Source organism: Enoplosus armatus, chromosome 20 (assembly GCF_043641665.1).
Source record: "Enoplosus armatus isolate fEnoArm2 chromosome 20, fEnoArm2.hap1, whole genome shotgun sequence".
NCBI classification, from domain to species: Eukaryota; Metazoa; Chordata; class Actinopteri; order Centrarchiformes; family Enoplosidae; genus Enoplosus; species Enoplosus armatus.
Window position 1 is genome coordinate 16,612,431 of NC_092199.1, and position 119,036 is coordinate 16,731,466.

The following is a 119,036-nucleotide window of genomic DNA, read 5'->3' on the forward strand; positions in this document are numbered from 1 at the left end:
GATGGGCGCCGGCAGGTCTTGGCCTTGATCAAACGCTTGCGTTTCTATATTAGGCCCCCGTGATCAGAGCTGTGGCCTTGGTGAACGTCAGGAGGCGAGGTTAGCACCTGTTCCTGGCCATGGAGTTTGGTTTCAGGGGTTTCGCGGGGCAAGAGACACCCAGCACATCTGCAATTCAAGGAACAACTCAACATTTCACTTCACTGAAAGAAGAAGAAGAAGAAGAAGAAGAAAAGAAAAAGACCAGAGAGAGGGGGAAAGATAAAGCCCCGTCCAGGCCGTGTTATTCGCTGATAAACCCGTAGCTGAGACCTTAATGAATACAGGCTGTGCTGTGTTTGGCCAGGACAGAACCTCAGTCAGTGGCTGCTTTCAAGTGCTGCCAAGTCATTTTAGTGGGGATCATCCATTCGACCCTGTTCTTATTCCAAGCCAGACATCATTCAACCTAAAAGCAGCACATCTCAGCAATATGGAGTCGTAATCCATATTTCATTGTGGCTCTGTGTACGCCTGAGAGGGAAAGGAAAGAGTTGAGTGTATTGTTGCTGTGGCACTTTCTCTGTCCTTCCCCGCTCGCTGTTTGTTTTGGTTTGAAGGCGCAGTTGAAGGTTACAGTACTGAAAGGGTGTTGCACACTTCAATAGGTTTAAAAATAGACCTTGCAGGGTTTCTGCGTCACCGTAGGAGAATCCTCGCCTCTCATGCTACCCCTCCTCCCTCCTCCTCCCACCAGCCAACCATGCCTGACTTCACAGCAGGGACTACTTGTATGCTAATACGGCATGGAACAATTCTTTCCTCCCGCACCTGCATCATGACCCACACTGACGTAACGCCCGGAGAGAGGAATGAACTCCCTTTTGAGGAGCCTGGGTGGGTCCTCCTGCTCTAGAGGTATGCAGAGGACCCTGCCCTCTCAAGTCAGAGGCACGAAGACGAGCTGGAAAAGCAGGTAGGCCTGCAGGAAGAAAAGTGTGAAAAAGACAAAGGAGGGAGACACGCAGACGTTTTGCTTTTTTTTTTCCAACTACATAAACGGCAAAGCATGTATCCATGACAACACATTTCCCTCACCTTTTCATGCTGATAATGGCTCGCTGAAGCAGAAGAGAGCGCACTAGCTGTGGAATTAGGCCCTGGCAATTCACCAAAGGCAAATAAATGCACTGAAAATGTCTTGCCTTCGCAGACACAACCTTGTTTATTATGATGCCGGGAAGTTGAGGAAACACTTCAGGGTCACTCAGGTACCGGCTCCGATGCAGATAGTCATTGGGAATACGGCAGCGTCAGGAGTCTCCACAGATCTCTCTGCTGCAGCTGGATGTTTGAGCTGGGAGCTATCAGAGTTTGTTTTATCTTCGTTGTTTCTATTAATGTAAAAAAAAAAAGGAATGAAAAAAGATTTGATGTGCCTGTCAGCTAAATACCTTACATATACAAACATACAATAATCTGACATTAAATACTGATATACAAAGGTTTTTCTTTCCACACACCTACAGAAATTCAGAATTCATCCAGACAGTCTGGTGAAAAACGATATGTGTCGATATGTTGCGGGGGTGGTTCCAGTCCCACTTCGGCTCACTTTACTTTACTAGGGTTAAAGCTGTGTGTGTGTGTGTGTGTGTGTGTGTGTGTGAAAGGATGTGGCTCGTCGGGACGAACTCAAAGAGAGAGTTTTCAGCGGAAACGCTCCGATAAGCCCGCTGTACCCACAAAGTTAGCAACTAGCTGGTGAGCATAGTGGTTCGTTGAGCTGCTAAAAAGCTTCTCAGGAGTTAGTGGAGACCAAAGTGAATCACAACTCTAAATGAATACTAATGTCGCTTTTTTTTTGGTCTGCTAACACACAAACCAACTTTAATAAGGTGTCACTGTCGTGTCACGCCTTGTTCTGCCGCTCCCAAATGACCCAAATAATAATAATTCATACTCTTTTTAACTGCTGTTCTCTTGTTGCTTCATGTATCATTCAGTGTCAGGCAAAAGGATAACATGCTTCTTGCACTGTAACTAACGTCCGTAGAGGGCAGTTGCAATGGAAATAGCTGTTGATTTTCTCTGAGAAGCTAATCGGATGTTGTTGCCGAAATCTCAGAGTCATCTCGGACACTAGGACTAGATAGGTGAGAAAATATGTCATGCGTAATTTGAGTGAACCGGCCCTTTACCTAAGACATTTAAGAGACTGCTTGTACGACACTCCAGCCACAGGATGGTATTTACGCCTTTAAGTATTCACCGAGGACCTCTTGAGATGAGGTATTTGTATAATTTCAATGGCCACATCATTTTTGAGGACAACCGAGCATGGAGGAGGTGATGGAGAATATTTCTTCACCTCTGTTCCCGACTCACCCAGACCCCATCCCTCTCTCCAGAGCCTGGGAAGTTTCTCCTGTATTTGATGTACCCCGTCTGTGTAATTTAATCTCAGTGATTCCCTGCAGCTCTCTCCGACCATAAACCTCTGCTCTAATAATAGGAAGCCCAGGCACAGTCTCTCTAATCTCTGCCTCTGTGTGTGGATGTTTGTGCGTAACTGCTCTTGCCTCTGCGCCATAGAGATAAGGCTGCATTTGTTTTGGCCACTCCGAGGCCGGGCTAACTTTCACTCACATATTGCAATAGTGATACAGAATGAGGAAAGACGGAGGGGTGTGGTTGATGTAAGGAAGACCAGACCCTTAAACCATTAATGTTTAGTGCAACCTGCCGTGCAGACGTGCTATTGTGTGTCCTATCAGGGGACTGATAGGGCTCAAGCACACGGTACCAGTGTTAAGTGCAGCATTAAGACGTGAGAGAGGAATTTAGCTGATTAAACAGTTAGGACGGGGCTCTGTTGGCTCTCAAAGCTCTGTCATACGTGTCTGGAGCAGCCCCCGACTTCCCACACTCAGCTGTGGCCTATTTGGGTAAAATCAAAACACGTCTCCCAAACGTGGCTTCCTCGTGCTCTAGTTTTTGCAGTTACGCGGAGCTGGGAGAATGGAACGAGGAAAAAAAACAAACACGTAATCTAGGAGGCTGGGGCCATGTTTCATCCTTTTTTGTATCTCTGCAGATGAATAAACAGTGTTCACGGTGAGCTTCAGGACAGAATTTGATGAAAACGTAATCACATTTGGATATCGGAAGGTCTGACTCCCTGTTCTGTTTGCTGAACCCGTACCCGGCACAGAGACTGTCTGCCTGTCAAGCTTTGGATTCAACCACATGCCAAAGTGGTGTGTGTGTCTGTGTGTGTGTGTATTTGACAGCTCAAAAGTTCGGATGGTGTCTTATATATCGCCTGTCCAAAATGAAAACCACAGGAGCAAAATTGTAAGGAATGGATTAAACATTGTTTGTCTGCCATAACATGCGGCAAATGTTAGCCACATAACTACATCACTAGCGTACTAAGCATTACTTCCAAGGCCAAACAGAATATCAATATAGCTAGCCAAGATGCTACTATATCAGAGTTTAGGCTAACGTTAGCGGCATGTCCTGCTCTTTATTTGAGGAAGTTTTACACCACCAAGTCGTTATTGGAGATAGCGTTATCGTTTGCCAAATTCATCGGTTAGTTCTCATTCTCTTACATATGTGAAACGTTTGGAAATACGAACAATAAAGCAGAAGTCCAAGTTGTTTTTCTATAGCAATGTTCTGCCTCATGGCTCATTCACTGGCAGGTCCTGACTTGTTGGGACGGGTAACTTTAGCCTAAATCTTTCAGCATTATGTCATGTAAGTAGCCACCAAGTGCATATTTAAGACCCTTTCACAGGGCTCTTGTTTTAAGACAAGCCAGCAGGAAACATTTAAAAGTCAGATGGGGAGGGGGGGCAGAGTTTTCAGGCCAACTCATGGAGTTAGCTCTAATGAGCTAATTAGCTACAGCAGATAAAATCTGCTAGTGGCAGTTGTCATCTCAGACGACCAATTAGGCGGAAACAAGAGGCCAGTTTTTGTCTACGTCAGTCTGAAATGAAGGACGCATTTTATTAAGAATGATAATAACTATGATATTTCTGCCGCTGTTGTTGCACAATGCAGTACTAGAACGGAAAAGCTTTACAGGCGTAGCAACAGTAACTAAGGGGAGCAGAGATTAGTAAACAGCCCTTCACATCACTACTTGTATGTGTCGAATGAAAGGGGGGGGGGGGGGGGTGGCGGAGAAATGTCAGCATTGTGTGCTGGTTGCCATGTGTTTCTGTATGTGAAGTGTGTATGGGCGGAGAGGGAACAACCCCGGGATGACTCACCGCTGGAGAATTCCTCTCTCCGATAGGCCCGAGGCCAGATGAAGCGCGGTCAGTCGGCTGCTCCGAGGAGTATCAGGAAAACCGTCCATCACTATTTCTGTGCCTGCGCTTCTCCTGCCCCTCCTTGTGACTTTTAATGGCTGATGGAATGAGAAGTGATTAAGAGGACAGATATGCTGAGAACACACGTGAAAGCTGCCTCGACGTTTGCTCTTGGATCGGAGCGGGCGATGCTGTTTGAGCTTCGGCTGCAGAGGCATCAAATCATAAATGTAGAGGCTTTGCCAAAACGCTCTTTGTTTGTGCGCGCGTGTCCGGGCTCCGTCACCCCACTGCCATGTTTCATTTATGGCTCCCATCAAAATAGATGCGGCGCCGCTGGCCCCCCGCCTCCGTCATACTTCCCTCAGAGAAGGCAGGGGTGAGGAAGCGGCTCTACACTTTAAGTGGCCCTCTCCCACGGTTTAAATATTTCACTAGCCGAGAGAGCAAATGGCATCCTGATGCGCTACACGATATTCAGCGGAAAGGTCAAGGTGGAATGGAAAGATTCACGTGTGCCGTTTTTAGGACTCCTCGAGAGCAAGTTCTGCTGGGAAATCTGTCGGCTGGAGTAACATCAGCCTCAGATCATTGCTCTGCGGGTCGATACGGCTTTCATTCCACTACTTCAACTCCAAAGTCTTTCTGCCGTATCGATCCATCTGATGTCTTCTTAGACTTGTGGCCCCCCCGAGGATGTATGAGAGAACAAATCCTGCTATTTAGCTTTCATCTTTGTAATATGATTTTGCATATTTAACACTGTTGTCACATTCAGTACATCTTCACGTTTGCTGGCGCCCGAGCTTTGAAAGCCCCACAGAGGAGATTCAGTGCATCATACTTGAGTATCCATCTTACCTGAGAGGGATGGGAGCACACAGACGCCGAGATTCAAAGAATGCACTCTCCACCTCGCCCTTTGTCGGCCCGACAATGACGCGAGCGCCTCGGCTCTCGGCGCACTGCGTTGTGCTCCTGCATTCTTCAGATTCCTGAAAGGTGGCTGTTGGACCGACTCACATTCAAGGCCAACACTCACTGCTCCTCCCACGTGGTTCGGATTACAAACACGACGTTTGACAGGCAGGGCGACAGAAGGGCTACTGTGTAGAAATGCTCACACGAACAAGTGTGACTGTGTGCTAATTTAAAGGCTAACTCCAGTTTATTACAACTTGGATCTTCTTGGATTTTCATATTGATCGGTTAGCATTATTTGCTACTGCAAAGCACTCAACCACAGGATTTGACTGAGTGGTGGCTGTTATTGTAGGAAGCATCACGTCTTTTGGACACCGCTGCTATTCTTCTGATATGATCATCTCACAGATGTGATATTCACGTGGGTGCTCACAAATTGCCCCAGTGCTCGAGCACCCATGGGCATCGCTGCGATGAAGTCAGACGGGGCAAGACGTGGTGAGATAATCAGACAGGTTGTAAACACATGCTAGCTGTGTAGAAGGGTTATCCTTGCGACTTTATTTGGAGTTAAAAATGTCAGTAATTGGTAATAATCCCATCCGATCATCTGACCGTAGGTGTTTTCTTGCGCCAGACTTCTTTTAAGCGATGCCACCATGTTCCTGGATCTCAGCAATTACCTTGCTGGGCGCAATGTTATTCTCACCAATAGGAAGGACGGCCAAACCTACACACACAAGAACCAGAATCGTCCTTTAAGGTTTCATGATCTGGAAAACAGTCCTTCTTGTTGGTAAAGCAAAAACCCACTTCCTTTATGGAAAATGATGCCAAAGCCACAATCCCCGCGCATCTCTTACCCCTCTGTCCTGTATGTATGGATGTGCTGGGGGCCAAATTGATAAAAAAAAAAAATCTGTGATGCGCCGTAACGAGCGTGGAGTCAGTGTTTACTAGTTTACAAGCACAGCTAACACCCGTGTCAGTTGTTTACTTATGTAAAAAAGAAAAAGAAAAAAGGGGGCGCTTCTGTGCTCTGAACGGAACGTACGCATGCAATCCATCCGCAACAAGCCGGAGAGATACTTTGAAATTGCGTAACTCAACTTTCATGCGGCAGCAGAATTTCAAAATAGCTTGCATTAGACATGCAGCCGAGCTGTGAGCAGGGTAGCACTGTAAAATTCACTTTTTCAAAGCCTGCGAGTGTGTGTGTGTGTCCGCGTCTGTGTGTGTGTGTGTGTGTGTGTGTGTGCATGCATGTGTGTTAGGGCCGAACGGTTTCTCGGCATTAAGATTCTCATTACAGGATCAACTCTTTCATCCTTGGGTTCAAAGCGCCGCCCTAGCCGACGGCAGTGGGCGAGCAGATACGCACCACCATTTGATGGGGATGGGGGGGGGGGGGGGGGCGAAGGGACACAGCAGAGTGGAAGGAGAGATGAGGGCGGAGAAAGAGGGGAAACCCTGTGGAGGAAGAAGAGGGGGTCAAAGAGGAAGTTGAAAGGGGTGGGGTGGGGGGGCAGGGAACGGTGGAACATTGGGTGAGGACTAGTTTCTGGATTATGTAACCACAGTGGTAGGGATGAGCGTCTGCGTTGGTGTGTATGCTCCCTCGCATATTGTCGTCGGCCCGGCCGCTAAAGGACGGAGCCGCGCTGAGAGGCATTTGAAATACAACGCAGTGTGACTCTATTATTCAGTCGCCGGCGGAGGAGCGCTCCTGCCCGCCTTGCGCACTCACTAGAGGGCTTTTCATCAGCAACTCGCCGAAATCACGTTGCATATCAAGTGTTTTTTCATCAAATTGGTGATATTTCCTCTCCTCCTCCTCCCGTGTGCTGGCCTCTTCACAGGGCCAGAGATACCTTTTCTCTTTTTTTTAATAGCCCGCAGTTCCTGCTATAGCAAATCAATAGACTTACATTCTGCTGGCGCGGCCATCAGCAGGAAAGTGAGCAGCTCTGTGCACAGCTGCTGACATCTGTCGGACCGTGTAATGGAGTGGATGGGATTTCAGCTCTACATCAACCTGAGACATGAGAGCATGTCGAGATGAGACGTAGCCTCTGATTGGGACTCATGCTGCTGGGATGTGTGTGTGTGTACCTCCTCCTCCTCCTCCTCATTGTCCGGCTCCTTTGTGAACAGGGGATACGGAGCAGCGACGAAGGGGGGGGGTCTGTGTCAGGAGGTGTCACCTTCCATCTTTCCATATACTGACCTTCTGAGGTGACGAGCTCAGCTTGGCTTGGCCGCACATTTCTGTGTGTGTGTGTGTGTGTGTGTGTGTGTGTATTGTTCTCACTTTGTGAGCCGATGAATCATTTGCAGGGATGGCTGCTGAGATGCCTTTGAGGTACTGAGAGCAGCAAGAGAAGGTCAGTTCCCTCATGATTCTGTCAACAATAGGTTTTCAGTCAAGACCCAATCTATCTAGCTCTCAAACGCCCGTTCTTACAGAGAGGAAAAAACCAAAGGTGTGGACGTCAAAATGAAAACCTCCCTCATTTAATATTAAAAATGTGCTTCCTTAAATGGTATTGTTGGATTGCCGTAGTGTTTACTATATGCATGCTATCAGTCTCTTTGGATTTTCTGCTGAGAAATTAAACTCATCAAATTAACTCATCCGAATATCTAAAAGAGTTTTTACAGACAAGAAACACCATGTTTTTTGTTTTTTTTCTCACTTTGGACAGAGCCAGGCTAGCTTTTTCCTCCTGCCTCCAGTCAATATGCTAAACTAACCACGGCCTGACTCCGCCTCTAAGCGCACAGATACTAGACAGATATTGATCTAATCTCCCAAAACAAGCACATTTCTGAATATCATTCCTCAAAGTTTCAAACAGCAAAAATAAAAAAAAATGTTTTAATAATCTCATTGCTAATTCGCCAATTGCTAATTTAAATCTATATAGTATCTAATGACGTGATATATGCGTGTATATAGTATGTGTGTTTTTTTGCAGTTTATTCGTTTGTCTTTTGATATATATATATATAAATATAGATATATATATATACACACACACACCTACAAGTCAGTATGGTTGTATATATGCAAACAGACAGATGTCAAAGTCAAAGAAAATTCTGAATAAATGAGCGGAGAAAGAAAAAGAAGGCAGGTGCTTCCATACAGGTCACAAGAGGTCACTGAAAGGTTTTATGACTATGTGAATCAGGTGCTGCGGCTTTCACAGCTACGAGATCTCAGCCCAGATTAACACCTCTGAGAGATTTTTGGCGCCACATGTTCGACGGTGCTCTCCACCGCCATCGTCAGATCATACCTCAGAAGAATGCCGGTTATCCCTCCGGCAGAGCACAGGGGCACTTTTTTCTTTAATGTGTCAGCCACGTGCGCATTGAGGAGGTTTATACCCAGTAAAAAGACAAGTGTCTGAAACACCAAATATCACTGTTGTGTTGTATCTTCAAGTAATTAGAGTAGGAAAGAGATGACAAACCTGTACAGGGGTGTGAGCATCTTATCATTTCCTCATAGCAGGAGAGTGCCATGATTTTCACCGGTTGTGTTCTCTGTCAGGACCTGATCAACCGGCTGCGTTTCTAAACAGAAAGTGTTATTGTCTGTTTGCTCCAATTGTTCTGGGAATCACCACAGCTGCATCACCGTTTCAAAGTTCCTCCATGTTGTTAAGGTGCAGGCCTAACCGGACTGCAGGCGTGGGCTACATACTGTACGTACTTGCAAACGTGAGAATTTATAACAGCGCAGCGTGCACCATTTATGATGATTAACTATTGTATTTACTTCTCTGTGTGTGTGTTTTTTATCTGCTGGTCTCAGCAAAGTGATTGTGTTAAATATTGATGCAATGCTCTTCACGCCTTTATGGAGTGTAAAATTAACGAGCTGTCGGCTACGCGGATGAGATTAAGTGTGTGTGTGTGTGTGTGTGTGTGTGTGTGCATGATTCATCGGTGGTGGGCGTTTGGAGAGCTGCTGCTCTGCATGCTAAACTGACGCCACAGGCTGTGAGGGTCAGCACGCACTGAGCTCAGGAAAAGGACAACGCAGTTGGGAGGAGAGGCAGGATTGCTGTCCCTCCGGCTGACAATAACACTCCAAGCCATGCCCCCGCCCTCCATTTCTTCCAGAGCTTTCAGCTGCATCTGATGGCCTTCATCAGGGGTTGGAGTTTGCCCGTCCTTATGGATATATGTATATGAAACATGTCATTTTATATGTGACAGCAGTGGAATATAATATTGTCAATCGTTTATTATCTGTGTATACACCTGTTACATTTGGTTTACAGTATTGCATTTATTGAAAAATGTATTCAAATTATAATCCTTAAGATTTTCATGAAATCAAACTTATTGTTGGCAATAGCCATTCAAATGTATTTGCATTCCGTTGTTACCTCCCTATACAATAGTTTTAATTCGGTCCGCCATTCCTACACTGGACTGAAATTGCCCTGGCGAGAACAGGGGATTCGTTCATTACAGTTTGTTGTTTTATCTCACTGACATCCGCCTCACTATTACACTGGCGAGACCCGGAGTGGCTTTTATTGTGAACAGTCACAGGAAACACAGCATATTTGTCACAACCAAGACAGAAATCTTAAGGACTTTGCCTTTAATAAACGCTTAAAATGTTCTTATATCAACTACACTTATGGTGGGAATATAGTGTGTTATAAACCAGTTATTAAGTGTTGTCTTGTCTGCTGTTTATTAATGCTAAATAGGCGGAGTGCCTTTTTCCATGTATACCTTGGTCATTAGGGTTGATAAATATTTCAGGGAGAATTCCTTTTACTCAAAGCTGTCACTGTATTGAATTATTGTCTCGGGTAGTCTTTCTAAAGAGCATGTTCACTTATCAGAACGCTGCAGTGGCTGTGTAACTCTATTAGCTTCTTCCAGTAAAATAATTAAAATCACACCAATCTCTGCAAATATGTAAATTGCTACCCCTCTAATTTGGTGACTTAAAGGCAAACAGCACTGGCAAAATAATAAATAAATAAATAAAGGCTCCAGACTCTGACGCTAAAGCCGGCTGCTGCTGTTGTTTAATGCAGGAGGTATTTTTGGGGTGTGGGATGAATAAAACATCAGAGCACCTTGTTTATTTCCATCCTTCAACCGTAACTCGTTCTTTACATAATTGAATTCTAGTCCGTTCGAGGCAGTGCATCTAATTGAACCTTTACCCCGTTAGCCAGGGAATGATTTGTTTCCATGCTGACTCTAAACTCTGATCCTCGGAGGGCTGATTCTCAGCGAGGAGCGCTCCTCGCATAAAAGGTTGGGGTCAGTGTTTCAATCCCGTTTTTGGTAAGAAGGTGGACTGTTTGCATCACCTTCCCTTCTTGCTTGAGGATTTTTAGGCGCCTTCTGCTTGTGTCTGACTCTGTCTTTGTGTCTTTCAGTGTGTGAGGAGCTGCCTCCCTAGCTGGCAGCCATTCAACCTGGATGATTTACACACTAAACTGGCCCCCCTTCTCTTCTCCAGGTCAAAGTATCCCACCCCCTCTTCCTCTCCTTTTCTTTCCACACAATGTGATTTTGTTAATGTGTGATTTGTAGGCTAATCTGTCATGTTGCACATTACAGTAGAGAGTGCCCCCCCCCCCAAAACAGGCGTCGATTGTGTGAGATGCTTAGCCCATTGAGCACTGAGGTTCTTTATGCGCAGCCATGCCCTCTCCATATGGACGCCATTGTGGCTCGCAATTAATGATCACATTCAACGCCAACTTCCGCTTTCTCACACTGAACAGCAGCACATTAACATTCCACTCCAACATGTAGCCAGTGGAGCAGAGGGGTTACAGGTAGTGAGCATGGTCAGACGTAGGGAACTGAAGTAATCCTAGCTACAAGAGATGTGAACAAACCATTAAGTATTAAGGCGCAGTTATATGGCTCTCTGTTGCTGTGCTTATTCTTAGCTCCATTAACAGATGAAGTTTTATGGAGTGAGCTAACAAGGTCTGAATAGGTCCTGTAAAGCCAGTTCAGCAGCCTGACCTTAAATGGATAAAATGCCCCGTGTGAAAACACAGGATACAAGCTCTGCGTCATAATTGCCTGCAGACAAAAAGCATTTTGAGTATCAATCAATAGCCTTCTTCTTGGTATTTTAGCACAATGCCATGCTGATCATCCTTTATGCTGTACATATGGACCGTCATTTTGTCACGTTTTTAATGGTTAGTAGCAGACAAATCTCATACACAACTAGAGCAACTAGAAAAGGCACGTGTGATTGCTGCTGAAAATCTTGCAGTAAAATAGTTAAAACAGTGAAACACTTGACGTATTGTAGTTGAAGTCATATGTATGCATGTGTATGACCAGTGGAAGTTGTGGGAGTTAGAAGAGCTGAAGAAGTCTTTGTTGTTGTTGTTGACCTCAGACTTGAAAGGGTTTGAAGTTGCAAAGTGCAAGCAGTGAAAGGAGGAAGAATAGGAAAGAGAAAGAGATGACAGCAGCTGAAATGTCAGTTTGCATGTAATCACTAAAAGAAGTTGAACTGTCGTTTGAAGAGCAAGTAGTGAAAGCAGTTGAAGGGGGGAAAAGATGAAAGCAGTTGAAATGTGAAATGCTGACACATAAGCGGTAAAAGTAGCAGAATTTTCAGTGGAAGCGCTGAAGACAGTTCAAGAGATTTTATTTTGAAGTTTTGAAGTGGTTGTACTGTCAGTTGAGGAACAAAAAAGTGTTCAAGTGTGACATTAACACAGAGATGAAGTGAGAGCAGTTGCCAATGAGTGCAAGTGTAAGCACTTGAAATTTCACCTTGAACTACGGTTACAGAAGTCTATGAAAGCTATGACAAATGACAAGCTAAAACAATACGATTAAGTACAAATTGTGGTGATTAGTTTAAATTCTGAATGAAATTTCTTAGTGAAAGTATGAATTGAGAATGAAGAGGGTGAAGTGTAGGTGAAATGGTCCAAAGATATCCGAAGTTTGAACATCATTCATGAGAAAAATGCTAACGGGAATAATTCAAGGAGTATGAAAGATATCAAAAATGTGAATGAATGCACAGCCGTCCTAAGTAAGTTTGAATGGTGTGTCTATGTGAATGTATGCATACACAGTAGAGATTGGTTGTGCAGCTGACCGGGCCCCTGTCGCTCCCAATTAGCCCCACTCACTGCTCCTAATTCAATCCTTCTGCTGAGCTCAGCCGGGAGTAAACCGCTCACACACTCGGCTACTCACTGCTAACCAACTATCAGGAGGTGTGTCCAACATCTCACCGTCGCTTATTAAAGATGCTACATGTAGCCACAAGTTGATACGCCACTGTCAAAGGAAATGTGACGTCTCTCTGTAGAATTGTCATCGACAAATGTTAGCATCCGGCCGATTGTTCGTGTCATCCACAAACTTATATATCTTACACTTATATATAGGTGAGTCAGAATCATTCGGACCTTTAATTACGGCCAAATTTGAACTGATTGTTCTGTGTTTGGACTCAACATACTCCACGTTCCAGTCTCATGTAATGTACCTTATGTAATGAAGAAGACAATAAATATGTTTTGTGATTTTTTTTTGGTCATACGCCTCCCACTCATCCCTACAGTGGCTGCTGCTAGAATAAGCTCTTGCTTTGTTTGCTACACTAGAAAGTCTTCCGAACCTGTTTTGTGCCGTAAAGCAATCTAGTGATAATCCCTCAGATTTCCAGCCTATGCCAACCTTATGACACACCATATGACACATCACCTTATGACACATCAATAATTAGCTTATTTGGACAATAATTTGGCCCTTTGTACGATCAGTAATTCTAAAAATATTTTTTTTAAAAACCCACACATTTTAACATGACATAATTAAAGGATCCCCCCCCCCCACAGTGGTTCAGTTCAGTACAGACGTGCCGAGCCTCTTGTGACTGTGTCAAACTGTTTCATTTGGTAGGGTCACCCTCACATTTTCTTAGGTTTATGGTACTAAAACGGTACACCTGTTCCATTTTACACACTAGGATGCATGGTGTGTCTGTAGATTGCGTACACATGGATGTATTGTGAGCCATGGCACAGCTTTTGACACTGATTCATATGCGCCGTGAACAGTTCTGGCTGTGCCATGGTCTAGAATTTAATGTACGATAATTTGACACAATTTTAGGGTGCTTTCAAACTTCAAACGTCGGCTAAACAGCTTCTGAGGAAAGCAGAAAGTGTACTGCTGCAGGCCGAAACCCTTCCATCCCCAAAAATGCATCCATCAAAAGGCAGTGTACCTTGTCAAGCTGACAGGAAGCAAGATACTGGACCTCTCTGCTCGCTCGCTGCAGGTCACTCTAAATAAGAGCGTCAACTAAATGCACGAGCAGTGAATGAAATGGGCCGCCTGCTGGGCTCGTTGTCGGGGAGACGACCCCGCAGCGAAAAGGTCAGAGGTCCAGTACTTAGCAATAACAACCAGCGTGTCCATCTACAGTCGTGTACCCTGTAAAAGTGACCTTGAACAAAAGCACTGGCTCTCTGCTCGCGTATTGTAAGCTGCTCTCAGCAAGATTGCCAGCTTAACGCCTCAGATGTAAATATTACACAGTTCGCTTTTTTTCTTTTCTTTTTCTATACCACTCCCATGAGCTCATATTTCAATTTCTCTCCACGCTGATCCAGCCTGTGGAGGCCAGCTGCGATAAAGAATAATATAGGCCAAAAAAACAAAACAAAGTAAGTAAGTAAGCTGATCTCTTGTTTTTGGAGGAAGGAGGATGTGACGGCAGGTAGAGGTTACAGTCCCGAAGTGGGACGAATGAGAGCAGCCTCCTCGCCGGCGGGGGCGTGTGGCCCGATCATGCGTGTTTGTGCGCTCTCGTCGCTCCGTGACTTGACAGCCGGTTTCAAGTGAACGGGAGGGAAACCGGAGACGAGGAGGTCAACAGACACTGGGCTCACTGGGCTCAGGTTGATTGGGTCAGTGTTTCCACTCACACCTCACCATCCCTCGACAACAACAAAAAACCCCCATCAGAACAAAGTAATTTAGTCTGCAGCGCACTAGTAGTGCTCATAGTGCAACGATTCTTTCAGCTTACGTCTTCACTGCACATAAAATACACCTCCATGACATAATACAGACATCTCGCAGAGTGCCGTGGCAGCCTATAGGCTCCATAGAGGGTTTGTTTACCTCTTTGCGCCGTTATCCCATCATGCCCGGCTTACTGAGAGCACTCGTATAGAAACTGATACCTGCGGGGCCGCGATTATTACGAGGGATCTTTACGGGGACGCACTCACAAGGATTATGCAAATGGGCTCTCGCTCGGCAGCCGAGGACGAGGATCCAGGATCCCGGGGAGGAAGTTACTTTGGCTGGGACAAAAACGCCCAGGGCGGCAGCGGTAAACAAACTGAGACGTGACAGTTCGACACACTGAGAGACAGCCACAGGTCATATCTGTCACCACTTACTTTGCTCCGTTCTCCCTCCTTCTCTTCTCTTCTTTACTGCTTTTACTTATTCTTCCCTTTTCCCCATGCGTAGCCCCACTGTTCAGTTTGACCCCCGGGCCTTCTTTAACAGCTCAGCAGACACACTAACAACGACTTCATCTGCCTGATACCTCATGACTTTAACGCACGTCAGCAGAATTGCTTATAAAGATGATTTTGAACTAATGACAAGTTCACAAATTCACCTCTGAAAATGATGCATTAGCTCTGTAGCTCTTGCTCATGGTTAAATACAAGCTTGTAGGATCCACGGGGGACTCAAACTGAACCGTGCTTCATTGGAATGACCTGCAAAGGCATTCGAGGCGCCAAAGCAAATAAAAGAAAACAAATTATAGCACAAACGGTGTCGAAGAAATTAGGATTATCAACATCTGGAAAGAAATACATCAAATCTGATTCCCACACAATCTCTCTCTCACCCTCACCCTGGCCTTATTTTTGACCAACAAAGAAACATATTTGTTCATGCCAAGCCAATATAACATATATCAGAAATACTTTATTGATCCCGGGGGGGAAATTACACATAAAAAAAACTCCATAAATCTTGTCCGTATTTGGCTTAATGACAATGCTTTTTGGTCATGTAAGTTTTTTGCCACCACCATTAAATATGCAGTTTAAATATCCCAGCTTGTGGGGAAAAAAAATATGGAGGACAAAAACTGACTTAATCATCAATGAATAAATAGAATAAGATTAAATAAGTAAATACATAATACAATCAGAAATAAACAAATATTCAATTAAACAACTAGACAAAAGCTGAAATTAATACATATAAATAATTATATGAATAAATAAATAAATAAATATTGGTAATTCAATGTATTCCCGCATTTGTGGCACCAACCTCTTAGTAAAGCACGATTGGTCACAAGATAAATTCAGCTCCGTCACTTAGGCCTTACTTGTGCTGTATCCAGCTAAGCTGACGGCTACCAGCTATTGGCATTGGCTAGCTACAAGATGCTAACATACAGATGCAGAAATACAGAAATAAATATAAGTAGAAATGCATATATACGTATATAGATAAACAAATGTAGATTGGCGGAAATGAAGAAATAAAGACATTTATTTATTTGGAGATCAATTACCAACATGCATTTTTTTATGTGTAATCCATTTCTTTTATTATTTATGTATGTATTGATTTCAGCTGTTTATTGAATTACTAATTAACACCTATTAATACAAATTGTGTTATGATGTAAGGTCTGAAGAAAGGGAAAAAATATTTGAAGGAAAAAAAAAACATTTTTATCAAATGTTTTATTTTTCAACTATTATTATCTGTGCACATATATGAGGAAGCAAATCCCATTAAATTCTCGGTGAGATGGTTTTCGAGACGTGTGTCGTACTCAGAAACACGTGACACAAACATCTCACACTACGGGGGAATGCATGAGAGGCGTTTAAGACTCCCCTTTGCACTCAGTAATTCTTGAGCTTGAGGCCTGAGCTCACGGGCAGATTGCAACCACGAGCGTAAGCAAACATGCACATGCACATTTATGTAACCGTGTTCGGAGGTGCGTGTGCGCTCGCATCCGCAGAAACCAATTGCGTCTCATTATATCTCCGTTGTGCCCTGCAGCGGGGCGAGTGTTTAGACAGTTGTCCGGAGGAGTTGCCGTGTTTGGATTGTGAGCAAATTAGTTCGAACCCTGAGGGCTAAGTCGATGCCCGCCTCAGGGGCTCTGCATGTGTGTGTGTGTGTGTGTGTGTGTGTGTGTGTGAGAGTTTACTGGAGGTGGAGGACATCGCACATGTCCCCCATGTGCCTCTGCCAGCGTCCAAAAATAAACGGGCACTTGTGTTGGACCCCTTGCTGACGAATTCATCCGGGGGTAAAAGGTCGCCGGCGTGTCAGCGTTGTGTGCGCGTGGTGCGTTTGTCTGCTTGTGCGCCTCCTCCTCAGCCTTACATTAACTTTAACACACTCCGATACCCCTTCGCATTTCCTCTCTCGTCTTCCTCCGCTCCCTCGCGCTCTGTATTTAGCGCGGCAGCTGTTGCTCCTTTTAATTTTAGTAGGCCTGCTGGCTGCCTGATGATTAATTGGACGGCGAGGCTCAGGTTGTAAATAGATGTTCTATTCTCATGGTTGTTTTCCCCGGTTAGGAGACCACGCAGCTGATTAGAATACTCGCTGAATATGAAACACAGCAGGTGCTAGAAAGCCCAGGGTTAACACGAACAACGCACCAGCACAGTTGTCTGTGTTCCCTCTCGAGCGTGCATGTGTGTTGTCACTGACAGACTGGAAGCGTGTGACTATAAACCCACTACGATGCACATGCATGTTATTTTGACCTGTGTCATGCTGCTAGCACATGTGCAGTAACCAGAAGGCCCGAGATGCCGCTCCTGAGTCATAGTCCTAAATGTACACTTCCCAGTTTCATCATCTCGTTTCTAAAAGGGCAGGTCAACAACAACAACAACAACAACAACAACAACACAACCCGCAGCAGATGCAGTCCCAGGGTGCATGGTCCTTTAAGGTCGCTGCCCCTCCCATCCAATTCCAATTGTGAAAATGCGCATTTTAATGAAATTCACTCTTTTGTCATTTTCTCATCTAACTCTCGACAATAAAGCAAATTAGCATCAGACTGTTTCTTTAAAAGTGGCTGCGGTGTGTTGGGTTGCAGGCAAGTCCATCCAGATTTGTCCCCCCTAGCCATGCAGACAGACTTTGGTTTTAAGTGTCCAGGTCTTAGCATTAACAGCATTCAATGCTCTTATATCAAAGCACATTGGTTACTTGGCGATTATTTCGAGCTGTCATGCCTCTCCTCCTCCTCCCTGCAATCCTTGCTCTCGTAGACACAACGCGCAACAGCCCCCCCTCAGGAGGATCCCTCACACTGGAGTCCATGTGGACTCTCAGTAGAGTCTGAAGTGGGGAAGAGGGGACGCGTTCATGCATGCGTAAGAACACAGAGTTACCTGGGATTACCTCTTTCTGCACCCCGAGGTGAACTGGAGATGTGTGATTGCTCTGATGGGCCAATTAATCGCAGCGCGGGTGTGCACAGGTACACGCGTGTTGATGTGCGCGTCGATAAGTGCTGTGTGGCCGTGTGTCGATGTGAGAGGCGACGACAGGAATAGACGCCACTGTTTACTGGATGTGCTGATGAGCCTCGCCTCCTGGCGTTTATGTCTCCTGCAGCTCCTCTTGCTCCTCTGAAGCAGCTAAAAACTGCTACTGACAATGAATAGAATTATGATTGTTTCACATTTACCCCACCTTATGTTTTAAGGTACACACACACAAACACACACACACACGTCTGTCACTCAAACTGTACAAAGACATTTCTATTCCATCCCTCGGTTGTTCTCCGACTCTGCTTATCTCGACTTACAGTAGCTTTTAAAAGGCTAGCAGCACACTCACAAATGGGCACACTCTTTCCTACACACATACATTCACTTTTAGCGCTCGCCTATTAATAGATCCGGCTAGGCCCACTGCCTCTCTTAACGTCACTCCACTTGACAGTAACTCTGCGCCTTGGAAACGGCACCCATGACAGCACTAACCTATCACATGACGAAGGGGAAATAGCCAACGATCCAGCTGCCCCTATCACCTGACCCACCGGAAAAAATGATCGGGACTCACGTAGGGAAAACAGGTGGCAGGCACAGGCACAGGCGGGGGGGGGGTCATTCTACGGAGGCATTGAAGGTACAAAAAACCCCCCAAAAAAACATCAACTGTGAAGTTATACTTGACGGTGGACATTTGCTGCTGAGATTTGGTGTTTGAACTTCCTCTTCTGTTCCCTGGACACATGTTTTTTTATTTTTAGCCTGTCAAAGAGAGAGAAAAAACAGCGGTGGGTTCTATAAAAGAAGGGGGTGAGAGCATTTTTAGCAAAACCTTCAGTTTTGGGAATTGCTGAATGCTGAAGTTCCCGTAAAATCTTACATTTTGAGTGCCGGTGAATTATAAGTGTTTCATAAAACGGGAAGATCACCAGTCAGACCACAGCATAATTACTAATAATAATAGCGATGGCTCCGTCCTATTCAAGTGTCCCAGTAGGGGGACAGTATGCCGGCAGGCACAATACCAGGGCTGAGAATTCATCACCATTCATTTATTATTTAGACCGGTGCTGCTTTTCCTACTGTGACATGTCAAAATATCTTCCTGGTAACAAAGCCTATCGTCAGATCAGATCATAGCACTTACTATAAACACTAATAGTGGAAAAGCAGGAAATTCGATAAAAAAAAAGTCAAAATGTCACAAAAGCGTTTTCACGCTTGGCTGAGGTGGAAAAGTTAGTGTATCGATAAAAACAAGACGGGCAGCTGACTGGAGAATTAGCGCAACCAGCTGTTTCTGAGATGTCAATGTTGAATTTCTTTTGTGTCATTTTTCGATGCTGTCAGCAACAGGAACACAAAGGCACAAGAGGGGCCAGTTGGGGTGGATGGGTGTCTCAAACACAGGACTTTCACATGGGAGACTGGGCTTTCAATTTCCATGTGAAATCAAAAATCAACGTTGACGTTATTTTAACCAATGTACCTGCCTTACTAACGTCTAACATACGACTTTTAATCCAAACCATGATCCTTTTCCTAAACCCAGACAGTAGTTTTGCAAGCTTTATTTTGAAAATATATTTATTTTTTTATTTCCCTTTCTAGCTGAGAGTTAGAGACATGCAAATGTGTGAAAAGGTACCTAAACGCACCCGTGCTCTCGCGCTCGTATTCACCCATATACAGCACTTACACTGGCACCTACACCAAGAGAGTCCTTCTATAGGCGTGGATGGTTGTATCAGCAAATGTATGACTGTTCAGCAGTTATGCAGGGAGCTTCCTAATGCTCAAATGTCCCATAAAAACACAAATGCAGTCCCATTTTAATTAATCTTTGTTTATAAGGAAAATCCTCTAATCTCAGATGTCGACATGTTGAAATAAAAGTGAATTTCCCAGCACAGCAATTTAGCCTTCGCACCACCAAGTAGGAGAAGTAGTATAGAGGAGGAGAAAGTGGAGGACTGTCCACCTCATGCACCATGACACTATGACATCCTTCACCTCAAACGGCACATAAACGTAAGCAACATGTGTTACACAATAATATATTTATACAACGATAGTATATTGTTACACTACAATTATGCTGGGTGTTTGTGCTGTTAAATTGAGCCTATAGTAATTACCAAAGAACATATCTATCTCTTGAATTGGATCAGGCGACAAAATGCTAATCCTTTCTATCCTGGGCACCGCGGGCAGTACCTGCTCTGCTCTTTAAAGTCCTCAGCGTACGTTGGAAGAATGTTACAGAAGCCCTGACCAGGCACTTGTTCATTGCTCTTCCTTAATCTTCGGCCACGCAGCTGTTATAATGACCGTTTTTTTATTTATTTATTTATTTTTATTTATCCCCCTAAAAACACACACACGCACAAAATAAAATGCTCGAAACTATCTCTGCGGAACAGAGTGAAGAGATGCGGTGTGCTTGCCAGCCAACAAACGAATTTGAATTTGATCGCTGGCTTGCTTAGCTGGGAGACAATTAGAGCCAATCAGCTATGAACACAGCCTTCTCCATAAATCTTATTTGCGGGCCGTGCCGCGCAGAGCCCCACTGCTCATTCCAGTCTTACCTCAAACAAGACAACCCCGTCCCCGCTCCCTAAAAGTCACTGAGAGTATTGATCTTTTTGCCGTGTGATAATTAGAGCTTTCATCAACAGAGGCTGCAAAACAGAGCAGGCCCCTGTACAAGTCATTTCACCCCAAGGACGTGTGTGTGTGTGTGTGTGTGTGTGTGTTGTTTTCTCTAAGTGTGAGAGAGTGGATCTATTTGATGTCCAATGAACTGATTCGGAGCAGCGGCGCAGAAGTTATCAATAAGCAGGTCAGCGTTTGCTGGAATCGGCCTGGTGCACTGTGTCTGCTCGTCTGTCTCCAAGGTGTCCCCGATCAAAGGACCTCAGAGGCCCGCTGGTGATGTCGGGGCTTCGGTGTCTTCTCTCAGTGTAGGCCGGTGCCTGGTCTCGCGGAGCTCCATAAAAGCTGCGAGAATTGGGTTCTGGATTTGACGGGAAGCCAGGGTGGAGAAACCAAGATCGGCGCCACGCGTGGACTTTTGGAGAACCCTGCGCCTGGGTCTAACAATGCAGAACCGAGACTCTGCATCGCCTTAGAGACACTGGAGCAGAAAGAAGAACTTCTATCTTTATCAGCGTTAAGCTGCAGGAGGAAGTTATGTTAAATAGGGCCTTTCATGGCCAAATCCAACAGTAACAGAAATATTTCAGTCTGGACCAAAGTGGTGGGCTGACCGGCATCGACATCCATAGAGCCTCGCTGCTAGCACTAAATAGCAACAAAGACGTCGATGTGGGAGGAAAAACCTTGAACGAAAGGCTGTGCAGACAGACCAAATGAGAGGAGGGGGGGGACCTCTTTTGATTATTATTTTGTCTGTGGCACTGGGGGCCTTTACCTCAGCACAGGAAGGAGCTGGTTCAGGAGCAGCATTGGGATGCAGCTCCAGTCCTCCTCCACTGCTTTCTATTCTGCCTGTGTGAAGACAGGGAGAGATAGACTGTTCTCTGTATCAGCACTCCGGAGGGGGGTGGGGGGGGGGCTGCATGGCAGGCAGGCACAAGTTGACGACGGACGGAAAGCTTCTCGCCTGCATGTGTATATTGAAAGCGGCCTGATATTTCAGGGTTTACGTTCGCTCGCGCCGCGTGCTTTTAGCGAAAGTGCATGCTGGTGCAATATAGCAAAGTGACACGGGCGTCTGAGAGCCTGGAGCTGTGCAGCAGAGGGAGAGTCGAACTCCCTTATGAGAAACATATGGTTTAGTGCGCCACAGCTAACCTTGGCTAGTCAGGGGAGCTGCTTGTTTTGGGCTATCTTCTGTGTGTGTGTGTGTGTGTGTGTGTGTGTGTGTTGGGAGGAGGTACATCATCCCTCCACTTGAGCAGCAAGCTGCCCTTGGGTTACTGCAGTATTTCTCTCTCCCTCTCTGTGGCCCTTTATTACTCTCTCTCTCTCTCTCTCTCTCTCCTGATCTTCTGGGTAATTGTATCAGACATAAACATACAGACGTCCTTACAAGCATATGCATGCGCCACTGCAGTCACACACACACACACACACACACACACACACACACACACACCCCCTCTCAGGGCAGATGTGCAGGCTTGAACGACTCGTTGTTTCTGAGTTGGTTGCTAAAAAAAAAAGCATTGCATAATGAGCGTGATGTCAGCATTGTTCTTCCCACGGTAACAAGTGACGCTGACGGGCGCCAAACGGATGACGGGGAGCGGCGGGGTGATGCAGGCGAGGCAGATGTAGAGGGGGGGGGGGGGGGGGGGGGGGGCAAGACAGTGGCAAGAACATAAAGGGGAGAAAGTCAAAGAGATTTTTATGTCACAAAGAAAGCAACGCTGAAAGCAGAGCCCAGCATCCCATTCACACTGGCTGGGATGCTGAGCACTCGTATTGGACGTATACATCTTACAGCGGCGGCCAGGTTGTGAAAGCCAAACTCACTGTTAAATATTTGACCTCTCTATCTGCAGTGTCGCCACGGACCAAGCGTGAACGCAAACGCGCCGCGTGCAGTTCACTGGAAAGTGAGTATTCGGGTCCTGTACTGAAGTAAAAGTAGAAGTACCAGAAGTTCTGCGGTCAAAATGCTACTTCAGTTATTATTATTATTGATGGGTGCAGCTTTAACTGCAGTGTTTCGACTTCAGAAACCTTCAACGGGATATCCTTAAATGGCAAGAACAACGTTACAATCATTCGAAGCAGACAAAAGCGCAATGAACAGAATAATATTGTCTCTAATTAACAAATACTGACATAATGCTTTATGTAAAAACATTAAAAGCGAGTATAAAAGAAAATGTATATTGTCCGTGCCTGTAGACAGAACATATACACAGCTGGAAAATGAATCTGTCCACCTCCCACTGCTGCCACACCAGCTGTTATATATATATATATATATATATATATATATATATATATATATATACATATATAAAGCCTAATAATAACTGTACAGCCCATAGTTAACGCATGACAACATTGCTTTGTCCCATTGACAGACAGTATGAAATACAGCCAACGTTACCTTGACAGAAAAGAACAATAAACTCCGGTCTGTTGCTAACGGATCCTTTACCATTCTTCTAATGGACGTGCCTTCGGGAAGCCTGTATTCTACTATTAGTCACAATAAAGTTCCAACACGCGGGTACTCACATTTGTAGATCTTGTTCCATACGAACAAAAACTCCAGTACATTCATAAAGTAAAACAGGCCTTCACAGACAAAATGACATCGAAAAGCAGCAAAACTCAAACAGAAGGTTATTGTCTCTGAATGCTCCTTTCTTTTACGTTTGTTTCTTTTATATTCTACTTTGCTTCTTTGTTGTTGCTGCACCTGATTCTATTCTACTGGGGGGGGGGGGGGGGGGGTCCCAGCTCTGACTGGCTGATTAGAGTTGCCAATTAGACTGAAGCTCCCTTTTCCCACAGACACACACACACACACACACACACACACACACACAGACACACACACACAGCTCCTCTGTTATCCACCGAGTCATTTCAGAGAAGAGAAGAGAAACACAGATTGGTCTGATCTTTCACAAACAGCCACATGCGCTAATAGAGGCTCAGATCTATATATGAGGAAAGTTACAGTATAGAATATCAAAATGCCGCGACTCTGCACACCCACGTACAGTTAGCGCTGCCGTGTAACTTTATCTCTCTGCGTTGGCATTTTACCCGGTAAGAGCGATAAGTGGTAATGAAACTGCAAGAGCAGTAAAAAGTCACAAGGCAGCGCAGGTCACTTCTGATCCAGCAGCTGCCTCTCAGGGCTACCTGGATTTCTCGGCCAGCAGGTTCAGAGCCCAAAAACAAACTGGTAAACAGGTCTTTAAGCAAAAGAAAACATGCATGCCCACAGTGTACCCCCCCCCCCCGTAGCGAGAGAGATCAAGGGGTGGCAACACCAATGTATTTTGGTCGCATTAGAAGCGGGCGAGCGCGCTGATTTGGAGAAATAAGCATCTAATTACCGCATAGAATCGGAGGAATAATGAGCGTAAGCTATGGATCGCAGCGGGAGGGGGAAGTGGATGCCGAGGCCTCTATTGTTCCGAGCTGTGGAGAGTCTGAGTTAACCAACTAATAAAGCTGGAGAGGGTGTTTGAAATGAAACACGGGAATGTATTTTTCTCCCTCTGTGCCTCCTCCACCCTCAACTTCAGACACTCCCCCTGCCACCACCACCACCACCACCACCTTTTTTCTGTTTCGCACTGTGACAGACAGCATAAAAAAAAGTGTGATTTAGTTTGGTGTTACAAACTACAGTGCTTAAAATCCCCCTTGTGGAGCAATCAGCGTAATCCTTTTTTATTGCCTCAACTCAAGCCAGACATTAGGCCCATAGGCAGCAGGAGTCCGAACTTAAAGCGTCAACCACGGATTGTGAACCGAGGCAGCAGGGGGGAGCGCCGCTGTGCAAATAACCAGTACCTCCCCCACACACCCACCCACCCCCAAACCTGTGACGTGTGCGCATTGACGTCACACAGTTTATATGGTGTGCAGTTGTGAATGTAGTCATGTCCTGGCTGCCTCCACACACACACACACACACACACGCAAGATGTGTTCCTCCTTTACCTCCGCTCGCCTCTTTCTACTTTTTAATGTTTAGCTGAAGCCTAGAGATAAGTCCAAATATAGCAGAGGAGGGAGAGGGAGATGAGTGAGTCATCAGGATCAACCAAACGGATATGTGTGTGTGTGTGTGTGTGTGTGTGTGTGTGTGTGTGTGTGTGTGTGTGTGTGTGTGTGTGTGAGTTTCCATGTTCAGTATAAACACAGGCGACGTTTGGTGTCTGAATCAACAAACACCACTCAAATGTACACGCGCGTGATGAAATGGCAGTAAAGACCTGCATGATACTGAATGTGTCTTTTTAATGAACTATAATAATTGTCATATACGCCTTGTGACAATATATGAATTTTAGCAGAATAAGCCAGAGGTCAAAGGGTCACTTCACCCAAATTATATATATATATATATATATATATATATATTTATAAGAAAACATATTTTCTTATAGTACCAATCTATAAGTACCAATACTACAATGTAAAAATACTCCATTACCAGTAAAAGTCATCGGTCGCGTGCGCTCTTATTGCTTTGGTAGGAGTGACATTGTTTCTGAGAGGACGTTCGGCTGTTGAGTCTCTTATTTTTAAATGCTTTGAGCATCCACTCCCCTCCAGGGTGTTGGGTTGGAGGCAGATACATATGTATTTGTTTATTTGATAGGGACAGAGCATGTTAATGAACGTCAGTATAATAACACAAGATGTTAGCAAGAATGCTGATTTACACCCGCAGTCCCCAGGCAGGTAACATAGACATTACAAGTGACAGTCAAACAAATACAAATATACCATGCACGTAAGGTTCAAACAAAACCTGGTTCAAGAAAAAAAACCCAAAGCCATCTGCGGGGCCCGTAAAGGCAAGTGAGACAAATACGTTTTGTGCAATTTGGGGCGAAGCGACCCTTTAAGGACTGAGCAGACCTCGCATGAGATAGAGATCAGGAACAACATTATTCAACCTCTAAAAAATGCACACACACACAGGAACATAATGTGCCAAAAGCCTGAGTGATCATCGGCATCAGCTGTAGAGCAGCTGGAACGAACGCGTAGAGAGTCGACGGGGGCTTGTGAAGGAGAGTTTGGCCTGAGGTTAGTTTGGGAAAAGAGGCAGAAGAAGGAGAGATTCCCCCGGAGACGGGCCGCAGACCTTGAAGAGACGAGATGAGAAGCTTGAAAAGGCAGTGACTCATCTCGTCTTGTCTCCACGCCACTCTCCATCTGTATTCACGCAGAGTGGCTGTCCTGGAGGGAGTCTGTCTGCGGAGCTGCCACGACGCCCCCCCCCCCCACCCCCCCACCCCCGTGAGTTCACACAGAGGCGCTGCCGCCGAGGCTTCCCCAGTCAAGTGGACGGACGGAGGGTTCTTCTTTTTAAAAACAGACTCATTTAAGTTTCATTAGGCGGCTCATTCATTAGGGGCTGGGTGGAGGGGGGGGGGGGGGGTGCAGCTGAGGCCTATGGCTGGCGACCAAATCTGACAAATCAGTTCTTCTGCACTTCTCTTCATCTCATTAGTACCAGTGTGCACAGAGTGTTTGTTCGTGGAGTGTTCGCCTCACTCTTGCAGGACTCTGCCTCCCCGCACCCTCAACGTCCTCCAATGGGCTCCCAAGGCGGTTTGGTTATACGGTTATATCGCCGGTCATGAGGGTTGTAAATGCTTGAGGGTGTAGCTTGCGGTGTTAGATTATAGCGTGTCTATTATTTTGTCTGCCCCATTCATATCAATGAGGGTAGACAGTCTTCCCTTCGCCAACTCCTCAGGTAGTGTGGATTAGAAGGGCAGGGTTACAGGACACCCCCCCCCCCTCCCCCACAGAAACTACAGTCTGTTGCGTTGCCTTCAAGTCAGACCTTGTGATGTTTATGACCAGTTATGTGGGATTAGCTTCAGAGATACATTTTGAGTCTTCGTTGGATTTCACTCCCGATTACAGTTTACATGAGATAAACAGTCACACGTCTGTTGTGTGTGTGTGTGTGTGTGTGTGTGTGGCTTAACAGATTGTTTTCTGTGTTTAGGCCGCAGTGTCAATGTTTGTGTCAATATGTCTCAGCAATTTTGAACAAATTTGAGCGTGGGAGTGTTGGTGTGCTGGCCAGCGTGTGCTGAGTGTGTGTGCTGAGTGTGTGTGTGTGTGTGTCTGTGCTGAGTGTGTGTGTGTGTGTGTGTGTGTGTGTGTCTGTGCTGAGTGTGTGTGCGTGTATGTGTGTGTCTGTGCTGAGTGTGTGTGTGTGTGTGCGTGTGTGTGTGTGAGAGAGAGCGAGAGAGACAGAAATGGGAGAGTGGACACGATGTACCCAGGCATGGTTTTCCTGGGCAGCGTCCAACTGTAGGAGTCTGCTTGCAGCTATGTACTTTGGGGACACCTCCAATCACGTCCCCGCCTATTCTCTGTCCTCGCCCTAACCTGATACACCCCCCACCCCCACCACCCCCAACACAAACTGCCACTGATGCCCCTGCAATGCCCTTGACTTCCTCTCTTGTCCCACTATCTGCTCACTTCTAGCTCTAAACCCGACTAGTCCTTTCATGTTTTTTGTCAGCCCCTTCATGGTTTCTGTACAACCCCCCCCCCCACCCCCCATACAGGCTCCTCTCTCTCTTTCCTCGTCTCGCAGCCCTCCCTTACCTTACCTGTCAACTTGTCCTCTGGAAGCTTATTGGAGTAGAGGGTTTGGTCATGTGAGGTGAATGCTGTCTCCTGTGCCAAGCCTGCAGGCTGGCGCCAGTGGCATGAAGACAAAACAGAACCGCTAAAATACACACTGACACACACACACTCACACACTCTCTCTCTTAAGCGCCGCACCAAACACGTGCACTGAGAATTTAAAGTAGTAATCCTTGAGATCCTCTTGTTTTTATTTTGGCAACACATCCGGTGCTAAGCGGTCATTACGGTGGTGTTTTTAGGTCTGGGGCCCAGACCTTTGTTGGCCTCTGTTGATGAAGTCTCGGACTACAGTTCCTCTTCTATTCATAAAAAAAAACAAACAAAAAAAAAAAACTCCTCACACTCCTCTGTGCCAGGGTATTTTTCCCAGGAAAGGCTGTTTCCCACTGGGCATGGTGTGGCATTGTCATCCTTGTTGCCAAAACCTCCCAGAGGTCAAACGTGGTACTACAACAGAAGAATCCACTGTGGCTGCTGAGAGCACACAAAGTTCACAAATGACTGGTTTTATTAACTGTTGGATCGTGCAGGTTCAGTGATCTAAAACATACTCCGAACCTTGAAAAGCACTGCAGGGCTAAGGAAATGTGTGAACGGGCAAACATTTAGCTATACCATATCTAGTTCTAGACCTACCAAACACCGGGTGTTTGGGATTGTAGGTAAACCTAGACTGGTTCCAGACCTGTGAAACGCTGCCCACATCTCAGGTCTGTTCGGCAATTCATCTAAGTCTGGTTTCGTGCCAATTGACCAATCAGAGCTTAGTGGGCAGGACTCAGAATGGTGACATCATCTTCCTAAATAGCTAGCTAGCTACCTAGCTACATCCATGAAAAATAGCAACACAAAAATGGCGACAAGCGTGGACGAGGTTGACACAGCTGTACAACCTTGACACACCCTTAGTCCACGCGACAAACGTTAAGATAACACTTCCTAGCGGCTGCTACCACAGCTTCTGCGCCAACTGAAAATTACGTCAGTCTCTACTGATTGGTCAGGGCACAGCAAAACGAAGTACCCCCCCCCCCCTCCCGAAGATAGCATGACTCACATGAACACAATGTCAGGCTGAAACGAATGTTGTGGACCGAAATGGCAGTTTAGTCTGATTATCAGGTCAGGGTAAAACCACCAGTGCCCTTTTTGCTCCGTGCCCTGGTGGCCCAAGAGACCCTGAAAGGACCTCAGCTGCACTCTGTTGTGATCTCCCTGAACATAAACATAGCCCTGTCACTAACCAAAAGAGCCCATTCATAGTTTTTGCACTGGTCTGCTAACGTATGACTAATGAATGCAATGCCCTGGAGACCTGACATAGCATGTTATGCAGAATAGAGAAAGAGTAGAATAAGGTAACGGTGTAGAAATCCCGGCTCTCTAAACTAGCTAGCTATCCCAAAGTTTCTGCCACCTTCAAGTTGCCAGTTTCCGCCTGCGCCAGCCCGTGTTATAGTGTGCAGCTGCAGACCTCCGCATTGGCCTGATCGTCCATAGACCCGATGTGTACTTGCTCCTAGTCTTTGTGACAAACATCTCTAGTTCATCTGCTTTTTAGTGGGTGACAATTTGAAAGTCCACTATACAAAACATGTATAGCAAATATCATATATGTTCATTCAAAGTAAAAACACCGCAATGTGCTCAAATTTGTCTCTTTAAACAGCACCAAATACTCAGCGTTGTACAAAGGAATCCACAGGTATACCCAGGTATCGACCCCTGTGAGGACGCAGTATGTACGAGTCAGTGGTTGCGGACAGACAAGCGGCAAGACATCCCCCAAAGCGAGTTAACGTCATGTCAACTCAGAACTGATTCCGCAACAATGGGCCAAGAAATAAATGTCAGGCTTTTGGAACAAACAAGGCAGATTCGGGCAGATAACTCCCGAACGAGAATCAAGAAAATCAAGGTTGATCAAAGAAAGTTCTAGCATCAAGAAAGAGGGTTTGTGTTGGAGACAAGTTCAATGGTTTCGAGTTAAACTGGCAGGAGATTTGAGGCGTCAGAACAAGATGAAATGACTCGTTAAGACGGATTTTCTTTCTTTTTTTCTTTTTTTCTTTTTTTTGCAGTACAGGCTCTTCGGGATAACACTCTCCCAGATCTGGGGGAGGAGGGAGGCGGGTCCCGACGCGATAGAGAAACACTGATACAGAAAGAGAGAGGACTGGGCGGAGAGAGAGAGAGAGAGAGAGAGAGCGAGACGAACGGAGGGAGCTACGACGGGATGAGCGAGGGAAATCTGGGTTTAAGAGCTTTGCGCCGCTTTAACACGAAGCAAATTATTCAGAGCCTGCAAACAATGGAGCCAAGAGAGGAAGAGGACTCAGCTGAGATCAACACCATGTAGGAATTAATGAAGTTCCCCGCCAACACACGGCAGAGAGATTTCACCGTCTGGGGTCCGGAGACACTGTCCTAATTGTGTTTTGATAAAACAGAAATGTCTCACACTTCATTTTCCAATTATAACCGCTGCACTGATTAAGACAGGGTGAGGTTTGGTCTGTTTCGGCGGTTTGTCGTGCAATTAGCACATGCTGCGCAAAAAACCTTTGTTTGCAGAGACCATTTACATAAATCCGACTGCTGTCATTCTATTTGGATTTTGCAGCGACAACTTGCACCTGGCGAAGGTTGAACGGGCCGAAACTTCGCCAATAAATATTCCAGCAGTGAGCACGGCGGCATGCGAGAGTTTTAACGCAACTTCAACTGTGCCAAAATGTGTCGCCACCGTGAACAGTGATGAATAAAACTGAATTGAATCGAAATAAAGGTGACTATCACCAGGAATGGTGGTGAAATGGTGAAATAAGTACTCAGATCCTTTAGTAAAAGTACAAGTCGCCACAACGTGAAAATCCTCCATTACAAGTAAAAGTTCTGCATTCACCATGTTACTTAAAGCTGCACTCTTTACACACTTGCACATATATCAACAATGGATCTAATGATGTGCCCCCCAAAAAGTGAGCGAGAGGGAGCAAACCCTCATATTTACCCAGCTAGGAACAATGAATGTTTGGCAGTCCTGCTTCATAAATGACTTAAACGATGAATTTGAAGTCGGACAATTCAGAGTAAAAAAAGTACTTGTTGTTGCACTATTTCTCTTTTTTCATACTGTAAAATAAATGTGCTTGGTCGAGGTGGAGCTCATTTTAACCACCTTACATGCTGTTGTGTGGTTTCGCCCATAACAAAGGATAACATGTCATAAGCTGATCCAGCGCGTTTTAGTTAGATCACATGTTTTGTTTTGTATGCGCAGTCATGTAGCGTGTATTGCCGTGAAATAAATGTGCTGCAGTGGAGTGCAAAAATAGAATAGTTAAAAAAGGAAACATAAAAAAAAGAGCTGTATATTTCTGAAATGTAGTGGAATGCAGTAGAAATATATATAACACTGAAATTACACGAAATGACTAAAGGTACTGACAACCAATAGTTTTAGCTTCAAATGAGCCTTAATTGGGATCTGCCTGTCCCGATACGACCTTTTTTTTCTTTTACACGCAATTAGCAGCACCAGCTTACATCAGAAATGACGCCACACAGATTTTAGATCGAAGTGGATCAACTCCGCCGTGCCAAAAATAGACGTTTTTGGTCGGAGTTTGGTCACGCTCACCATCCGTACAGCTCTAATCCGGAGCTAAATCGGGCTCTGATGTTTACACTGCTGTGTGTCTGCTGGGAAGGATGACTGTGTAACATGGCTGAGTGTGTAACATCCCCGATAGATCAGGTATTGATCTCTCTCTCTCTCTCTCTCTCACACACACACACACACACACACTCACTCTGTGCCTTTCTGGTCTGCCAGCACCCTGATTAAACTTCTAAAGCACATTGCATAATACATACAACAGAAGCGGGGCAGTGGAGATTTAGAACAGCAGCCTTTCTCTCTCTCTCTGATGAAGGGATTGCATAAGGGAGGAGAGGGGATGGATTCAGGTCATGGAGGCTCCGGGAGCCAGAGTGAGTGATTAGACCAGACACACTCAGGCAACTCCAGCTCGCTCCCTGTCTGGAGAGGAGGGATGGAGGGATGCGAAAGGGGGCGGCAGACAGAGACCGGCCTTCCAGCCCGTCAACCCATTCCACTTGACTGCTGTTCTATTCCTGAGCAGCCTGTGTGCTGTGCCAAAAATAAAACACTATGAAGGAGTGGGCGAGCACTTGCATATGCAGCAACACTCCCCCGCCTCCCCTAAAAACACACATATACACACATTTAGAACAAACTCAACGATGCCTCTTATTTATTGTGTTATGTAGGCAGCCCTTCCCTGGCGTAAAGATCACACAAAGGTATATTCTTACCATCTAGCAACAATATAGCAGGCCATTAACGTCCGTATTAATATTGAAATATTTTGTAACGTTTTCAACTTCACTGATTCACCAGTGGGTCTATATGAACTTGAGAGAGATTGAGATTTTTAAAGACATGCAGGACTGGCTTTTGAGGACCATGCGTATTAAAATGATGCACGAGACATGGTTCAACCATAGTACAACATCCACTTTCTTTCCGAGACTGAGTTAAGAAGATTGATACCACTCATGTCTGTGTGTTTGTATGTCGCTGGATGTGGTTAGCCTAGCTTAGCCAAACGACATGGAAGCAGGGGGAAACAGTTATAGCCTGGCTCTGTTCAGAAATGTAAAAACAACAACAACAAAAAACACATTTTTCCATTTCTGTTTGGATACGTACGAATTAAGAAAAAACAACAAAAACCTGGAACATATTTATTAGGTGTTGGTATAACGCTGGAGTCAGGACATGTTTCGCTTAGCTAACAGCTAGCCTGGCTAACTCTAAAGCTATCTTGCTCATTTACACATGAACAGACACACTTTGTGACTTTGACGGCTTTGAAGTTACGCGTCTGAACTGTGTACTGATATTTTCATTTATGAGCTTTAGAGGTTGCTGGTCAGGCAGCGTTAAGCTAGCTGTTTTCCCCCCTGCCTCCAGTCTTTATTGGTAAGCTAGGCTAAACACACCCTGACTCCTGGCTCCCAACTTAGAACCAGTTCTTTAGAGCTTCTCAAGTGGAAATTCAGGGGGGAAACTGTGTTTTAAGGTGTTAAATGTCATATTACTAAGTTTTCCTATAAGTTTTCTTCTCTACCTTCAGCAGTTAGCTCGGAATGGGTATTTCCAGTGATAAAGCTCTAATGCACTGTACTTATATCCTTGACCACAGACATCTGTGCACACATGCCCTCTCTCTGTTTTACGTCATCTGTGTGAAACGCACTCAGAGCTCCTTTCACCCTCAGCAGTCGCGCACATGACACTCCGCTCTGATCCAAATCTTCACTGTGAGATCTTTGCCGACGTTTACTGTTCTGAGGGTTTCCGTGCCACGCACAGAGTCCCAACGTAGGATCTCGTTGTGCGTGGAGGAAAAAAAACAAAACAACTCCAATGTCACCGATGAAATATTCAGGGGCAGTCAATCCAGGACGGGAGACTGCTTCGGTAGGTGTCACTCGGTTATCTCGTCGCCACATGACGTGAAGATAAATGAACGGAGGATGCGCTTTCTCCCCTCATTTTTCCACCAGTCAGTCACTGTTTTGCTCCGAGCTGTGAAACTTGCTGAGCGTGCATTGTATGTGTATGTGTGTGTGTGTTCATTACATAAGGACGGCAGCAGTGCAATGGAAGTGACCGCTGGCTCGGTAACTGGTTTAGGTTGTAAAAAGCGTGATCTAGAAGCTGGATGGGGGACAGAAGCCTGCAGCCCGTTTGAATAGCTCCCTTTAGTGTCTTCATTACATGGTCAATTATCTGGGCCTTAGGTAACAGCCCTTTCCCACCAGAGGACAGTAAAACTCCTGCAGCACCAGAACTACTTTTCCCAAAATGTCTTCCTGCACTGCGGGTAATAAGGTTCTGACAACGGACCATTGGGCACTGGGGTTGCACGAGTCCATGAGGAAACACACGAACAGATAGGAAGAGAAGTGATGTCGCGACCACCGCCCCCCCCCCGCCCCCTCTGTCACTGTGCTTCTGTGTGGATGCAGGACACGTTGCGTGAGCTTGTGCTGCCCTCTAGTGGCGCTAACGGTTTACTGCCATCAGCCGATCACATGATCCCTGGAAGCTGAAACATATGGAGATTGAATTCATTCATTTTAATTGTTCTTTTTGCCCATTTCTTCTTATATGGGGCCACAACAGACAGGGCCATATCCTGTGACCTGTAACAATGAAGTGCAGTAAAAGAGGCTAAAAAGCTCTGAGCTGAGGGGGACTGTCAGTTTGTTATTCTCTGTAGGTTTGCTCCATTTGATCTATTGTTTACATTACTGCAGTACCACAGTGGATTTATATTCACAGTACACCCACAGTACAGCGCACAACACTACACCACACCACCTACAGCACCCAGACTTTAGCTGACTATTTCCAGCCTCCTGTCAATGAATCCATCTAGCCCGGACTGTGCTGAACACTGTAGCAGAGCAAAAACAGCTTGGCGTGGGCGGGCTTCAGTCCACCAGAGGGTGCTGTGGCTCACGCAGCCTACCGGGAACGGGGGGGGGGGGGGGGGGGGGGAGTAACACTGCTCTGAGCCAATGACATCAGGTTTGTTGGTGGCAAATGCAAGCTTTGTAATTCCATACGTGTTTAAATGGGAAAGAAGCTCGTTTTTGCACGTTTGACAACACTGCAGCCTTGATCTACTAATCAAACCTGATGCCCTGTGTTTGGTTTGTCACAACTTTCATAATGTGCTGACCCGGAATCAGTCATAAGTATGCATAAGTGACCCAACACTTTGATATTGAGACTGCCTCAGGTGGAATGTCAGTTGTGACAATGTTGACTTTATCAGAACTAAGCATATGGGCAGATTACTCAATCACACGCTGATTGTCAGAGCAGCATTCAGGGCTGAGGTGCCTCGCTCAAGGCCACCTCTGCGCACGATTCAGGTTAAGTGACAGCCTCTCTCAACCATTTTCCCATCTGAGAGCATCAGCAGAGGATGCGAACCTCCCGGGCCTCAGAGCCGCTACCACCTACCAGCTTCAAACCTTTCAGCTGCTGCTGCCCCAGGATGATATACTGCCATGGGATCCTGTTCATCTCCAGTCAATGCGTGTGAGTGGCTACTGTATCTTTTCAATAGACGTTCCAAATGATATGGCCATAACAGATGCAGGTCATGAATCAAAGGTCTTTAACCACCCGGCTAGCTGATCTGTTCAACAGGTGCTACTGTCCGATCTCCTCTGGATACACAACACGGAGGCACCGCATAGAAATACACAGCCCAGTGTAACCGGCTCCGCTGTCCCGGTCTCTGCCGTCTGCTGGGTCCTTTCTACCTGGAGCAGGTCTACATCTGAGCCTCGCATGGACCACACCGACTATTCCTGCCTTGTATGAACCGAGCTCGTGAACGCAATGACCCCATCAAATCAGCAAAGCCTGAGAGGAAGGAGAGGAGAAAAAGAAAAAAAAAAATATGTGAGCGAAAAATTCTGTACAGCATATCAAAGCGTAACTCTTTACTTGGCCCAGCTCAAATTAGAAAAGCATAAAAGGGCTTGAGAAGTAGGGATCACACATGTTTCGAATACGTTGAATTTTAATTGATAATAAATAATGCTTTTGTAGACCCCAGACTACCCATTGAAGTGGTTAAAGGTGGGGTTTTTTTAATGGACAAAAGCAGAGGAGGAGAAAAATAATTGATAGCATTTGAGGTTGTTTTGAGGGGTTTGATAGTTGAACTAGTTCCCTCTGCTGAACCGTAGGTTGCGCCTGTGAATGTTATAAAATTCACCAGTTGGATTCAATCCAGGCTACATTAGAAGGACAGCAGTGTTCGCGTATGTACCACCGATAGCTATTAAGAAGCCAAAAGTTTCTCCATAAGTGCCAGTCTGTGGTTTAAAGAGACCTTAATCCGGTGGTTCCCAACCTGGTAAAACCATAAACCACCATGGCCCTGGTTAGAGTCCAGCTAGGGACATTTGTGTTGCATCTCTCTTTCTTCCTCATTTCATTTCTATCTAATAAAGGCATAAGATGCGCCCCCCCCCCCCCCCAAAAAAAAATAATGATAATAATTTTAAAAACATGTTGCAAAGTCTGACCCCTGATCACACGTTATGGCATCTGTGTAAAAATGAGTTGTGATCATTGGATGGGGTCATTTTGAGGGATTTTTGGAGGCCTGAAGAGGTTAACCTGTGGAAACGACCGTAAGCTATGGAAGCTCATTTCTGCCAAGAAAAGAGAAAAAGAATACATGAATGGGGATGCATGATGAAATTAAAATACTCATGGTAAGTCAAATTGATGATAAATTTGATACTAAATGATGGTAGTCAGTTCAAAGTTTGACTCAATATCTCTTAATATCTATCTTAAGTATTTAGATTTTTGTCATGCATAAATCCTCATCTTTTTCTTTCCCTGGCAGAAATGAGCTTCTAAAGTATACACACACGCAAACCCAAATGCATACACGCAAGCAAGAGATGCATGCACCAGTATACTCTTTGGAATCTATAGATTTACAGACACACAAACCGAATGTGTACACACATGCATGACTCGTAAATGACCAATGTGCGTGAACCAATCCAACCCGTTGACCTCTTGATACAAGTGTTATTAGGGACCAATAAGAAGTGTGTGATTTTGAAATGAATGAGCGGCCTTCTTGCTGTGTGTTGAAAAGTGATAAAATGGCTGGTAAACAACAGAACCGTTGGTAGGTTTGTGTTGTGGATGTGAGCTTTGTTTATATTGCTTTCTGACGTGGTCCAAGGTGCTGCAGATCTAATATTGCTCTGCTCCGGAGCCTCAACAGCTGCTGAAGTGCAGGTCTGAGCTCCCTGGTGGTTTTGCCAGTAAAAGGAACACCGTACATGGGCTGATCTCCCGCCTCCCTCGCCGCTCTGGATGGGAGAAACAGAATCTCATCTGGGAAGTAGAACACCCTCGTCGAAGCCCACCAAGGCCTGTTCCTAGTAACCCAGAGATGCCTGCTGGCACGGCATGAAACACATAACTCTTGTATGGGAGTGGATCTGAGGTTTACAGCTTGGGCTCCTTACCCAATTAGACTGGATCACGGAGGCAAAGCAAAATAGGGTGAAGTTTTTACAATGCCACAGGGGTCTTTAGAATGGATGAGTTCTGTTTGGGGGGTTTGGGGGTTGGGGTGGAGGGGTGGAGGGGGGGGGGGGTTGGGGTGGAGGGGTGGAGGGGGGGGGGGGGGTTGGGGTGGGCTGGGGATATGCTATTCCCAAATCTCTTTTATCACAACCTGTCAGAATAACCACACAGGTACACGGAGCAGCTGTTCTCTGTCCTCCAACAGGTACAGACGTACTAAAACCAGGCTCAGATTTAACTGAATTTGGTCACATAAATTCCAATAAGCTTCAAAAGATAAAACCAGTCAGTCTGGTTTTATTAAATTATTATTAAACATTACATTCATTACAGACATGAACGACGGGCAATAAAAGGAGACTGAAGAAAAATCCCAAATCTTTATTTTCTTCGCACATTACACAAAATTATACAAAATGCCACTTAAACAAGACAAAAGAAAAGCTTATGTGATAATAAATAGCCAAAAACTACGAGCAGGTAGATAAAAAATAAATGATTGATTGTGAGAAAATGCGGTGGTTAATAAAATATATTACAACTCATTCATTTGGATGAACCAAATCTACCTTGTGGTGCTGCATGCGCGACACCCTGCACAGGTTTATGGATGCATTGAAGCAACATGAAGTAAAGAGTGTGTTCGGATGTCAGAAGTGCCGGGTGGAAACACGGGTCGCAAATAAAGGGATCAAAAGATTTGTGACAGTTCAATTATGTACATCGAAAATCAATCGTGTCTGTTTTGTGCTTCAATGCAAGTCTGCAACCTCCATTTCTGCGGGAGGCAAGAGAGGGCATGAGGGAGGACGGGGTCTGGGGGATTAAGGTAACAAGAGGATCATGATGGATGGCTCATGGTATTTCAATCAACACCACCAATGGCCGCACCATAACAGAAAGGCTCCGCTGCGAAAAAAAGACCACATGAGAAGACATACAAAATGCCATGTCACAGGGTTCCCCATCAGGGACTCAACCCATTAAATTTAGTAAGAATGGTCCTAAAGTTCAAAACATTACTGCAATGAATGTTCAGAATATAACAGCCTGTTGCAGTCGAGTCAGATTGTCTAACTCTAAACTTGATGTACAGATTATAACCCTATCCCTACTGAGGGCTGTTGGTGATGGCTTTGAGAATGTCGCACGTGTTCTTGGAGATGACCTCTCTCAGCTTCCGTACGCGGCGAGGGCTGGAGGCGCCCACATAGCTCTCCGGCTGGAGGACGGCCATGCCGTCGTTCGCGTTGCCCATGATGATGACCTGTCCCTCAGCGGCAGCGCCCGTGATGTTTGGGCACGGGCAGTTCCAGTCCATGTTGAGGAAGGTGACCTCAAGAGGCTCCTTGCCAAAGAAGCGTAAACCCATCTTCTCATCCTTGAGGATCTCTTCCACCGTCACCAGGGCGTGGCCCGAGTCCTTCTCCTCCGTGAGCTCCGTCATGCGACCCAGGATGACGAAGTCGCTCCGGCAGAAGCTCGTCACCATCTTGCCTCTCGGTTTGCAGGCCTTGCAGTGGTGGTTTTTCGGGTAGGGGCACATCTCCTCGCAGGCTTCTTTAGAGTCGAAGTTGTTATCGTTGCCCTCACATCCTCCATAGATGAAGGACTGACACTGTCGCAGGGCGCCGCTGTAAGCCCAGCGTGGCTCGTAGGCCTTACAGGGGCCCTGCAGGCTGGGGAGCCCGCAGGGGCCCGACAGCTCAGGACCGCAGCACTGCATACACTCCTCGTATGTCTCAAACACCTTCCTGGGCTGCTGGCTGTTGTTGTTGCTGTGGCAGTGGGTGAAGGAGAAGCAGTTGTTGGTCTTGGGCTCGTAGTACCAGCTGACTTTCTCCAGCTCACTCCCACAATCCTCTGGGTTATCGGGGGGTTTCAGACACTCTTCGGGCAGGCAGCGGGTCACGTTCTTGGGCTCGGGGGTCTTGGGTGGCTCTGTGGGCAGCACAGTGAGCGGGTGGTTGGCCTGCACCGAGCCCGATGGGTTCTGAGCCGTGCAGGTGTAGACGCCTGAATCATGCGGCTGGGCGTTGTAGATGACCAGCTGACCGATGTTGGTGACCACCATATTCCCTCGCACATGATTAGGCCCCATGACTACCCTCTCCACGCCCTCTGGCAGCTGCTTCTCCCACGTGATCTCAGGCCGGGGGCGACCCGTCACGTCACACAGGAAGCTGGCTGTGTCGCCCACATTCACAGCCTGGTGAGTGGGGCTGCCGACCACGACGGGTGGCTGAGGCTCGGTGGGAGGTGGGATGGTCGCCTGGAGAGGAGCAGTGGTAGGACGAAGAGTGGTTGCCTGGGGCAGCGAGGGGCTGGTGTTGGGCCAGGTGAGGTGGAAGCGGCAGGTGACGACAGCCAGGGTGATGCCCTTGGAGCACGCCTCTGCGTCCATGTAGCACTTGTTGTAGTAGGTCATGCCGTCGGAGGCACAGGTGAAGTGCGGCTCCCTCTCGCAGCGGTCCCGGCACTTGCACACCGGCTGGCCGTCCCAGATGTCACACTCAGACCCCTGCTGGGTGCACATAAAACTGGCGCAGGTGGCTTCCTTGGGCATCCCCATGGGGCCTTTCTTCGGATCCACGTACCGGGCCGCCACACAGCTCCGATTCCCACAAACGTTTTGGCAACACTTCTCGAAGGACTCACACTCCTGCGAGGGGAGAAGAGAGAGATTACAGATGCAGGAGGCTGCACGCATCTGGAAGGCATTTTCATACAGTCCACAATGAGAAAACAGAGTAGAGATTCGTTATAAATCTGAGAGCTGCAAGTGGGTGAAAACATAAAATATCATACGATAATACAGGAACTGCATGCAAAATAACTTCCCATTTCCCCCACTTCATTCGAAAAGGTTACTCTAATGCCGTTACCTGGTCAGATTCACACTCTCGGGTACAGGTGCTCATGGCATCCACCCACAGGTTGGGGTTCATGTCATTGGGGCAGATCCCCGCGTGCGAATAGGTGATGTGGGGCAAAACACCGACCTGGTGCTCCATCCACACTGACACACACGCCAGGAACCAGATCCACCGTGGAAACAGCATCCACCACATCTCCAGAGCGGAACACAGGAACACGTCCAGTGGTGAAGATTCTTTCTTCTTCTTCTTTTTTTTTTTTTTTTTTTTTTGTGTTTGTCCTTTTCAAAGTTGGAGATATTTCTGTGATCCAGCAGTGAGCAAACTCCACTTCTCCTGAGTGTAAAAGTGGGTGAAAAGGGACGACACGGCTCAAAGGCGTGTGTCAGCTCCGGTTCAGCTCGGGGCGACGTGTGTCGGCTGATCGATCCAGTTTGATGTCCCTCTTCCGCAGCGGCGATGCTCTATTTATACTCGCCGGTCCGCAGCCATCGCCGTCAACACGACTCGCCAAGTTACTCGCCACATGACGGCTGTGAGTTGCTCCTGAGATGCTGGAAGAAAGCGTTTCTAAAAAAAAAGAGTCAGCGGTAAGCTTTGGGCTGGGACTGGCGGGGCACCTGCCTGTTAAAAGGATTGCTGGTAACCCCGTTTAACCCTTTGCGGGCTCCGGCGGCGCACAGAGCGCGCTGTGCGTAAAGACGCACGGCGAGAGGAGACTCCAAGACACTTTGTTACTTTAATCAAATATAAATATGATTTCACACTGTACGAACTAAAACCACATGTTCTAACACAAATGTGGGAGTGTTTGGATTCAGTGCTGCACTGTATGTTTGGAAGACATCCTGACTATGACGGCACAGTCTCAATGTATTTATGACTTACCCGTTGAAATGAATAGAAACCTTTCAGTTTCATATCCATGAAAAAGAAGAACACAGATGATTTCCGTTCATTCTTTACTTCTCATAATTTGCTTTTGCCTCACACAGCATAGATTTATTTTTAACCACGTTTTGTGGAGAAATTCTATGTACATTTGATCTCTTTTATTACTCAGATTTGACACGTGTGTGTTTTACCCCACAGGACATATGTAATGAGGACGAACAGACCTCATGTCACAGGCCACTTGTGAAATTCTCCTCCACGTTATTACAGTGTTCAGTGAAACTCTTTCACCATCCGTAATGCATCTAACAAACTGAGTGGTCATACAGGAAAGGACGTGGGTGATCCTCCTGGTGTTTCTGAATTGTGCATCAGCAACACTAAATGCACAAAATACCACGTTTCATTCAGGTTTGACATGATAATATAAAGTGAAATACGTTGGTTTAAATAAATACCAAGTTTGGAGCATTACCTTCGGGTTGTTTGGTGCCCCCCCCCCCCCCCCCCCCCAAAAAAAAGGTATAAAATCAAAATTAAATCTGACTGCATGCAGCTGCTTTTTAAAAGAGCTTACATGTGTGTCTCTCCTGTCAAACATCTCACTGCAACAGACGGAATAATTGGACCATTTGGTCCTCAAACACAACGTTTCAGTAGTTTTGTTCTTTATGCTTTTGCAACTTGTCGTACTGTGTAAAAGGTTTGCATGACTGTGAATTCAAAACAACCTGACAAGAACTATGTTAAAAAAAAACAAAAATCACAATATGTGAAATACTACCACTTGGGACACCTTTTCTACATAACTGTACAATCCATAATGCGCGCACAGTAAACGTTGTATTGACCGAGAGTTTCTCCCTGTCCCACCAGCACACCTACATGTGACCAGCGATACGTGACTGCTGCTGCGCAACAATTGCCTTTCTCCCACCGACTTAAACGCAACGGTATACATGCTCCACATTCTACAAAGCGTGTCTTTGTACACAGGATTAGTTGTGTCCACCACTTTGTGTGGATTTATGGAAATTTACAGACTCACTCTCCAGATGCAAAAAAAAAAAAAAAAAAAAAAAGGTGTTGGCAAATGCAGGAAGTGGGACATTATGCTGACCAGAAGAGCTTAATTGCAGCATCATAGCAGGTTGTCGGCCAACACTCACTTTTTTCGTTTATGAGTTTGGCCCCAGACCCAGGCCTTAAAATAGCAAACACCACTCCAGCTTTGAATACAAACCCCCTTTTTCAGATCCGACTCGTAGGCCAGCAGAGGTGAAATGAGGACAACACGATTAAAAAAAAAAAACCTTTGACTTTGAAGATCAGGTGATGTGCTCCGCTGTGGGCGTGCGCGCTGGCAGAGCGCTTAATGAATGAAGGTGTTATTATCATCTGCAGCGCTCCTTCCTTTCCTGCGTAAACTACTTGGATTTGGTTTCCTCCGCGGTTCAGCTGAGGACAGGGGAGCTATTAGACCGCCTTCCAGGGCAATAACGGTGGACTCCTGCTGCGCCAAAGTGTTTGTGCGGGAGATTGTTTGCTCTTGATGCAGACGTGGTGATTTCTGTGTAAATGTGTGTGTGTGTGTGTGTGTGTGTGTGCATGACAAGCAAATAAATAAAGCCTGTTTATCTCGAGCTTGCCGAGCTTCCAGGGCTGCAGGTCTCAATCCTGTAAGAAGGATTATATCTGGCTGCCAATGACAAACAACTGCACACATTTCTGCATGTATGAATAACTTTATCAGCTTATTTTAACAGCTATTCACCGTGTGTCTGGGCCTTTCCTGTGTCTTCATGACCCGACCTCCAACCCAACTTTCCTCTAGCTCTCTCTCATCTGGCCACTTTCTGTGCAATCTGACTGCAAAAAAAAACTTCTATACAAAATTTTCATGCTAAATTTTGACGAAATAGATTAAAAGACAAAATATGGCTCGCCACTTCCCCAGGACAGGAGGAAGCCGGCTCACCTCACACGGCCCTCACACAGTCTGAACCTGTCACGTTCAAAGCGTTGACACGCGGGCGGAATTAATAAACTCCTGTCAAACCCTGTGCAGACGGATACATCTCGGGGCTACAAATACGTAGCAAATGATAGGCTTATTCTGTTCGCAGGCAGGCAAAACATCAACACACAAGGCTTTCCGTGGAACAAAAAGAAAGGAACCCTGAAAAGCACAACATCATCTGATGGCGCGCCCTCAGGCGAGAGGTTATTTGAGGATTCGAGCTTCAATAAAAGTAACAGCTACTAGAAACTTTTCCCTCACTTAGATTCCTGCGTAGTCTGGAGAATGAAAACCACGCACTTAGACAAGACGTGGGATTCGGTAAGCTGCAGGTTTCTGGTCCTTCGTGAGTCCAGTGTCAAACTACACACGCGGCTGACATTAGACTATTAAGCACCTGATAATGCGCTTACTGTACCATGTACAGTACTGTACAGTGCACACACACACATACACACACACACACCAAATATTCACAAAACACACATAACAAAACAAACAAAAAAACCCAGAAAATTTAAAATTTGGACATGCAGAAACCAAAAATACAAAATAGATGAAACTATAAATAGCATATAACATAGACGAGGGTTTATGCGTAACACTGAGGCATGACGCAAGAAAAAAACTAAAACACTAAAAATTCGGAAAAAAACCCCAAACCAGTTTGGCATTTTGGGAAACGCGCTTATTTGCTGTCTTGCCGCGAGTTAGACGAGAAGATCGATACCACTCTTGTATCTGTCCACTCAATATAAAGCTACAGCCAGCTGGCAGTTAGCTTAGCTTAGCATTGAGACTGGAAACAAAGGGGGGAAACGGCTAGCCTAGCTTCGGGAAGAATTCAAATTCAGGAAGGTCACTGCTCCCTCCAATAATTAGCCAATAATTATAAAAATGTAAGGTACTCTTGGTAGAATCACTGAGGGATTCGCCTCAGTTGAAAATGAGCTAGCATGTTTTCATATCTGCCACAAAAATATCATGTTGATACTCAAAGCACAGTTTGACATTTTGGGAAATGCGCGCGCTCACTTCCTTGTCGAGAGTCAGCTGAGAAGATTGACACCGCCCTCATGCGCGCGTGCTGAAAGTGAAGCTGCAGCCGGTTAGCTTAGCTTAACACAAAGAGTGGTAAGGAGGCGAGACAGCTGGCCCGCCTCTGCCTGAAGGTAACAAGATGGGGATTAAACAAAGGAAATATAACGGGTTAATTACAGGTGCTGGTACGTGGATTTTGCTATTGGACAGAGCCCCCCCCCCCGCCCCCCTTTCCAGTCTTTATGCTAAGCTAAGCTAAGCGGATGCTGACTTTAGCCCCACATTCAGCGTACATTGACCACTCAGCAAAAAAGCTAGTGTGTATTTCCCAAAGTGCTGAAGTATTCCTTTCACCTTTTTAGACAAGAGTGGGTGGTCCAGACACACTGAAAGAGCACTCAGAAGGCCTTCCAGGCTGGTATTCACGGACTTCACATTGGGCAACGCGCACAAAACCTGGAACAAGGGGCTTCTGGCTTTGTCGCCGCTTTGCTGGAGTTGTTTTCAGTCTTCCTCTCGCTCGTGGTTCTCGCCGGAGCCAAGCCTCCCTGCCATGTCATGTAGCTTTGCCCATAGGCAGGGACGTTACAGAGCGGGCTGGCAGCCCAGTGCTCACTCATCCCGGGCCATCGGCATCTGTCAGTTTCAGGCAGGTTGGAGAGACAAAGGGAGTGTGTGTGAGTGTGTGTGTGTGTGTGTGTGTGTGTGTGTGTGTGTGTGTGCACGGCATCAGTAATTGGAGGGGAACATTGAGAAATGCCAACCACAGCTTCCTTGTAAAACATCAGCCCACGCTGCGCGTCCCGTGCGGGGGCAAGAGACGTCTTGCTTGCGAGGGAGCTGAGGTGAACCCGTCTCATGTTCCTGCCGGATCGGACGACTTTCTCCTCTTCCCAAATCAACCCAGAGAGCGGGAAACAAGAAGTAACAAAACAACAAAACCCCCGGAACCTGGTTCATCTGTCGGTCTGGACAATATGTGCCACTCATGTCAGTCCTCATCTGGTGTTCAGACGGAGCAGTGTCATGTATGTGTGTACGTGTGTGTACGTGTGTGTACATGTGTGTGTGTGTGTGTGTGGTAACCTCCATGGATGAACACGCTGCAGTAATGTTACAGTACTTCCGCTGGTGTCTAAGACATCTGCGCAGATGTAACCGGGTGTCGGTCCAAGGGGTGAAAACCGTCAGTATCCAACTATGAGTGAGGTACACGAGGTCAGTTTAGGTGCCAGGGAGACTGAGACAAGGTTTCAGTGAAGGTCCTGGAGACAGACGTGCCTCTAGCGGATTTCCCCGATTGACTGTGAGCGCACTCTAGTGGGTGACTGGAGCAATTACATTCTCATTTCAAAATATGTCTACTCTGCTCACCAGTACTGACTGGTTCTCTTAATATTAATGCGTTGCGTCATACTAAAAGGTGATTTTAATATTTTATCGTATTTTATACTTCTACCTTAACTAATAATAACTATTAATAACTAGTCAGAACATATGAACTGTGAACAGTGAACACTATCTGCTTATGAGTCGTTTTGCTCAGAAAAGTGATATCCCAACCCTGTTTTTAATGCCACTTTTAATTTGTCATAACTCTGTGTGGCAGACTGCCGCCTTCTCTTTCGTTTCAGGCCACAGAAATCCCTTTCTAGGGTTTTTTTTTTTTTTTAACAAGTCACGTTCAAAACAAAATGGTCCCAACGAAAGAAAATGAGGCTTGCAGGACTCAATAATACATACAATGTAGAGACTGAAACACCATCAAATAAACCATTTTTTGCACGAGTACTTTTTACATTCATTTTGCTGATGATACAACTTAAGTAGGATTTTAAAGGCCGGACTTTTACTCGTAATTAAGTATTTTTATAGAGCGGTACTTTTACTTGTGTGAAGGAATACTTCTTTACTACTTCCACCACTCTTTGTTTGTGTCTAGTTTCACTCGTTAACTGCTTCAAATGCGTAACCTAACAAAAGCAGCTAATTTGGGATGTTTAAATGGTGTGACTACGGGGGCAAGCAGAGGCGGTAGCCATCTTGGAATAACGAGAGCTTTCCTGGCTCTTCTCAGGCTGCCGACAGTGCGTGAAGGCAGCGTTCAATGCCCTCATAATGACTCCTGAACTGACTTTGATGTTAACAAATCCATAACTTCTTACAAGACAGCAAACACAAACATAGTTCCCCCATTTTTTTTTTTTTTTTTTTTTTTTTTAATAAAGGCATCATCATATTTCATATTTTGGTGGTACAGAATTCAAGTCTTTATAGATTTGGTTCACAAAAGAATCACATATTTAACTGCAAAACTTCCCTAGATGAGACAGTTCTTTAAAAAGTAACTTAAATAATGATACAGTACAAAAATAAGTGGGTTTATCACAAAAGTGTATGCTTCTTTTCTTGTGAGGAGAGTACAGTGGCACAGTATTTTTCTTTGTAGGAAAAATAAAATAAAAAAGTTCCTCCTTTTTTTTTTTTTGCTTTTTTGTTGTCGTTTGTTTGTTTTGCAGCAGACAGCCGATTAGAAAACGATACATTCACTGGCTTTCTTCATCCCACTGGCAGAAGGCACTAAAGAGCAGACTTGGATCAACCAGAACACATATGGCTTGTTTTTTTTCCCCTATTTAGATGACAAAAGGGTTAGTCAGTGCCAGAAACTTAAGACAATCGCAGAGTATGTAAATGTCCTGTTTCAGACAAACACTACAACTGTTTGCAACGGCTGACTGATCCAAGTCTGCAAAGGAGTTCGGGCTTAATTCAACACCAGCGGAAAGTGGCCCTGAAAAGAAAGAAAGAAAGAAAAAAAAAAAGGTACTCTTCAGTTCCACTGCCAGGTTTGAAATTCAGAGCGAGGCCGAGCTGAGCCGAGCCTCAACCCCTGGGGTGTAACGTCGGGACGAGAGGCGCTTCTACTGCGTCAGTCCTGCATCTTTAGCCATGCCGTAGAAGATTCCTCTCTGTGACAAGAGGTTGGTGGGAGTGTCGAACTCCGCTATCTGTCCCTTGTCCAGCACCAGCACTCTGCAAGAGGAGAGAGGAGGGAGGGATTCATTCACAAAGCCTGTGCAGTTTTCAGAGCAGTGCCAAAAAACAAATAAAAAGCTAAACGCAGCTACACATGCATTTAAAGGGGGAATTCCACCTTCTTATTGCTATGCTGCATATCATTAAATCCAATTAGCATCATTGGCATGACCAGCACATTATTGCCACAGCAGGCCGTAGGAGGTTTACAAGGTATAATCACTCTGAACCTTTATTCTGAAATTGGCAGATTAAAGAAAACATGATTATACGTGTTATAAATTGACAGTATATGCAGCACAATCCTAAAAGGAAACGTAACATTGCTGCCTTCATCCATCTGTTAAAGTAATGGCTTTTTGTGTCGGTTACGTAAATATCATGATTTTATTCAGACATGACGGGACTGGAGAGAGCCACGATGGTTGCACAAGGTTTGGCACCCGCTGTGCGAGAGGGAGCGGCGTCTGGGATTTCAAGGCAGTTCACGGTGTTGACTTCACAGGAATGAATCACTTGTTTTTGTTTGTTTTTTTAAACAAAAGACTATTGTCTTTTAATGGCGATACATTTCCACATTCAACTTCTACTGCTCGAGTGCACGAACGCAGACTAACTAGACGTTTAAACTTATTTTCTCTGTGCATAAGAGATGAGAAGAAGACTCTCTCTCTGAGAGAGATATCGAATCTCCGTATATCGAATTCTGCTGCTGCTTCATGTTAAGGGTTCTCTGTGGAGTTTTTGACCACTAGTAGCGCCTTGTAGCGGATTTGCGTTAAACGTTCCTGCGAATGGTTTCACACTATTTTGCTGATCTACAGGTGGCGGTAACACGTCATGAAACGCAGCAAAACGTATATGCCAGCATACAGCTAGCGTGCTAGCTTGCTAATGCTAGTTTCCATAGATTAGGATGAGATGAAGTTTTATGGCGGATTTTCGCCTTTAAAGCAAGCACTCATGTGTATTGAACCTTGTGTAATCCAGGATTGTGTTGAGTCTGTGAGCGATGGTAAAGACGGTGCAGTCCTCAAACTGAGTCCGAATGGTGGACTGGATGAGATCATCCGTCTCCAGGTCGATGGCGGCTGTAGCTTCATCCAGGACGAGGATCCTCGTCTTCCTCAGGAGGGCTCGAGCCAAACACACCAGCTGCCTCTGGCCCACACTGCAGATTACAACAGCACACAACACATGAGCGCCACGGGGAAGCTTTAGCTCGTCTGTTTCACTGCACCTCCTCTCCTCCGGGCCCACCTGAGGTTCTCTCCTCCCTCCGAACACTCCAGCTCCAGTTTCGCCGGCTGGTTGCTAACAAACTTGTGGAGGTGAGAATGTTCCAGAGCTTTCCACACTTCCTCATCGCTGTACTTCTCGAAGGGGTCCAGGTTCATCCTCAGCGTGCCCGAGAACAGCACAGGCTCCTGTGGCAGAGAAAGTGAAAACAATATATTTTGGGGATATAAGCTGCTGATAAAAAATATTTCATTCATTTTTGATTTGCTAGCGTCTCAGGGAGGGACAACAACCACTGCCTAAATACGCAATATCAGAAATGCTGCTTTAACCCTGCCAAGAGTTATATTATGAGGGGAAAGTAATAAAAAATATTTTAGCTCCAGGTCAAAAGAAAATGTATTGGCCTTTAAAATTTGATACATTCGTACTCTCACTCGTCTTGTGAGGAATGTGTGTGCGGTGTACCTGAGGAATGATGGTGAGTTTGGACCTCAGGTCGTGCAGGCCGATCTCAGATATCTTCACCTCGTCGATGGTGATCTCTCCGCCTGCGGCTTCCAGCAATCGGAAGAGGCAGAGCGTCATGGAGGACTTGCCGGCCCCTGTACGACCCACGATGCCAATCTGCACAGAAACATACGCAGAGCTGCGATTAGTGAAGCCACCCCGTTGACCCTGCTGTTGCTCGCCCTCATCACGCCCTCTCCCACCTTCTCTCCTCCTTTGACGCTCAGTGTGAGTTTCTTTAGGACGAGGTCCAGTCCCTCTCTGTACCGGACGCTGTAGTCGTGGAACTCCACGTTCCCCTCTGTGGGCCATTCAGGCGGGGGCTTCTTGTCCTCCACCTCCCAGGGGGCCTGTGAACACAAACGCAGCACTTCTGACTAGGAAAACTTTCTGAACAACTCATTAGCTTGCTTGGCTTTCGGCAGAACTGATTTGTTTATCGCTCTAAAAACCTGGAGAGTTGGACCTCTGTCACTCAGAGCTGCCAAACATTTATTTCACCTCCGGGAGACACTGGATGCTCCAAACAAAAGGCTTTCACTAACAACTATACCAGTTATAGAAGGGGCACATACTCCGATGACTGCTGAAAAAGTACACTGTGTACAGTGCAAATGCCCCGTTTGTCTTATGCAACAGAGGGGGCCTTGTTGGCACCAGGAAATATAACATTTCTGGATCTAGTTATAGTTTATAGGTCCTGTGTTGTTTGAGAACATGACTTGGCAGCAGGACAGTTTTTTTGGAATGTGGGTAAATTCCTACTTTTTAACTGCAGCACAAAGCCAACACTACCTTACTTTAGAAGGCAAATGCAGTCACACACACACACACACACACACACACACACACACACACACACACACACACACACACACACACACACACACACCCAGTACCAGATACCTCTGTCTTGGTCTCAGAGTACTCCTTCACTCTCTCCACTGCTACTATGTTGCTCTCCAGATCTGAAGACATTCGCACCATCCAGTTCAGGGACATGGTCACCTACAAAAACAATACAGATTTCACATATTACATATTATCTAAAAATATTTCAGTGGTACTTCTGCTGTTACCTGGGGATATGTGGATTTATTTAAAAATATATCCACATATTCAGAAGAATCAGAATCAGAATCAGAAACTGTTTATTGCCAAGTAACATACATTACAAGGAATTTGCTGTGGTCTGAAGGTGCTATTGTTTTGATAACAAATAAGTAGAATATAAAAGCTAAAATAAGAATAAGAATAAAAATAAAAATAAAAAAAAATAAGATAAGATAAATAACAACAGTGCAGTGACCAGAATAAAGTAAAGTGTCCAGATAAAGTGTCCAGTAGGGGGTGGGTGCGTTAATGTAACGCAGTGGGGACAGGGGTGATGTACGTTAATATAACGTATAGCTTGTGTTTGTGTTCTGGGGGGGGGTCAGTGAGAGTTTGTCAGGTTGACTGCAGAGGGGAAGAAACTGTTTTTGTGGCGGGAGGTTTTGGTCCTGATGGACCGCAGCCTCCTGCCAGAGGGGAGGGGGTCGAACAGATGGTGTCCGGGGTGGGAGGGGTCGGCAGCGATCTTCCCTGCTCTCCTCAGGGTCCTGGAGGAGTACAGGTCCTGAAGAGATGGAAGGTTGCAGCCGATCACCCTCTCTGCAGAGCGGATGATACGCTGCAGTCTGCGTCTGTCCTTGGTGGAGGCAGCAGCGTACCAGACGGTGATGGAGGAGGTGAGGATGGACTCTATGATGGCGGTGTAGAAGTGAACCAGCATTTTTTGTGGCAGGTTAAACTTCCTCAGCTGCCTCAGGAAGTACATCCTCTGTTGGGCTTTCTTGATGACGGAGCTGATGTTCAGCTCCCACCGGAGGTCCTGGCTGATGATGGAGCCCAGGAAACGGAAGGACTCCACAGTGTCCACTGCAGAGTCACACAGGGTGATGGGGGCGGGTGGGGCTGCGCTCTTCCTGAAGTCAACAACCATCTCCACTGTCTTTGAAGCGTTAAGCTCCAGGTTGTTGCTGTTGCACCAGGTCACCAGATGGTCAATCTCCCACCTGTAGGCAGACTCATCCTCTCCAGAGATGAGTCCGATGAGGGTGGTGTCGTCCGCGAACTTCAGGAGCTTGACAGACTGGTGACTGGAGGTGCAGCTGTTGGTGTAGAGGGAGAAGAGTAGAGGAGAAAGAACGCAGCCTTGAGGGGAGCCGGTGCTGATCGTCCGCGAGTCAGAGACGTGTTTCCCCAGCTTCACGTGCTGCTTCCTGTCAGACAGGAAATCTGTGATCCACCTGCAGGTGGGGTCAGGCACGTTGAGCTGGGAGAGCTTGTCCTGAAGAAGAGCCGGGACGATCGTGTTGAAGGCAGAGCTGAAGTCCACAAACAGGATCCTGGCATAGGATCCTGCGGAGTCCAGGTGCTGGAGGATGTAGTGTAGAGCCAGGTTGACGGCGTCGTCTACAGACCTGTTGGCTCTGTAGGCGAACTGCAGGGGGTCCAGCAGAGAGTCTGTGATGGATTTGAGGTGGGACAAAACCAGGCGTTCAAATGATTTCATGACCACAGAGGTCAGGGCGACGGGTCTGTAGTCATTTAATCCAGTGGGCCCTGGTTTTTTGGGGACGGGGATGATGGTGGAGGCCTTGAAGCAGGCTGGCACGTGGCATGTCTCCAGTGAGGTGTTGAAGATGTCCGTGAACACCGGAGACAGCTGATCGGCGCAGCGCTTCAGGCAGGATGGGGAGATGGAGTCTGGTCCAGCAGCTTTACGCGGGTTTTGTCTCTTGAAGAGCCTGTTCACATCTCTTTCAAGGACAGACAGAGGTGTTGATGCTGGAGGAGTGGGGGGCGCTGTGGGGGGCAGCTGTGGTGGTAGGAGGTGTGAGAGTTCAGCCCCAGGTGTGATGAGGGGGTTGGGGCTGTTGGGCTGGAGCTGGTGGGTGATGGTGTGGGGGATGGTGTTAGGACTGTCCCATTGTCTTTCAAAGCGACAGTAGAAGTCGTTGAGGCTGTTGGCGAGGCGTCGGTCGTTAGCAGAGTTGGGGGCTCTTGGCTTGTAGTTGGTGATCTGCCTGAGCCCCCTCCACACAGAAGCAGAGTCGTTGGAGGAGAACTGGTTTTGTAGTCTCTCTGAGTACAGTCGTTTAGCTTCCCTCACCGCCTTGCTAAACTTGTACTTGGCTTCCTTAAACTCCGCTCTGTTGCCACTCTTAAACGCCTCTTCCTTTTCCAACCTCAGCTGTCGCAGTCTTGCTGTGAACCAGGGTTTGTCGTTGTTATAACTCACCCTGGTCCGAGTTGGTACGCAGCAGTCCTCACAGAAGCTGATATATGAAGTCACAGCCTCTGTGTACTCATCCAGACTGTTGGTATATTGATCCAGCTGTAACACCTGAACACTAAGTGTTGTGAGAATGTATGAAAATGTTGAGACGAGAGAAGTCTGCTAAAAGTAATGGATAAATGGTGGAAGTAGTTAGCTAAACGTAAAAGATGAACAGCTGAAATAGTTAGCTACAAAGGTAGATAAATGATGAAAAGGCTAAAAGTAATGGCTAAAAGGTTGACATAGATAGCTAAATGTAAAAGATGAAAAGTTGAAATAGTTTCACTATAGTTCGATAAATGGTGATAGCATAGTCAGCTAAAGGCAGATAAATGATGAAAAAGTAATAAATGAACGGTTGAAATAGCTGAAAGTAATGAACAAATGGTAAACCTTCAAGTAATGGACAATTGGGTAGAACTTCTAACTTCTGCCACTCCAACTGGTAGTAGCACAAATACATACCATTATTTTCATTGACCATTAATGTGCCGTTTATTTTCTTGACTAGTTGTTTGGTCTATAAAATGTCGTATAATAGTGACTAACACTATATTTTTCCAGAGCCCACTTTGACATATTCAGGTAAGTCTAAAAACCAAAGATATTCAATTTATTACAATGTAAAGCAAGGAAATAATGCTCCACTATGTTCACCAGAGGAGGGATTTTGGTGCACAATGGGTTTATCAGAGTTTGTTTTTTTTGGCTGAAAACAGCTGCCTGCTGTTGGAAATGGGGTTTCTTTGATAAGAGCAGAGTTTGTGGCCGTACCAAACCAAAACAATGAGCTGCTGAAAAAGAGGCTAAAAGACTCATAACCAGCCCCCCCTTTCACATTACCTACAGTAATTTGACCCATTGCTAATATAACAAAAATGATTAGTGCAGTTTTAACATATACAAGGACATTGGTAATATTGACTCAACGCTACCCATTTTAAATTAAAAGTAATTACTGGTAACATACATATCCAAAAAAAAGACACCATATATTGACCTAAGCTGCTGATTTTCGTCATGTCAAATACGACATAGACTGTAGATCATATCACAGTAGTTAGATTGTAGCGTACCTGTAAAGCGTAGGACACTGACAGACCCACAAGGCCGGGGTTCAGGTTCTCCTTTCCAGTCACAGCAAACAGCGCAGCAAACAACACGATGCAGTTCCCAATGAACTCGATACGCACTCCGAGCCACCTGTGCGACAGTGTTACGGCGGGGTTACAGGTGTCCGAATGGAGAACTGAGGAACTCAAGCTTCTGGTATAACTATATACGTGTGTGCAAAAATATTAAAGCACAGGATAAATTAGCCCCAGGTGACATATTTTCGGGCATGTTGTACATCCATTTTCACAGCAGATATTTTGGCATGACACAGCAGAAAAAGCACAGGTGTAACTCATAGCATTAATGGCAGATGAATAGCTTACTGGGACACATGGAACCTGTGTTTTCAGTCAAAATGTCCGCCGTGAAGATGGAAGTGTGCTAGAAGACTTCTGCATGCTGTGCGTTAAGTGAAATCATATTGAGCTACTGCATGTGTGTGTTTATACACTATCTGTTGTACAGCTGAGTGGACTCATCCCTCTGCAGGGAGTCTCTGGAGTTCTGGTGCATGCTTATTTAGTAAAACATCTGGCAGCAGCTGTGTTCCGGTGTTGAAGCGGCTTTCACCTTCTGTGCCCAGGCTCAGGTCTGACAGGAGCTGCAGTTTGCTTTAGCGTGGGCCGAAGCTTCAGTTTGTTGATGATAACTTACAATGTTGATTGGATGAGTGATCGGTGTTACGGTGCACAGTTGTTGATGGCAGGCCCGGACAATGCAATGTTATGTATGAGCAGCTACAGTAAGTGGGCAGTCTCTTGCCTCTCTTACCTCCGTGGTATCTTTTGGTATGACCCAACATCTGCTTACAGAGTTTCTGGGTCCTCAACTTCTCTCTGGCCGATATATTAAAATGCCAGATTTCAAATTAACACAATAGGTCCCTGTTTTCATGAAGCAATATGACAATTTGAATTGAATGAAAATTCAAAAAGGAGGAACGACATTTCATTGGCACAAATGTGAAAATACCAGTGTTGCCAGAGCCACTTTGTTTATTTAGCCTTTAAAACTTGCTTTTGTGGGTGGCATAAAGGAAATGAAACATTTGTTTCAAGTCCTGAATCATCCAATAATCATCTAAATGATGACAGGGCTGTGTCATATAGGACGAAAGAAGTCAATTTAGGAAATCCTTAAAAGGAGGGATCGTTTTTAAATGCTGTCAAGAGGCTTTTACACTTGATTGTAAAATTCTATTGCAATTTAATGAATAAATAAAGAAATAGTTTGACATTTTTTGCTTCGAGTTGGATGAGAAGACTGAGACCACTCTCATGTACACCAGCACCTCCTAAGCTCACCATTTAACATGTTATATCTCGTCTGTTTAATCCTCGCCATAAAACACTGTAAAAAAAGATGTACCACATTATTTCTTGGAGGGAAGCAGTGACTTCCTGGTGTCTTGTCATCACCATGAGACTGCCAGGTAACCAGCGGAGACTTATTTTGTTTGGACAGAGCCAGGCTAGATGTGACAACTGCGTCACTCTCCCCATCGAACTCGCAGCAAGAAAGTGAATAAGCGTACTTCTTAAAATGTCAGACTGTTCTTCTAAAGGCCTTCTCTGCCTCAACACCTTGCCAACAATGCGGGAACACGGCTGCTGTTCTGCCGAGCTGAAACAGGACACTTACCTGTTGGACACTATACCAGGGTAGTAACTCTTTTGGTTGTCATCCACTTTCATATCACTCATCAGAACAAAGGCAGAGTGTCTGCCATAGGCTCGGATTACACTAGAGCCAGTGACGGTCTCAGAGAAATGGGAGTATATGGGAGAGCGGCTGACCGACTCCAGGCGCTTTAGCTGCCGAGACGTGGCAACGTAAAATCTCTACAGCGGGGGGAGGGGGTTGGGGGGGAGAGAAACAAACACAACATTACAACTGAACAGGACGTCACAGATGGTCAGATATTTAAAAAAAACATTTCCGATGCACACAGATGATCCCACACGCACACGCACACACACACACACACACACACACACACACACACGCGCACGTGGAGTTATAAAGAAAGCCTGTGTGAACAAAACACCTGCAGTGCTCGTTTGATATTCCAATTCACAGGGGTTTGCCGGGATGCCGGCCAACGCTACATAAGCTCTCCTGTGTGAGCCTCAGGGATGTGAACAGACCAAATCATTTTGTACAGTGAATAAAGTGTGCGCTTTCCGCAGGGCCTAAAGCGCTGGCGATGTGAAGCTGCAGGTGTTTTGTTTTTGGGTTTTTTGCATCAAAAATCAAATTTAGTCAAAAAAACAAAAGGAAAAAAAAAAGGAAAATGTTAAAAGTTAAGTTTCCGTGTGCCATCACATTGATAAAGAGAGTGCAGAATTTTCGACAGGTTATGAGATTAATAAGGTTATGGACGAACAATGCAGCGCAGACGCAGGCCATGCAGGATGGATGCCATGACAGAGCCACAGGAATAACATGAGCTTGTGTTAGTTACGGCTGATTTGAGTCACTTGGGAGGTCCAGGTAGGTTAAATGCTAGAAAGGTGAACGGCCCATGAAGCTCTGCTCATTGCCGGTACAATTTTCTGATTGTGATGTGAAGTCTTGGTTTTAGAAATCGAACAGATTCATTCATGTAAGTGTGTTTAGGAAAGGCGTATCTTTATCTCTTTTGTCCTTACGTCGTCCGATTGTGTCTCATTTACTCTGAGACACCTTGCATTGCATGGACTCACTGTTCTAATGAGTCAATCAGTTTAACTTTATGTCTGTAGCCGACATTGTATGATCTCTACGCAGCCGGGTTAAAGGGCTACTCCAGCCATTTAGCATGTCACTTCAGTGAAGTTGGAGGAACCAAAGCAGCAGAGGCTGAGACGTCCTGACCTTTAGTCCCTAGTGTGGGTCAAGCTCCAACGGCACTGTTAAAAAAGACAAGTCTCAAGCCCGAGCTGAGACGACTCTGATGACGTCATCTGGGTCATTCTTTTCAAAAATTTGGAGAGCTTCCTCCAGAGCCAAGCGAGTAAGATTGATGGAGTATCCCTTTAACTAGATCTACAGAACTACAGAAATATCCCAAACTGTGCCAACTTTGAGGTCTGGTGTTCAGGTACAGGAGTGTGTTTTGATTATCAAATCTAAAATGGCCACTAAAATACTTGCGAAGTGACCACCTACACTCACAAGCTCCTCATCTCAACACAATATGATATAAACGCCAAGAAGAACCGCGACTTACATACAAATATTCCAAACCCATTAATCATTCTAAATCATGCAAACCACCAGCAATCATTTTGCACAAATTATGAGTTGTATGATTTGAAGTTTGCCTTATTATTGGTTATCAGTTACCAAAATAAATAAATAAATAAATAAATACTGCAGTCGTGAGCACCACACGCACTAACCATTAACAACTGCTGTTCTTCAGCTACCACAGTTCACCTGACGACACAGCGCCGGACAAACAGAGCTGCTCCTGTGGCGGGAATAACCTCGTCAAACCTCAGTGGGCACAAGTTGCCTGGAAGTTGAGGTTCCTCCTGGCATAAGACCTTTGCTTAGCTAGATGGATTGCCTGGATGTATCTCGATCTAATGTAAGTGTATAATGTGAACTGCTTGTATGAAGGAGATGTATCAGCAGCTGCGGTACAACTAGTGAGATTATTTCTGCCACCAGAGCAGCCCTGCTTCTGAGAATCAATATAATATAACTAGAATTTCAATTTTCAAAAAAAAAAAAAAAAAAAAAAATCAGAATTCAAATTTAACTGAACCAAGTGGGGGCTGCTGACTAAAGCTTCCACGGCCTTCAACTACAGGCCGGCTGCTGAGCCGCTAAGGCCCCAGCCTTTCTATGACTACTGGACAAGCCAAACTACGCCACGCCTACAGCACTAGAACAGCAGTGATCAACGCTTCAACCGCATGCACCAGTCTACCCATGCACACACACACACACACACACACACACACACACACACACACACTCCACAGCACTCGCAGACATGCATGTTGTATTAATGAGTTAGCAGACTCGTTTCCTATTTACCTGAACCCACCAATAGAACACCATTAATGGGACTATGACTATGAGGAACATTGGGGTGAGGGCAGAGCATATGAGCAGCACATTCAGTGTGTACCAGAAAGTGCGCATCCATATGTCAATATTGTCTGGGATGTGGGAGTCTATAGCATCCACGTCTTTGCTGAAGCGGTTTAGTAACCGCCCAGTGGGGGTGCTCTCGAAGAAGGCCTGCGGAGCTCGCAGGACCCCCTGAAGCATGTTGCAGTGCATGAGCTTGGCTGCCTGCAGCATACTGTAGGCCCGGCACAACAGGCAGTTAACCAACAACAGCACACCTGCGAGAAGGGGGGAGGGGGAGGGGAGGGGGAAGGGGGAGGGGAGGGGTCAAGTGTGACAACACAACAACACCTGCGTTAAATGGATTAGGACCCGTCCCTAATGTCCAATGAAACGGCAGCTTACACTGTCAGAGCACAAAGTTTCACAGAGTCACCTTCAGCACTTGATTGTGGCTTTTTTTTTTTTTTTTTTTTTTTTTTAAACACCTCGTGAGACTGAAAAGAAGACAAAGTTAAAGTTGTTTTTGTTTTTTCCATCATCGGTTCTGTTTTTGGTCATGCTCCTTTTTCCCTTTTTGTGCGCGCTGCCATGGTGCCTTGTGTGCTATCACAGTTCCCTTAAAATAGAGGGGGAGGGGGGGGGGGGGGGGGGGTCAGTACAAAGCAAGTGGCACAACACAACTTTGGTCTTTGGCACCAGAAAATAAACTTCTATTCCCTTCTATCACCATATGTCTCCGCCCTCCAGAGGCTGAGCGCAGCTGTGCGTCTGACCAGGAAACAAATATCTCCTGCATGTCTTGTCTGAACAACTAAAAGCTGAACTGTGTGTGTGTGACACAGTTGCTTTAAGCATTTCTTAGTATTACACCTAAGTGTAACAGAAAACCTGCTTATTTCCAATTCATACAGTTACTAATGTAGTCATTGCATGTGCATTACTCTCCATCGCTGCCTGACTTAAATATCACCAGATCTGAAGAAGTGTCACTATCTTATTTTATAGTTGGCACTGAATCAAACCCTAACCTTTGACTTAAAAATCATGAAACATTTGAATAACTTTGAAGGGCTTAAATTGAGAAAAATGTGAGGAATTCTCTGATCCACAAAATACTCTGTTACATACATAAACTACCTTTTATCTAACCAGCCAGCTATTCTTTTACTGTTTCAACTTCTCCATGACAACAAAAAAAAAAAGAAAAACACACATTACAAACGCTACTTGTGTAATCCCTAAAACAAATCCAGACACCCTGAAGTCGGTCACGCTGGCCTACAGTAAAAATTCAGATCCAGTTGTATAAACACTGGTCCACCACTAGAGGGAGGTTCTAGCTCACTAAAGGCTGACCAACATTTGATTAAAGTCAGTGTATTGTGCGCATATTGGGGCCGGCTGTATTGCCGTGTGTGTGTGTGTGTGTGTGTGTGTGTGTGTGGAAGGGTGTGGAAGGAGGCTGCAGGCAGGACAGGAAGTGCTTTGGCTGCGGAGAGAGCAAAGTGAATTTATGATTGACAAAAGGAGATAATCACAACCGCAGATGCTCGTCGTGGACAACATCACAGGCTACGGAGGAACAAAAGCCAAAACTGGAAGGTTACAAACAAAAAAAAAACTGCTGCGCCAACATGCATGCGGCGTGCCATTCCAGGAAGAGGAAGAGTCACAAGGAAAAGAGGAAACAGAAAGCGTCATCTGGCACACGAGCAACACCCCCCCTCCCCCCAAGTACCTGGACAAAGATGTATATGAAAGCCAGGGGCGCTATGACAACGGCAAAGATAGGCGTACTGGAAACGATAACTATCATGGTGGAGAGAGAAACGAAGAAGGTGCCCAGGAACATGAGCACGGTGGCTGGAAGAGCCTCGTCTATGACGTAGATGTCCTTGGAGAAACGGTTGATGATGCGTCCTATAGGCGTGGTGTCAAAGAAAGACTGGGGTGTGTGAAGTTTGTTGGTAAGCAGGTTATGGTGCAGCTTCTTGGCTGCGCCGATGTTCCCCATGGCTAGTGTGAAGGAAGACATCATGACCAGGACACCTGAAGTGGGGTTGAACCGGAGCAGGAGTGGAGGGGGGGAAAAAAAAAAAGATGTTGGAGAGGAAGGTTTTATTGTGGAATTAGAACGGGATTACTAGTAGACACAGGCGGCGTCCGTCCTGAGTGTGAAGATGTAAAAAGGTAAAACACTGTCAAAAAAGGAACAGTGGCAATCAGTCGACAAAAAACACACCAAGCGATAGCGATGCATACTCATTGCGCTAAAGCTAGTTTTGGTGAATGTCTCCAGTGAGTTAATTGTATAAACAGCAAACTTTTCAACTGGCTGAAAAGCAAGTAGATTCAGTTAATGTCAATGAACTCTGCAACAAGAAGCTGTGTGGGGGGAAGCAGCATCTGGCACCATGGAGGTAAAGTTAAAAAGTAGCTGCTGAGGTTGAAAAATAGTTAAATAAAAAACCTGAAGGCAGAAAATGTACTTTCCACAAAATTGTTTCTATACATCAACAAATGCATAGAAAAATGAATGGGCTTCAACATTAACCAAGTGCTTCATTCACGGCTTATTGGGATCCTTACCTTGTGCAATGCCCAGCGCTGCGTACACCCCCACCCTCATATGAACATTCTCCTTTGTCTGATTTCTCGAGGCGTCGTTGGTCCACTGGCTGAGCCAGATGTTCGCTCCAATGGCCGCGGCGCTCTGGCAGCCGTACAAGAAGCAGATGAACACCGACAGCAGAACCCCCACCGCCTTGGCGTACTCCAGGTACACCTTTGTTTTCACCTGGGAAGGAGTGACGGAACAGTGGGCAGACCCAGTTCAGCACCGGGTCAGCTCAGACAGCCTCAGTGAATGTTTTATGATGGAGACAATTTTATGATGCGATTTCATGTTTCAGTGTGATAGTGTGATATTGCGATGTTATGGAGATGGAGAGGAACCGTCTATTGTTTGAGAATGTAATGACAAATTACAGAAGTACAAATGTGGTACTTTGTAAATGAGCTCATTTAAAGGGGTGTTCTTTACTTTGATGACATTAAATGTTTCATCTGGGATTATTATCTGAAAACGGGGCACTCAGGTGAATGTGATTTCACCTGTCTACACCACTATGATCTGAAATGTTCAGATGGGAAATAGAATGTATTATGAACGTTTTATTTCATTTATCTTATTGGATGTAATGCCTCCTGAAATGATGGATAAAAAGGATGAATATTTACTTAGAATATTTAGAATAACTCAACCGTAAAAGCATGATGGATTTAGGGCTATGAACCCCCTAATGACACAATAATGAAGTAAATGAATGGCAATAGAGTATAAAAAACTGTGAAATATATAGTTGTGATTAGAATTTATGACACCAATAGCCAGATTCGATCTCTGCGTCAAATAAAACAAACTAGAAGCCTGACAGTAAAAAAGGGTCAAAAAGTCCACCTGTATATCTGAAAAAAGAAATGGACAATAAAGGATATTTGCATGAGAGAGGGACAGAAAACAGAGATGTGATGGGACTGACCCTGCCCGTTTCCGTGGTCTCAGCCTGGATGAGCTTCTCCACCTCGTGCGGTTTCTTCTTGTCTTGTGGCTCCGAGTGTTTCCTCTGGCTGCAGCCGTGTCTCCTCACCGATCGGGATCTGGGGTTCTCGCCGTCGCCTGAAATGATGCTGATCTGCCTGTGAAGGGAGGGAAAAAAAAAAATGAAGTCATATCTTGTCAGTGGCTGTTTAGTGAAATGGCTCCCCTGAGCGAATTTTATTCATTAATCTTGTCCAAGACAAAAAGGCAGATTGAATGACAAAGTACTTATAGGTAGTTAGAAAGAAACTAAAATGTTAAAACATTTCCTACCTTATGAAATTTCTCTTGGCTTCATTGATCACCGGCTCACTGTCCACCATGTCGGTGTGGTTGCTAAGGGCATCGTCAGGGAACAATTCCTCATCTTCTATTAACCCCTCTGTGAAAGCATCATAGGCAATAGGTCATGCAGCTTTTTTCAAAGCGGCTCAACCATACAATATGAGCTGCTGGTATGACATATGATATACAAGGCAACATAAGAGTGAAGGAGGTGACGCTCTAACCAGTGGCCTCGTCCTCCTCGACGATGTCCTCCAGGGCGTAGTTCCTGAGGAACTCTGCGAAGGCTCCGTTCTGTTGCAGCAGCTCCTGGTAGGAGCCCATCTCCGACACCCTGCCCTCCACCATCACCATTATGTTATCGACCTGAGGCAGGAAGCTGATGCCGTGTGTCACCAGAATTCGTGTCTGGAGTCAAACAGTAAAAGAAGCCTTGTTATGGTATAAACTATGCATATGACAATGCCAAGGCAAACCCACGGGCAAACATGGGTACACCTTTTACTACAAGCTCAAAGTCAATCACATATTCAGCGCTGCAGTATGCGCAGCAGAATCCAGTCACAGCTCAAACAGCTCTTATCAGAAACTGGTGTCATAAACATGAAAAACCAACAAGTAATAAACTGTTAAAAGACAGAACTTCCTCTCTAAAAAGATAATAAATAACTTCCTCTATTGAATCTACAGCCATGCTAGCAGCTCTATGAGGCTGTACTTAGTTTACTAGGTCTTCGTATTCCCTAAAGGTCATCGAAGAAGGCCCTCCACCCTCTCCGGTCTTCCGATCCAGTGGCTGCCACGACCAAAAGCCCTAAAGTTGAGCTTTGAGCTCCAGTAAATGTAAACCCACAATGACAATGCTAACACGCTGATGTTTAGCAGGCATAATGTTTACAATGGTCACCATCTTAGTTTAGCGTGTTAGCATGCCAACACTGGCTAATTGACACAAAGCACAGCTGAGGCTGATGGGATTGTCATCGGTTCTGCGGGTGTTTGGTCATAAACCGAAGTATAGGACCCGATGATGGCGCTGGATGAAAAGGGGTCACCAGAGTAATTTGGATGCATTGTTGGGGAACCATGACTGTCTCTATGGAACTTTGTGAAAAAGTAGATGCTGAGATATTTTAATGGATAAGTGAAAACATAGAGCTGCCGGTGTCAGCAGGATTCCTCCTCTGGGGACCATGAATGTATGTTGTTCAGACTCTGAGGGCCAGATTCATGAAAGGTTTAGGCAGCAAAGAGCATGACATATCACCACAAGGACTAAAGGTTCATACATGGATGTTAATTTACCTCTGCAGTGTTGTTTACATAGGCTTTTTTTTTTTTTTTTTTTTTTTAATACCACAAACTGATCAGTGTGACAGTGAGATGAAAAAACATATGAAAACCTGGATTTAAACTCTCCTCACCTTGCCCTTGAGCACCCCCTCTGGACCGATGAGGTTGTCAAAGATGTGTTTGGACACGTGGGCGTCCACAGCGGACAGCGGGTCGTCCAGCAGGTAGACGTCCGTATCGCTGTACAGCGCTCGGGCCAGACTCACCCTCTGCCTCTGCCCACCAGAGAGGTTAATGCCCTGCAGGATTCGAGACGTCTCATCAGGGTCGCTTTAAATCACGGTGGCTACTGGCCAGTTTACTATGTGAATTATTTTCAGTAATACATCAGTTTCTCAAGACAAAACCTTCAGCAAACGGGGGAAGATGTTGAGGAAACTAAGAATTGATTAAAAAAAAAATGTCTGAAGCCTGGTGTTTGAGACATCCAGAATTGCTGAAAGGAAACCAGAACCAAAGCTAGTGCCTGGAAACAGAAACTAAAAGAGGTCGCTCAGTAGGAGAAGTGAAAATGAAAAGTGCTTCTCTTTTGTACCTTCTCGCCTATCTCAGTCATGTCTCCTCCGGGCAGCACTTCCAGGTCAGGAGTTAAGGCACAGGCTTCCAGAACGCAGCGGTACTTCTGCTCATTGTAGGGTTTGCCAAACAGGATGTTGTCCCGCAGGGTGGCATTCTGTATCCAGGCCTGCTGAGGTACGTACGCCACTGATCCCTGTGTGAGGAGAGAGAGGCCGACAAACTCCCCTTTACCACTTCCTCTAATGACACATCTGGCAATTAGCAACCCTAACCATGTGTTAATATATCTACATGTATATCCTGTAAAATTACATTCTTATTCCAGTGTTCCATGAGTGTCCATGTTCAGTCAGATCTTCCCAGCTAGCCGATTCTTTCTCATGTCATTGATATTAGCACTAATATCGTCCTAATGAGTAAATAAACAGGGTGAATGAAGTGGGGTCCTACCCGAATAGAAACGTCTCCCTCTAGCTTCTCCATTTCACCCAGCAGCGCCGAGATCAGGGAGGACTTCCCACAGCCAACGTGTCCCACCACTGCCAGCAGAGAGCCCTGGGGCGCCATCACGTTAATACTACAAAACACACAGTAAACATTCACACGCTTTAAGAAGAGCCCCGGGTGTGACAACAACAAACACGTGACAGGTGCAAAACATATAGTACGTGGCTTTTTTTTCCGGGACGTACTTGTGCAGAACAGGAGGATCCTCTTTAGTCCAGGTGAATTTCCCGTTGACAACCGTCACTGAAAACTCTGCAGAGCAAAAAAAAACGTCACGTGGGTTTCTTTTTCAGGAGCTTTTGAATTGGTGGGGGCAGGGTCGACGTAGTCTGACAGGACAAAAGGCTGAGAGGCATTTCTTAACTATTAGTCAAAAAGATCTTCAGGCTCTGAGCCACTGGGTGAAAGGTACAAGTGGGAAGCACTGAAGCCTTGTATTTGAAGAGCCTATTGAGTTTAAACAATGGTATGTTGACATATGATGACAATGCACTGAAGCTGGGCGGGTACAAAAAAAAAAGAAAAAAGAAACATGTTGTTTTAACCTTAATCAAAATAGGAGCAGCGTTTCAATTTTACCTGAGGCTGTGCTCTTTCTGTCTACTGAATGTGGGTCCAGCTCATCGTGACTCAGGAAAGCTTGGATTCGCTTGAGCGAGACGCTGGCCTGCGACGCAGAATAAACACACAGGCACTCAATGAAACCAACACATGCAGGATAGGAAGGGGTGGCGGGGGGAGTAAATGCTCTTACCTGTACGATACTGCTGATGACTTGGGGAAGCATGTTTAGAGGAAACCTGAGGATGTTAAAGAGCGAGAGCGACACAAAGGCCCTCTCCGCATCCAGGACGTTTTTCTCATCCACAGTCACATACACGGCAAACGTTGTCAAGGCAACCTGGAAGAAACAAGGGCAAACAGGACGCTCAGACGTCACAGCCCATCAGTTTAACATGATGTTACTGTAAACTTGTGCGGCATAATCCACAAATCTGAAGCCAAATGACCGTCCTTTAATAACACCCTACGTGTTCCTTAACTGTTAGCAAGGTGACGCTGCTTTCAAATGCTGTCTTAAATATTCACTATTATTATAATTCTATTATTATGGGGAGAGCGTGATGTGGCATCTAACGCTAGCGTTAGCCATATGCCGCTGATAAACAACCTCGGACCATCCATTGGCTGGCTAGCTAATATACATTCATAACTCAAACATAATTAATCATGCACAACGGGAGGGTTTTTTTTTTCTTCTGTAGACTGAGTGCGCATTTTGCAGCTGTATTATTTAGGAAAAATTAAAACGTAATACAAAACAAATGACAAATTTGACTTTGCATTGGCAGATAATATTAAAAGACTTGGATTAAGATAAGAAGATTAATACCTATGAGCGAAGAAGGTGCCTCGGAACATTTAAGTGTTAATATACAGCAACTTTCAGCCAGTAAAGTTATTAAAACATCAGTTACAATATTGACTCCAATACTCTCTTCCTGCTTCAGTTTCTAAACAAAGGAGCTCTTTATCACCAGGTTACTAAAACAGTTTCTAATAAAGCTCCCTTGTCATTGCTACGCTATCTGAACACATGTCGAATTGTAGTAACAGCTGTCATACATGACTTATGAGCTTATGAAGGCTGCCTTGGGGGGCAACAAGACTAGCAACAGCTAGCAAGCCCTAATGGACAAACAACAGAGCTCGCGGCCCCCATGGTGCCATCTTCGGAAAATACCAAATAGGAAGACGTCTTCGCAGACATTCATGCAGCATGTTTGGATTTGCTGGTTCAACTTTCCCTTCGTACAACAAAATGGAATAAAAATGGCCACAGCTGATCCTGACGTTCTCCAAATGCTTCATTCCTGACCAATCCGTTTCAAAAAGTCCTTTGAAAGGACGACAGTTAGCTGGCAGACATCTGGGCTGAGCCTACCAGGAAAGGGGCACTGGTCCAGGCCATGGTGGACAGCGCACCCAGGTAGGCCGTCTTGCGCAGCACATTGAGCTCCTTCTGCCGAATGGCCAGGACCTTTTCTTTGAAGGAGTTCTCCCAGGCGTACAGCTTCAGGACTTTGATGCCGTTCAGGATCTCATTCATCAGCTTGATCCGAGAGTCCTTGTGCTGCATCTGCTCCACCTGGGAGAGAGAGAGAGGAGGAGGAAGAGAAGACAAACTGTCCTTAGACAATAGATTAACCAAACTCCAAAAATAGGGAAAAGTGGCAAAGGTAGATTTTTTTGAATTGCTAAACTCCACAAATAACGTAGAATCACGTAAAATTACAACTTACACAAAATAAAATGACACAACTCAGAGTTTGAATCTGGGTACAAAAGCCGAAGCTGCCGTTGGTATTCACACCACCAGACAATACTTAGGCCATTAAAAGATCTCTTCCTAATGCGCTTCCAATATAAATGATGGGCTACAGAATCCGCAGTCCTCGTTCTGTGTTCAAATGTATTCAAAACTTTATTTAAAGCTATAATGAGGCCTCAGCAGTCTGACTCAGAGAAATCAAGTGGATAGCTTCCAAAGTTACAGCGTTTCCACAGACAGTGCTTCTTTGTTGAGCTGCGGAGGAGGAGATAATGATAAAGAGGGGATGTCACGCTAAAACACACTAGAGCGCGTGGATTTTGTCCCCAATAATTTACACTGAAATCGCATTAGGGAGGGATCTCTTCATGGGCCGTATGAACAGGAGGACAGGAGCATTGTTTTAAGATATTGATATATATGGCAAATGTATGCATAATCACATACAAAACACTCAAACTAATGGTTAATGCAATGAACTGTATTCTATTTTTATGCATTTTTAAGCATTGAATTATTGCCAAGTCCTAGTTTGGCTGTTACGTACCTGGTAGGCTCGGGTCTTCATGGCTATGACGGCATTAAAAGGGATCAGCATGATCATGACAGCCACCCCGGCCAGCACAGACGGACCGAGGTTCTGCAAAATACAGCAGTCAGTAAACCAATGCAAATATGACTCATAACAATTACAGAGGCAAAGCAAAAGTCCCCTGTGCTCAATATATATACGTGTAAACTAAATACGGAGGCAAATCCATGAAGAATTGGTGAGCGTACCTGCCAGAGGAAATATAGTGCCAGCATGATCTGAAGAGGAGCGGACCACAACATGTTGAGGAAGGTGGTGAGGTCCATGAACCTCTGTGCGTCCACGGACATCAGGTTGACTATCTCTCCCACTGTAGATGAACGTTTGGCTGCGTTGGTTATCACCAGCGCCTGCAGAACAATGACGGGGGGGGGGGGGACAACTGTACTAAACAATGTAATCTATTTATTTTCTGTATGCATCTCCTCTAAAATGAAATGAGATATATGAATGCTCAATTTATTGATAAAAGTGAAGCTTTAAGGTCTCCTTCACGATTTTTCCACACACATGCACAAATGCACAGTCAGAAAGCTACGATACTTTCTTGCATACCTTCCTGTAGATAGCTCCTATGACAGCCGTGCGCACATTCATGCCGGTGACGAAGCAGTACTGAAAGTGATGGTGGAGGATGAGAGTCTGCAGGAAGGCGGTGAAGAACATGAGGAAGGCCAGCGAGTAACCCCACCAATCGGGAACGCCCTTCTGTTTTGTGAACGAGATCAGCATCCTATAAGAGCGAAGAGAGGGGACAGTTTAGATTGAGTTAGCAAAAACACACTATCTGTAGGTTGGAGTTTAAGGATATTCTGGCATTATAATGAGTGTACTGTTATAGCACCAGGCCAAGAGTTTACTGTATAGAGACAATGATGTTATTCAGTTATAGTGATGGTTACGTAAAATGATTTTATTTGGATGTAGAAAAACGGGAAGTTTGGAGTGCATTCTTTACTTAAGTAAAAAGCAACTAGTCACTAACCCTTTGATATTAATTTCTTCCACGCTTCTATTAAGAAATTACAGCCGGGAAACTTAAGACGTCTTCAAACAAAACACCATCTGTGGCTACTCAAGTTCCTCAAAGTCTCAGGGAAACCAAATCTATACTATAATTTTCTTTCTTATGTTGGTCTCTGTTATGTCAGATTATTTTTTGCTACAATGGTCAGGGGCTTTCACGGCGTCATTCCAGTCGTCCTTCTTTCTGTGAAAGAAAACGATCCGACAGACAGCTATCAGATCATTTGAAATTCAAATTACACGTGCTAAGTCATTCCTGCAGCACCAGTGACAGAGCAGGTGTCAGTATTAATCAACCTCATTCAACAACGTGAACCGTGACAAAATACAAACAGGAAAACTATGTGGTCAGCCATCTCCGATAGCTTATCTCGCTGATATTTACATAAAGATATGGCTTTCACAGAACAGCTACTATTATTAACTTTTCCACCCTGGGCCATTAGAAGCATAAAGGAAACACACTGCATTTACATCCTGAACAAGGACAGCATGTATAAAACAAACCTCCATGCAAAAACACAAACTCCACATGCAAAAGGACATCCTGAAAATAGTATTTGGGAACACTGGAACAATGGCAGTTTGTTGGTGTTCTGATCTTCCAATCTGACATGTGACCTTTGTTTTTACCTGAGCAGCTGAGGGTTGACGAAGGTGATGATGTCCTGCAGAAACTTGTAGGCCGAGCCGATCAGAAAGTAGGGTCCAAAGGCTTTGACAAGGGCACGTAGGAAAGACGGCTGGTGGGGAGCAGCTTTCTGATTGGACAGCAGGACCTCTACTTCCTCCTGACTGCTTTCACCTCCTCCGACGTGGTTGGTGGTCGACGGCGGGGGCTTGGAGTACATAGCCTGGCTGGGCAGATTCTGTTCACTAGAGAATTTGAAATTTGGGGAGGGTTGTTTGGGATAGGAAAGAGATGAAAAAGACGGAGAGACAGTTATGTGAGGAAAGGGAACTCTCATCATAAGTAAACAAGTAAGTCAGTAAGTAAGACAACAGACCATACTTTTGAAATATTTCTTAGTTGGAAAAATAAAAAGGACTACTAAGTTCTGAGGCTAAGCTGTACCTGAAATGCAACGGTATTAGCGCTTATGATAATGACAATTTAACAATTTAAAGCTGCTATAATCAATAGTTTTATATTGACTACGTATCAAATCGCTAATTGTATGTGAATGGGGTCGCTCGTAGAGATAAGCCTACAAATATTTATCACCTAACTCTGCAGTTCTCATCAACTCTACGGAATGTTTAAGCCTCTTTCGGCGCGTTGTTTTGGTTTTTACGGCCTGGCAACGTTACTGTTTTGATTGAGTCTCATGGCTCTCATCAGCATCATTTCCGGCAGGCAGCTGTTTTCGACAAAAAAGCTAACAAAAAAAGAAAAAAAAAAGAAAACACTGTGTGCTACCTGCCCAGCACAAAACAGCAGACAGACAAAGTTAGCAACTAGCTGGTGGACATAATGGAGATTTTAGCAGCGAAATAGCCAAATATGTGGAGGAGTTGGTGGAGACCAAACCAGAGCTAAAATGAAAGACAATATTGGACTTGCATTCACTAGGTGGCTGGAAATGTGACTTCAAATTAATGCTAATTTTGCTACGTGTCTGCTGGATGTGTACATAGGCAACAGTTTGCTAGCATATTAGCCATATGTTGTGCTGCGTGTTTCTGCTGCCCCCTAGTGCCAAAAAGCCCCCAAAACACTTAATGCAGGTTAAATAAGACAGGCAGATAGGCACTCAGATAGGATTTGATTTGAAAGAAGCCGAGTAGCTCAGTGTCATCTGAGTAACAACGATATGAGATGCACTCAAACCTGTTAATGATGTGTTCTAACTAATCAGTAACTCACTGTGAGGAAGTGGCTTAAGTATTAAACTGGCTTAAGTTGTGGATGAATAGTTTTAGCTCCAAATTATACCACATATACAACATATTTCATACTTTATCAGTTATGATAAATCCCTTTGGTAAAACTGGATCATTGCCTTGGTAAATAGTAATACAAACAGTATAAAAAGATTGTTTGTGGTTGCATTTGTTTAATTTGTCCACAAGAATGTTCATTTGCTCCGGAAGGTCTCAGGCAGTGAGACATAATGCGAGAAACATGTTTTCAGTGAAAGGAATGTTTTGCAAACTACACAAAATCTATTCTAATACCAGCTTAAAGCGCAGGAGTCGGATTCCAGCGGTGAACTAATAGGCGACTATGGTTCAACAGGACAACCGTGGTGGAATTCAGCTCAACTCCAAACAGGTTTACGGACAGCAAGTGAAAAGGCCCGATCAAGCTTTTCCATATCATTTTACAAGCTGCTCTCGGTGAAGGGTCACAATGAAACTCGGACGGGGGAAAGCTGACGGCACAGAGGTAGGAAGCAGCCTGGAGGTTGGGGTTCAACGGGGCCTGTCGAGCGTGTTTGCGCATGAAGTTCCCTTTTTGCCCTGAAGTCCTGTTCTCAGCGACCAGGCGAATGAACTAATTTTGCCAGTGTGTGGCTGAACACGCGCTGTAGAACTGTGGAATGCCATGTTGCAGACATCAGAAAAGTAATTAATTCTGCAGCACATTATACTGAGCAGTGGGGGGGGTGGACTTAATCCTTCAAGACTCTGACATTAAAGGCAAAAGAAAGCATTTCATGTGTTCTCTCTGATATCTGCAGACACTGGATGTTCCATATACATTATGTACTGCAGTTTTCCCCTTTATTTTTGCTTTCATCAATTTTTCCACAGTTGTTTTAAGTAGATGTGTAGCAGCTTCATATATTACATGTAGCTATCCTGCTGCTAGGGTTACAAAAAGACAGAAGAAAAGTGTGTGTGCATACGTCCGCACACACACACTTGTAACTGCGCACACAAAGAGCCCTGCCCTCTAAGACAACATCCTCTCCCCTCTCTGTTCTGACAAAGAAGTGAAAGGGGCGGTAGGGGGTAGATGACCATGACAGGATTTTTAAAAATATATATATATATGTACAAAAGCAAAAAAGAGGATGTTATTGATGTGTGCAAATCAGAGTGACTATTTCTCTCCCTGGGAATTAGAATGAGCTTACAGTTGTTTGACACCACAAATCTCATTCAGTAGGTTTACATGCACTCCAGTAACCTGCTTAGTGTCCGCTTTCTGCATTAGCCTGACGTCTAAACGCCATTTAAACGAGAAACGTGGTCAACAACAACTAGAGAAGCCAGATTTCTTGTCCATCCATTCTTGTGTATCCAAAGCCCGATGTATCTTCTTCCTCTGTGCCATAGTGCTCCATTGTTGTAAAAAAAAACAACTATTAAAAACATATCGATGAGCCTCACTGATAAGACTGTTCCTTCATTACCATGAACGCACACACTGCAGTTTATTTTGACTCAATCCTACATAAGCCGTCCTGCTGCCAGAAATGCGCCACAGCTGAAAATAGTCCCCAACCATCAGAAAGCTTTCTTGCTTTCCTCCTGTTTGAGTAATGTTTGGTGAAGACTGCATTGACAGGATGTTTTAAGAAATGATTGAGCCTTTGTTTTTTATGATTTATAGCTTCAGTAGGAGCCAATGAGCTTGGGGCAGACAAAGACTTTTGCTGCATCCAAGATCATTTAGACTAAAACTGAAATGACTTTGTACTGCCCAAACTTTGGCACAGTAAAGGAAATGCTGTGCCCCCACTGCAGAGCTCCCACTGTGCAGACACTCCAACCAAGAAAAACAAAACAAAATAAAAAAGCTGTTGAAGTGGCAGCATCATGTGTCAGTAATACACTCACAGCAAGCCAGCCCTGCTATAAAAATAGGGTAGCAGATAAATCTGATTATTGACCAGCTGTGCATTCTGAAGTATCCAGGTTACAGAAGTTCTCCGGTTTCCAGCTTTAACCTGATTCCTGCCAACGACCTGCTGTCTTCATATGTAAAATGTAGTGACTGGCGTCGCACACTGCAAACACCAAGTAAAGCTTTTATATGAGTGACACAGATGTGCTGGAAAACAAACGCACCTCTTCGCTTTGGTCTGCTCCTTCTCCCACTCGTTGAGGAGTTTGGGCACCGTCACCTTGGAGCTGTCGCGCTGGTTCAGAGACCAAAGATCTTTGGTCTCCAGTGGCATTTTGTAGCCTTTAATGGCCATACTAAGAGAGAGAAACAGAAGTTTAATGTAATCCGGTACATTAAGCAATTCAACACTAACAAGCGGAATTACTGTAAGCAAATGAGACATTACCAAAAGGCTTGTCAGCCTCCACCCGCCTCACTGCTTTGTGAATCTTTGTCAGAATGTCTCCTTTTTTTATGTCCCCAGTTGAGACAACTCAGTAAGAATGCCATCCACAAAGACACTTAATTGAGTTTACCGGATTTGCTAATCATCATTATGTACTGGTGGGTCGGATTTCACCGGAAATTGGCTCGATTGTGTTTTCCGGCACGAGGGGGAGATTGGCTTACAGGAGAAAACAGAAAAGGAGGTGCTGTACGTCCATCAGCAAAAGAGCAACATCCTCTTTGTCGCAACGATCAAAAACAACAAAAAAACAGGCGTGAACAGAACCAGTCTCACTTGTTTACAGTAATAACCAAGGTAAATAATTCCACATTTATTCTGTGTGCTGATATTGGAAAATGTTACAAAACCCACTCAGCAGTGAAAACTACAATAATATGTTGTATACAAATACTATAGGGATCCCCAAAGTGTTCAATAGTATAAAAAAAAAAAAAATCATGTGTCAAATATATAAATTAAGCAATAACTTTGTTAAACCTCAATGTATTATGAACTTAACTTATTTTTGCATATATACATATATATATATAATCTTTAATAATAAATAAAGACAGTACAAACATGTCCTCTAAATTATTTTGCTTTACGAGGCTGCATGCTACCTAGCCAGCGTTAACACTGCTAACACTGGCTCTTTAGTTTTAGGAATAACCCAAGCTCACAACCTAGCCTAGCTAGTTAGCCGCTGTGTTGGTAGTATGTTGAGCCTTCTCATGCTAAACAACAGGAGAGGCTAGCTATTGCGTCTGTGTATTGTTTTATTACAGCAGCAGCCTCTATTCATAACTACTTTGGCATTGTTGTTGCACTAGCTAACAGGCGCTAACTGGCTAAATCTGGTAGCCGTTGTTGAGCTGGCATGCTTCAGAGAGGCAGGGGCTACTGTCATAAAAAGTGACATAAAATAACATGTGACTTTGTGAAAATTGCTGTTAAAAAAGGGCGTTTTGAAATGTTCCAAAAAAAAATTACAATGAAACATTCATATGATTATTCATTATATAATGTATTTATTTATTTATTTATTTAATATTGTAACAGTTTCATTTATCACAGGTCTTTGGACATCTTACAACTAAACTTTGTGTATATTTAAATAAATAAAAACTTGTATTACTTGAATCTATTTGATAAATTATTGAACAGTTTGATGCTCAATACACAAAAAGAAAAATTAATATGTACTGTAACTACATTGTGTTTACTAATTACTAAAGCACATTACCATATATATATACAGCAAATTGTGGGCCTATGGGTGTGCAGTGTGAGCTCACCTCGTGAACCACCAAAACGTCATGGTGGAGAGGAAACCTGCTGTGGTTTCAGGACAAGGATTCTGAGAAGAAATTGAAAAATGTGCAGAAAAATAGGCCAGAGAGGTTAAACAAGGATGAGGAGGACATACTTCAGTGAGCAGCCAGTAACAACCGTGCTCTCTGTGTGAGTGAATGAGTGTGTGACCTGCTTTAAAAGAGCACACCCTCAGACTTTCAACCGCTCAGAACACTGAGTGAACAATGTCAGCAGGGAAATGGCGTTCTCATATATGGCATACATGCTTCATGGATTCTGAGTGGACACCCCGTGTGACTCACAGGGTCTGTGACGACATTGGAGAAGAGAGGCGGTTTCTCATTGAAGCAGCAGAGGATCAGCTCACAGACCACCAGGCCGAAGTAGAAGTAGAACGTGGTGAATCGCAGCTTGTCGGTCACTTCGCCCTGAAATGTAAAACAAGTACGCACGCACACGCACACGCACACGCGCACACACACACACAGGTGAGTTCAGACACAAAATTGCGAGCATCCCCTGTCAAGAGACGGACTGGCCGACCGACGCTAGCATGGCTACAAAAAGACATTAGAACTGCACAGTTACTGAAACAAGACAAAGAGTGTGTGGCCAAGCTAGCGGCCCTGTGAATGCTAACCTCAGCGTGCTAACATGGCTCACAATGACCACTGTAATGCTGATATTTGGCAGGTGATGTTAACTACGGCCACCACCTTAGTTTAGCGTGATAGCATGCCCAACTAGCATGCAAGTACAGCTAAGTAGTTAACGGACTACAGCTAGCTTAGGCACAGCAGGGCTTGAAGCTAAATGCTAATTTGCACGCGAACATCCTCACAATGACAACGCTTACATACTGATGTTTAGCTGGTATAATGTTTACCATGGCCACAATCTTAGTTTAGTGCGTCAGCATGCTAACATTGGCTAATTAGCACTAAACAAAGTACAGCTGAGGCAGATGGGAGTCTTGTCATTAGTTTTGCAGTTATTAAGTATTGGACAGAAGAGTTTGGCCTGATGATGACGATAGATTAAAAGTCAGCTGATCTACTTCGGAGATCATCCTGTGGCAAACACAAATTTCTGTACCAAATTTGACCGTACCAATTTTCATGCCAAAGCGACACTGCCAACAACTACAAATATAGCTCATTTGTAGCGCAACAGCAACACGGAGCTTGAGCCATATTGCTCTGTTAATTCAGGGAAATGAGGCACAACTGTGTAAACACTAACAACACTAATCAAACTACAGTATATGACCTTTTGCTGTCGAGGTGTTTCCATGCTTGCAAATGCACTAAAGGTCAACTTCCATCTATTCATTCATTTCAGTTCCCACAGGTCACTCACATTTCTTCCTTCCTGCGGCGCACACAAACATCCAAATCGGCTAAGCGCGATTATGATTAGAGGCGTCACCTTCAGCAATGCAAAATCACTTCACTTTTTCCCAAATCATATTTGTGCATGGGCTAATATTCGGGATCAAAGTGATTACAGCAGCACAGGACTGCAATAGCCTGGGGCTGACCTCAACACAGGGCTGCTTGGTTAGCCGCATGTGTTCCTCACACTCCAACCGCCCGAGGCTCTGCCTACACTGTCCGTCTGCCTGCTGCATGACTGGCTGGGGGTTGCTCTTAACTTTTACCATGGACACAAAAAGTAATCGCTAAGACTTTTAAATATGAATTCTCAGTTAGTTAGTTAGTTTGAGGTGTTAAAGGAAGAGAGCTAAAAGCTTTAAGGAAAAATTACCATCCGCATCTGGCACAAACACAGCAACTAATCTGTGTTAGTTAGATACACCTTTTGCACTCTGACATGCACCTGCAGGCCGACTAGGTAGAGTCTGCTATGAACCGATATAACAGAAGTTCTGCCCACACACACATTTGATGTACAGCTAAAGAGTTAGCTGTCCTTTTAGCCTTACTTGTGCTATCATGATGACTTGCATTTCGCAACCACGTTAGTACCATGAGAGAGAGAGCCAGGGGAGGGATTATCCTCCACACACAGAAATATTAATATGAACCAATGTAAACACGTTGATTAGAGCAAGCATTACTCTGATTATTGACCATAATCCAGTCATTACGTGCATGATAACACAGCGGCTAGCGTTTTCACAATAGAGACGAGTAAGTATGCTAGAACAGAGAACAACCAACAGAAACTTAAACCTGCGTTAACTTATTTCTGGGCCGCTTGGGGGCAACAAGCTGACATATTATCATCTTAGGTAAATGTTTTAGCAAAGAGACGAGGAGCACCATTAGCATTCATTTGGAGTTGTGTTTCTGGCAACCTGATGAATCTAATCTTGGACATCCCAACAGCCGTGTGATGTGTTTCTAACATAAAAGTTCAATTATAGCAGCTTTAAGGTAACCTATTCTTTGCTTGAAAACAACACTTCTCAGCCTTTGTAGTAGAAAACGTTTAATGGGTCACTAATCACTTTGCTCCCACAAGAAAATGGGGGACTTATTTAGGAGTCTTGTAATTCCGGTAGATTAGAGCTCTGCAGTCCTGGAAAGCCAGATTTCTCAGCACCTAGCCAAGTAGTCAGCCTGGGTCAGCGGTATTTATCAACAACTGTGCTGCATATACACATATTTTACATTTTCTCCCTTGTTTTTCCATTTCGTTCTGTCTGCTTGCCTGTGTATCCTCTCCCCGGTCTCACGCCACACTCTGTCTTATTTTGTTGCCTGGGGGGTTTGTTTGCTGTGTGCTGCAGCTCTGTTGGTGAGCTGCGAAGCACTAGAGGTGAGATAAGCATGCTAGGAACAACAGGCCTACTATTCCCTCTCTGCTTAGTGGTGCCCTGGCCTGACCCCTTCAAAACATCCACTCACTGCAAGCTCCAAACCAACTCCTGAGACAACAAGAGGGGAGGTGGGGGGGGGGGGGGTATATGGTATTCTGAATGGTCAAGAGCAGTGAGGAGGATAAGAGCAGAGAAGTAAAGAAAATGGGAAAGAAGAACAAGAGCAAAGACAACATGAAGTACAAGTAGGAAAGGAGACAATAAAATATGTGGATAAGAGTGCGGGGGGGGGTTGATGACAGACATGTAAAAGGCATTCGAGGGCTACGACGTGTTCTCACCTTGCTGGAGACCTGGAGGATCTTGGAGCGGAAAGGCACGACGGCGCACAGCACAGACAGGAACCAGAAGATGAAGAGGACCCCTGAGGACTGAACCCCACGTAACCTCTCAAACTGGATCAGAAACGTGGCCAACAGCTGAGAGAAGGAGGGGGGGGGGGTATTACACAGAGAGAGGAAAAAGGAATGGAGGAAGGGGTGGGGGTGGGGTGGGGGGTCAGAGTTAGATTAGTGAGGGCAAGTAAGGTAAACAACAGTCTGACTGGGTCAGTCAGTGACTGTTCCTCCATCAAACACTGGGCTAGATCTGTTCCTGATCGCTTTTCTGGCTTTTCTATAACCCGACATAGCCGTCGGGAGAATTATGGACAGGCTCTCCTCCAGTACACTGCTCTAACTGAATGCAGCCTTCTTATTGCTATGCTACTTGTACATAGGGTCACCAAAAACACTGGCATGTCTCTGACAGGACATGATGACCTCTATACTACATACTAATTCTAAGCAGGTTTTGAGCATTTCGTATGTTCTAGGGTTGTACTATATGTTAAAAATGTTTGAATTGCGGGTTAATTAACAGGTTAATTATTTATGAGTTGAATTCCCAGGCAGAAATGATGCGCCAATAGCAACAACTACAGGATGGGTACAACATTCAGTTTATCTGAGAGGGGGCGGAGGAGAAGAAATGTCACTTTCCTGTGAAACAAAATAGCAAAATAGCTCTTAATCAAACAGCCTTTGGCGTTTTTGATGAATTTCTGTTTTTAGAAATAAACACACAAATGCGTATGACTCTGCTTCTTACCGGCTAAACAAGTTTTACTGGCTATGAACTCCTAGAGAAGCCAGGAAGAAGAAGGAGAAGTTAGCTACTGTGACGATAAAATAAGCCTTTTGAAATATCTGGCGACAACTGTTCGGTTGTGTGACTTGTAGGATGTTAATGTCAGGCAGCACACTGCAGAGGCAAACAGCTTTTTGAAATACTATACAGGCGATATGGTACACTTAAATAATAAAAGTCTGCCAGGCTTATCTGTCATCAGGCCGTGTCCTCTGATACATATCTCGTCACTGTGTGCTCTGCAGCCTGTATTTGTATATGTACAGTGGTGTGTTTGATTCCACAGTGCAGTCTGCACCTGTTGCTTCTAAGCCATGGCTTATTCAAAAGCCATATTCAAAAAAAGGTATAAAATGTTGAACATGATAACCATAAACAAGGTTTTTACACAATCGACAAGAGGCTGGGACTCAGCAGTTGGAATTCGTGCCCTCACCATGGTCATGCCGAGAACCAGCGGGGTGACAAAGTAGATGGGCGGCTGGCTGCGGCCCTGCTGCAGCTCGTGGAATGTGTAGAAGAGGTCTGTCCAACACACGATCCACAACAGCAAGCCAAACACCTGAGAGCAGAGAGGGAGGAGAGAAGGTGAAAAAAAAAAAACAGACGTTAAATACTGTGAAAACAGAGGGAAGTGTTGGCCAGAAATCAGTACATATATCTCTGGTGTTTGTTCTGTACTTATTTGGTCAAAAGTGTAATTACTAAAGAGAAAATAAATGATTTATTTTCCTATTGTATCAGCAAATCTTTGGTACTGACACACAATGTTATTACTCATGATTCGATTGGTGCAATACCTGGAAAATACTCAGAAATGCTGCCCCAGTAGCCTACTGGTTGGGGGCACATGCCACATGGCTGCAACATTCCCGCCTGCAAGCCCTTTGTTGCATGCCCCCCACATTTCCTGTCTCTCTCCACACTGCACGACAGACAGACGAAGGCAAAATGCCAAAAAAAGAAAATTCTTAACCAGCTGGGTGGCAGACGTTAGCTGGTGCTTCGTCTGTGATCAGAGCACCCTCTACACATTACTCCAGGATGGAGCTGGGCTTTGAAGTGATTTGGGGCGCAGTGGCCACACACAGTACTGTGCTGTAGCTTCCGACAGCATCGTTGGATGCACATTGGCCCAAAGAACATTTAAAACAAACTGGGCTAACTAGCTTCCATGTTAGCCTAGCTCATTTGTTGTTTCACTATGTAGGTGTGGTAGAAAATGACTGAAATGTATATGTGTACATGTGTGCTTTGGAGTACTCTATGATCAAATCACACAACAACGAAGGCGCCTCTCACCGTTTTGAATCTGTTCATTATGGACATCATGATGTAGCCTCTGTTGTTCCTCTTGAGATAGAAGAGGTAGATGGGGCAGGCAGCCCAAAGGTAGACGCACGGCAACCATGACAGGACGGAGAGCTGGAAACACTCCGGGAGGTCGGGCTGATCCGTGTGGAGCGTCTGATTGGCTACCTGCAAAGAGACACCACATAGGAAACAGCACTTTTTAGCCTACAGACCTGTACCTCTCATCAAAGAACCCCAAACAGTGCGACCTGAACCTTCCCACTGACCGGCAGTTACACGCCAACACACAAACACACCGCCACCGTGCCTTCCTCAGGTCAGATGTTTTCCTTCAACTGAAATATGTAAACAGTTTGAGAACATTTCCCCCGTCTCTATGGCCAGACGGCAGGGAAGATGACGTGAAATCCAGTTCTTCACATTTGAGAGACTTGGCTGACACCCGCAGTGCTAATAACGTTAAAGTCCAAGATTACCAGCTTTACAAGCCACCTCTAAGAAACAAAATGAAAGGTCAGAGCCACAGCAGCCTGACAGTATCCCTCCAACCATCAAATATTTATTCGCCAGGAATGTTAAGTGTGCTCTTTTAAACTGAACTCAGATTCTAAGACTGCAGCAGTGGCCCTGTTTGGACCAAATACCAGAAGCTATGACCCTGTGTCTATTGACGAGGTGAAATCAATTGAAGGTGACTTAACTGAAAAAAATGTTTACACATGTTCTGAGACGCAGTTTGTCTTTACAAATCCATACAGCCTCTGTCACAGTTAAAGGGGTCTATACACCCAAACAGAAAAAAAATCTGCCACCACCGTAAATTCCTCATTTACCTTTGGTGGCGACAACAGCAACAACATGTTGTCGACGGATTCGGTAAGGACTATTTCTTTGCCAGAAAGTAGCTCCATTAAAAACTTCAAAGGTTTAGGCTTTTTAGTTTTTTTTAATGTAATATTTCAATGCTGTGAGCGTGACACCTCTTGCCACTTTTTCTCCCTTGACTACTCCGTCTTTCTGCTGCACTTGAGGTCAGCTGAATTCGCCTCCAGCACACGTCAGACGCTCCATACAAACCGAGGTAGCAGTCAAGGCAGGGTGGCCGACGCGTCAATCCGGGGAGCTAACGTGATGAAATTGGCACTTTTTTTTGGAGAGTTGACGTGCATTAAGATTAATTACAATTTGGGTATCCAGAAACCACACTGAAGAACAGCGCAGAATCAATATGTTTGCGTGCTCCAACTTATGGACTTCAATCAATTCAGGCCACTTCCGTTGCTTCCACAAGCTTAAAAATAGAAACAAAAGCGTGCAGGGACCTGAGAACATGGTCACAGGCCATTCAAGGTGAAGGGCTCCAAGTGTGATGATGATGTTAATGTCACAACGTTTTCCATGACATTGTACGAAAACAGTATGATTCATTTATTCTGCTGCTGAGGGACAATAACTGAGCCACCCAGGGGACGTCCGGAGACGAGAGGTAAAGTAAACATGAATCATGGCGAGATGCGGCCCTGACACCGCGGTTATCGTGCTCCCGAGGACAAACACATTTGAAGGCCCACCCACAGACGGAGGCAAGACAAACACAGCTGCCAGCCTCCAGCCACTCTCCATACATCACCACACCCATCTGCTGGAGCACGTGTGTACGGCTAAGTGTTGCGGTGGGAAGGAGGTGATGGGTAATTGCGTGCGTGTGTGTGTGTGTGTGTGTGTATGTGTGTGTGTGTGTGTGTGTAGCGCGGTGTGGAGGGCAGCTGTAAAATGTCGCCCTCTGCCTCAGAACTTCGAAACATTTTCGCTCGTGACTCCAACAGAGTGCCGGTGCCTTCATTACTCTTCTTGACAGCAGACATTTAACAGGCCGTGAGCAAAAAGCTTCTGACATTGTGATCTTTGAATTTCACATCTTTAAAAAAAAAAAACAACTGCTAGATAATTTGCACGTCTGTCATTTACACCTAAAAGTGCACTTACTTTCTTGCCGAGAGTTAGACGAGAAGATCCGATGCCACGCTCGTGTCTGTGCAGTAAACATTAAGCTACCGCCAGCAGCCAGGCTAGCTAAAGACTGGAAACGGGGAAACAGCTAGCCTCGCCCTGTTCAAGGGCAACACTGATCACTGATTAACATGTTATATCTCGCCTGTTCAATCTGTAGAAAAAACAAAGTGAGGTTATGTGGGGGGTTATGTTTCGGCCGGGTGCAGTGACTTCCTGGCGTCAGTTCAAACTTAACCTAGTTAAAAATGGAAGTGAAATACATTCAAACCGGTTGCACCACACAAACTAGTACTCGTGGAGCGATTAGTTGTTACTTATATATTGACATACAAGTGTGACTTCTAGGTGGAACTGTTAGCTAAATGAGTAAACCGACAAAACTAACGTTAGCTTGCTAACATGTGACCCATTTAGAGTGAGGAGTAAAAGAGGTCCTGACGATGTCAACTGGGAAGATTTCAAATGACATTTCCCAAAAATAACACAACATGCCTCAACATTGCGCGCTAATAGTTGTTGACTACGCGGCCGAGTAACATCAGCTAGGCTAGAGAAATCAGATCTTTCCCGCTCGCTTTAAACGCGTGTTTCTCCATTTATGCAGATAAATGAAACACTGAATATTCGGTTCAATATGGGATGTATCAGCCTTGTTTTTGTTATGTTACAGCTTGTTGAGGCTGCACAGTTGATTGATTAAAAGTCTTAAAAGTTTAAAGTCTTTACAGGAGACATTCCTTAAGATGAAACAGTGCTACCCAATTTAGCAAATCGCTAGTTTAAAACTAGCTAATCCTCAGTCATTCCCCATCTCTCTTGCTCCCCTTGCTTGCTGTCATCTCGCTACCGTCTCTATAATAAGGGCACAAAATGGCCAAAAGAAAAAAAAAAATACAAAACAAACTAAAAAGTGGTATCAATAACCTAAACAAGAAAGTGAGGAAGAAGAGTATTTGCCAAAATGTCAAACTATTCCTTTGAAGGGACGCCAGTGGTATTTACTTCCAACAGATCCACTCAGTTGAAACTTAGACACAACAGAACACACCACCTTCCTCTGCTATATATTTGTTCGAAGTCATGGCTCCTGCAGCGTTTGCATTGCAAATGTGCGCGCGGCACAACAAACACTCCAACATCTCTCCTTCCCGCGTGCCAACAGCACATTGCTTGTGTCCGTACTGCATGTGACACACGTCCCTATCTCGCCCGGCGTGGAACGCAAGAAAGGTAAATGTCACACACTGGAGGGGAGCAAATACCACGTCCAATGACCGACCATACTCCATTATTTCTTATCTCGGTGACAAAAGGCACTGAACGTACATAAGATGTGGTCTAATTAGCGTCAGCCGCGGTGGCTCACCTTTCATGTGAGCACATGAGACGAAGTGTGTGCGGATATTAACACGTTTGTGTTCTTCCGCAAGTGAAAAGGGGGGAAATTGTGTTCATGGATGAAAGAAGAAAAATAAAGGCTACTATTTGTAAGAGCTTTGGTTGCTATGAAAGAATGTGGTTTTTGCAGAAACTCACTCTTTTTTTTTTAAATCTTTCATCTGATACAGAGGCTGTTTTCTGCATTGGTGGTTATCAAAGCTGCGGCCTCAAAATGTTTATGCTTATCTGAAACGGAAAGATTTTGTAACTGCACTTAAGAGCTTGTCAATATAAACTTACACTGAAATCGATGATGAAACACAACACATTTTATAAGCCTTAACAGTCAAGAGTTGACCATACATACACACATAAAATGCCAGCAGAAATAACCATAACACCACAACAAAACTTCTGCTGATGATTATCATGAAAAAGAAGAGAAAAGCTGCTCTTAAAACACCATGGCTCTCGCTAGATGCAGAATGTCTGGCCTTTTATTCCGTTTCAAAGACTTTCAAGGCAGTCGTCACTCCTCTTGAAACCTGAAACTTCAGCAAAAAAAGTGAGATGAAAAGGGGCGAGGCGCTTCGCGATAACAGCCAGCCAGCAGAGACTTGAGCCCCGTTCACACACAGTCGCTGGTAAATTACTGGGATAACCTTTCAGGCGCCGCTAGCATACACACACACACACACACATGCAGCTACATTCAGCAACATTTCCGCCTCGCGCCTTTTCACACACGCCATGGCAAGGGACAGTCCAGCAGATCAACAGAAGAAGAAGAAAATGGGGCAAGGCTGGTACAATGTACATGTTAGTGGTGGAAGACGTCTCTTATTATTTTCAGGAACTTTGGCAGGCGAGGAGCTGTTTTTGGCCGGGGGGTGGCAACGTTCTTGTAATGTACTTAATATTCAGCTGTCAAATCACGCGAAAGCAAAAGCATCGGCAAAGGCAACGGTAAACAAGTCGCCGACTCAAACGCAAAACTGGAGGGACGGATTTCCCTGAATATGGATCCCTGCTCCCGTTCAGACAGGCCGATTGCTTCACTCAGCCGAATGAAAACCAGGGAGCCTGAAACAAACCTGCAGCCTCCCCTTGTGAGCCTGATCACCCTGTGGGATCGTTGCATAGCACCTCGTTATTATCACAGGGCGGTTTCAGAGCCACGGGGATCTACTGCTAACACCTGACGTCATAAACACAAAGTCACATCAGCTTGTGAAAACAATCATGGCTCGATGAGCATGAACACAGTCAATGGTAATAGAAGTTGGACTCAATGAATAAATAAAAATGGTTTAAAAGTACTTTCCCCGTAATATTAAGTATTCATGACTGAACAATCAACAATCGGTGTTAAAAGTTAAGAGAGGTGCTCCACTTTCAGAAACAGATGAAAAAAAAACAATGGTCAAAATCCAAGCAGTAGAGGCTTGAGATATCACGACTAGAGCTGCCACTATTTCGATAATCGATTCATTGTTTCAGTCATTTTTTGACATTTTATAGACGAAACGGTTAACCGATTCATCGCGACAATTATCGGTAGATTAATCGACGATGAAAATAATCATTAGTTGCAGCCCTAATCCTGACCGTCGAGCTCCTAAAACACTGGACTCTACGATTCCTATTAAACGCTCCCTGCCTCCTAAAAAACCCTGATGATTTGTTCAAACTTTGGAAGACATTGTACACGCGTTTTCGCTGGTTGAGTAGTATTCCTTGTAGTAAACTGAGAGTGCCAAAAACATCATGAGGTGGTATATATATATTAAGGGTTCAACACTCAAGAACGTAGATGATCTGCTTCATCTGGTAGGGGTGTTTTGGTCAGATGTGATGGACAGCCCCCACCCCGCGCAATTGTCATCGGACTTTGATTCAAATGTTGCTAAAAACCTGATTGGTGCCAGAAAAGTAGGGGACATCAGCTTTTTCCCTTCAAACTGCTGAGAGGAGCACAAACAGAATACCCCAGTAATACTGACTAACCCAAATACCCTGCTCCCAGTGGACAAACCCTGGGGGTGTGAAATCAGTGGGGTCATGTCCCTTCTTCCTTCCATCCATCCTGTCTCTCCACTGAAGCAGACATCCCGTGCAAAGTCTTCATATTGTGACATGTTTGATCCTGAATATAAGAACCACTGACCAGTTTTACGTCTCTTTAAGCAGTTCAGCACACTTATTTGGTTCATCCATGCTGTAACATGGCATTTTAAACTGTGGCTTGAGCTTTTGGATGACTTTGAGTGTGCAAGACGTCATTGAATTCTCTGCTCCTGTTCATCTGCCCTCGTTTCTGTTCAGTCGCGGCCACTCGTTGGCCGCCTTCGGAGCCTTCTCTATGGGTGTTGTGTCGCAGGATGACATAGACCTATACTACAAGAGGGCATTATGGAGAATAATTGACAGAGGCAACATTAGTGGTGAAGCCGCTGGCAGCAAGCTGGCGCCAGGTCAAAAACAATTTGGTAAATCACACTGACAAGACTTATTTCGAGCGTTTGTACATAAGTCAGTGCTCAGGTGGGAAACATCAGCTGATTCTATGCCGTGACAGAAAATATTGAAATGAAAAATAATGTCAAATATGAATATCCCTTATAGCTACATTAAAAGAGTGCCTTGCATTGTTCTGCTATAACATCGTTGGACTCGCAGCGGGAAAATGATCAAAATCGCTGCAGCAGAACCAGAGATGTCGTCTTTTTTATTCCACGCATTCTCTTCTTCTTCTTCTTTATCAAAACCTACATTTCCCACAATGCATCTCAGCCCTTTGTGTGTTTTTGACACGCTAATATTTTACACTTTACACTCTGTTGGCCAGATCCCGAATCTGACCGTGACCCGCCTTGGTTTTCCTGGGCTACATGCAAAACAGGGTCGGGCCCTCCAGTCCAGAAAGAGGTAGCTGGACAACAACTGTACAACTTACTAAATGAGTGATGAATACACACCATTGGTCGGTGGAGTGTTGGAGTTTCCCCATTGGCTGTTGCTCTTTCAAAATAACAGGTGTGGGCAGCCCTCAATTCCGTGTAACAAGTTGGCCTTTAATTTAGCATATTGACCATACGCGGGCCAGCCATATAGTGGGTTTCGACCAAGGCTTGTTTGATATCAAATCCTAATCTAATCTAATAATGCGTGACATGATACATTTCCTGTGCCTGCTTCACAGTAAAAGCATTGAGGTTTAGAGATAGAAAGCTTTTAATGTGAAGCAGCAGCAGCAGCAGGAAGTGCTCAGTTGGCATTACCAGTACCGTACCACAGCTCCGACAGGGCTTTAGGGAAGCAGACCAGAAAACAGTGAGCCTGAAGTCTATTAGTAGAGGAACAAACCTCCAAAACACACACACTCTTGTGTTACACACAGCTTAACATAGCAAGACTCCTGAGTTGTCTGTCTGACCAAAGCAGTTCGGCCCAATGCGAAGACAAAGCTTCAGGGTGAAGGCCATCATAGATGGCCCCTGCTCCAAAACGGGACCTTAAAAGGAACAGTTAGGACATTTTGGGAAATATGCTTATTTGCTTTCTTGTCGAGAGTTGGATGAGAAGATCAACGCCACTCTCATGCCTATTCAGCAACTCCTTGTTAGTATAGTGGTGAGTATCCCCACCCATCACGCGGGAGACACGGGTTCAATTCCCTGACGGGGAATAATTGCACCCCTCTGGGGATCAATAAAACAAATATGATAGTTTAGTCCATCTGTAAAGCTGAAACTAATACAAATTCCTCAACTAACTAGCTCTACCAGTCTTTACTGTACATATCATTTTGTGGCCCTACTAACGACCAGAGCACTGAAAGCCATATAATGGACCAAGGAATGCCATTAAAATAAACCAAGGTACTAGGACATTGCAATAGTGTTTTCAGTGGAATTATGTTATATGTCATCTGCAGCAGCTCAACATGGCAGTGATGATGAATCAGTTACACTCAACACACTTCTAAAAGGAGTGCAGGCGGTGTGGGGGTGACAGACTTCTCTTACGCTTTCCAGCGTATTTAAAATAAGTTGTAGCAGGCAGGGCCGTCCATCTGTTCTCTGTTACACACCGAAAAGCTGTCGAGAGGTATGAGTGGAAGGCAGACGACAGTAAAGACCGCGGGAGGACAGGAATCGCTGCGGGCCATGTGCACTCGCAGTTCGGCATGGAAAACATTAGCGGTGTTGTTCATGGATCTGTGTTCTTCATAGTTTGCTGGACACTGCCGGATTCCTTGAATGTGGATTATAGGATAGACATTCCTGTTCATTGTGGACAAAAAGGGTTGTGATTGAAGGGGGTTTGCTGTCTTACTTGGAAATGAAATCTCAGAAAAATGTCGCAGAACACACAGGAAGTGACTGAGACCGTGCAGACTGTAAGAATTATAAATCAGAGCCTGCAGCGGGATATGGATAATACGAAATATTAGTTTGGGTAGTTCACACACAGTAACACTTTGTTTTTTTTTGTTTTTTTGCAGTCCCTTCTCTGAGGTGCAAAACAAGAGAACAACAACTCCCAATTCCTGACCTTTCGCTCGGTCAGCAGCCTTTCGGTTCAGGAAACAGACACTCCATTTGGGGGATTTTCAGTGAGAATAAAGTAAAAACTGTTACAAGCACGCTGACGCGGCGTTTGAGCCAGGATTAGCTGGGAGGGGATCAAATGGGCCCAGATTGGGCGGTTTGGGGAGGGTTGTTATCAGTGTTGCCAACTTGACCCCCCCCCCCCCCCCTTATCTGATCACAGCTCTGCGATGAAAGACTTGCTGATGTTTACATCGCGTAAGTGAAGACTCTTAACATTTAACGTACCATTAGCCTATGACTTTGTGGGGGGAAATTGAGCTACTTTTATGACAGTGTTATGCTCTGATTGAGCTACTTTCTGTCAGTCAAATCTGGCAACACTGATTGGTGCTTTACTAGGGGGTCACTGCTGCTCCAACCAAGCAGTTCTGTGAAAACTTGACAGAGCATGATATTAAGATAATACAGGAACTGAGATGAGACACATTGTTTAAGACATAACACATTTTGTTTTGATTACAGTGTGTATTGACCGACTTTGTGAACAGTAAATACACTCATCCCTCGCTTGCTTTTTAAATATCATCATCAAAACGATGCAGAGGGGCTTGTTAATCCCTAAAAAGAAAATGGACGTTTACCAGCCAACAGTTGTATTTTGTAGGGTGGCTCACTCGCAGCTCATAAAACCTGAAACAAGAAGCCTGCTAACTGCTAGGCGCAGGGAGGTTGCAGCGACGGCGTTTTAAAGGCGTCATTGGCCGCTTTTATGCAGCGCGCTCAAGCCGAATCGACACACACGCCACACCTCTTTGGCTTCCGGGAAGCTGCCGTAATGGTGGCGTCCTCTTTGCGGCAGTGTTGCGGGAGTCGCAGTGGTTCACGCTGGCTCACACCTGCTGGTGTGATAATGGGATATTTAGGCATCAAATAAATAAGTAAGTAATTTCCCTTAGATTATATTATGCGGCCATTATCAGTGCTACTGTTGTTTCCCTACGGCCAGATTGTTCATTCATGATGTGGACAGGCTCTGTCCGCTACAGTATCTCTCTTCACTACACTGTATTGAAGATGACACAACTTAACAAACTACTGGGAAGCACTGAACTTTCCCACCAAATGTCCTTTGTCATCATGACTCTGACTTCTTCAATTGCAGCTTCTTCTTTTTTCAGTTTCCATTTAGCTATAGCTCCACCCTGCAGCACACAAACCCTAGCCAATGAAGACATAAACTATTCCAGACTTGCGCAACTGCTACATCTAGCTTCACGGTGCAAGCGGGGCAAACTCTGCCCCTCCCGCCCGGCTGCACTTCAACACACAGCTGTAATCCAAGCCACCATTCAGATTGAACTGTTGCCGTATAACGCTGCTCATAAACAGGCTCTGGATCAGCCTGTTGATGTGTGCACTGCATGCCACACATTCTGTCTGCTCCTGCTATGCCTTCCCCATCTATTTACATATATATATATAAATATATATATATATATATATATATACACATACACATATATACATGTTTGTGTATATATACACACACACACACACACACACTCATATATATACATATACATATATACACATATACGTATGTATATACACATATACGTATATACATATATACAGTCCTCGCAGCTTTTGTTATTGGAGAACACAGAGTCAATACATGCATTTGTTTCTTCATGGGAGTGTGTGTGCGTTTCGTAGTTCACATTAGCGTATTAATCATTACACGCTAGTGTGTTTGAACCACCATCGTTTCAGCTTCGTTACTGCGAAAACTTCAAACATGCACTGGTATTTGTTTTACTTTATTCCATTTTATTAGATTGTTTTTTTTGGACTTGGGAAAATGATTTCACCAACAGGTCCATTAGAAGCCATTTCTGGAGCTTTCGATTGCATCAAACAATCTTCCTCAGCAGATGCCGTTTGCCGAGTCATCACGGAATCGTAGATTTTTCTTCACATTTTAAAGTTCCTTAATCCTCAAGATTTTTCATGAAATCAAACCCAGTTTGAGTTGTCATTCACATTTTTCCAGCAATAGCCATTCAATGTTTACATTCAGTGCCATTCCTCACTGCTTACTGTTCACTCTCCTAACACTGATATCAGATCTGTATCAAGTTACCACTAATGCTCGTGGAGCAACTTTTTGCAAGGACATAATGGAACAAGTATCAATCTCAATATTTCAAATATTGCAAATCACTTCCCACATGCTGAACGCTGTCCAGTCAGAGCATCCAGCTACGATTTTGCATGTATCCACGGCACCACACTCACCGTTGTGGCTCTAATGAGCGACACATTAGCCCACCCTGCGCAGCCAGGGCACCACACAACATTTCAACCTCTCACCTGACGCACATATTTACTATCAACACTTGGCGATAGGGCCACATGAGATTTTAATCACGGCCACAGTCTGGATTTTTCACTCCACATTGCCAAAAGCTGCGATATCAAAATGATGAGAGAGATTCATAAAAGCTGCAGAGTCTGATGCAGAAAGCACCACGGGAGGGGCTTCACTGTGAAGCAGCTACTTGCTTAACATACAACATACATACAGTATAAGAGAGTGTTGCGTTAGTGACTGGAGGTGCTTACTGTTGGTGCGTCACAGGATATAGTGCGTATTTATCATGCAGTATTGATTCATCAATTAGGTGATTGACATTATTCAGGAACAAACAGACAGTGAACTTGATGTTTTTGGAGACCAAACAATGAAATGAATAATCAAGAAAATAATCCTCAGATTTATCAATAAGGGTAACATTAGATAAGGCCAAAATTTTTGTCATAATATTCACACAATGCATGTTTTCTCTTCATCGCCCAGCCCTGGTGTGGGAAACAGACTTCCCCACGGTCACTTGGGACACAAACGTCAAATCCAAACTCAGGACCTTCCATGGACATTTTCACGCTCTTGTCTAACAGCATTTTCGTGGTCTCAAATTTGGTATGACGTAGGGTAAAATCAAAAGGGATCCGAATCAGCCATCAAAGACATCTCGTATCTTGATCTGGCGAAGGTGAAGTATGAAAGTGAAAAGCTTTGATTTAAAGCAACTGTTATGTCAGCATGTCGGCGGAGTAGCAGGACTTTCAAACCAACCTCTTCCATTAAGATTGTGTATGTATAGGCTATCACTCGAAATTGTATAAATCTACTGACAAAGCAATGACCAATACCACTGCTGATTTTGCTAACGTAAAAATAGTTGGAGCTATCAGCTAGAGATAAAAAGGTGCAGGTTACATATAACACCTTTTACAAACAATGAGATTGCAAATAAAGTCCTTGGCCAGGCCTTAGTGTTTAATGTGACTCGCAGTGAACACGCACTGCTGAGTGCTGGGGGATTACAACTGCCTCCAGTTTGTTTGAAGTGGAAGTAAACAGCAGCAAACTAGTTTAGGTCACCTCGGATGGCCCCATAAACAAGCCAGCCCTTAGTGTAATATCCAGCCACAGGAAAATCAGGTGCACGGTCTTAACCCTTTTCGAAAAACAACGAAGTGCCTCAAGGCTCTGGCGTTTGGTGTGTAGGGGGGGTTTTCACGGCAGTGTGGGCCAAAGGCTTACCGACCTGCCTCTTGTCGCACGGACCCCACATCAAATAGACACAGCATGACACAGACGGACACTTTAATAAGACTTACCCCAAACGCGGGGACGTCTGAGTGGCAGCCTGGTGCTCCAACAAGCACAACCCCTATTCCCAGGATAAGTTACTACATATTTAAAGCGGCCCTAATCAGCATTTTTCATATCAACAGATTCAAATGTTTACTGTGAAGCGGGCCTCTCATAGTGATGAACCCACAGAGAATCATCACCCACACTCCGCAGTTCACACTCAGCTCCACGGAGCATTTCAGCACCTGTAAGATCGTTGTTTAAGTTCGAGGGCCAGCAGCTTTACTGTTTTGGTTAAGTCTCACTGTTCTCATCACACTCTTTCCCTGTGGCAGCAGGCTGCTGTTTTGCTTAACCCGTTTTAAGCTAGCTGATGAACATAGTGGAGCTAAAAAGCCAAATATATTTTTTTCCCCAGGAGTTCATGAAGACCAAACCTGATCTATGAATGAAACCTGATCTATCACTAATGTCGCTCCACGTCTGCGTGATGTTTAAATAGGCAATTGTCGGCCAACGCTCTCAGCATAACAACTTTATACAACGATAATATGTCAGTGTTGTTGAAGACACTCTACGTTTGCTCTTCAATACTTACTGAAGCGGGGGCACAACATTTTATCACTATTGCAGTATACATTTTCACAACAAGTACATTGCAGACAGCTGGGATATAAAAGTGACTAAGATTCATATAAGCTGTCCAACCTCCAAGAGGCTGTCAAAAGCAATATGGCATGAGGCAAGGAAGCGCCACACGAGGGCTTTTACTGTGAAGCAGCTGCAGACATATGATACACACACACGTCTAGAAGAGGTGACCGGGGGCGCCTTATTGTTGATGCATGTATAATGAACATGCTGAACATCGTTGTGACGATTCAGAGAATTACCAGTGGCCTCTCAAGGCAGCGTTTGCGTTGGCATGCAAAATTGTAAAATGTTCAAGATAGAAGACATCAATACATTTAGGAGCACTTCAGGAGCGCACGCTGTGTTTCATGGCTGCAGGGGCGCACAATTGCAACAGAGCAGAGCAGCAACAGTTGCAATGTTTGTATCACTGAAAGATTAACCCCACATTAGTTATACGCAGGGTTTAAAAAAAAAAAGAAAAGAAAAGAAAAGAAAAGAAAAGGACACCAAGCGTGACCCCAGTTACCCTCTAACAGAGCAAACATCCAGGTAGTCTCCAGGGAGCAGTGAATGCTACTGTGGACCTGTGTGAAGAACTAAGTGATGGAAAAAATCGAAAGCTTCCATAATAATCCCATATGGATTTACTGTGTGTCTGCAGTACTACCAGGTAGTGACCTTATCCTACTATAGTTTATGGTATTTCCCATCTCCTATAATATCCATTATACTACTACTATTAATAGGGTGTCTGTGCCAAATTGTGTTATTAACGTGATTTCTTAATGGCCATTTTGTATTTGTAAGTGACTTTTGCTACTGTATGTGATTTCATCGCGATACAGAAAGATTCCCAGTGGGACTATAGTGTGTCTTTAACAGGCTGTCCATTAGATATCTCCCGCTCTATGGTATCACCGTGCTTTCACTGTAATATTCCAAGGGGGACGTAGCTGCCGTGGACTGACTCTGAGAGAAGTTTAAGTTGTTACGGACCTCATCATAAATACTACACCGCCATTAATATTTAGCTATATTTGACAGCCTGTTACAGGGGTGTTCTTCCTCGAGGAAAGAACAGCACCGTGTCCGACTTCTGTATAACCAAACAACACACGAAAGCACGTCGTTCACCATGACATTAATTGGGAGCTGGTTAACGCAGTAAATGCTATTAAGTGGGTTATTTATAGTTAAGCTACGGCCATTACTTTACTTCTGAATGGCTGCCCGGGAAGAAAACAACAGCAGCCAATGACATAACATAGTACAACATTGTCAGGTAGTGCGCGAAGTATACAGGAGGCCAATGGAGTTACGGTATCTTGTAACAAACACGGCGGTCATGACAAACCGGCAACGTACTCACCCAGAAGGGCAGCTCTGGTCCGCATAGCCGCTCCATCTCAGTCGCGGCGGGAGACCGGGAACCACCGGCGAGCTCTTTATCCCTCTCTACAGGTCGAGCCCTAGCTTGCTTGCCGACCCGCTTTCCGTTTCCTTCGCGTAGCAAAGACGCCCGCTGACTGTCACATGCCACACGGACAGGTATGTGTTGTGGAGGCGCCTCGGTTTCTGTGTCCAGACGCTCCCCCCCCCCCAAGGACAGCGTGGACCGAACTGCGTCAGGAAACGCTCCGCTCCTTCCGCTCTGGACTGAGACGAGAAGAAAAGTCACGGGCTGGTCGCGATGGCAGAGGCGGGGCGTCCGCTTTACTAGGCCCCGCCCCTCCCCCTCTCTCTCTCTCTCTTTCTCTCTCTCTCTCTCTCTCTCTCTCTCTCTCTCACTCAACATGACTCAACAGCATGAACTCATGGCTTGTTGCTGAGTCATGTCATCTGGGGGTTTACAGGAGAGGAAAAGGAAAGTTTTTACACATACAACTGGTCCTGGGTGAGATTTTGGTGGTCCTCACTCAGGCCAAATTAACTGAGGGTCGACTCCAGGCAGGAGGAGAGGGTTTAAGTGGGTTAAATGTGAACATATCAGTTTGGGGGTTATTTCATGTCCTCTCAAAGATATAATCACAAATGTATGTGTGTGAGAGGTGACAGCTGGGTGGCTGTGTTTGGCAGCTCCCAGTGAAAGAATGTGCCACAAGGTGAAGCTGACATGTCCATTGTGCAACTTTCCTGGGCCAAATAAGGAAAATGGAAAGCCAGGGTCTAGATTTCATGACACATAGCCCTCTCACACACACATACACACACACACACACACACACACACAAAGACACACACTCACTCCTCAGCCCCACCCGCTGAGTTGCTATAAACATGGGAGAAGTTTTCCCTCAAGGATTTCTACCAGGCACCTGTAGCTGAATACAGACAAGCTCCAAAAACACTGGATCCTACATTTCCAATAAGGCAACTGGACAGTATCTTTTATCAGACCCCCTTGCCTTCTAAACGCCTACTTCTATCAAACCCTGCATCTCCCCTGTGTAAAGCGGCCTTTATGTTACACGTTCTAAGGCTCAAGCCGAAGCCGAGACGACCCTGATGACAGGGGTTGTTTTTTTTCATACTTTGAAAAAGGAGGAGGAGTATCAGCAAAGAGAGAGAATGCGAATTGAAGTGTGTTTGAATCAATTCCATTAAACCGCTGCAGAAGAAGAGGGCGCAACAAGATGACGTAATTAAATGAGTGCCAGTCAAACCTCAGATGGTGAAATGTAGAAAACGCATATAGCAGTAAATGTATAGCAGTTGTATATTAATATATACAGTATATATGGTGTTATGTCCCACCCTTTGGCGGCCCTACAGTACTAATATTTCACCACCGACCCAATTAACCACAGTTAGACCCCTTTAAAACAACCAAAGCCATGGGATTAAAGACAACAACCAAAAGAGTGCTGACTACCTCCCATTTTCCATTGCATGCTGTTTTTGTCCTGCACATGTACGGTGCAAATTTGTTCTGAAGATTAGTCCATCGCAAGCAATAAAGCACAATATTAATTTGGAAGCATTTTAATACAAATTAAATAATAAATAAAATCAAGTACTATTAAAGGGGTTATTTTTGAGTTGTTACCGTCCCACACGTGTATAACTGTTACTCTATACATATGAATATATTTACATACAATATATATTCATGTGAACATACAGTTTGTGTGTCTCTGTGAAAAACACCCTTGGCGTAGCGTTGAGTAACCTTGCCATGTGAGTATACGCTCTACCAATGGAGATATGGTATCTTGTGACATACACATGAGCCATTACACCTACCACAGCCGCCACCAGTGACCAAAATGGACTTACCAAGTGGGGGAGCTCTGGTCTGTACAGCTGCGCCATCTCTCCCGGGACACCAGGACAGCAGTTGACACACACCCAGCACAGCACCATGGGAGTGCACCGTATCTAAGACTTGTCTGTCAGGCCTGCTTGTATTTGCATGAGTGAGTAAAGCAGTAGTAGTAATCACTACATTTGGACCCCAAGAAGGTGCCAGGTGTATACTTGTCACCTTGTGTGGGAAACAGTTTGATGTGGACTGTGTGCTGGACTTACCATATGACTACAACAAATATAATATCTTGTCATGACCTTAGATCTAATTTTTCCCAAATTAAATAACCCTCAGAGAATCACATCAGCAAACTCACAGCCAGAACCAAAAGAAACATTTTCAGTAAAAATAGAACTGTGTCTACAGAAGGCCCAGGGCTAGCTTAACCTCATTTCACATTGGTATTTATTAAAAAAAAAGGCTTGCTGTAAGCCCCAGGTCCAGGATCACTGTAAGAAATCAGAGGCCAGACTTAGTATCTTCAAAGTGCTCACAGCATGTGACTTTCACCATAAGATGCATGTCTCTGTTCAGAGGCCCTGGCCTCAGAACCAGAGTTTGCTGCCTTGTGGCTACTTCTAAACACTTAGGATGGCTCAAATGCAGAGGGCAGATCTCCACACAGGGATCAATGACTGAAACCTTTTGAACCTTGACTCGCAGTAGTCATTTCAACTGTACCTCGCTAGGGATCACAGAGAAAGGTCAGGGATAACCCTGCTCGGGAGTCCCCTGGGATCAGGGGTGGGATATCCCACATTTGAGGACGCAAGTGTCAAACAGCTGGTAGCCCAGAGCTGGAGAGTATGCTCCACCGAAGTTCTTGCTGGATGAGCTGATGAACTGGAACTGGTGGAGGCTGAGTCTGTCAATTTTCCAAAACCAAGAATCCGACAATAATGCGTTCGCGTCATATGGGATGATTGGCAAAGATGGGAAAGATTCCCATGTTAACGACTTGGTTAGTTGGTCGTGTGAGTATCAGAAGACTGTGCATTGACAACATAACACCATATCCATTAAATTAAATTGGACAATGGCCTTTGGCAGATTGGAAGCGTCCACATCTGTTTGGTATTTAATGCACTTTCAGACCCGGTGCGGCCATTTGAAACAGCTAAAACTTTGGTCTTCAGATGCGGTTGGTAGACGCGTGGTACAAACTGCAATTCATAGTTCATTTTGAGCACACTGCCAACTTAACAGGGGGAGCGTGATCAAATCACAATATGATGGACCCTTACCTCGCTGGTAAAACTCTCAAAATATGCATCTGTTTTTAAATAAAGTCTTTGATATTACCTATAATTACAGGACGCAAGGAGAGCTACAGAGTCCTCCCTCTGTTTAAGTGTAGGCTGTAAGCTTGTGTGCCCTTAGAACTATATCTGGCTGAGATAAAGAGTTCTGAGATACTGAGCTTTAAAGTTCTCAGTAATCTTTGAGTTGTGGTGGGTAGTTTATATGATTCATCCGTTTTGACTAAAACATCTGATTAAGAGCAAAATATCGAGGTCTCTCGCTCTAATGCAAGCAAGTCAACTCAGGTCAAGTCATAGAAGAAAGCCAGAGTTAAGACATTACAGGTTTGAAATGCAAAATAGCTGATGGTTTTGTCTACTTTTGGTAGGGAGAGAGCAGCTGAGAGAGGGAACTTTGTGTTTAGGAAAGACATTTTTAGAGTCATTTGTTTGGGCAAACCTAGGTAGCACTGACTTCATACTGTATTGTACTGGAATTCCTGCTCTATGTGCTGCAAAGGCACTCAGCAGTGAGGCTTTGTAAAGTCTCCAGGCCTCCTGCTACAGGTGTCACTCCTTCTTGCCCAACAGGGGATCTGATTACCTGACGTTAAGCCCTTCTGTTCTCTGTTTCCAAGAAGAGCTGACCTTGGCCCACAGGCTGATGCTTCTGTGTCCATGATTAGTAGGATATCCTTTCTGATGCCAGTGCAGGTGAGCGAAGCCACCCAGCAGAGGACCTGCAGAGTGTGACCTTACCATGACATGGGAGGGAAGCCCTCGCTTGTATTTACACTGCAGGAGCTGTCACAAGGTATCAGGTCCTCAGGTATCAGCAGTGTCACATAATGCAAGTGGGGCCCTCTGACCCAGGACCTGTAAGCCCATTTACCTCCATGCCGGGAGGGATTTCCCTCCAGGTCACTGGCTGGTGTTTGATTTATACAAGAGACACAAGGTGTGTTGCAAAAATAAATGTAAAAATGAAGGGATGAAAGTTGGAAGTCATAAGTCAATGGCCCCGGGAAGCCTTGATGATGATTTTTTAGAAAACACTACCTCTGTAAAGCTGCATTTACACTACACTGCTGCTAATCTAGTTATACTTAATGATACACATTGATTGTTATCATATTTTCCCATTGTTTCATTGTGTTTCATTGGTCCCCTAAACATCGGCAACATGTCAGCAGATCATCTCTTGCAAACCGTCCAGTGTGTCACACCTGGTTAAGGTGTTTCCCAGGCTGAGCACACCATCTAGTGGTCAACTGGGAATAACTGTGACACACATCCAGGTGGCATCGGGATCAGGATTATGTTTATTATATAGTAGGAGTAGCAGTAGTTCCAACAATGTTTGTTTAAGAATTAGCATCAGATTTAGTATTAGCATTATTGTTCATGGTAGCATTAGTGGCCTAATATTAGTATTTGTGATACTATAAGTATAAGTACATACATTCTGTATCAAGGTTAGCACTGGTAAGCCTGGTAGCAGCAGATGTATCATAACACATTCAGGATTAGGATCAAAAAGACTGGCATTACCACCAAATCCACCAGTTTTATACGTCAAGTTCAGGAGTGCTGGGGGGGGGGGTCATCGTCATTATCATCATCATTTCAAAATGGGGGGCGCAGAATTTTAAGGACATGGCCATTTACCAGGCAGGGGAGATTTAACTAAAGTTGCTATTGTTTGCATTATGGGGTCCAGCATTTTTGGATCTTGACCCAAAGGCCAGGATATCTGAGCCTTGGCTGCATTAAATTTGACCATTCTTCTTCTGTTTTTTCTATATGTTCTTCGTCTTGTTCCTGCGGTTGGATGTTTGAATGTGGAAAGTCTCTCTGTGCTCATTGAATTATAGTTTATTATTATTGAGTTATATGTTATATTAACGTACATCACCCCTGTCCCCCCTGTGTTACATTAACGCACCCACCCCCTACTGGACACTTTATCTGGACACTTTACTTTATCTTTTATCTTATACAAAACAATAGCACCTTCAGACCACGGCAAATCCCTTGTAATGTATGTTATTTGGCAATAAACAGTTTCTGATTCTGAACATCTGAATTTAAGGGGCAGGGCCTACGAGCACGATTTGTGGTTGGGAAGCCAATCCTGGTCTAATTTGCAACTTATACAAGGGTGGTGTGGTGACGGTGCATACACACACACACACACACACACACACACTGAGAAGGGACTGTCCAGTGAAGCAGGAGACATCTTGTGTCCTGCGGGAAAACTTTCAAAATGAACGACACAAACGCAAATTAGTAGATTCTGAATTCTTTTAATGAGCTAGAAGGAGTAGATGCCTTTAAAGCATTTTAATGTGGAAATTACACTTTCTCTGTTTAAAAAAAAAACACATCAGACACACATTATTGTTCCAAGCAGACTATTTGTCTATGTGTTTTAATACATGCCTGGAGGGGATCTTTAAGTTTCAACAGTAAACAGCAGGCTACTCCCTCTGAGAAGTCTCCACCTTGGCATTATTGCATCAACCTGTAAAACCTGTCAAATCCTGTAAAAAGCGATTCATATGGAGGCGATCCTGGTTTTACCGTAGGGTAGTTTCTGTTCAGAGTTTATTGTACGTTTTTGCATGTAAAACCTTAACTCTAAATTAGGCTACCTGACAAGGAATGTGGCCACCAGCTGAATAGTGGGCAGCTGGGGTGGCTTGGCAGTGGCTTTATAGTGTTGTTGTCAGTTATAGAAGAACTGTAATGCTGCAGCTTTGTTAGTAGCATTGCCAGGAGCAATTTAAAGAAAATCTTATTCCTATTCCTAATTCCTATTGATGTTTGCACACGGTGAGGTCGGCCATGTGTGGTCACATAGTTCCATCACTTGCAATGCGATGGGCTACAATGAGGCTCTTACATTGGCCCGTGATACCCGTTGTGAACCGTGCGCAGCCAGAAGATGGAGTCACGAACGCAGCAATGTTTGGCCCTTTGGTTCATTCGGTTCATGGTGCACAGGAGGACCGCTGCTCTGCCTACAAACTCTATTCCACCCAAGAGGCATCCTCAGTGACAGCAACCCCCCCCCCCCCCCCCCCCACGCCCCGAAATACGAGGTGACATCGTGAATTTAAAAAAATCTTCTTTGGTGAGGATTTTATTTTGAAAGTCTTAGCATAGGTGGGCGGGTGTGTCCAAGCATTTGCGCTGTCGCCGCACATCTGGAGAGCGGGGGCCCGCTCCGAATTTGAAACAGCCCCCCCCCCCCCCCCCTCCTCCTCCTCCTTCCAGCTGGGATGAACACACAGCGCTCCGATGCGTGTCCACTCTCTGGCAGGAGAACTACGTGAAGTCAAGCCGCGACCCGGGCCGGACTGAGCAGCTGGCTCCAACAGCTGGATGAAAGCCGGAAACATCTGCGGCGCCTGTCCCGCGCGTAGTGCGTGAAATGGCCTCGCGCCGCCGGCCCCGGGTGAAACACCTCAGGGACGAAGCAGAGCGGTCCGCGCGCATCGCTGGCTGATGGGACGTGATTGGAACGGTTTTGACTCGAGCAGGACTGTACCGGACAGGGATGAACCAGACGAGTCTCGCCTCCGAGGAGGTGCGCTCTCTCCCACCAAGACCACCGATTTTACCTGCAGCGTCACCGAAGAGACGCCTGGTCAAGTTGGGAAGAAGGACAAGTGATGGCTCTCAGCAGTGAGTGTGAACCGCCGGCCATGTTTCATGTTTTACACTGAATACAAACTAATGCTATGAGAGTTATGATGTCTATGTTTTTATTTTTGTTGCTGTTGTTGTTGTTGTTATTGCTTCTTTTGCTCTCCAAAAGTCATACTTCTAACAGATGCGTGGTTAAAGAGGGGCCTTGCAGAGAGTATGATGATTTGATGGACACTAAACTCATAAAAGCACACATTCGAAACTATGTTTACTTGAACAAAAGCAAAGCTGCTCAACAAGCCCGCACCACCGACACCATCGGCCTCGGAAATGCGGCTGTGTGATGCATTAAAAACACCCAGCTGACCCACTGACTCCCACCATGGCACTTTGTGACAGACCCCAACCGGTTTTGCCAGCATTATGCATTGTCAGAATGCATCCAAGTGGTGGCGCAACCGCAAGAGAACCTTTGAACCACAGTGGTAAGAAGCTTACGGGCTTGGTCCGAGGTAAAACAACACCTCATTATTTCATTAAGTGCAGCGAGGGAGCTGAAGGAGGCATGGTGCGGGAGACTGGGCGGCCTTGTGCTGGGGACAGACATGTATGTATATGCTGCATTTGTCTAAATGCGTGTCTGTAGGATCATATTCTCTCCTGTTTACCACTTTACTGTGTCCTTTGCTGTTGCATCAACTGTCGCTCTTAATTCTGTTCTTTTTTCGCTGTTTTCCCTCTTTTACGTCATTCAGCTCCTTCTCCTTTTTGAACCATTTCACTCTCCTTCCCCCATCCCTGTCTTAAGGCGATGGTGACTGGGGTCAAAGTCAGGGGTGAAGGTGCAGGTCAGCTGGTAGAGGGGCTCAGTGTCATGCTCAAGGGCACTTCCTGAGGATAGTTTTTTTTTGATCGGAGGACCCTCCTCAAGGACCCATCTTTTCTCCTCTATTCATCAGATCAGCCTCGTCCACCGGCAGTTCGTCCACCAGCAGGTCAGCTGAGGGTGCTGCCGCCAGGCAGCCCGGCAAGAGCCGCGTCCGTCGCCATACCGACCGCCTCTCCGGCGTCTTCCTCCGCGGCCCTGCCTCCAGCTCGGGCTCCATGGCACTGCCGGCAGGCATCAGGTCCTCACTGTCCGTCCAAGCCAGGAAGGGAAGCAGTACGTCACAATGACTTTACATTTACCCCTGCATGTATGTCCTGAGATTTTGCTGTCATTGGAGGATATAGATATGAGGTCGCTGGTGCTACGTGATGGTGGCAATTGCATTCCGGGAAACGAGGGATCCAGCTTTTTGGGAGCTTGAACTACTCTGCAGACTAAAAGCAAAGATATCTCAATCCTTGCTGCTTCAGTTTTGTCCATTTGCTTTATAAATGTGCCCCTTGTGAGCTCCCTACTTCACGAGAGTGCAATCCAAAATTGCTGAGGTGGCTTTACTTATTTAATCAACACTGCATTTCACCATTGCGTTGAAGTAAAGGGGCGACATATATCACCGTGTTCCAAATGCGTAACTGTGCAGTAATTCTAACTATTGTTTGACTATAACGTACATTCGCACTTGACTGAGCAAAGTATACATATAAATGCCAATATACGTGCTTAAACTGCTCGATTTTTAAATGTGGTTCTGTAAACTGATTGTCTTTCCTTCTGGGTTTATGGTGAATGTCTGTCTGCCGTCAGCGCTAATGAGCCACAACTGAGAGCCGGCATTAACACGTCTTTCCTTTGTTGTCACGCAGTGATCTCTGTGGACGCTTTAAGAGCGGACGACCCGTCTGAGCTGTCCAATCAGATCACTGCGCCAGGAATCCTGAAGATCTTTGGAAACGAAATCTGTGAGGGGGCTCACTACAAGAGCGTCCTGGCCACCACTCAGTCTAGTGCAAAAGAGCTAGTCAAAGAGGCCCTTGAACGGTGAGGCCATGTGTTGTCAGTGCGTGTGTGTGTCTGCCTGCCATATGTGTCTGCCTTGCATGTGAGTTATATCATGTCCATCCACGTGCTTCCTCTGCTGTAATACACCCTTGTGCTACATCATCTGTATATAAAAGCAGTCCGAACCGTCCTTGATGCACAAGACTTTGGCGGCTGATGAAAGGAGAGCACGTTCATGTTGTCGGCATCAGTACATTTCACACGGACAGAGTCGACATGACCCGTTGTTCGGGTTCTGTTATAGTTGCAGTACAGTGCGCACAGTGTGTGAGCGTGCCAAAAAGTTCGTTTGGCAGCTCTGAAAAGGTCTAGAGCAAGCCACAGGCTTGCGTGAAAGACAGCCAGCGTCGGCCAGGGCGCTGAGGCGGCCTCTCTCTCCGGCAGAGAGTGAATGTCTGTCAGTATGCGCTTATGTTTGAGCCAAAAACATAATGGAATGATTAATACAAGTGGTATTCGGCGTGTAGAGGAAAGAGTAAATCAGTTTTCTTTGCCTCAGTGAAAGCGTACACTGTAGCAGCAGCTGTGTCATTACTAGATCTCCTATTTAGTAATGGGTTCGCAAACACACTGAGCACATGGCAACATTATGACACTTGGTAAGTTCATATCTGCACTGTGTGCGGGTTTAATGGAATATCCATGATAACGTGTTGCTTTGATTGGTCAGATCTAAATGTTATGCATATTGGAGTTTCACATTAAAGCTGCTCTAATCAATATTGTGGCCAAAACAAAAGGACCAATATAGGTTTAAAGCGAACGCGTGTGACCGTTACCGTTGCCACCAGCGACAATTACGGGACAAGGGTCGACGCTAACACGCATTGTAACAGCCACACAGCAATAGCTAATAAAAGGTTTGCTAACATTAGCTACTGGTCATACCAGACTAACTGTAGACTGTAGCAACAAAACCCCTGAGTGTACTGACTTGAGCAAACAGTGCTTTTTCCAGCTTGTAAGAAGAAGAATGTGTGAATTTTTGAATGGATGAATGGTGGCGTGCATTGTCAGTAACACTGATAGCAACACTTAAGTTCAGGCCAAAGCCTGAAATTTTCAAATCTTACACATGGGGGCTTTAAGCAGAGCAGACAGTGTTATCTATTGTGATTTAGGTGCAAGAAACCAGAAGTTTCCGAACGCCACTTAAGTGTTATCGTTCTGATGATTATATTTCACCTGACCGTGTCTTCTAGGTATGGCCTGGGCAAGGAGGAGGCAGAGTCCTACGTTCTGTGCGACACCATTGGCTCCATTGGCAATCGCCAGTGGAGAACGGAAGGGTTCAGGGTCGTAGGCGACAACGAGAAGCCCCTCCTCCTGCAGTCTCTGTGGAAGCCCAGAGAGGGCCTGGCGAGACGCTTCGAAATCCAGAGGAGGAGCTCGGTGGAGGAGAAGACCTCCAAAGACAAGGACACCATTACTGCCGGTACAGCGTCCGACTCGACTGTGCAGCCTCGGGGGCGCTGTCATTTCACATCCGAGCTCAGGGTGCCTGGCATGACCTGGAACAAAGGTTTTCACCATAAAACAAAAGCACTGTCAGTGTTGAATCCAGCTTTACAGTTCTCACAGTAAAAATGTGGTCTGTTGGCGTGCTGGTTTTTTTCCAGCGAAAACCAGCCAAGCCACACAGACCAAACTATATTTTAATAGGTCTACAATTTCTGTTTTTTCCTTTCTTTTCAATGTCTGTTACAAACTTGGACTATTTCATTCTTGAAAGGGGCTTCAAATGAAATGAACGCTGCAGACACCCTATGACCCAATTAAACGTCCTCCAGTGGCGCACCCTTTCGTTACACCCCTTTTACTGCTTTAGCATGATGCTGTAAACGCCTCGCACAGCAACGTCTCTCATCCGCTGAGGTTTACAGAGCGTGATGCGGCAGATGCTGGACACAGACGCTTTACGGCGCTGTAAACGCACGGGGTGGAGCGCTTATCTGTTGTCTCTGCTGGAGGCCCCCCCCCCACCACCCCCCCGGGCCTGTGGTTGACACAGCCGCGGTCCTGGTTGTAAGAGCGCGTCCTGTTTTGGGGTTTTGCTTTGAATGAATGGCGCAGCTTGTGATAGCTTCTATCAGTGTCAGCTTGTGGATGCCTGCTCCGTGGGTGAGCTTGTTTCCATGAGCTCTGTCTTTCTTTCCACCGAGGTCTGTTTCCTGTGTGGGGGCTTCTCCGTGTTGACTCTGGCATAAACACACCATGTACGAATGACTGGACACACACACCTCACCTTGCTTCAGGGAAAAAAAAAAAAAACGGGTGTTGCCCTATCACTACATTCCATCACCCCTGTGCTTAATGTATTTGTATAGCAGCTCCATTTGCACGTATTTGAACAGCAGCGTTCAGTCTAATTCCCAGCAGTTTTAACTATTTATTAATTCACCTCCCTATTAGGTATCAATGCCCAGGCTCGGAAGCTGCAGAAGAGCCGCTCCAGAGTGACCTCCACCCTCATAGAGAGGACCGTGGGGCGAGGCCACAAACTGTGGAGGAGCAAAAGCGAGATGGACCTCTTAGATTCCGAGACAGAGGCCAAACAGGACGCGGGCCGAAGCGAGAGCCTGAGTCAAACTTCGGTGCAGAGCCCAGAAGCGAGCCCGGAGCAGGATCACGTTCAGGGCCTCGCGGTTCCCTCCGGGGGGGGCGGTGGGTCGCCGGCCAAAACAGAGACCCTCTGTCCGTCGAGGCCGAGGGGCGAGCGGGAGGGAGAGGAGTCGGAGAGGGAGGAGACGGAGAGCAGCGACGACAACACCACACAGTACTCCATTCACCCTCCTCACGACTGTCCTTACCTGCTGCTGCTGCAGGGCTGCAGCCTCGCACAGGTATCTCATTCAGACACACACACCACGCGACACCGCTGCTCAGTGGGAGGAGCTATTTTGGGGCGCCCCTTGTTTTCTGGAAGTGCAACTCCTGTTGATTGTTTTCCCATAGGCAACGTCACATGCCTCACAGTTGAAGCGCCTCGGATTGGCATGAAACTCCCGGACAAATCATCAGTCCAGGTCATAAGACCCACGTATACATAGACTTCAAGGTAGACGTTAACTACGACTCCAAAGGTGCATTTCGTCAAGAAACATCCAGCCGATTTAAATTCTGCTACGTGCGGCGCGCTAACAGCTGGCGGAAGCTAAAGCTGGCAGAGAAACACTATCGGCAGCTTAAATCAGTGTACTTTTGATTTGTGACTCCGAATGGCCTTCTGAGTGAGGCTCATGTGTGGTGTCGTAGTATTAAACCCGTCTGCCACGCCAAAATTACGGACAAAACATGACCTCTCAGAAAAATAGGCCGAGACATAGACCGAGAGTCCCGTGTTTTTTCCCCTAACATTAAGGATATCGTTGGAAGAAAAAATTGAAAAGGGAACACAGAATTGAGGGGTGGGTTAGCTAGTTCTGGATGCTATCTGAGCGCCAGACAATGTTATCCAAGATGGTGTTACATTTGCCAAACGTATCGAGAAAAAAGAGAAATATACTGTCTGAAAATAGGTTGGCTAAGCGGCCAAACAAGGATATGTTGGAATGAAAAACATTTTATTTTTCCTTGTCCTCATGGATCATCAACTGGCGAGGATGCTGACTTTTTGCCCTCAGCTTTAGTCTTTTTAGCACGAGTGCATGTAGCCGTCGTGGTTTAGGTTTGAGACTTGCTTCCACAGGGTTCACGTGTGCACGTGTATTACATTCAAACTGCTGGAGCAGCATGTTTCCTCGGCGTGAAGAGAGAGAGCGAAAGTGCGAGCAGTGCGTAAAAAAAATAATAAAAAACCTGCGTGTGTCAAAACACTGATCAGGAAACAGAAAGAGACAACCCTGGCACTGCTTCCTGGCTGATTGCACAGGGTTTTAACGGTGGCACACACACACACACACACACACACTAATTCCAGCAGCAGCTCATTTTGACTCTGCGTCACAGTTGTTTTCCCAAAAGCTACTAATCATCTAACGCGAGAAATACTATTATGAACAAGGTTTAGGGGGTTTATCCCTGAATTCATTCGACCGGTTAAATCTGTCCCGCTGGAAAAGACAGGCGTCACAAGGGGAACGTCAAACATAATAATCCCTGCACATTGTGCTCGCCACTCACTGTGATTAATTAAACATTGTTTGCCTAATCAGGCTTGGATCAAGGCTATAATTCTAATACCTCCACATGATCAGACTGCTTTCACTGAGGCTGAGACTGTTGTTACGTAGCTGCAGGTGGAAGTAGTACATGTCCTTCTCTGTCGCTGATTGATGTGCTAAAGCAGCGGTTCCGTCTCAATTCAAGTTTTATACATTTGCTGTTCCTGTTGAGCAGAACTGTCTGTGTGTTTCAAGGCCAACGTGTGTCGACAGTTCATTGATCTCATTTGCAGTGGTGGCAGATATCAGCCAGTTAAGTAAAGTATGAATACCCCAATAGAACAATAAAGTGTTATTACCGAAATCTACTTAAATATCATTCTATTATTGCATTAGTGTTACTGATGCATTAAAGGGTAAGAAGCCTTTTAGCTGGTTGAGGTGGACTTCATTTGAACTTTTTTATATACAGTTGGGTTGTCACATCTATAACAATGCATCATATTTTATGAGCCAATTACTTGTTTTGAGTGTAAAATTATAATATGCAAATTAAATAGTAACTTTAATCTGTCAACAAATGTAGTGGAGTAAAAAGTACAACATTTTCTGCAAGAATGTAGCGTATAAATGTTGTTCGATTAAGTATACTTAGTTGCTTTTCACCACTGTTCATTTGGCTAGTAAATAAAAGCTTGGATGAACAAACAAAGAAAAGAACGCCACCTACAGGAACGTGTGGTTATTTGACATTTTTCTCTGCACTCAGGACTTTGTCATCTACCTACTTGCCGGCCCACGCGTGGTGTTTGGTCGGCAAAGTGATCGTGAAGACGGGTCAAAGCCCGACGTCCTTCTCTTTGCCGACGACATCCTTCCGAGACACTGCTACTTCCACCGCCGCGGCGTCGGCAGCCCCACCACGCTCTGCCCTTGCCGGGGCGCCGTGGTCACAAGGAATGGCGAAATGCTGGGGAAAGAGGCGCAGCTCGACCCCGGCGATGTCATCGGGTTGGGGCAGCGCTACCTGTTTCTTTTCAAGGATCCCTTAGCTCCGTCACACAAGATAAGGGTGAGATACGGGAAGATGAGATAGTACATGTGCAAAGTATCCACTGTAAGATCTTTATTTTCCTTAAATTCTTTTGTTTCTTCTTTCTTGGAAATGAAGGATTTGAACAATGCCACTCCTGGGCCCAGCATGGTCGCTGCCCCCTGGCTGCTGGGTCACGCCACAACGAGCCATCCCAGAGAAGTGATCCTCTGCAACACCTGCGTCACAACCTGCACCGACCTCCAGAGCTCGCGCGGCAAAGATCCCCTAAACAGAGGCCTCTTCCTGAAACCACGCGAAGGCCACAGCCTGACTCTGAAATACGAGAGCGCGGATGAGGGTCGCATCGTCAAGGAGATCGTTGCTATGGGAGGCAGTGGCGCAGGAGACAGGCCGCCACTGACTGTTGCATTTTTGCTGTGTCTGTGTGTTCAGTATTCTTCCACATGTCGTCGCACCTCAGACTTGCGCAGGCTGCTGTTGCTTGTAGCAAGTGGCGTTCAGAGTGCCATGTGGGTGAGTTGTGGTGGAAAAAAGCCCCCCCAATTGCATATTTGTTTGTGAATATGCAGCACTGAAGCACAATACAAACTAACATGAAGAAGGCTCGGTCACACCAGCTATTAAAATGTAGTCTGCTGTGTGCACTGCATCTAATGGGTGGACAATACCATGCATGCACAATGCGCAGAGAGTGGGGCAAAGCAAGGGGTCAGGGGGGACCACAGCTCAATTTTGCCCCAAGGGGCCCCCGAGAGTGTTTATTTGAAAATGTATTTGAGGAGTGAGTGATTAGGGTTAACAAAACTTTTGAAATTCCATTTGAGTCTGCAGCCTTTGGGCTTTTGTTTCTATTGTCTGTTACAAAGTTCTAATTATAAACCGGAGGTGCTCTATTGGCGTTAAAACCCCCTGAGAAGTTTAGGCTTCCAAGTCTCTTCCAACTCACTACATAGACCTATTTTCATGTACATTAATCATCTTGTTTTAACCCTTTGTGACCCCCCCCCCCCGTCTACCAGATTTTTGATATTTTGATGCACTCATCGCAGAGCCTTTGTTTTTTCTTGTCATGCAGGAGCACACGAGGGACTTAGCTGGAGTTCAGCCTGAAGCGTAAGCACACCTCACTGTTTTTCCTCAGCAGTTACATTGCAGTTCACAGACTACACTGCAGTTCTCCTCCTCTGCGTTGCAGCCTCAACGCCGATGGCTCGAACCCAGAGGACCTCCAGGCTCTCGGCCTGCGTGAGGTGATCTCGGGACTCTGCCCCCTGGTGGTGTGGATGTCCAACAGTCTGGAGCTGCTGCAGTTCGTCCAGTACCAGCTGCCTCTCATTCTGGAGTGGAGAACCCACAGAGAGCAGGGACAGGAGGGCGAGGAAGAGAGGGAAGATGAGGGGAGCAAGGAGGTGGAGAACTTGGGTTAGTCACCTACTGAGCTTTGAATTTGATGCGACCATAGGAAGAATGAAAGCAGCACTAAGTACGACTTTTAAGTGAAATGTTACCTGTCCTGTCAGCGCATGAGATGTAGCAGGTGAAAGTTAAGAGCTAAATACTATTTATTTTGTACTATAGAAGGACAGCTGATGACACAGACTAAAGGTTAAAACACACTTTCAATATGTCACCTGTATCATTCACAGACACACGTGTCCTGTGGGAGTTACGTCTGTCCTGCGTCCGTTCAGCCAGTGAGGAGACAATGGCTGTCCTGGAGGAGGTCATCATGCTCGCCTTCCAGCAGTGCGTGTACTACATCACCAAGGTGAGAGGAAGGCCGAGAGCACAGCTACAGCACGCAGGGGGTTTAAATAGACGCACCGTACTGTGTGTCCTTCGATAGAATCGCTTGTCAAGCCGCACTTTGGGATCTACCGCAACATCTACCTTACCCTCGCCAAGAAGGAACTCTTCTTGGCCAGAAGCGAGGAGTCAAACCAGGCTTGTGTTCCTCTCACAGATGATTATGATGTGAAGTTTAAGAAAGGAAAATAATAAGAGACGGGGCCGAGAATAAAGAGCCCAGTTAGCCACTCTGACAGCTTTTTAATAGACTGACCAGACCACACTGGGGGCATTATGACATGGGAGAGAGACGGAGACACCAAGGGCCTTTGTGTGTGTGTGTGTGTGTGTGTGTGTGTATGTGTTGGGGGATGATGAAGGAATGAAGCCAGGGATCCCAAGGAAGCTTGACATTGCAACCTGTAATATTTCAACTGAAACAGAAGACGCGTTTTACTTCAAAAAGAAAAGTGTTTTGCCAATATAAAGTACTGAAAGACAAGGGGACCGGGAACAGTTGCTTCTCTACCAGTAAGAGCCGCACCAGGCAAGATCCTAAAGTTGCAATAATCAATATTTTACACTTTACCTGTAACAATGGATCAAAGGATTACATGGAATGTACTCCTGGAGAAAGATCACTCCACTCTGCAGTCCCGTTGTTTTGGTTTTAAGACCCACAACAGTACTGGCTTGATTCAGGCCCCTGTTTACACCTGCCGTCTAAGTACAGGCGTGAATGCACCCAATTGCTCAGACCACATTCGGAGGCCGCATATGGCAGCAGTGTGCACGCAAATGTGTCCTTAGCCACACTGAAGGGCCGCCTACTCATCTGACGTCCTCTGCGTAAGCGGAACTACGTACTGACGCAAGATATATTGCAAGTGCGTCGAACGTCTTTGGCAATGTGACGCGGGAATTGCATTGCTCTGCTCATCAAGCAGAGGTTCGCGGACACGGCAGGATAGCTGGGTGATGGAGTCCTCTAAACGTTGTGTCATGCTGTATTCTCACAGAGAGCTTCTTGGAAAAAGAGAATATGGTATTTCATTGTAGCCACAGTATTCAGTTGTGTGCGGTTTCCCTGAAGTGCACCACACCCATTACATGGAATTGTGCATGGAAATGTTTCAGACAAATTTCCCAGTTGAGCTGAGTGGGTGTGGATCCAAAAACACACTAATGAGGAGATTGGCCTATTTACGTACGTACTCCCTTTCTTTTGAACACCTCAGTCGGTGGCTGAACTCGGGAAGATTCAGATTCAGATTCTCTCCTCTGCGGCCCCTCCGATGGCCTGGACGCTCCAAAACCAGCGAGGCCCAAAGTGAAAGGAAGCCATGTCGGGTACCGAGCCACATCAGAGGCCGCGTTAGCAACAGCGCTAGGTCTCACAGGCTGTTAGCAGCGGCCAAGCCAAAGGCCTCACATGTCCTGCCAGTCGGAGCTCAGATGGACTTTGTGCCTGCAGGTTTGAGGCGTCTCGTACGTCCGTTTCCCTGCAGAAGGGATGTCAGCGACATGACATTGTATCTCTAAAGAGGAAACTATAGGAGTTCCTCAGAAGCCCTGCAAGTTTTAGACAGCAATTCTTTTTTTCTTTTTTTCTTTTTTTTTGCTCAGCGCAGGAGGATGTGGTTATCTAACTACCTGCCTCCGCCAGCATTTATGTCTCTCAGCAAGTCTGCCTGATGAACCGAATGACTTCCAGATGCGGTTTGTCAGTAAATCCATAAATAATCCAGAAATATAACACAGTGTGTTCACGCTGTTTTAACTGGCAGGGTCTAATTTAAATGTGATGTTCAGCTGACACGTTTCATTATGTAGTCCGAATTCCTAATGTCCTGACAGCTCATGAGACATGGGTTGGGGACCAGGTTCAGCGGTAGATCTCAAACGGCACTTTCCGATGTGTCCTCAAGTCCTTTTTTTTCTCTGCCTTGCTGGTTAATCCAGGCGCACCGTGTCATCCATCACGGCTGTCACCATCTCTGCCTGGGACTGACGGAGCAGACTTTGTGAGGAATGTGTGTGACGTCACCAGGGTCAAGCTGAGGCTGAACCCCAGTGGTTTGCTGTAGTATCTATCCTTTCCCCTCTTCACTAATGCAGTGAGTTGAGACACTGATTTATGTCAGTGCTTGCTGCAGTGTAGCCAGTCAGACCCGGGGTTCAGTTTGTGCAGGGGGGTTGGGACTTGAATGTTCCAGGCTGTTTTCCCTTCCATCCAACGAGACAGAAAGTGACACTAACCCTATGTTGGGAGCAAAATCTAAATCCAAAGTTTATTGTTGGGGTATTTCATGCTCGTCCATCCGACGTGAGGGTAGTTGCTGCAGGAGGGGAAACAAAAGGCGCCACTGGTGGACAGCTATCGTAACCAAAGACATGTCATGATGAATACAGGCCTGTGTGGCAGACTGAAGATCACAATGAATGCACAAATAAGGGAACACAGAATACACACTACATCTTTTTTTTCTTTTCTTTTTTTGGACTCTGGAATAATGCGTGCCATGGATGCATGTGGTAATCCCAGCATGAATGAATCCTCCCTGGCTTGGCGCCGCCGAGCCGAGCGACATTTTCCAACCAGAAACGCTGCACAAGAGTATTTGGCTCGGCGTCCACCCGTTTCCATTGTCTCATGCGCGATGGGAGCCGCGGCCGTCAGCGCTCTCCTCCTGTTTTGTGTTCGGCCTGTGCTGGCTGCAGGGGCCTTACGCTGAATGTAAAGCGATCCGCTCGGGGTGGATTCCTTCAGAAGTCTTCGCTCAGCAGCCCCGTCGCTGTGGCCGTGCCAAGCCCACACGAGCCATATTCAGCTTCTTTTTTCTTTTCTTTTTTTTTTAGGAATGTGGATCTACGGCTGGCACTGGCCTCAGAAGCTTGGTGGGTGTAAGAGTGAGATTGGAAGGGGAAGGGGGGGGATGTCTGTGTACAATTAGCCCCCCGAACAAAGCTATCGTTGTCCGGGCAGCAAGGACCTTTGGCTGAAAAGGAGGAAATGTTACGAACTCTGTAACTCCCTTATTTCTGCTGGTTTCTCATCTTTTGTCAGCCACGCTGCAGCGTGAGCAACACAGAGAGACAGGCATGCAGAGGCAATATGGGTGGTCTGAAATCCACGGTTAGCGGTTTACATGTTTTAGTTTATCCCAGCGATCAGAACGTCCACCACACAACGTTAACTTTTCCAACCTCAAATTGACCCACAAGAATTGTCAACAATCTCCAGTTGCCCCTCGGATGAGTGACTCACTCTCACACTGAGCTGCACGGTTCCCTTCTGTCTTATCAGGTCCTCTACCCCGTCCTGCCGGCCCTTCTGGACTGCGACCCCTTCAGGGAGAGGGCCGACCTGCGGGCGACTGGCGAGGGCAGCGGTGGACTGCAGGTCCCTGGTGAGCTCCAGCATCTCGTGGAGGTTCTGACCGAGACCAGGAGACTGCTGTCGGACTACCAGCTCCACCCGGAGATTTCCTCGCAGCTCATTGGCTACCTCCTCTACTTCATCAATGCGTCGCTCTTCAATTCACTCATGGAGAGAGGTACCAGTGCAACAGTGCCCACACAGAGTATGTTTGCTAGCTAGTGCAAGACATGCAATCACTGGAAGGTAGATGCTTCTAAACTCCCCCACCCACTTTTTCTGGCTAATAAGTCTTTATGATAGATAGATAGATAGATCATTTATGAATATTTGTTTTGTTGTGTAGAATTTTTTGGGGGGGAATATTTGCCTTATAATGACAGAAGACAGTAAAAAGGGTGCGCAAGGTGCCCCTTGTTGATATGTTGATGGAGGTTCCTTTTGGTTATGGGTTCTGCTCTTTTTTGATGGGATTTGTTGACAACAAGAATAATTTCGGATAATGCTCGGATTGTTGTGTCACCGTGTGGCAGTTCCACAAATGACAGACGCCTGTGAAATTACGTTGCATGACATTACAGCAGATTCCAATGTATGCGGGTTGTCTGGAATAACGGGGAGCACAGGAACACCTCACAGAAACAACATAACTCCCAGGTTCGTGTGGAAAGACAGAGCCGATACCGAGCGTTTCTGCCGCCGTGGACCTCCAAGCTGATAAACCAAAGTAAATGAACGAAAGAGCTGATTTTAAAGATGACTTTCCCCTGACGCGCACGCAGGCTCGGAGCCAGGTTTCTACCAGTGGTCCAGAGGCGTGCGCATGCGGGCCAATCTTGACTTGCTCCTGGACTGGGCCCACGCAGCCGGACTGGGAGAGCTGGCCTTGGCGCACACGCACACACTCTCGTCGGCTATCAATCTGCTGGCCACACCCAGGAAGAATTTACTGCAGGTGAAAAACACACACACACACACTACACTTTCAGCGGGGTCGGGTTGATCCAACTATAATAAATAATGGCTGTGGACATAACAGGCTGAGGATTTACTGATGTGATTTCTGCAGAGTTGACGGAAAACTATACTGTATGTGTGTGAATTGTACAGTCACACATATATGTATACATATATTACATATCATAAAATATATATATATATATATATATATAAAATCAGCTATTGTCCGGTTAAAACAGCCTTTAAGTATTTCTGTATAACATTAAATACCCATGACCAGATACATATTATGAATATGAACATATTCACAACAAATTTATGAACAATTTGTAGCGACTAATACATTTATTTATTTAAAGGTTTATAGAAAACTGCCCCGGTGTGTCCTATGCCACCGACTGCGCTGCCTTCAGGTTCAGCCCCTGCATGTGGGAAAACACAGAGCAGCAAGAGGGCAAGCTGGCAGTGGGGCAGTCACAGAATGAAGGAGCCGGTTTTTTTTGTATTCTTGTAAATGGAAACTAATACGCTGAAAAGTTCACTTGTGTTTGTGTGTACATGTGTGTGTGTGTAGACATCTTGGATGTCCTTGCGGTCGGACTTCCCTGCCCTGAGTCCGGCCCAGCTCAACCACCTGCTGAGTCTCTACAGCCCGGCGCCCCCCTGCGGACACACCTGGACCCCATCCGTTCATGACCAGGCTGCGGCACACAAAACCGGTGAGAGGTCAACATACCGGCTAACTCGTGCCCCTGCTTTAACTCCCAGTACCAATTATGAAAATGAATAACATCATGTTTTCTTTCATTTCTCGCCATTTTATTTCAATGCAACACGGCCCGTCCTTCCTTCCTCAGCTGATATCCTGGAGAGTTTTGACACCCACCATCCTCTGGTGCTGCCAGATGGGGGTTACCAGTTCCAACTGAGAGGGGAGGTGACAGATCCGGCCCTGAGGGAACAGCTGGACAAGCTCAAAGAGTTCATATCTGCCCTTTCTGACTCACAGTCCGGTGAGGTCGCAGCTACTGAGGAGCAAAAGGTACCAAAAATAAATTTGTGCTACTGACATGATACATGAAATAGGTGTACCGATCAATACACATATGATTAACGCAGGAGTTATGCTTTAGGCCAAGGTGGCGTAACGCGGAAAAAGTGTGGCGCTGCTTCTCATTTTCCCTCTCTTGACCTAGCACAGGCGTATTGCTTCATTGCTCAGTCGAACATCAAAAAAAATAATATCAAATGCTAAATCATATTAAAATTGCTAATCTAACTTTTGGTTTGCAAACAACTGAACTGAATTTACAGTAACACAATTTTAACCGAAACAATCCACATACATGTTGTTGCCGGAAAACCTTTTGGTTAAACTTTCAATTCATCGCTAGCATTGAACACAACGGCATGAAAATAGCGGCGACACTTCCTTCCCACTTTTCAGCGATTTGTTGGCTTTGTTCTTCGAAGGTCACCGCTTTTGGCCATGAAATAGTCCCGCACATAACCCACCACCAAAACCACGCACATGTTGTTTTTTTAAACTAACCCTTTTTGTTCAGATTAAACAAAAAAATCAACCAGCTGGAGATTCTGCCGTGTTTATGCTAGTAGCGGCTAACGTAGCCTGTAGCTGCTAGCGTCAAGCAGAGTTGAGCAGTGGGCTACAGAGGTCTTGTCGTTTTTTTTTTTCACTTTCAAACTCGTAGTCTTCAGCCCCAACCGCCGCTTATAAAGTATGCTAATTTTCAAATGTGGTTTTCCAATTGATCTTAATTGTGCTAATGCTATTTGTCAACCAGGGTGGTACCATTCACCTGGAGGCTAAACTGACTACGATCCCTCCAAAAGCCAGTCTGGAAACCTCGGATCCATCACCAGTTGAGATGTTCTCATCTCAGGTTACTTTCCATGACCGCCCGTTTCCCTCTACTACCTCCGGCGCCTTACCTCCATCACCCCCATCACCGCGCTCTCCTTCCTCCACCCAGTACCTGGACGAGTTCAGCTCCTGTGGTGCCCTCCTTTTGTCCCAGAAGCTACGAAACCTGGAGCTGCAGACCAGAGACACCGAGACCAGTGAGACGAGGAGGTCGGTTCTGGACCCCTCCTGTCTCCTGACCCCACCCAACACCCCCCACATCATAGATCCTGTCGATTTGGTGAAGGCGTACCAGGGTAAAGGGATGAAAGGCGACAGTGGGACGCATCCCTGGTCCTCAGGTGTGGATGCACATGATGAAGGTAGAGCGTGGAAATACATCACTGTTCATGGTTTTCTTCTGTTTTTAAAAGAAGACTGAACATGTCCCTCACTCTCTCCTCAGGTGGATTAGTGTTTGAATGTCTGGCTGCCCTGAAAGTAGACCGTTTGAAATCAGACTGTCCCCATAAAAAAAGATTTGATGAACTAAAAGAGGAGGAGGAGGAAGAGGCGGTTGACCATTATGACGGCTATAATGATGAGGTTTTTAGCTTGGAGCTGGAGCGAGGTGAAAGAGGACTTGGTCTCGCCCTGGTTGACACGAGGGTGAGTGGAAGAGATCATAGGTCATAGTTGAACCTTAAAGTGCAACTTTACACCAGCTGTGACGCTCGCTGCAGCTGATTTAACTTCCCGCCTTGCTGCAGTGATGTAGAAGGTGCAACAGACTTGAAACTTTAAACCAGAGCGGCCAGGGAAATACTGCATTTGAGCCTGCTATTAAGTTACTCTTTAAGGGTGGCTTGCACCAACAAGGATTCATTTAAGATTATTGAGAGTTTCGCAAAAATAGGTTTAAAATCAGTGAAATCCAGATTTAAAATTAAGCCAAGCTCTGTGGCCCAATTAAAAGCGAATCGCCGTTTAGTAAATCCAAGTTTATTGACGTAAACCAAAATTAAATTTGAAATAATTCAATTTAATTAATATGGAGGTGCTTGCTTATCCAAATTTAAATTAATTAATTAAAAAATAAATGCGCGTGCTGTCGGGACTAGAGATGGGATCCGTTCCTTTCAAAGAGCCGTTCAAAAGGCTCATTTTTATATTTATTTATTTTTAAGAAGCCAGCCTGGGGGTAACTTATTTTATCCGGGAAATAATCACTGGGAGGAATGATAGGGTAAGATTTGGATAAGAATCATTCAAACTTAAGACATCCCACCAATATATATTCTATTGGTGGGATATCTGAGTTTGAATTATTCTGAAATATTGATTATAATTTAATTTGGCATGTGTGGACTAGATTTTAATGTCTGATCTGCATTCATTGTAAACATTCCACAAGGTGGCGCCATATCCCTCTGCTGTGACAGGGAGATCACTATTTTGGATTTACCCTTTGTATAAAATGTGTGTGTGTAAATAAAGCTACCTTGACTTATGTTGTTCATGCAACACCTAAAAAAACTTTGTTCAAATGAAGCGTGTCCTCCCCCTTCTTGAGACCGCTGCGTACTGGGGCACTAGAGTTGTGACGTTCACGAACGAACCAAATCTATTGACCGGCTTGCCTCTGAGGCAAATATCAAATAAGCACCGCACGTGTACTCTGCTGCGCAACTGCGACTCGGTTCCCATCGTTCGTGTTAAAGAGCCGGTCAATAGATTTGGATCGTTCGTGAACGTCACAACTCTAGTCGGGACCTAGTCAGCATAAAAGAGGTGGGGGAAACAGCTAATTTGTTTGTAACATAACTTGCTAGCAAGCTAAAAAAGTTAGTTAGCCTACTTGTGATGGCTCGGCAGAGAAGCTGAGCCAAAACCTTATCTTTTACTCGTGTTTTGAGGTCGATTTCAGTGTGTAAAACTACAAAAATGTCCAAAAACACATCACATTTCACCAGCTGAAAGAAGCTACTCAGAGCAGTGAGACTGAATAGTGGTGCAGCTATGGCAAATGTAACATTCGTAACAAAACAAAATCTAAAAGTGTTTCCCCCATACTGTACAGGGCTGACACACATTTGTAGTTTATTTTAGGTCCATCTGTCATTTTTGCACCTTTTGACCTGTTAATTACTAATTATGTGACAATAGTTACCATTAGGGTTAGTTTTTTTCTTTTGTTTTGTTTGCTTGTTTTGCCTTCCATACATGCAGCAGTTGGTTGTGTGATTTCAGTACACTATGAAAATCAACTTGCCGAGATGTGAAATTTTATTGAGACAATTAATGAGCTGTGTTTTTTGAAAATGAAACCCAGCAGACATGGATGATGTGAAAAGGGATGGGGTTTTTTTTTTCTTTGTATGTGGGATTAAAAAGATTGCAAACTACAAAATGTTGGCCGTCGGTGAGTCCTTCACATTTTCACCTCATCTTCCAGGACACCTCCCTGAGGGTGAAAGGCATCTTCGTCCGTGCGGTGGTCCCAGACTCCCCTGCAGCCCGGTGTGCGAAGCTGGTACCAGGAGACAGGATCCTGGCCGTTAACGGAGTCAGTCTGCTCGGACTGGACTACCAGAGGTGAGAATGACTCAAGGCCCAATCTGAGCAAACTCATATTTAAAAATCTAACTTTTTTTGTTCAATATCTGTCCCACCTCTTTATCTCCATTTTGTCTCTGTTAGTGGAAAGGAGCTGATCCAGTCCTCAGGGGGCAGACTGAGGTTGCTGGTGGCCAGATCTGACTGGATGGCTAAGGCTATACAGACTGAATGCTGACAGCAATCTTCACTCCTTTTTACTTTCTTTTTTTTTAAACCAAGACTGTTAATGCACCGCGAGCGCACTTAAAGATGACTAGAAAGAGCTTGCTGAACATTCAAGTTCACGACATGGACCTTGATATAAGGCTAAGAAGACAGAAATGCACTATAACGTGAGCTATGTCCTGGCCGAGTTGGGTCAAGATGCTCAATGTAGTTTTGCAGCTTTTTAACTTACATTGTCACAGCGTGATAGTAGTAACGACTGACGTGTGTATTTGATGCTCGTCTTCCTGATGCGAGTACAGCGTTTCAAACGGAGAGGGGTTTACCTCAGACACTCTAAATGTGTTTCTGACTCAGTCCGGCCCTCATTTGAAGCACTACATTTGAACTCTTAAGCCGGTGGCAGAAGAATACTACGTCCACTGACTAATCCCACTTTTCACTAATCAAACTTTGATTGAAAATTGCCATTTGTCTGTGGAAAAAAAGAAAAAAACCAAGCACCAACTAAGGTGTAATATCATTGCCTTTTTTTAAAAAAATTATTATTAAAATGATTGGATATATACGACGGCTGTTTCGTGGTGTTAAAAACACACCGTCACATTCACTTTTCATGATGTCTTATTTCCCAGGTTGGCCCGTAGTCACAGAAAGGGTTCAGATTTTATTATTATTCTTATTCCTTTTTTACTCCTTTTTTTTTTTTTTTTTTACTTATAACCAATAACCTTTTTTTTTAAAAGCTGTTTTATAGGTAGCTCATGTCTGTTCTGTTAAGCAATAAATACATTTTAATCCTACTGGTGTCATTTCCATTAAGTCTCGCTGAAGCGATGAACTGGTTTCGACCAGAAACACCACAGTTAGGATTAAGGATATAACAGTGTTTCTTAAACTATGGCGTCCAGAAGCAAAAGGGGGGCCCTGTGCTACATATTATATGATAGACGGTACATTTTGCAGTGACTCTCCCTTTGCGCTGGCTTTAGCTTATATTGCTTGTATTTCATGATTTAGTTCAGTGTGTAAAGTCCAAAACCACCGCCATGCCACCCTCTGGAGGACTGTGTTGCTCCTCTGATGCTCTGAGCCAGCTTTTCTTCTTCCTCCATCCACATACTCTCTGGAACTACACATCACCACAAGGTGGCGTTACCCCGCCACCACGAGGACGGGGAGATTCAGCCCAGCAGGACTTTTACTCCAGTCTGACTGACTGCACTAAAGTGCAAAGGTATAGCATTTATTAACGAGTCAGCTTATTTAAATGATGAGCCTAATATATGTCCAGTTGTGTTTAAAAAGTCCTTTCAATGCTTTACACTGTGTGACTGATTCTCCACTGATGAGGACTGCAAATAAAAACCACTTAAGGGTCTGATAATGGCCTTTTTTTTCTCAACATACCATAATACAGTGAGTTGTTAACACATGACCTTCCAGGCTCAGCTAGATTAGTGTGTTTGTGGTGTGACAAAAATGCTCCTTTGGGGATTGCTGCAGGTTTTAGAAAGAGCAAAAAAGTCATAATGGTAAAAAAAATACAGTGCGTTAACAGTGTTTTAGTTGTCAGTGTGCATTGCAAAGAAATGAGCGACGGGATAGTAGCATGCACACTGAAGTCAATCACCTTAAGCCTGCTAAACCATGTAATGTCCTGTTTCATCAGCAACAAATGCCAACAAAGCACACACGTCTCCAACTGAGACCCAGAGCTTGCAAAAGAGGGTTACAAAAGCTGTGCCAATGGTGACTATAAGCCGCCAGCAAATTGCAGCTCAGCACAAATAAGCGACAAAGAGGCTGTCACCCAAACTCAAGTACCCTCGGTGCAAAACACCCCTTCAAGTACCACACCACGTGCAAGAGCAGAGGCTTCTAAATTCCTAGCCTCAAAACAAAAAGGCACACGGGTTAAACAAGTGAGACAGCTTTACTTTGAATGCCCAACACTAAAGCCCACATATCTCAACCATGGCTCACTCACACGCGAAGCAAGCCTCACACAGGTTCATCATGGGCAGCCATGTGCCACTCTTAGGACAGGATTTTGACACGTCTGACCTCCCTGACTCTAGAGCCCTATCTAGTTCCCTGTCTACCTGCAGGATTATTACTTTACCTGTCTTTCTTCAGTGATGCAGCTCCAGCTTACTCACCTGGGCAAATTCAACAAGCTACCTCGTGTGGCTATACATAGATGGCCGTAGATTAAGTAGCTTTAAGGTTAAAACCAGCCTCTTCTAGGCTGTCTGAGATTATCCCATGTATTCTGAATCAGCTCGCTCCAACTCTTCACTGTATGAGGTTTACATTGAAATGTTTGTTTTTTTGCACTATTGCATCAAATGTAAATGATGTATGCATCAAATTCAGCCTGACTTACTGTTACTGACAAAAATCGTGATAAAAAGGCATGGAGTTTGGTTGACAGACGTACACGGGGCAGTGTTGGATATCACCAGACATGCATTGTACAGAGTCGCTACAATACGTAAATGTAAGGCCTGCAGGGCGAGTTCCTCCACAAGTTCCTTGATGGAAAAGATTGTTCTTGTTGTCGCACCCATGCAATATACAGCATTTATTCATGACACAATACACATCACAGTAAGTGTCACGAACACTCAGCTGACCTGTATTTTATGGAACAGCTGTGGTCGTTCTCCTGGTGGCAAGATTTAATATGGGTGATGTTCAAAGACCATGAAGTTTAATGCAAAGGAGTGACCTTTTTATAATTGATTAAAGTTATCATTTCTTCATGATAAAGGAATAATTGTGACTTTCTTTTTCCTGTCCAGTTCTCTTTGGCTCATGGTTTGATCATGTGAAGAGCTGGCTGAATGCTGAAGATAAAGAGCAGATAATGTACATCTCCTATGAAGAGATGATAATGGTGAGACCTACAGTACCGAACATTTCTGCCCCGACAAGTCCCTTCAAATGTAACCTGACTCCTCTGTTTGCGTGTTGCGTTCCAGGGATTGCCGGAGACTGGAAAAACCAACTAACACTGGCCGAAGCGGAGCACTTTGATGCAGTTTACAAGGACAAAATGAAAGATGTCAAATATAAGTTTGTGTGGGATTAAAAGAAACCTAATGAAAAGACTTGAT

General features: G+C 45.2%; 3 protein-coding genes across 3 annotated transcripts; 1 reads left to right on the top strand and 2 right to left on the bottom strand.

The window, feature by feature from the left end:
- Positions 1 to 37,455: 37,455 nt before the first annotated feature.
- On the bottom strand, positions 37,456 to 39,415 carry wfikkn2b (WAP, follistatin/kazal, immunoglobulin, kunitz and netrin domain containing 2b). Its single transcript, XM_070927319.1, has 2 exons — positions 39,230 to 39,415; positions 37,456 to 39,006 (listed from the first exon to the last, which is right to left on the bottom strand). Exons 1-2 carry the CDS (start codon positions 39,413 to 39,415, stop codon positions 37,456 to 37,458), a joined length of 1,737 nt encoding a protein of 578 aa, XP_070783420.1.
- Positions 39,416 to 45,407: 5,992 nt separating this feature from the next.
- On the bottom strand, positions 45,408 to 91,263 carry abcc3 (ATP-binding cassette, sub-family C (CFTR/MRP), member 3). Its single transcript, XM_070927032.1, has 31 exons — positions 91,196 to 91,263; positions 77,566 to 77,742; positions 76,700 to 76,825; positions 75,417 to 75,554; positions 72,593 to 72,718; positions 72,272 to 72,333; positions 70,708 to 70,839; positions 67,321 to 67,563; positions 66,217 to 66,394; positions 65,850 to 66,011; positions 65,617 to 65,709; positions 64,683 to 64,886; positions 63,492 to 63,638; positions 63,317 to 63,404; positions 62,923 to 62,989; positions 62,681 to 62,807; positions 62,247 to 62,423; positions 61,783 to 61,950; positions 60,583 to 60,766; positions 60,347 to 60,455; positions 60,015 to 60,171; positions 59,062 to 59,269; positions 58,211 to 58,521; positions 54,046 to 54,245; positions 52,365 to 52,491; positions 48,870 to 48,971; positions 48,167 to 48,313; positions 47,922 to 48,080; positions 47,475 to 47,641; positions 47,191 to 47,385; positions 45,408 to 46,211 (listed from the first exon to the last, which is right to left on the bottom strand). Exons 1-31 carry the CDS (start codon positions 91,229 to 91,231, stop codon positions 46,100 to 46,102), a joined length of 4,629 nt encoding a protein of 1,542 aa, XP_070783133.1. The 5' UTR covers positions 91,232 to 91,263; the 3' UTR covers positions 45,408 to 46,099.
- A 6,676-nt stretch (positions 91,264 to 97,939) lies between these two features.
- radil2b (Ras association and DIL domains 2b) lies at positions 97,940 to 115,962 on the top strand. Its single transcript, XM_070927350.1, has 18 exons — positions 97,940 to 98,064; positions 98,991 to 99,193; positions 99,784 to 99,958; positions 101,182 to 101,414; positions 102,392 to 102,822; positions 104,852 to 105,154; positions 105,254 to 105,652; positions 106,215 to 106,252; positions 106,335 to 106,561; positions 106,786 to 106,907; positions 110,235 to 110,484; positions 111,089 to 111,261; positions 111,841 to 111,985; positions 112,124 to 112,308; positions 113,072 to 113,513; positions 113,597 to 113,799; positions 115,586 to 115,725; positions 115,831 to 115,962. The coding sequence occupies exons 1-18, from the start codon at positions 97,940 to 97,942 to the stop codon at positions 115,922 to 115,924; spliced, it is 3,888 nt and encodes a 1,295-aa protein (XP_070783451.1). The 3' UTR covers positions 115,925 to 115,962.
- Positions 115,963 to 119,036: the final 3,074 nt, after the last annotated feature.

Bases quoted from the DNA above. Each gene is read 5' to 3' on its own strand.
- wfikkn2b (XM_070927319.1), bottom strand. From the start codon at position 39,415: ATGTGGTGGATGCTGTTTCCACGGTGGATCTGGTTCCTGGCGTGTGTG. The intron at 39,007-39,229 runs GTAACGGCATTA...CTCCCCTCGCAG, and splicing joins GAGAGTGTGAATCTGACCAG to GAGTGTGAGTCCTTCGAGAA.
- abcc3 (XM_070927032.1), bottom strand. From the start codon at position 91,231: ATGGAGCGGCTATGCGGACCAGAGCTGCCCTTCTGG. The intron at 59,270-60,014 runs GTCAGTCCCATC...ACTCCTTCCCAG, and splicing joins AGACCACGGAAACGGGCAGG to GTGAAAACAAAGGTGTACCT. The intron at 48,314-48,869 runs GTATCTGGTACT...TTGTGTTCACAG, and splicing joins ACTCTGAGACCAAGACAGAG to GCCCCCTGGGAGGTGGAGGA.
- radil2b (XM_070927350.1), top strand. From the start codon at position 97,940: ATGAACCAGACGAGTCTCGCCTCCGAGGAGGTGCGCTCTCTCCCACCA. The intron at 106,562-106,785 runs GTTAGTCACCTA...TATCATTCACAG, and splicing joins CAAGGAGGTGGAGAACTTGG to ACACACGTGTCCTGTGGGAG. The intron at 110,485-111,088 runs GTACCAGTGCAA...ACGCGCACGCAG, and splicing joins CAATTCACTCATGGAGAGAG to GCTCGGAGCCAGGTTTCTAC.